This window comes from Silene latifolia, chromosome 7, assembly GCF_048544455.1.
Source record: "Silene latifolia isolate original U9 population chromosome 7, ASM4854445v1, whole genome shotgun sequence".
NCBI classification, from domain to species: domain Eukaryota; kingdom Viridiplantae; phylum Streptophyta; class Magnoliopsida; order Caryophyllales; family Caryophyllaceae; genus Silene; species Silene latifolia.
Genome location: NC_133532.1, coordinates 5,016,727 through 5,160,905, shown reverse-complemented (window position 1 = coordinate 5,160,905; position 144,179 = coordinate 5,016,727). Strand labels below are relative to the sequence as shown.

At 38.3% G+C, this 144,179-nt stretch overlaps 2 protein-coding genes and 3 long non-coding RNA genes across 18 annotated transcripts; all 5 read right to left on the bottom strand.

Annotated features, from left to right (window-relative positions):
• Positions 1 to 21,008: 21,008 nt before the first annotated feature.
• Positions 21,009 to 27,113, bottom strand: LOC141591470 (putative F-box/FBD/LRR-repeat protein At2g05300). 3 transcript variants are annotated; one of them, XM_074411813.1, is made up of 9 exons: positions 26,444 to 27,112; positions 25,185 to 25,866; positions 24,929 to 25,087; positions 23,918 to 24,236; positions 23,340 to 23,605; positions 23,062 to 23,212; positions 22,444 to 22,577; positions 22,028 to 22,142; positions 21,009 to 21,450 (listed from the first exon to the last, which is right to left on the bottom strand). In XM_074411813.1, exons 2-9 carry the CDS (start codon positions 25,851 to 25,853, stop codon positions 21,068 to 21,070), a joined length of 2,196 nt encoding a protein of 731 aa, XP_074267914.1. In that variant the 5' UTR covers positions 25,854 to 25,866; positions 26,444 to 27,112; the 3' UTR covers positions 21,009 to 21,067. The 3 variants fall into 3 exon arrangements, with proteins under 3 accessions (XP_074267914.1, XP_074267915.1, XP_074267913.1); XM_074411814.1 differs by having other exon boundaries at positions 25,185 to 25,604; positions 26,444 to 27,108; XM_074411812.1 differs by having other exon boundaries at positions 25,185 to 27,113.
• Positions 27,114 to 81,516: 54,403 nt separating this feature from the next.
• LOC141591469 (uncharacterized) lies at positions 81,517 to 100,317 on the bottom strand. The gene is made up of 6 exons (XM_074411811.1): positions 100,290 to 100,317; positions 93,437 to 93,653; positions 93,213 to 93,342; positions 92,664 to 92,788; positions 89,897 to 89,984; positions 81,517 to 82,123 (listed from the first exon to the last, which is right to left on the bottom strand). The coding sequence occupies exons 2-6, from the start codon at positions 93,626 to 93,628 to the stop codon at positions 81,783 to 81,785; spliced, it is 876 nt and encodes a 291-aa protein (XP_074267912.1). The 5' UTR covers positions 93,629 to 93,653; positions 100,290 to 100,317; the 3' UTR covers positions 81,517 to 81,782.
• Positions 100,318 to 102,626: 2,309 nt separating this feature from the next.
• Positions 102,627 to 116,911, bottom strand: LOC141591467 (uncharacterized). 12 transcript variants are annotated; one of them, XR_012520903.1, is made up of 16 exons: positions 115,797 to 116,911; positions 113,690 to 114,075; positions 112,983 to 113,582; positions 112,361 to 112,616; positions 111,488 to 112,239; positions 111,006 to 111,119; positions 109,305 to 109,410; positions 108,650 to 108,716; positions 106,860 to 107,103; positions 106,552 to 106,610; positions 105,200 to 105,305; positions 104,452 to 104,534; positions 104,259 to 104,329; positions 103,678 to 103,740; positions 103,324 to 103,552; positions 102,627 to 103,227 (listed from the first exon to the last, which is right to left on the bottom strand). It is a non-coding gene; the product is annotated as an uncharacterized LOC141591467 (long non-coding RNA). The 12 variants fall into 12 exon arrangements; XR_012520893.1 differs by having other exon boundaries at positions 102,628 to 103,227; positions 103,678 to 103,746; positions 110,924 to 111,119; XR_012520897.1 differs by having other exon boundaries at positions 102,628 to 103,227; positions 103,324 to 103,548; positions 103,678 to 103,746; positions 110,924 to 111,119.
• Positions 116,912 to 116,928: 17 nt separating this feature from the next.
• On the bottom strand, positions 116,929 to 120,215 carry LOC141591466 (uncharacterized). The gene is made up of 4 exons (XR_012520891.1): positions 119,950 to 120,215; positions 118,398 to 119,312; positions 117,846 to 117,997; positions 116,929 to 117,706 (listed from the first exon to the last, which is right to left on the bottom strand). It is a non-coding gene; the product is annotated as an uncharacterized LOC141591466 (long non-coding RNA).
• A 1,234-nt stretch (positions 120,216 to 121,449) lies between these two features.
• LOC141590831 (uncharacterized) lies at positions 121,450 to 126,667 on the bottom strand. The gene is made up of 4 exons (XR_012520509.1): positions 126,596 to 126,667; positions 126,311 to 126,407; positions 124,965 to 125,081; positions 121,450 to 121,624 (listed from the first exon to the last, which is right to left on the bottom strand). It is a non-coding gene; the product is annotated as an uncharacterized LOC141590831 (long non-coding RNA).
• Between the last annotated feature and the right edge of the window lie 17,512 nt (positions 126,668 to 144,179).

Here is a 144,179-nt window from a genome sequence, read left to right as displayed (position 1 = left end):
CATTCGGGGGTGCCGGTGTCTCCACAAAAACCAAAGATTCGCCGAAACTCGGATTATCGTCAAAAATGTGTTAAAGCTCGTTATTTGAGGCTGAAATCGAACAGGTTAATTCCTGAAATGAGCTCGGACGCGTGATTGAAAAAAAAGGAGAAAAAGAAACAGGGTCCGGTACGACCTTCGGAACGGCTGAAATTGAAGTGTATAATACACGGTTTTTCGGGATTCTGGGGTCTCGGAACAAAATTCTCCGGAAATCACATAGAAATTTCTTCGGGTCAGATAAAGCGGCCACGCAAAGTTTGAGCACTAACGGAAGACATTTGGGGGTGCCGGTGTGCCACAAACCAGCATTCGCCGAACCTCGGATTATCGTCAAAAATGTGTTAAAGCTCGTTATTTGAGGCTGAAATCGAACAGGTTAATTCCTGAAATGAGCTCGGACGGGTGATTGAAAAAGAGGGAGAAAAACAAACGGGGTCCGGTACGACCTTCCGAACGGCTGAAATTGAAGTTTATAATACACGATTTTTCGGGATTCCGGGGTCCAGGAACAAAATTCTTCGGAAATCACATAGAAGGTTCCTCGGGTCAGATAAAGCGCCCACGCAAAGTTTGAGCACCAACGGAAGACATTTGGGGGTGCTGGTGTGCCACAAACCAGCATTCGCCGAAACTCGGATTATCGTCAAAAATGTGTTAAAGCTCGTTATTTCAGGCTGAAATCGAACAGGTTAATTCCTGAAATGAGCTCGGAGGCGTGATTGAAAAACAGGAGAAAAAGAAACAGGTCCGTGACGACCTTCCGAACGGCCGAAATTGAAGTGTATAATACACGTTTTTTCGGGATTCCGGGGTCCCGGAACAAAATTCTCCGGAAATCACATAGAAAGTTCATCGGGTCAGATAAAGCGCCCACGCAAAGTTTGAGCACCAACGGAAGACATTTGGGGGTGCCGGTGTGCCACAAACCAGCATTCGCCGAAACTCGGATTATCGTCAAAAATGTGTTAAAGCTCGTTATTTGAGGCTGAAATCGAACAGGTTAATTCCTGAAAAAGAGCTCGGAAGAGTGATTGAAAAACAGGGAGAAAAAGAAACAGGGTCCGGTACAACCTTCCTAACGGCTGAAATTGAAGTGTATATATAATACACGGTTTTTCGGGATTCAGGAGTCCCGGAACAAAATTCTCCGGAAATCACATAGAAAGTTCCTTTGGTCAGATAAAGCGGCCACGCAAAGGTTGAGCACCAACGAAAGACGTTTGGGGGTGCCGGTGTGCCACAAACCAGCATTCGCCGAAACTCGAATTATCGTCAAAAATGTATTAAAGCTCGTTATTTGAGGCTGAAATCGAACATGTTAATTCCTTAAATGAGCTCCGACGCGTGATTAAAAAACAGGGAGAAAAAGAAACAAGGTCCGGTACGACCTTCCGAACGGTTGAAATTGAAGTGTGTAATACACGGTTTTTCGGGATTCCTGGGTCCCGGAACAAAATTCTCCGGAAATCACATAGAAAGTTCCTCGGGTCAGATAAAGCGGCCATGCAAAGTTTGAGCACCAACGGAGGACATTTGGGGGTGCCGGTGTGCCACAAACAAGCATTCGCCGAAACTCGGATTATCGTCAAAAATGTGTTAAAGCTCGTTATTTGAGGCTGAAATCGAACAGAATAATTCCTGAAATGAGCTCGGAGGGGTGATTGAAAAAGAGGGAGAAAAACAAACGCGGTCCGGTACGACCTTCCGAACGGTTGAAATTGAAGTGTATAAATACACGGTTTTTCGGGATTCCGGGGTTCTGCAACAAAATTCTCCGGAAATCACATAGAAAGTTCCTCGGGTCAAATAAAGCGGTCACGCAAAGTTTGAGCACCAACGGAAAACATTTGGGGGTGCTTGGTGTGCCCAAACCAAACCAAAGATTCGCCGAAACTTGGATTATCGTGAAAAATGTGTTAAAGCTCGTTATTTGAGGCTGAAATCGAACAGGTTAATTCCTGAAATGAGCTCGGACGCGTGATTAAAAAAGAGGGAGAAAAAGAAACGGGGTCCGGTACGACCTACCGAACGGCCGAAATTGATGTTTATAATACACGGTTTTTCGGGATTCCGGGGTCCTGGAACAAAATTCTCCGGAAATCACATAGAAAGTTCTTCAGGTCAGATAAAGCGTCCACGCAAAGTTTGAGCACCAACGGAAGACATTTGGGGTGCTTGGAGTGCCAAAACCAAAGATTCGCGAACTCGGATTATCGTCAAAAATGTGTTAAAGCTCGTTATTTGAGGTCAAATTGAACAGGTTAATTCCTGAAATGAGCTCGGAAGCGTGATTGAAAAATAGGGAGAAAAAGAAACCGGGTCCGGTACAACCTTCCGAACGGCTGAAATTGAAGTTAATAATACACGTTTTTTCGGGATTCCGGGGTCCCGGAACAAAATTCTCCGTAAATCACAAAGAAAGTTCCTCGAGTCAGATAAAGCGCCCACGCAAAGTTTGAGCACCAACGGAAGACATTTGGGGGTGCCGGTGTGCCACAAAACCAAAGATTCGCCGAAACTCGGATTATCGTCAAAAATGTGTTAAAGCTCGTTATTTGAGGTCAAATCGAACACGTTAAATCCCGAAATGAGCTCGGAGGCGTGATTGAAAACCAGGAGAAAAAGAAACAGGTCCGATTTACGACCTTCCGAACGGCAATGAAATTGTGACGTGTATAATACACGGTTTGTTCGGAATTCCGGCGTCCCGGAACAAAATTCTCCGAAAATCACATAGAAAGTTCCGCGGGTCAGATAAAGCGCCCACGCAATGTTTGACCACCAACGGAAGACATTTGGGGGTGCCGGTGTGCCACAAACCAAAGATTCGCAAAACTTGGATAATCGTCAAAAATGTGTTAAAACTCGTTATATGAGGCTGAAATCGAACAGTTAGATTCCTGAAATGAGCTCGGACGCGTGATTGAAAAACAGGAGAAAAAGAAACAGGTCCGCACGACCTTCCGAACGTTTGAAATTGAAGTGTATAATACACGGTTTTTCGGGATTCCGGCGTCCTGGAAAAAATTCTCCGGAAATCACATAGAAAGTTCATCGAGTCGATAAAGCACCCACGCAAAGTTTGAGCACCAACGGAAGACATTTGGGGTGCCAGTGTGCCACAAACCAACATTCGCCAAACTCGGATTATCGTGAAAAATGTGTTAAAGCTCGTTATTTGAGGGTGAAATCGAACAGGTTAATTCCTGAAATGAGCTCGGACGCGTGATTGAAAAACAGGAGAAAAAGAAATAGGGTCCTGATCGACCTTCCGAACGGGCCGAAATTGAAGTTTATAATACACGGTTTTTCGAATCCGGGTCCGGAACAAAATTCTCCGAAAATCACATAGAAAGTTCCTCGGGTCGATAAAGCGGCCACGCAAAGTTTGAGCACCAACGGAAGACATTCGGGGTGCCGGTGTGCCACAAACCAAAGATTCGCCGAAACTCGGATTATCGTCAAAAATGTGTTAAAGCTCGTTATTTGAGGCTGAAATCGAACAGGTTAATTCTGAAATGAGCTCGGACGCGTGATTGAAAAAAAAAAGGAGAAAAAGAAACAGGGTCCGATGCGACCTTCGAACGGCCGAAATTGAAGTGTATAATACACGGTTTTTCGGGATTCAGGGTCCCTTTAACAAAATTCTCCGAAATCACATAGAAATTTCTTCGGTCGATAAAAGCGGCCACGCAAAGTTTGAGCACTAACGGAAGACATTTGGGGGTGCCGGTGTGCCACAAACCAAAGATTCGCCGAACCTCGGATTATCGTCAAAAATGTGTTAAAGCTCGTTATTTGAGGTCAAATCGAACAGTTAATTCTGAAATGAGCTCGGACGGGTGAATGAAAAAGAGGAGAAAAACAAACGGGGTCCTAGATCGACCTTCCGAACGGCTGAAATTGAAGTTTATAATACACGGTTTTTCGGGATTCCGGGGTCCAGGAACAAAATTCTTCGGAAATCACATAGAAGGTTCCTCGGGTCAGATAAAGCGCCCACGCAAAGTTTGAGCACCAACGGAAGACATTTGGAGGTGTCGGTGTGCTACAAACCAGCATTTGCCGAAACTCGGATTATCGTCAAAAATGTGTTAAAGCTCGTTATTTAAGGCTGAAATCGAACAGGTTAATTCCTGAAATGAGCTCTGACGCGTGATTGAAAAACAGGGAGAAAAAGAAACAAGGTCCGGTACGACCTATCGAACGGCTCAAATTGAAGTTAATAAATACACGTTTTTTCGGGATTCCGGGGTCCTGGAAAAAAATTCTTCGGAAATCACATAGAAAGTTCATCGGGTCAGATAAAGCGCCCACGCAAAGTTTGAGCACCAACGGAAGACATTTGGGGGTGCCGGTGTGCCACAAACCAGCATTCGCCGAAACTCGGATTATCGTCAAAAATGTGTTAAAGCTCGTTATTTCAGGCTGAAATCGAACAGGTTAATTCCTGAAATGAGCTCGGAGGCATGATTGAAAAACAGGGAGAAAAAGAAACAGGGTCCGGTACGACCTTCCGAACGGCTGAAATTGAAGTGTATATACACTGTTTTTCGGGATTCCGGGGTCCCGGAACAAAATTCTCCGGAAATCACATAGAAAGTTCATCGGGTCAGATAAAGCGCCCACGCAAAGTTTGAGCACCAACGGAAGACGTTTGGGGGTGCCGGTGTGCCACAAACCAGCATTCGCCGAAACTCGGATTATCGTCAAAAATGTATTAAAGCTCGTTATTTGAGGCTGAAATCGAACATGTTAATTCCTTAAATGAGCTCCGACGCGTGATTAAAAAACAGGGAGAAAAAGAAACAAGGTCCGGTACGACCTTCCGAACGGTTGAAATTGAAGTGTGTAATACACGGTTTTTCGGGATTCCTGGGTCCCGGAACAAAATTCTCCGGAAATCACATAGAAAGTTCCTCGGGTCAGATAAAGCGGCCATGCAAAGTTTGAGCACCAACGGAAGACATTTGGGGGTGCCGGTGTGCCACAAACAAGCATTCGCCGAAACTCGGATTATCGTCAAAAATGTGTTAAAGCTCGTTATTTGAGGCTGAAATCGAACAGAATAATTCCTGAAATGAGCTCGGAGGGGTGATTGAAAAAGAGGGAGAAAAACAAACGCGGTCCGGTACGACCTTCCGAACGGTTGAAATTGAAGTGTATAAATACACGGTTTTTCGGGATTCCGGGTTCGGAACAAAATTCTCCGGAAATCACATAGAAAGTTCCGCGGGTCAAATAAAGCGGCCACGCAAAGTTTGAGCACCAACGGAAGACATTTGGGGGTGTTGGTGTGCCACAAACCAGCATTCGCCGAAACTCGGATTATCGTGAAAAATGTGTTAAAGCTCGTTATTTGAGGCTGAAATCGAACAGGTTAATTCCTGAAATGAGCTCGGACGCGTGATTGAAAAAGAGGGAGAAAAAGAAACGGGGTCCGGTACGACCTACCGAACGGCCGAAATTGATGTTTATAATACACGGTTTTTCGGGATTCCGGGGTCCTGGAACAAAATTCTCCGGAAATCACATAGAAAGTTCTTCAGGTCAGATAAAGCGTCCACGCAAAGTTTGAGCACCAACGGAAGACATTTGGGGGTGCTTGGAGTGCCACAAACCAAAGATTCGCGAACTCGGATTATCGTGCAAAATGTGTTAAAGCTCGTTATTTGAGGCTGAAATCGAACAGGTTAATTCCTGAAATGAGCTCGGAAGCGTGATTGAAAAATAGGGAGAAAAAGAAACCGGGTCCGGTACAACCTTCCGAACGGCTGAAATTGAAGTTAATAATACACGTTTTTCGGGATTAGGTCCCGAACAAAATTCTCCGTAAATCACAAAGAAAGTTCCTCGAGTCAGATAAAGCGCCCACGCAAAGTTTGAGCACCAACGGAAGACATTTGGGGGTGCCGGTGTACCACAAACCAGAATTCGCCGAAACTCGGATTATCGTCAAAAATGTGTTAAAGCTCGTTATTTGAGGCTGAAATCGAACACGTTAAATCCTGAAATGAGCTCGGACGCGTGACTAAAAAACAGGGAGAAAAAGAAACAGGGTCCGGTACGACCCTCCGAACGGCTGAAATTGAAGTGTATACACGGTTTTTCGGGATTCCGGGGTCCTGGAAAAAAATTCTCCGGAAATCACATAAAAAGTTCCTCGGGTCAGATAAAGCACCCACGCAAAGTTTGAGAACCAACGGAAGACATTTGGGGGTGCCGGTGTGCCACAAACCAGCATTCGCCGAAACTCGGATTATCGTCAAAAATGTGTTAAAGCTCGTTATTTGAGGCTGAAATCGAACAGGTTAGTTCCTGAAATGAGCTCGGACGCGTGATTGAAAAAGAGGGAGAAAAAGAAACTGGGTCCGGTACTCCGGTACGACCTTCCGAACGGCTGAAATTGAAGTGTATATAATACACGGTTTTTCAGGATTCCGGGGTCCTGGAAAAAAATTCTCCGGAAATCACATAGAAAGTTCCTCGAGTCAGATAAAGCACCCACACAAAGTTTTAGCACCAACGGAAGACATTTGGGGGTGCCGGTGTGCCACAAACCAGCATTCGCCGAAACTCGGATTATCGTCAAAAATGTGTTAAAGCTCGTTATTTGAGGCTGAAATCGAACAGATTAGTTCCTGAAATGAGCTCGGACGCGTGATTGAAAAACAGGGAGAAAAAGAAACAGGGTCCGGTACGATCTTCCGAACGGCCGAAATTGTGACGTGTATAATACACGGTTTGTTCGGAATTCCGGCGTCCCGGAACAAAATTATCCGAAAATCACATAGAAAGTTCCTCGGGTCAGATAAAGCGCCCACGCAAAGTTTTAGCACCAACGGAAGACATTTGGGGAGTGCTTGGTGTGCCTAAACCAAAGATTCGCAAACTCTGGATTATCGTCAAAAATGTGTTAAAGCTCGTTATTTGAGGTCAAATCGAATGTTTAGTTCCTGAAATGAGCTCGGACGCGTGATTGAAAAACAGGGAGAAAAAGAAACAGGGTCCGGTAAGACCTTCTGAACGGCCGAAATTGACGTGTATAATACACGGTTTGTTCGGGATTCCGGCGTCCCGGAACAAAATTCTCTTGAAATCACATAGAAAGTTCCTCGGGTCAGATAAAGCGCCCATGCAATGTTTGAGCACCAACGGAAGTTATTTGGGGGTGCCGGTGTTCCACGAACCAGCATTCGCCGAAACTTGGATAATCGTCAAAAATGTGTTAAAACTCTTTATATGAGGCTGAAATCGAACAGGTTAGTTCCTGAAATGAGCTCGGACGCGTGATTGAAAAAGAGGGAGAAAAAGAAACTGGGTCCGGTACGACCTTCCGAACGGCTGAAATTGAAGTGTATAATACACGGTTTTTCGGGATTCCGGAACAAAATTCTCCGGAAATCACATAGAAATTTCTTCGGGTCAGATAAAGCGGCCACGAATAGTTTGAGCACCAACGGAAGACATTTGGGGGTGCCGGTGTGCCACAAACCAGCATTCACCGAAACTCGGATTATCGTCAAAAATGTGTTAAAGCTCATTATTTGAGTCTGAAATCGAACAGGTTAATTCCTGAAATAAGCTCGGACGCGTGATTGAAAAACAGGGAGAAAAAGAAACAGGGTCCGGTACGACCTTCCGAACGGCTGAAATTGAAGTTAATAATACACGTTTTTTCGGGATTCCGGGGTCCCGGAACAAAATTCTCCGGAAATCACATAGAAAGTTCCTCGAGTCAGATAAAGCACCCACACAAAGTTTTAGCACCACCGGAAGACATTTGGGGGTGCCGGTGTGCCACAAACCAGCATTCGCCGAAACACGGATTATCGTCAAAAATGTGTTAAAGCTCGTTATTTGAGGCTGAAATCGAACAGGTTAGTTCCTGAAATGAGCTCGGACGCGTGATTGAAAAACAGGGAGAAAAAGAAACAGGGTCCGGTACGACCTTCCGAACGGCCGAAATTGACGTGTATAATACACGGTTTGTTCGGGATTCCGGCGTCCCGGAACAAAATTCTCCGGAAATCACATAGAAAGTTCCTCGGGTCAGATAAAGCGCCCACGCAATGTTTGACCACCAACGGAAGACATTTGGGGGTGCCGGTGTGCCACAAACCAGCATTCGCCGAAACTTGGATAATCGTCAAAAAATGTGTTAAAACTCGTTATATGAGGCTGAAATCAAACAGGTTAGTTCCTGAAATGAGCTCGGACGCGTGATTGAAAAACAGGGAGAAAAAGAAACAGGGTCCGGTACGACCTTCTAAACGGCTGAAATTGAAGTGTATAATACACGGTTTTTCGGGATTCCGGCGTCCTGGAAAAAAATTCTCCGGAAATCACATAGAAAGTTCCTCGAGTCAGATAAAGCACCCACGCAAAGTTTTAGCACCAACGGAAGACATTTGGGGTGCTTGGTGTGCCACAAACCAAGATTCGCCGAAACTCGGATTATCGTGAAAAATGTGTTAAAGCTCGTTATTTGAGGCTGAAATCGAACAGGTTAGTTTCTGAAATGAGCTCGGACGCGTGATTGAAAAACAGGGAGAAAAAGAAACAGGGTCCGGTACGACCTTCCGAACGGCCGAAATTGACGTGTATAATACACGGTTTGTTCGGGATTCCGACGTCCCGGACAAAATTCTCTGGAAATCACATAGAAAGTTCCTCGGGTCAGATAAAGCGCCCACGCAATGTTTGAGCACCAACGGAAGACATTTGGGGGTGCCGGTGTGCCACAAACCAGCATTCACTAAAAACTCGGATTATCGTCAAAAATGTGTTAAAGCTCATTATTTGAGTCTGAAATCGAACAGGTTAATTCCTGAAAAGAGCTCGGACGCGTGATTGAAAAACATGGAGAAAAAGAAACAGGATCCGGTACGACCTTCCGAACGGCTGAAATTGAAGTGTATAAATACACGGTTTTTCGGGATTCCGGGGTCCCGGCACAAAATTCTCCGGAAATCACATAGAATTTTCTTCGGGTCAGTTAAAGCGGCCACGCAAAGTTTGAGCACCAACGGAAGACATTTGGGGGTGCCGGTGTGCCACAAACCAGCATTCGCCGAAACTCGGATTATCGTCAAAAATGTGTTAAAGCTCGTTATTTAAGGCTGAAATCGAACAGGTTAATTCCTGAAATGAGCTCGGACGCGTGATTGAAAAAGAGGGAGAAAAAGAAACAGGGTCCGGTACGACCTTCCGAACGGCTGAAATTGAAGTTAATAATACACGTTTTTTCGGGATTCCGAGGTCCCGGAACAAAATTCTCCGGAAATCACATAGAAAGTTCCTCGGGTCAGATAAAGCGCCCATGCAAAGTTTGAGCACCAACGGAAGACATTTGGGGGTGCCGGTGTGCCACAAACCAGCATTCGCCGAAACTCGGATTATCGTGAAAAATGTGTTAAAGCTCGTTATTTGAGGCTGAAATCGAATAGCTTAATTCCTGAAATGAGCTCGGACGCGTGATTAAAAAACAGGGAGAAAAAGAAACAGGGTCCGGTACAACTTTCCGAACGGCTGAAATTGACGTGTATAATACACGATTTATTCGGGATTCCGGAGTCCCGGAACAAAATTCTCCGGAAATCACGTAGAAAGTTCCTCGGGTCAGATAAAGCGCCCACGCAAAGTTTGAGCACCAACGGAAGACATTTGGGGGTGCCGGTGTGCCACAAACCAGCATTCGCCAAAACTCGGATAATCGTCAAAAATGTGTTAAAGTTCGTTATATGAGGCTGAAATCGAGCAGGTTAGTTTCTGAAATGAGCTCGGACGTGTGATTGAAAAACAGGGAGAAAAAGAAACAGGGTCCGGTACGACCTTCCGAACGGCTGAAATTGAAGTGTATAATACACGGTTTTTCGGGATTCCGGGGTCCTAGAACAAAATTCTCCGGAAATCACAGAAAGTTCCTCGGGTCAGATAAAGCGGCCACGCAAAGTTTGAGTACCAAAGGAAGACATTTGGGGGTGCCAGTGTGCCACAAACCAGCATTCGCTGAAACTCAGATTATCGTGAAAAATGTGTTAAAGCTCATTATTTGAGGCTGAAATCGAACAGGTTAATTCCTGAAATGAGCTCGGACGCGTGATTGAAAAAGAGGGAGAAAAAGAAACTGGGTCCGGTACGACCTTCCGAACGGCTGAAATTAAAGTGTATAATACACGGTTTTTTCTGGATTCCGGAACAAAATTCTCCGGAAATTACATAGAAATTTCTTCGGGTCAGATAAAGCGGCCACGCAAAGTTTGAGCACCAACGGAAGACATTTGGGGGTGCTGGTGTGCCACAAACCAGCATTCGCCGAAACTCGGATTATCGTCAAAAATGTGTTAAAGCTCATTATTTGAGGCTGAAATCGAACACGTTAGTTCCTGAAATAAGCTCGGACGCGTGATTAAAAAACAGGGAGAAAAAGAAACAGGGTCCGGTACGACCTTCCGAACGGCTGAAATTGAAGTGTATAATACACGGTTTGTTCGGGATTCCGGTGTCCCGGAACAAAATTCTCCGTAAATCACATAGAAAGTTCCTCGGGTCAGATAAAGCGCCCACGCAATGTTTGAGCACCAACGGAAGACATTTGGGGTGCCGGTGGGACACAAACCAGCATTCGCCGAAACTAGGATAATCATCAAAAATGTGTTAAAGCTCGTTATATGAGGCTGAAATCGAACAGGTTAGTTCCTGAAATGAGCTCGGACGCGTGATTAAAAATAGGGAGAAAAAAAAACAGGGTATAATACACGGTTTTTCGGGATTCTGGGGTCCCGGAACAAAAATTCTCCGGAAATCACATAGAAAGTTCCTCGGGTCAGATAAAGCGGCCACGCAAAAGTTTTAGCACCAACGGAAGACATTTGGGGGTGCCGGTGTGCCAAGAACCAGCATTCGCCGAAACTCGGATTATCGTGAAAAATGTGTTAAAGCTCGTAATTTGAGGCTGAAATCGAACAGGTTAATTCCTGAAATGAGCTCGGACGCGTGATTGAATAAGAGGGAGAAAAAGAAACAGGGTCCGGTACGACCTTCCGAACGGTTGAAATTGAAGTGTATAATACACGGTTTTTCGGGATTCCAGGGTTCCGGAAAAAAATTCTCCGGAAATCACATAGAAATTTCTTCGGGTCAGATAAAGCGGCCACGCAAAGTTTGAGCACCAACGGAAGACATTTGGGGGTGTCGGTGTGCCACAAACCAGCATTCGCCGAAACTCGGATTATCGTCAAAAATGTTTTAAAGCTCGTTATTTGAGTCTGAAATCGAACACGTTAATTCCTGAAATGAGCTCGGACGCGTAATTGAAAAACAGGGAGAAAAAGAAACAGGGTCCGGTACGACCTTCCGAACGGCTGAAATTGAAGTGTATAATACACGGTTTTTCGGGATTCCGGGGTCCTGAAACAAAATTCTCCGGAAATCACATAGAAAGTTCCTCGGGTCAGATAAAGCGGCCACGCAAAGTTTGCGCACCAACGGAAGACATTTGGGGTGCCCGTGTGCCAAGAACCGACTTTCGCCAAAACTCGGATTATCGTGAAAAATGTGTTAAAGCTCGTTATTTGAGGTCAAATCGAACAGTTAATTCACGAAATGAGCTCGGACGCGTGATTAAAAAAGAGGAGAAAAAGAAAACAGGGTCCTAGTTTACCTTCCGAACGGCTGAAATTGAAGTGTATAAATACACGGTTTTTCGGGATTCCGGAGTTCCGGAAAAAAAATTCTCCAGAAATCACATAGAAATTTCTTCGGGTCAGATAAAGCGGCCACGCAAAGTTTGAGCACCAACGGAAGACATTTGGGGGTGTCGGTGTGCCACAAACCAGCATTCGCCGAAACTCGGATTATGGTCAAAAATGTGTTAAACCTCGTTATTTGAGGCTGAAATCGAACACGTTAGTTCCTGAAATGAGCTGGGAAGCGTGATTAAAAAACAGGGAGAAAAAGAAACAGGGTCCGGTACGACCTTCCGAACGGCTGAAATTGAAGTTTATATAATAATACACGGTTTTTCGGGATTCCTGTCTGGAAAAAATTCTCCTGGAAATCACATAGAAATTTCCTCGAGTCCGATAAAGCACCCACGCAAAGTTTGAGCACCAACGGAAGACATTTGGGGGTGACGGTGTGCCTGAAAACCAAAGATTCGCCGAAACTCGGATTATTGTCAAAAATGTGTTAAAGCTCGTTATTTGAGGCTGAAATCGAACAGGTTAGTTCCTGGAATGATCTCGGACGCGTGATTGAAAAACAGGGATAAAAAGAAACAGGGTCCGGTACAACCTTCCGAACGGCTGAAATTGAAGTGTTTAATACACGGTTGTTCGGGATTCCGGAGTCCCTGAACAAAATTCTCCGGAAATCACAAAGAAATTTCTTCGGGTCAGATAAAGCGGCCACGCAAAGTTTGAGCACCAACGGAAGACATTTGGGGGTGCCGGTGTGCCACAAACCAGCATTCGCCGAAACTCGGATTATCGTAAAAAATGTGTTAAAACTCGTTATTTAAGGCTCAAATCGAACAGGTTAATTCCTGAAATGAGCTTGGACGCGTAATTTAAAAAGAGGGAGAAAAAGAAACAGGGTCCGTTACGACCTTCCGAACGGCTGAAATTGAAGTTAATAATACACGTTTTTTCGGGATTCCGGGGTCCCGGAACAAAATTCCCCGGAAATCACATAGAAATTCCCGGGTCGATAAAGCGCCCACGCAAAGTTTGAGCACCAACGGAAGACATTTGGGGGTGCTGCGGTGTGCCTGAAACCAAAGATTCGCCGAAACTCGGAGTATCGTTAAAAATGTGTTAAAACTCGTTATTTGAGGCTCAAATCGAACAGGTTAATTCTGAAATGAGCTCGGACGCGTGATTAAAAAACAGGAGAAAAAGAAACAGGTCGGTCCTAGACCTTCCGAATGGTCGAAATTGACGTGTATAATACACGGTTTGTTCGAGATTCCGGGGTCCCGGAACAAAATTCTCCGGAAATCACATAGAAAGTTCCTCGGGTCGGATAAAGCGCCCACGCAATGTTTGAGCACCAACAGAAGACATTTGGGGGTGCCGGTGTGCCACAAACCAGCATTCGCCGAAACTCGGATTATCGTTAAAAATGTTTTAAAGCTCGTTATTTGAGTCTGAAATCGAACACGTTAATTCCTGAAATGAGCTCGGACGCGTAATTGAAAAACAGGGAGAAAAAGAAACAGGGTCCGGTACGACCTTCCGAACGGCTGAAATTGAAGTGTATAATACACGGTTTTTCGGGATTCCGGGGTCCTGAAACAAAATTCTCCGGAAATCACATAGAAAGTTCCTCGGGTCAGATAAAGCGGCCACGCAAAGTTTGCGCACCAACGGAAGACATTTGGGGGTGCCCGTGTGCCAAGAACCAGCTTTCGCCAAAACTCGGATTATCGTGAAAAATGTGTTAAAGCTCGTTATTTGAGGTCAAAATCGAACAGTTAATTCATGAAATGAGCTCGGACGCGTGATTAAAAAAGAGGGAGAAAAAGAAACAGGGTCCGGTACGACCTTCCGAACGGCTGAAATTGAAGTGTATAAATACACGGTTTTTCGGGATTCCGGAGTTCCGGAAAAAAAATTCTCCAGAAATCACATAGAAATTTCTTCGGGTCAGATAAAGCGGCCACGCAAAGTTTGAGCACCAACGGAAGACATTTGGGGGTGTCGGTGTGCCACAAACCAGCATTCGCCGAAACTCGGATTATGGTCAAAAATGTGTTAAACCTCGTTATTTGAGGCTGAAATCGAACACGTTAGTTCCTGAAATGAGCTGGGAAGCGTGATTAAAAAACAGGGAGAAAAAGAAACAGGGTCCGGTACGACCTTCCGAACGGCTGAAATTGAAGTTTATATAATAATACACGGTTTTTCGGGATTCCGGTGTCCTGGAAAAAAATTCTCCGGAAATCACATAGAAATTTCCTCGAGTCCGATAAAGCACCCACGCAAAGTTTGAGCACCAACGGAAGACATTTGGGGGTGACGGTGTGCCACAAACCAGCATTCGCCGAAACTCGGATTATTGTCAAAAATGTGTTAAAGCTCGTTATTTGAGGCTGAAATCGAACAGGTTAGTTCCTGGAATGATCTCGGACGCGTGATTGAAAAACAGGGATAAAAAGAAACAGGGTCCGGTACAACCTTCCGAACGGCTGAAATTGAAGTGTTTAATACACGGTTGTTCGGGATTCCGGAGTCCCGGAACAAAATTCTCCGGAAATCACAAAGAAATTTCTTCGGGTCAGATAAAGCGGCCACGCAAAGTTTGAGCACCAACGGAAGACATTTGGGGGTGCCGGTGTGCCACAAACCAGCATTCGCCGAAACTCGGATTATCGTAAAAAATGTGTTAAAACTCGTTATTTAAGGCTCAAATCGAACAGGTTAATTCCTGAAATGAGCTTGGACGCGTAATTTAAAAAGAGGGAGAAAAAGAAACAGGGTCCGGTACGACCTTCCGAACGGCTGAAATTGAAGTTAATAATACACGTTTTTTCGGGATTCCGGGGTCCCGGAACAAAATTCCCCGGAAATCACATAGAAATTCCCCGGGTCAGATAAAGCGCCCACGCAAAGTTTGAGCACCAACGGAAGACATTTGGGGGTGCCGGTGTGCCACAAACCAGCATTCGCCGAAACTCGGAGTATCGTTAAAAATGTGTTAAAACTCGTTATTTGAGGCTGAAATCGAACAGGTTAATTCCTGAAATGAGCTCGGACGCGTGATTAAAAAACAGGGAGAAAAAGAAACAGGGTCCGGTACGACCTTCCGAATGGCTGAAATTGACGTGTATAATACACGGTTTGTTCGAGATTCCGGGGTCCCGGAACAAAATTCTCCGGAAATCACATAGAAAGTTCCTCGGGTCGGATAAAGCGCCCACGCAATGTTTGAGCACCAACAGAAGACATTTGGGGGTGCCGGTGTGCCACAAACCAGCATTCGCCGAAACTCGGATAATCGTCAAAAATGTGTTAAAGCTCGTTATATGAGGCTGAAATCGAACAGATTAATTCCTGAAATGAGCTCGGGCGCGTGATTTAAAAACAGGGAGAAAAGAAACAGGGTCCGGTACGACCTTCCGAACGGCTGAAATTGAAGTGTATAATACACGGTTTTTCGGGATTCCGGGGTCCCGGAACAAAATTCTCCGGAAATTACATAGAAAGTTCCTCGGGTCAGATAAAGCGGTCATGCAAAGTTTGAGCACCAACGGAAGACATTTGGGGGTGCCGGTGTGCCACAAACCAGCATTCGCCGAAACTCGGATTATTGTAAAAAATGTGTTAATGCTCGTTATTTGAGACTGAAATCGAATAGGTTAATTCCTGAAATGAGGTCGGACGCGTGATTGAAAAATAGGGAGAAAAAGAAACAGGGTCCGGTACGACTTTCCGAACGGCTGAAATTGAAGTGTATAATACACGGTTTTTCGGGATTCCGGGGTCCTGGAACAAAATTCTTCGGAAATCACATAGAAAGTTCCTCGGGTCAGATAAAGCGCCCACGCAAAGTTTGAGCACCAACGGAAGACATTTGGGGGTGCCGGTGTGCCACAAACCAAAGATTCGCGAAACTCGTATTATCGTCAAAAATGTGTTAAAGCTCGTTATTTGAGGCTGAAATCGAACAAGTTAATTCCTTAAATGAGCTCGGACGCGTGATTGAAAAACAGGGGAAAAAGCGAAACAGGTCCTAGTCGACCTTCCGAACGGCTGAAATTGAAGTGTATAATACACGGTTTTTCGGGATTCCGGGGTCCCGGAACAAAATTCTCCGGAAATCACATAGAAAGTTCCTCGGGTCAGACAAAGCGGCCACGCAAAGTTTGAGCACCAACGGAAGACATATGGGAGTGCCGGTGTGCCACAAACAAGCATTCGCCGAAACTCGGATTATCGTCAAAAATGTATTAAAGCTCGTTATTTGAGGCTGAAATCGAACAGGTTAATTCCAGAAATGAGCTCGGACGCGTGATTGAAAAAGAGGAAGAAAAAGAAACAGGGTCCGAACGACCTTCCGAACGGCTGAAATTGAAGTGTATAATACACGGTTTTTCGGGATTCCTGGGTCCCGGAACAAAATTCTCCAGAAATCACAAAGAAAGTTCCTCGTGTCAGATAAAGCGCCCACGCAAAGTTTGAGCACCAACGGAAGACATTTGGGGGTGCCGGTGTGCCACAAACCAGCATTCGCAGAAACTCGTATTAACGTCAAAAATGTGTTAAAGCTCGTTATTTGAGGCTGAAATCGAACAGATTAATTCTTGAAATGAGCTCGGGCGCGTGATTTAAAAACAGGGAGAAAAGAAACAGGTCCCAGATTTACCTTCCGAACGGCTGAAATTGAAGTGTATAATACACGGTTTTTCGGGATTCCGGGGTCCCGGAACAAAATTCTCCAGAAATCACATAGAAAGTTCCTCGTGTCAGATAAAGCGCCCACGCAAAGTTTGAGCACCAACGGAAGACATTTGGGGGTGCCGGTGTGCCACAAACCAGTATTCGCAGAAACTCGTATTAACGTCAAAAATGTGTTAAAGCTCGTTATTTGAGGCTGAAATCGAACAGATTAATTCCTGAAATGAGCTCGGGCGCGTGATTTAAAAACAGGAAGAAAAGAAACAGGGTCCGGTACGACCTTCCGAACGGCTGAAATTGAAGTGTATAATACACGGTTTTTCGGGATTCCGGGGTCCCGGAACAAAATTCTCCGGAAATTACATAGAAAGTTCCTCGGGTCAGTTAAAGCGGCCACGCAAAGTTTGAGCACCAACGGAAGACATTAGGGGGTGCCGGTATGCCACAAACCAGCATTCGCCGAAACTCGGATTATCGTAAAAAAATGTGTTAATACTCGTTATTTGAGGCTGAAATCGAATAGGGTAATTCCTGAAATGAGGTCGGACGCGTGATTTAAAAATAGGGAGAAAAACAAAAAGGGTCTGGTACGACCTTCGGAACGGCTGAAATTGAAGTGTATATAATACACGGTTTTTCGGGATTCCGGGGTCCCGGAACAAAATTCTCCGGAAATCACATAGAAAGTTCCTCGGGTCAGATAAAGCGCCCACGCAAAGTTTGAGCACCAACAGAAAACATTTGGGGGTGCCGGTGTGCCACAAACCAGCATTCGCGGAAACTCGTATTATCGGAAAAAATGTGTTAAAGCTCGTTATTTAAGGCTGAAATCGAACAGGTTAATTCCTTAAATGAGCTCGGACGCGTGATTGAAAAACAGGGAAAAAATAAACAAGGTCTGGTACGACCTTCCGAACGGCTGAAATTGAAGTGTATAATAAACGATTTTTCAGGATTCCGGGGTTCTGAAACAAAATTCTCCGGAAATCACATAGAAAGTTCCTCGGGTCAGACAAACCGCCCACGCAAAGTTTGGGCACCAACGGAAGACATATGGGAATGCCAGTGTACCACAAACAAGCATTCGCCGAAACTCGGATTATCGTCAAAAATGTATTAAAGCTCGTTATTTGAAGCTGAAATCGAACAGGTTAATTCCAGAAATGAGCTCGGACACGTGATTGAAAAAGAGGAAGAAAAAGAAACAGGGTCCGGTACGACCTTCCGAAGGGCGAAATTGAAGTGTATAATACACGGTTTTTCGGGATTCCGGGGTCCCGGAACAAAGTTCTCCGGAAATCACATAGAAAGTTCCTCGTGTCAGATAAAGCGCCCATGCAATGTTTGAGCACCAACGCCCAACGGAAGACATTTGGGGGTGCCGGTGTGCCACAAACCAGCATTCGCGGAAACTCGTATTATCGTCAAAAATGTGTTAAAGCTCGTTATTTGAGGCTGAAATCGAACAAGTTAATTCCTTAAATGAGCTCGGACGCGTGATTGAAAAACAGGGAGAAAAAGAAACAAGGTCCGTTACGACCTTCCGAACGGCTGAAATTGAAGTGTGTAATACACGGTTTTTCGGGATTCCGGGGTCCCGGAACAAAATTCTCCGGAAATAACATAGAAAGTGCCTTGGGTCAGACAAAGCGCCCATGCAAAGTTTGAGCACCAACGGAAGACATTTGGGAGTGCCGGTGTGCCACAAACAAGCATTCGCCGAAACTCGGATTATCGTCAAAAATGTATTAAAACTCGTTATTTGAGGCTGAAATCGAACATGTTAATTCCTGAAATGAGCTCGGATGGTGATTGAAAAACAGGGAGAAAAAGAAACAGGGTCCGGTACGACCTTCCGAACGGCTGAAATTGAAGTGTATATATAATACACGTTTTTTCGGGATTCTGGGGTCCCGGAACAAAATTCTCCGGAAATCACATAGAAAGTTCCTCGGTCAGATAAAGCGGTCATGCAATGTTTGAGCACCAACGGAGGACATTTGGGGGTGTCGGTGTACCACAAACAAGCATTAGCCGAAACTCGGATTATCGTCAAAAATGTGTTAAAGCTCGTTATTTGAGGCTGAAATCGAACAGGTTAATTCCTGAAATGAGCTCGGACGCGTGATTGAAAAAAAGGGAGAAAAAGAAACAGGGTCCGGTACGACCTTCCGAACGGCCGAAATTGAAGTACAATACACAATTTTTCGAGATTCTGGAGTCCCGGAACAAAATTCTCCGGAAATCACATAGAAAGTTCCTCGGGTCAGATAAAGCGGCCACGCAAAGTTTGAGCACCAACGGAAGACATTTGGGGGTGCCGGTGTGCCACAAACCAGCATTCTCCAAAACTCGGATTATCGTAAAAAATGTGTTAATGCTCGTTATTTGAGGCTGAAATCGAATAGGTTAATTCCTGAAATGAGGTCGGGCGCGTGATTGAAAAATAGGGAGAAAAAGAAACAGGGTCCGGTACGACCTTCCGAACGGCTGAAATTGAAGTGTATATAGTAATACACGGTTTTTCGGGATTCCGGGGCCCCGGAACAACATTCTTCGGAAATCACATAGAAAGTTCCTCAGGTCAGATAAAGCGCCCACGCAAAGTTTGAGCACCAACGGAAGACATTTGGGGGTGCCGGTGTGCCACAAACTAGCATTCGCGGAAACTCGTATTATCGTCAAAAATGTGTTAAAGCTCGTTATTTGAGGCTGAAATAGAACAGGTTAATTCCTTAAATGAGCTCGGACGCGTGATTGAAAAACAGGGAAAAAAGAAACAGGGTCCGGTACGACCTTCCGAACGACTGAAATTGAAGTGTATAATACACAGTTTTTCGGGATTCCGGGGTCCCGGAACAAAATTCTCCGGAAATCACATAGAAAGTTCCCGGTCGGACAAAAGCGCCCACGCAAAGTTTGAGCACCAACGGAAGACATATGGGAGTGCCGGTGTGCCACTAACAAGCATTCGCAAAACTCGGATTATCGTCAAAAATGTATTAAAGCTCGTTATTTGAGGTCAAATCGAACAGTTAATTCGAAAATGAGCCCGGACGCGTGATTGAAAAAGAGGAAGAAAAAGAAACAGTGGTCTGAACGACCTTCCGAACGGGTCAAATTGAAGTGTATAATACACGGTTTTTCGGGATTCCGGGGTCCCGGAACAAAATTCTCCGGAAATCACATAGAAAGTTCCTCGTGTCAGATAAAGCGCCCACGCAAAGTTTGAGCACCAACGGAAGACATTTGGGGGTGCCGGTTTGCCACAAAACAGCATTCGCCGAAACTCGGATTATCGTCAAAAATGTGTTAAAGCTCGTTATTTGAGGCTGAAATCGAACAGGTGAATTCCTGAAATGCGCTCAGACGCGTGATTGGAAAACAGGGACAAAAAGAAACAGGGCCCGGTACGACCTTCCGAACGGCTGAAATTGAAGTGTATAAATACACGGTTTTTCGGGATTCCGGGGTCCCGGAACAAAATTCTCCGGAAATCACATAGAAAGTTCCCCGGGTCAGACAAAGCGCCCACGCAAAGTTTGAGCACCAACGGAAGACATATGGGAGTGCCGGTGTGCCACTAACAAGCATTCGCCGAAACTCGGATTATCGTCAAAAATGTATTAAAGCTCGTTATTTGAGGCTGAAATCGAACAGGTTAATTCCAGAAATGAGCCCGGACGCGTGATTGAAAAAGAGGAAGAAAAAGAAACAGGGTCCGGTACGACCTTCCGAACGGCTGAAATTGAAGTGTATAATACACGGTTTTTCGGGATTCCGGGGTCCCGGAACAAAATTCTCCGGAAATCACATAGAAAGTTCCTCGTGTCAGATAAAGCGCCCACGCAAAGTTTGAGCACCAACGGAAGACATTTGGGGTGCCGGTTTGCCACAAAACAAAGATTCGCCGAAACTCGGATTATCGTCAAAAATGTGTTAAAGCTCGTTATTTGAGGCCAAATCGAACAGTGAATTCCTGAAATGCGCTCAGACGCGTGATTGGAAAACAGGGACAAAAAGAAACAGGGCCCGGTACGACCTTCCGAACGGCTGAAATTGAAGTGTATAAATACACGGTTTTTCGGGATTCCGGGGTCCCGGAACAAAATTCTCCGGAAATCACATAGAAAGTTCCCCGGGTCAGATAAAGCGGCCACGCAAAGTTTGAGCACCAACGGAAGATATTTGGGGGTGCCGGTGTGCCATAAACCAGCATTCGCCGATACTCGATTATCGTGAAAAATGTGTTGAAAGCTCGTTATTTGAGGCTGAAATCGGACAGGTTAATTCCTGAAATGAGCTCGGACGCGTGATTGAAAAACAGGGAGAAAAAGAAACAGGGTCCGGTACAACCTTTCGAACGGCTGAAATTGAAGTGTTTAATACACGGTTTTTCGGGATTCCGGGGTCCCGGAACAAAATTCTCCGGAAATCACATAGAACGTGAACATTTAGGACAATAGGTTGGTGACATTCTTTTAACTATTTCACAAAAGGACTTGGGGAGGAATAAAGAAAAAACATAGTCAAATGGAATAACGGTTTACATTCACAGAGACATACTTGACTTGGGACAAAATCGTTTCATTTAGATAGCAACGAAGATTATTACAAGACATAAATTAAGAGCCCAAAACATTAAGATGCTCACCTATTATATTATCACAATCTAATATGTCCCAATTTTCCCTTACAACACGTAACTTGCACAAATACTTGACGATTGAATGCATACTTGGTAGCCCCACCGCAGAACGAAGACACCGCATTGCAATGCGTGTTATCTTCAAACCATCAACCATGTCGTATGACGAATCATCCATCAAAGTTTTATGCACTAATGGTGTTTCAGATTTACATAGAGAGGAAGAGATGTATCGATCGTTTTGCTGCATTTGTGCCCATCGTCCCATCATACGACATTTAGAAATGTGTTTTCCACCACTTGGGCATTGGTGAACCCTTTTGGAAATCAAACACAAAAGAGTTTCTCCATATCTTTGAACTGCAAGTGTCGGGAAATTTATCAAGTCATTTCTTGGATAACATCAAAAAAAAAACATCATCATCAACACCACAAATTGCGAGGTGGTGGCCTGGTGGGGTGGGGGTTGTCGAATGTCAAAATTGCATTGAGTCGAAAAGTGCATGTCAAAATCAGATCGGTTAATCTCTCCTACGAGTTAAGAGTTTAAGACGAAGATCTTCATTTTATAATTAAAATGAATCAAGTACTCCCTCCATCCCAACTTTATTGTTCCTAAAGTTCACAGTTACGAAAATAGTAGTGAAATACCATTAACACCCTTTGACTAATAAATTTAAACATGAATAGTATAATGGTAATATGAAGCTTATTTAACTAGATGCAAAATCGGGAGTTCACTATTTTTATTTACTATATTTCGAAAGAGGACAATTAATTTCGGATGTACAAATAAGGAAAAGAGAACAATTAATAAATAGGACAAACATTTGTTATTTCCTAGGTTATCTCTCTTTGTCTCATCTATCTAAACGGGTATTATTTGATTGTAATAGCTATATAAAACAAGAATTTGTGAAATTAAATGTTGGCGTACCATCATCGTCACTCCTTGAAAAATCATACATTGATTTAAAACCATCTTCATACTGGTCTTCGTCTCTGAAAAAGTCGTATCTTCGATTGAAGTTGAATAATCTCGGCATATAATCCTGCAATTTTTTTTTTAGTTAAAGAAAGAAAAAGAAATATTGGTCTCCTTCTCTAAAGTAACTTCCATTTATGTGCATTTCGCTTATTTTCACTTCATTGTTTTTCATTGATTCCGATGCAGCCACAAACTAACCAGCTGTTCTAGCTGGTTCTCAAATAAGTTGAAATAAAACCAAATGACAAACTAAGCTACTTGCACTTTTAAAATTTTGAGTATCTGTAATTTTATGCACTTTTTGATGCAGCTTCAATCAAGAGTGAAACCGATGTTTGAAACAACACTAAAGAGAACAAGTATACCTCGTCCAAAATTACAGAAGAAAGGCAAGACCTAGCAGTTACGGAAGGGAGATCGCCATGTTTTTTATGCATGTATTCCAAAATGCACGCCAGAACAAGCGCCACCTTCATTCTTTGCAACCACGTGAAGCTATCTAAATTAGTCATAGTACCAATTGTCAGCCAAAGAACTAAGAACTAAAGTTCTTTAAATCCAGTTATTGCATTCAATAGTTCCAATCGTTGTTACTTCGACTCTTCTCTGTTGGGACAGTCCCCGTCTCCACATGACACAACATGGATATGGGTACGGAGTCCTCACCTGATGCTTATTATTATTTGTCAAACTTCTTTCCATTTTTCTTAAAAAGAATTGAAATGTTTCAAGCTTAGATGTGTATTTTTGCTTTGAACACGTCCCGCAACCTTATCCATATTTTAGGGCAGGTTCTCGAGTTATTCAAGTCGAGTCGGACACTTGGATATGCACTTGTGCCGACAGCCCGGCACTCGTACCCAAGCCAGAGTACCATAGATTCAAATAAACCATCTACATGACTATTTAATTCCAAACAAAAAGGGCGTATCTATTTTATATTTTTATCATAAAATTTGAGGCTAAATGACATCGAAAATTACCTTTAGGAATGAGGTTGTTTAAGCAATCTAGTGGTTTGAAATCATACACTATACCGAGTCGTTCATTGTTATCTTCAGCACAATAACCGAGCATGTTAACAAAGTAAGGGTGATATTTGAAGTTTGGATGCTCTAGTAACTTCAGTTCTTCCTGAAAACATGAAGAACAAAATAGAATATTAATAAGAAGTTAAATTGATAAAAAGAATGGGGAAAGTATATAGAGAAAAGATAAAAAAATTATTGTATATGATGTACAAATGTACAATTGTACATACACGAAATGTACACAACGAGTTCTCCTTGTGTTCATGGTAGGAACTCCCTGCTTGTATAATCAATTTCTTCACGACAACATCCCGAACTGGTGAATCAAATGAACTGGATTGACGAAGTTTTCCACGATAAATTTTAAACTTCTTCGTGCTTATTAATAAACGATCATCACTGAAGTAATTAGTACACACTCTTAAATCTTCAAAACACATCTCTTGCAGCATCCTTTGTTGTTCTAGCTTTGCTGGATGAAGGACTTTTCCTTCAACTGAAAAGAAACCCAGGAAAATTAATTCACGGTGTTAAAAAGCGTCATCAAGCTATTCAATGACAACATAGTGAACTAATACTTCACCCTGTCCAAAGTTCAGATCCCATCAAAGACCAAAACACATAGTAAAAGCGTGGTTCAGAGTTTGCACATCTTATTATTGTCAGTTTCGGCAAAAATAAGCTCAGAGCTGACGAAGAAAAAACAAGTTAAAACGGAAAAAAGTCAGTTATGTTTTTTTTGTAAGCGACTCCAATTCATGCTTTCATGCTTTCGACAAAAATTGAGAAAAGGTATTCCGAATATAACCTTGAAAGGCTCCCTGTTGAGAAGAATGAGAGTATACAGAAATTTTTAGCTCACAAGTCTTTGAAACCCTTGGAATCGACATCAATTTTTCTTTGAACCTTAGATCATCCCTAGAATCAGCTGGGAGTAGCTCAACCAGGAAAGTACTCAAAGCATCTCCATGCTCAAGTAAATAATTTATGAGATTGAATTCTGCTTGGTGAGACTCGCAATCCCTCACTTCAACATGGCGAAGATTTGACACCAAACAAACGGGGACGCTGCTTGGTTGAATCCAAGCTGAATCCGTTCTGAACTGAGCATCCTTACCCTTGAAATCCTAAATTGACATTACCACAATTACAACAACTCAACAAGCACCACGGTCGTCAAATGAATTTGAGAGGTTCGGTACTAAATTATTCTTGTGTGAGTATATAGGTACTAAATTTAATTACCATTTACCACGTGTAGTGCGCTGAACATATTGCATACGCAACAGCTTGGTGAGTAAGAAGGCTAATTAGCCATAATATTAGCCAATGCAATGGGACGATGGTGATTTTCCAAACACGACAAAAGTTAAAAGAATCTGTCTTTCTGAAAGAGTCAAACGACAAACAAGAGTTTCGTGCAGCCTTGGAGAACACCCCATAAAATTCATGAACCTCATACATTATATACAGACTACAGTAACAATTATTGTTTCGGTTAAAACATACATAAAAAAGATTTTATAAAAATGTGGAAAAACAGACAGCGTATAATAAGCAACGATTTTCCACACATTTTAATCATCAAAAATGAAGGAGGGATTTTCCTGTACAATTCAAAACAATATCCCTATCTCTTGTGTGACTCACATAGTCAAACTAAGTAGCTGATTGTAGTCGAACGACTCAAACTTGAAATTTAGCTACAACATAAAAAACGAACTATAAGAGTAAGGAGTTTAGCCCACGGTTCCAAGAGCCTTTTGAACTTGGTATTAGACGGCTCTAATTAGATGAAGTAATGAAGTAAAAAACAAACCTTGCTTATGACTAGAACTTCGAGACTTGGTGCAGATTCCAGCAGTTTTTGGATAACATCCCATGAAGAGTAGTTGAGAAAGCATAGCTTCAACTGAAATAAAGCAGGGAACTGAGGAAGGTTGTTGCTGCCACTGCCGTTGCAGTATATGCTAAGAGTCTACAACCAATGAGAAGAAAAATCGTCAAATTAAGTATTAGGAAAATTCTTGATTTAATTAAAAAAAAAAAGAGGGGTGTGTGCTTCAATCTCTTACATCCATTGTATGAGCCTTCAAATTCAGGAACTTGACATGGGAGATACTATGCAAAAGCTTGGAAACCTGACAAATATGAGTATGTAGCTCTGGAAATTTTCTAACAAAGGGAACTCCAATGTCAAGTTTTGCATTGACAAGGCAATTGCTCGTAGTTTTTATGTCATAGTCTCGGAATGATTCATCCACAACCAGGAGCTCCTCCAAGATTGGTGCATTGATTAAGAATTTATTTGACGATTCTGCCGATCGAAATTTCATTCGCAATCGTTTCAAGGAAGGGGCAACAAGGTTACAAAAAAACTTAGTTTTCCATATAAAACCGCCAAAATAGGCTTCCTCGAGCTGTGGGGAAGCTCGAAATACAGCGTTGATAAACGGCGATTTATGTAAAATCTCATCCATCCAAATATGAAAAATCTTCAAATTGGGTAGGTACAAAGGAGATCCGGATAAAAAAGACGTTAGCGGATGACTATGGCGAAAATATAATTTAAGAACTTGCAATGATGCACTGTTGAAAGTTTCAAAAGGAAACTTTACACCAGAGAAAGATAAACAAATGGGTTGATGAAAGTGGAGTTGTATCTCTTTCGCTTGCTTTGTGCTAACAATGTCATCAAGCCAACCAAGAACGGGATTAAATCCCCTTTCATGAGTGGGATACATCTTCAGGAAAAAACTGTCAATTTGGGGTACCTTAATAAGTTTGAGAACCCTATCGACAAAGTTTGCAAAAGCCAAAACGCGATCAGGAACATAGAGACCATTATAACCAACATCAGCGTTACTCAAGGAAACACTATCATCTAACACTACAGACTTCTGAGCATAACACCATAAGAATTTCCATCTCTTAGATAATACGCTAGTTAAGAAAGCATATTTTGTAGGAAGAAAAGAAATAATATGAATAAGTAAATCATCTGTCAATATTTCAAACAAATCCTCCATAGCTGTTTTTTTGATGAATTTTGATATCAAGCATAAGTTTGTCTGCTATTGTATTCGAGATATATATATATAACAACACAAAGACAGCACAAACACGATGAAACCGCTTCCAAATGGAAATAGGAGGAATACAATTTGAGATTAGGAAAGAATTTCCTTTAACCATATGTTAGGATTGCTATTATTATTTGGAATGGAAATAAATAAAATAAGGAAGATGGAAATAAATAAACAGTGAGGATGAATTATTTGATGATGATTTAATTAATATTCTAACTGAAAATGATATACCTCAACGGTTTTACCTCAAGGTTTAACCATGGCGGCTTTTTGCACAATCTGATACTATATCTCTTCCCAAATCGATTTTGAGCAGTAGGATCATATGTCCCCAAAATCCCAATTAATGTGTAATCTATAAAGTGGAGCAATTACACAAGATCATTGCAAAAGAAGGAATTTTTGCGATTGATTTCTTACTATCCACCGCCAGTCCTCCTCCTTACCTCCATGGGCCGACCCTTCCCCTGTCGCTCCCTCCTCATGCTGCCGTCTCCCTCCTCCCTTCTCCTCTGCCGCGCGGCTGCCGCCACCACGCACTTCCTCTTCTCCTTTTCTTCTACTCCCTCCAATTCTATGTATTCTTCCCTTTGTTTGTGGGCACGGAAATTAAGAAGACGAATAAAATAAGAGTAAAAAGTTGGGTGAGGTTTGGTAATTGGAGAGAGGGATGAATAATTATGAGTTAAATAAGAAATGGTGGGGCCAAAACATTAAAGAAAGTAATAAAATATGAGGAAAAGAGTTGGGTGGGTTTGGTGATAGGAGAGAGAAATGAATAAAATAAGAGTAAAAGTTTCCAAAATAAGAAAGGGGAAGAAAACCTGAATAATCCGTTTTAGGAAATAGGGAAGAATATATAGAATAGGAGGGAGTATTTTTTTTCCAGATCTGTGGGGTGGGTTTTTGTTTTGTGTCTAGAAGATAGAGTTCATGAATTATACGAGTCACCGAAAACAAACTCGAAAATACTTCCTATGCAATATATATAGGGGTCGTTTGGTTGCATATAGGAATTTGTATTGCCTAGGAAGTCATAAAACACGTGAATTTGGAATTCATGTAAATTGCAAAAAAATGTTTGGTTGCCATGGAGGAAGTGTAATTCGTGTGGCGTTAACTTACCAGGGGCTAAGAACTTCCTCCATTTTGGAGGAATTGGAATTCATGGGAACTTCTAATTCATGCGAATTGGGGTAACCAAACAACATACCCATTTTGCAATTCACATGAATTTAAGTTCCTGCATTGTTTAGTGGGTAACCAAACGACCCCATACTCCGTATCTAAATACCCCTCCTCACCCACTACTACGTTACTAACCAAATGTGTTTGGTGTGGTGGTTACTCACCTCATCCCTTAACCATGAGGTCAGGGGTTCGATCCCTGCCCATGAGAATGGAGCAAACACTATTGTTGACGGTGGACACCACGGTTTACACCAAAAAAAACAAACTCCGCTACTACACCAGATTTGTTTACACATCCAAAAGGATTAAAAACTTCAATAAACATTCATCAAAAAGCTAAACTTTATATTCTGAAAAAATCAACAATGACTTCAATTTACAAAGGTAAATCGATAAATATTTGACATTGATGATCCACTATTCCAGTGTCTTTCTATATGAATTTTCTGTGTGCATTTATGTAGTGACTTTAATATTCACATTGTCTCTTTTAATACAATTGATAACTTTTGTGCGTAAATTTTATGTTTGTATGTGTCCGCCTTATCTCTTCTAATACGGTTGATAGTTTAAGTGCGTAATTTTTATGTTTGTAGAAATTTGCACTTTTATTGTGTTTTCAGATCTAGTAGAATTTTTATCAAAAAAAAAATTCAGATCTATTTTTTTTCAGATTTTTTTTTTTAAATTTGGGAATTATTGTGGTGGTTGGTGTCCTAGATCTATTGTTTATTTTTATCTTCTATTTAAGTTAAGATTACACATTTACACTTATCCCTAGTAAAATTATTGTGTTGGTGTTGTGATGGTGGAGTATTGATTTTTTTTTAAAAAAAAAAACAAATGAAAAAGTTAGATCTAGTTTTAAAAATTTAAACCTACATCTATTTTTTTTTTTCATATTTTCTCTTTATTTGTTGATTTTATCTTCTAGTAAAGTTAAGATTACACTTATATTCATCTTTATTAAAGTTACACTTTTATCCATTAAAATTACACTTTTTTTTTATTAAAGTTACACTTTTTTCTATTAAAGTTACATTTTTTCTGTTAAAGTTATATTTTTCTCTAGTATTAAAATTACACTTTTATCTATTAAAATTACACTTTTTTTTATTAAAGTTACACTTTTCTGTTAAAGTTACATTTTTCTCTATTATTAAAGTTACACTTTTTTCCATTAAAATTACACTTTTATCTATTAAAATTACACTTTTTTATTAAAGTTACACTTTTTCTGTTAAAGTTACATTTTTCTCTATTAAAGTTACACTTTTTTTCATTAAAATTACACTTTTCTCTATTAAAATTACACTTTTATCTATTAAAATAACACTTATCTCCATTAAAGTTACACTTATATCTATTAAGGTTACCCTCTCAACGACTAAAGTTATACTCTCAATGTACCAAAATTACACTCTCAAAAGACTAAAATTTACACTCTCAATGCATTAAAGTTACACTTTTAATATGGACTAGAGATACACTCTCAATGGACTAAAATTACAATTTAATGGACTAAAATTACACTTTAATGGACTAAAGTTACATTTATGAACTAAAATTACAATTTAATGGACTAAAATTACACTTTAATGGACTAAAGTTACACTTCTAAAAGACTAAAGTTACTCTTATAAATCACTCAGTTTACAATTAGTTGTGTTAAAATTTGAAAAATTCAAAATAATATTTCTCAAAATTTGTCGTAAAATTTGAAAATTCCGTCAAAACCGCTTTCTTTTTGTTAAAGTTACACTTTTTTTTTTTGTTAAAATTACACTTTTAAAACAGTAAAAGTGTCATAAAATTTGTATAAACTTTCTCTCGAAAAAAAAATTGTATAAACTTACAAATTTCAAAATAATATACGTCAAAACCGCTTCGTAGTTTAAAATTACACTTTTTTCTATTAAAGTTATACTATAAAAATACTAAAATGTCGTAAACTCATCTCAAAATTAAAAATAACAAAATAAATTACGTCAAAATCGTTATTTTTTTTGTTAAAGTTACACTTTTTTCTGTTAGAATTACACTCATAAAATTTGTATAAACTTTGAAGCATAAGAAGTCTTTTCTTTGTTAAGTGTATGATAATGAATTAGTGAATGTATAATTAAAGCTAGAGAGAGAAAATGGGATTAATTAGTGTATAGGAAACTCATTAGTGTTAAGTATGTTTTTTTGCTTTCAATCTCAACCATTCTTAGTGGGATATCTAAGGGATGTAGTGAGGACTTATAAGAACTTCACTATATATATATATATAGAGAGAGAGAGAGAGATAGAGGTTCTTCTAAGGTCCTTACATCCATTGAGTCCCTAAGTCCTTATAAGGGCCTTTGGATGGAAGGGATGGAGGGATGAGATTTCATCTCAATGGATGGCCATAAATCTCCCTCCCTAATCTCCCTTCCTAATCCATGTACAACTCCATCCTAATTTGTATAATTTCATCCTCCTTCTAATCCTCCCTTCTCACTTCCTCATAATTCACCCTCTCAATTCTCTCTCATTCACTCATTCTCTCTCATTTCCCTCTCATTCTCACAAAACAAAAAAAAACCAAATCAACAAAAAAAAACCCAAAAAATACCCACTCCCTCTTCCACACCTCCGACTGACCACCACCCAACTCGGCCACCACCTTCCTTCCTCTCCTCTTTATCACCCGCCACAACACCTCACGACCTCCCTCCCTCCACCGGACCCACAACAAACACCACCCTCGCATCTCACCACCTCAAACCGTCCTCCTCTACCTCACCGCCCATCACCATCATCGTCTCACCTCAGCAACCGTCACACAACCCACAACCACCCCCATGCTGACCCGCCACCATCCACCACGCCAACAACAAACCGCGACAACCATCACCCCAGAACCGGCCTACCACCTTTCTTGCAGCTCCGTCCTCCATCCACCACCGCAACAACTCCACGACAACAACAACAACAACAACACACCACCACACGCATCTCCCTCCCTACCACACGCACGCATCACGAGTCCCGCCACCACCTCTTCAGATCTGCCACCATTGGCCCTTTACTCCGCCGTCCTTCCTCCTCCGTCGTCCCGCCGTCCTTCCTTCCTCCCCTTTTCCTCTTCCTTTCTCTTTTTTTTTTCAGTCATTGTTGGTTTGATTTTTGATTTTGTTTATATTTTGTTGGTTTTGTTTTTTTCGGTTTAACAGATCTCTTCCATTTTGTTTTTGTTTTTTTGGTTTTTTTTTTTTTTGGGTGTTTATTGTTAGTGATCTCGTATTTGTATGAGTTTTGTTTTATTTTCATTGTACATTTTTTAAATTTTTCAGATTTACTTTATTTGGTTCTTTGGTTTTTGTTATTTTGTTTTTTTTGTTGGTTATTAATTTTTTGTTGGTTATTTGGTTGTTATTGTTATTTGATTTTTTGGACTAAAGTTATACATCTTGTCTATTAAAGTTATACACTGCGTGCATTAGAGTTATACACACGATATTTAAATTTGGTTTTTTTTTTATTGTTATTTGGTTTATTTCAGATTTCGGGTTGGGTTGGGTTGTTGGTTTTTTGGTTTTATTATTGTTATTTGGTTTTTTGTTTTTGTTATTATGAGTTTTTTTTTGTTTTTGTTATTATTTAATTTTTTTTCAGATTTAATATTTGTTGATTAATTACGATTTTTCATATTTATTTGGTTTTTATAAAAGTTATACGACTAAAGTTATACACTTAAAACATTAAAGTTATACACTGGGTGCATTAAAGTTATACATCTTGTCTATTAAAGTTATACACTGCGTGCATTAAAGTTATACAATTTTGGACTAAAGTTATACAATTTTGGACTAAAGTTATACAATTTTGGACTGAAGTTGTACTCTTATGGAATAAAGTTATACAATTTTGGACTAAAATTACACAAATTTGGACTGAAGTTATACAAATAAGGACTAAAGTTATACAAATAAGGACTAAAATTATACAATTTTGGACTAAAGTTATACAAATTTGGACTACAATTATACAAAAAATGATTGAAGTTATACTAATAAGGACAAAAGTTATTCAAATAAGGACTAAAGTTATACAAAAATGGACTAAAGTTATACAAAAAGGATCAAGAAGTTATACAAAAATAGACCAAAGTTATACAAAAAAGGTCTAAAGTTATACAAAAATTGGACTAAAGTCATACAACAATGGACTAAAGTTATACAAAAATGAACCAAAGTTATACAAAAATGAACCAAAGTTATACAAAAATGGACTAAAGTTATACAAAAAATTGGACTAAAGTTATACAAAAATGAACCAAAGTTATACAAAAATAAACCAGAGTTATACAAAAATGCACCAAAGTTATACAAAAAATGGACTAAAGTTATACAAAAAATTGGACTAAAGTTATACAAAAATGAACCAAAGTTATACAAAAATGAACCAAAGTTATACAAAAATGGACTAAAGTTATACAAAAATTGACTAAAGTTAGTCCATATTTGTATAACTTTGGTTCATTTTTGTATAACTTTGGTTCATTTTTGTATAACTTTAGTCCAATTTTTTGTATAACTTTAGTCCAATTTTTGTATAACTTTCGTCTTTTTTTGTATAACTTTGGTCTATTTTTGTATAACTTTGGTTCATGTTTGTATACCTTTAGTTCATTTTTGTATAACTTTGGTTCATTTTTGTATAACTTTGGTCCATTTTTGTATAACTTTAGTCCTTATTTGTATAACTTTAGCCCATATTTGTATAACTTTAATCCATATTTGTATAACTTTAGTCCATTTCTGTATAACTTTGGTTCATTTTTGTATAACTTTGGTTCATTTTTGTATAACTTTAGTCCAATTTTTGTATAACTTTAGTCCAATTTTTGTATAACTTTAGTCTATTTTTGTATAACTTTGGTTCATTTTTGTATAACTTTAGACCATTTTTGTCTTAGATGAAAAAAAAGTATCTCACAAAAAAAAAACGAGATTTAAAACACGAAATCGATTTAAGAAAATGAATAAAAAATGAGAACTAACAAAATAAAAGACAACTAAAATAAAATAAAAGACAAAAAAAAATAATGAATGGAAAAAACAACTCAAAACATACAAATTAACACAAAACGAAAAAAAAAAAAAAAAAAAAAAAATGCAGCGGCGGTGAGGCGGCGGCGGGGCGGCGGCGGGGGTGGTGGGTGGTTAGTTGGTGTCGGGTGGGGTGGTGGTGGTGAATGAAGATGAGAGGAGTGGGTGATTTATTTGGGTTTTTTGATTTATTTGGATTTTTTGGGTTTTTTTATTTATTTGGATTTTTTGGGTTTTTTTTATTTATTTGGTTTTTTTTTTTAGAGTTTGAGAGAAGAGAGAAATGAAATGTGTAAGATGAAAGATAAATGGATGAGTGAAAAACAAATATATAGTAAATTAGTGATTAATTAGAGTGGATTAGTGAAGGAGGAGAGAGATGGTGAGATTAGCTTATAAACACACTTTTTGGGGTTGATCTCATCCCTCCATTTCCCTCCATCCAATGGCTCATAATAGAACTTATGGACTCAATATAAATGTGGACCTTAGTTGATCTCTTTCTCTCTCTCTCTCTCTCTCTCTCTCTCTCTCTCTCTCTCTCTCTCTCTCTCTCTCTCTCTCTATATATATATATATATATATATATATATATATATATATATAGGGGTTCTTATAAGACCTTTATACCTTATAAGGCCCTAAGTCTTTATAAGAGCCCTTGGATGAAGGGATTGAAGGGATTGGATGAGGAGAGAAGGCGTGTTTTTTAGAGCAAAAAAAAAAAAGAAAATGCTGATTGTGTGAGAGGGGGGCCACTTTCACTGTTTATGTACTGCCTCCATATCAAAATCCCGCGGACAATAGCAATAAACAAAGCCTCCTATATCATTTTGCATGCTTCCCTCCTCTTTTCACCATTCAAAACCTCTCAACAAGCAAAACCCATAAAAATCATCCAAAAAACTTGAATAATTCTGCAAATCCATTATAAATCATCAAAAAGAGAAAAGAAATTTCATTCCAACTGTTTAACTACATCATCTTTCCGTATAAAATTCATTCGCTTTGTTGAAAATAAATAATTTGTCATTGTTCATCACAAAAACACAATCAAAATGACAGTCAGTGTTCGTGAAAACGATTATATGCAGATTGAAGTTGCCGTCGATGGTGAGTTCCGAATGTTCATTATTGTAGGTTGTAGTTATATAATTTGTGTTCATTATTTTTAATACTGTTGTACTTTCATGGTGTTCATCAGATTTGTGCTTTCATTTTGGTAGCTTGTTGTTGATCGCAAAAAATGATGGAAATTTAAAAGCTTGATCAAGTAGGAATTATAACTTCAGTGGGTTTTAGTATAACTCTGACCCAAATATGTATAACTTCAATAATACAGGGTACACATGCAGTTCTTATATTCATCGTGTTATACCTCCAGAGGTTTTTTGTAAAACTCTTTGACATTTTCCCGCAACTTCGGGTAACACAAGAATTCAAACCCTAAATTGTGCGTACAAATCTTACTAAAGAACCAATTTTGATATAGTTATACAGGCTGTGTCTAGAGTTATACATTGTATCATTAAAGTTATTCATACTGTGTATAGAGTTATACATTGTATGATTACAGTTATACACGTTTTGTACAGGAGTTATACAACACATCACTGCAGTTATCCATATATAGGTAAGAGTTATACAAGTTATACATTGTATGACTAGAGTTATACAAAGATCTACCTAGAGTTATACAGAGTGTAACTATAGTTATACATGATATGGTAAGAGTTATACATTATATACTCAAAGTTATACAGTCTGTGCCCAGAGTTATACAGTCTGTGCATAGAGTTATACAGTATATAATGTATAACTCGTAAAATATAATGTATAACTATTAGCATATACAGACTGTGTTTGGAGTTATACATTATATGCTAAGAGTTATACATTGTGTAGCTAGAGTTATACATCGCATGACTAGAGTTATACAGACTGTTCATAGAGTTATACATTAAATGTATAGAGTTATACGAGCTGTGTCTAGAGTTATACATTGTATGATTAGAGTTATACACATTTTGTCTGGAGTTATACATTGTATGATTAGAGTTATACATTAAATGCCTGCAGTTATACATTATGTGACCAGAGTTATACATGTTATTTGCATGTGTTTTTCTGTGTTTGTTAGTAAAACAAATTAAATAAAATAAAACAAAGAAGATGATGGAGAGGATAGTAAAACAAACCCACATTTAACATACATGAACTTAATTAATAGATATAGATACATAAACTTAATGCATTGCTAAAAATACAGTTCTTAGATGTTCATATAGGGATGAATTCTCTTTTATGATATTCATCCTCTCCTCCTTTGCTATTTGGAGGTTTCGTTCCGCAGATGCAATATCTTTTAATAGCTGCATTATCTGCTGCTCTGACAAGCCATTTTCTTTGGCGTCCTTGAGTGTGATCTGAGCGTCCTCAAGGTAGGTCCTGTACCTTCTCTCGATGTCCAGCAACCGGCGTATGAAACTCTTGTTGTACTCGGTCATAATGCATGTATTACGAATGGCATCATTCATTGTTGTTGAAGGAAGTTTGGAATTTATTTTAGGTTTTAACGATTTAGGGTTTGGAGTTTAGGGTGGAGATAGGGATATAATGAACTGGTTTTTTAGATAGTGGAATGAATTTATAATTAGTAATGTGTCCTTTGAGTTGTTTTTTAATTAATATGTTTGGGGTTTGATACTTAAATTAATACGAATTTTGTTTAGGAAGTTGTGCCATATCCCTGCTTGAAATCTTATAACCCTTCGCATTCCATATAATGTGACGTTTCATTAAATGTATAACTCTTAGAATACAAAATATGCCTAGAGTTATGCATTATATACCTAGAGTTATACATTATTTGCTAAGAGTTATACATTGTGTAGAATGAGTTATACATCTTACAGTCTCTGCCTAGAGTTATACCTAGAGTTATACCTAGAGTTATACATTATTTGCTAAGAGTTATACATTGTGTAGAATGAGTTTTACATCTTACAGTCTCTGCTAGAGTTATACATCGTATGACTAGAGTTATACATTGTGACTAGAGTTATACATTGAATGACTAGAATTATAAATACTGCGACTAGAGTTATACATTATTTGACTACAGTTATACAATATGTGCCCAGAGTTATACAGTGTGACTAGGGTTATACATTAAATCACTAGAGTTATACATTGTATGACTAGAGTTATACAAACTGTGACTAGAGTTATACATTGTATGACTAGAGTTATACAAACTGTGACTAGAGTTATACAGTGTGACTAGGGTTATACATTAAATCACTAGAGTTATACATTGTATGACTAGAGTTATACAAACTGTGACTAGAGTTATATAGTGTGACTAGGGTTATACATTAAATCACTAGAGTTATACATTGTATGACTAGAGTTATACAAACTGTGACTAGAGTTATACATTGTATGACTAGAGTTATACAAACTGTGACTAGAGTTATACATTGTATGACTAGAGTTATACGTTATCTGACTACAGTTATACATTATGTGCCCAGAGTTATAAATTGTATGACTAAAGTTATACATTATACACCCAAAGTTATACAGTCTGTGCCCAGAGTTATACCGTATGTGCATAGAGTTATACAGTATATGCGTAGAGTTATGTATTTCTTAATCATTTCATGGATGATTGATTCTCGCTCGATGGTCGCAAGGTAGCGAAACGAGTATTGTAAGCATTTGCGTGAGTTTACACTTTGTGTAGGGCAACAATTTTTTGAAATCGACGAGGCAGTGACATTCTATAAAGTTTATGCATTGGCGACCGGGTTTGATGTTCGGAAGTACTCGACGAAAAAATGGCGCGACGGTGAAATCAGGTCAAAGTTGCTGGTTTGCAACAGAGAGGGATTCACATATGTCCCAAAAGGAGAGGCAGTAATTAAAAAAAATGAGATCGGGATTAGGGAAGAAGGAATGCAATGGGGAAAAAGAACTCATGAACCGAGGAAATATACAGTCAAGAGGGTAGGGTGTAAAGCACATGTCAGGCTATTTATGAAGAATGGAGTACTAGTAATTGACCGATTCCACATGGGGCATAATCACGAGCTTGTATCGAGTGAGGATCGTCAGTTTCAAAAGATGTCGCGGAACATAGAAGATTTTCACAAGTACTTGATAATGTACAACTCAAGGGTTAGTTTACTATTAAACAAACATCCACTAATTAAATGGCAAACTTCTAAAGTTATTTACCGAGATGATAGAGTTATGTAAACCTAAAAGTTATAAATAATAAGAAGTTATAAGAATAGCTGAAAGATTTATAGTTGAGGAATTCTTGGTTATTAATCAAGACGATAGGATTTGTTGTCCACTGCAGTTGAGGATAGGAGCAACTAGGACGTACAACATGTGTAAGGAGTTCGTAAACGGGTTCGAGAACATTGGTGCATCCTTAACTGATTTTAAGAACTTCCACCGAGATGTGAAGTGCTTCATCCATAAACGGGACGGTCAATTGTTCATTGACCGATTCAAGAATATGGCACAAAATAGGCGGGGTTTTATTTTGATTATGAAGTTGACAAGGATAACGACCTTGAAGCGCAATATGGGTGACGAGAACCGCTAGAAGGAACTACGTTTTTGGAGATGCGGTGTCGTGCGACCCAACATACTCAACAAACAAGTACGATATGATTTTCACGCCATTCACGGCATAGATCACCATAAGCGATCGGTGACATTCTCAGGCATTGATTGCCCATGAAGACCATGAATCCTTCCAGTGGGTTTTCGTAGGTTTTGAATGCTATGGGAGGAAAGGAACCCAAGTACATTATCACGGATCGGTGTCGGGCATTATTAAGGCCGTACCCCTTGCCTTCAAGACTGCACACCACCGATTTTGCATGTGGCATATAATGAACAAGGTGCCATCAAAGGTCGGGGTGACAAGGGAGGATTATAAGGAGTTCGTTCAGAAATTGAACAACATTATATGGGACGACAACATAGAAGCGCATTTACTTTGACGCTAGGTGGGCGAAAATAATGGTAGCGCATGGTCTTGTGAACGAAGAGTGGTTTACGAAGCGTAAAAAAAGGAGCCAATGGGTGATGGCACATTGCGGGGACTTGAACTGGGTGGTGTAATGAGGACAACCCGAGATCGGAGAGCATTAATAGTTTTTAAGAAGTTCGAGCGAGAAGTCGGTACGTTAGTGGAGTTTTGGATGCGTTTTGAAAGCGCTATGGACCATCAACGGCATACGCAGAAGAGACTTGACCATGAAAACCGACACTCAACACCGGCAATGGGGACGCATTTACCCATAGAGGAATATGCGTCGGATGTTTATACCCGTGAGGTTTTCAAGGAATTCCAACTAGAGGTCATTTGCTCAATCGATACATGTAAGAGTGTCGGCTATGCTGAAGTCGATGGAGTTGAAGTGACTGTCGTAAAGGATTCAATCAGACAGAAAAGTTTCAACGTAGATTACAACCCAGGTAACAACAGTTTGAATAACTTAAGTTTTCTGAATGTATAACTTTTCTTATTATATGCATAACTCTACTTGCAGAATGTATAACTCTTGTTGTCATATGTATAACTCTACTTTCAGAATAACATTAGAAATTCAATTTTTCAATGAACTGTTGTCATTTGTAGTATAACTCTGATTACATTTTGAATAACTTTAGCTTTCAGAATGTATAACTCTTGTTGCCATATGTAGTATAACTCTGATTACATTTTGAATAACTTTAGCTTTCAGAATGTATAACTCTTGTTGCCATATGTAGTATAACTCTGATTACATTTTGAATAACTTTAGCTTTCATAATGTATAACTCTTATTGCCATATGTATAACTCTACTTTCAGAATAACATTAGGAATTCTATTTTTCACAGAACTGCAGCTATTTGTAGTATAACTCTGATTAGAGTTTGAATAACTGTAGCTTTCAGAATGTATAACTCTTGTTGCCATATGTATAACTCTGCGTGATAATGTTTAACTCTTATTATTATATGTATAAGACTACTAACGGCATAATTTAATTGGATTACAGGGACACAGGCTACACAGTGCAGCTGTATGATGTTTGAAAGGATGGGATTTACAATGTTTGACATATAGTCTGGATTTTGTCGGCTAACGGCATGAAGACAATTCCAGTTGATTACGTTTCTACAAGATGGAAAAAGGATGCATTGCAATTCAGATTATCAGAATGTGATGGTGAACAAATGGAAACAAATAGTAGCGCTGATGCAAAAGAAGTTGCGATGGTGAAGTTGTGGTCAGAAGTTCATTCTACCATTGGTTTACTTCGTGGCGCGAGTGAGACTGAAGTTGTGAACTTAAGCTCGTTAATTAGAGAGTTCAAGGAGAAACTTTTACCGTACAAGAAGGATTTAACAAAGCAACAGGAATTTGAGCAAATCCTTGGTTGCCCCGCCAGTGACGAGGTAACAATACTTCCACCAAAACAATCGAAAAACAAAGGCAGCGGTAAAAGAATGGTGTCAGCTAAGGCTAAAGCCATTGCCTTGGCTTCTAAGCCAAAGCGCATGTGTAATAACTGTAAACAAATGGCACACCACGATAAACGGAACTGCCCTAACCCATTCTCTGAGCATCCACCATCTTCACCAGCATCTGAAGGAGTAGAAGAAGAAGAAGAGGAAGAGGAAGAGGAAGAAGAAGAAGAATCAGAAGACGAAGACAACGAAGAAGAAGAATAGAGAAACTTAACATGTTGTAGTAGTAGGCAGTAGAAAAATACCCCCGTCTCAACAAATTATTTACAATCTTTTTTCTTTAAAAGGTAAAAAATCTGGTGAGACGGAACGGGTATTTAATAGCTAGCTTTTGTCTATTTTGAAGGGGGATTGCACCTTCCGTTGTATAACTTGATAATATGGTGTGTGAAATTTGAAGCTAATGTTGTACAACTCTTTTACATTATTTTGATGACTTCTGTTCATGGCAACATATCCAATATTTAAAAGTGGCTTTAAGAAGGAATTATAATTTCAGTGGCTTTAAGTACAACTCTTACCCATATATGGATAAATGTACTTCACAGAGTGTATAACTCTTGTTCAAAATTTGCATTTAAATAATCATGAGTCATATGTTGTATAACTCTTGTACACGCTTTGTATAACTCTTGATGTTTTTTGTATAACTCTTAGTCTGTCTAATAAATTTTGCCTTTTATCATAACTCAAATCATGTGTTGTATAACTCCTGCACATAATTTGTATAACTTTACTTCACAGAGTGTATAACTCTAACACTTATCTGTAAAACTTGGATTTTAATTATGACTGACCAAGATCATATAGTAACAATCTATTCCAACAAGTTGTCTAAGTTGTTAAGGAGTTCCTTGACAACATTCTAGAGTTGCAAAAAAAGAGAATACAGAATCAAAGGGATACATTCTATTTTTTCGCAGGTTTTTTATCTCCTCTTCGCGCTGCTTTCCGTCTGTTTTCTACTTGCTTCAGGATCTGTAATTTCTCGCCAATGAAAACATTGACCTTGGTCAGAACTCATTCCCTGATGATGTTCATGTCAGCTAGGAGAAGCGTCGCTGCCAACTGGATCACCAAATATCGACGGTTCACCTTCCTCTCGAGATCAACGTGACCAAACCTATCACCCTCGTACATTAACATGTGCATCATGCAGAACAAGCCAGACTCGGTGTCGTTTATCGTTTGCTGATGCCAGGTAAACTGGATCTGACGGAACTGGAACGACGGTATGTCTTTCGCTCTGTCCTTCTCGTCGTCCCTAGCCTCCACGTAGTCGCTCATGAGGCTCGTCTGGCAGAGACAAGAACGTCAAAAAGTGAGATTTGTAAAAGCGGTGAGAACACTTTTTAGTTGAACATAATTACAATTTAATTCCACTTACAATAACGTGACATGCTTTGCATATCTCCGATTGCCGCGGACTTGAATAGTACTTACTGTCCAGGAGATCAATCGTCCTAGAATTAAAGTTGATACACACACATGCATAATGCGCTTCAATCTTAATGGGTACGAAGATTAAATCAGCCTTCAAGCTGAAATCTTTGCCACAGTCGGTTCGGAAGACGTCCCACGTATTGTACAACCCGTCGGTGTCCTGTTTGTTGGACGGGTTTCGTACAAGGCTCAAGATTATTTCTGTTCAAGTAGCAAGATATGTGTGAGGATACCGGTGGAGTTATAGGGGTTATGCATTGGAGTTTCACAAAGAACTCTTACAAAGATAATGAAGAATGCCTAAGTATATACTGGTTGTTAATAACTTCTCAATACAAAATGTTTAACTCCAGGGAGGGTATGTATAACTTTAGACTTACTTTCCACTGTGAAAGTTTTAAAGAGGGTATGTGCAACTCTTATAACATATTAAAGGATTGATTAGGACCATACCATATGACGGATACCGAAGAAAGACGAACGAAAAATCGCGCAATCCTCTGCCTCCAATTAATTAAGCAACAAGGACCAACTGATGACCGGATTTTGCCGTCACTTCCGGTACCAAAAACTATTTATAAAGAACCAAATAAAAGTAGTATTTATTCGGGTGTCGAACACAAAGATGGCGGGGGTTAGATACTTGGTTTGTTTAAGTCTTTAGTTTAGTCAAACAAAAACAAAGTTGATTAATTATAAACTAAGATGCAACAAGGTATAAAATTTAAACTAAATGAAATTGCTTTTAATTAATAAGGGAAGGCTAAGGTTTTTGGGTTCACAAAGGGCAATTAGGGGGAGAAACAAGGTCTAACAAGAGAAGGGTAATAATAGTGGTCAAGGGTTTAAGACTAATTTCTTAGTCACCTTAAGCTCCTCAATAAGTTGTCACTTGATCGAGATGAACTAGCTACAAATAAAGCATAAAGACTACCCAATAGCATGAGCACCAAGACGGATCGAATGCATCAAAGAGATGTTCTAACTTTCATTAAAACTCATCTATAAGCACTTCTAAAACTATCTAATAGCACAATGCACCAAGGTAAGCCAAACATGTTAATGAAATGTCCAATTTTCATTGAGGCATTTCCACAAACACTTCAAATGCATTAAGAGTAGAAACCACATAATCACCCAATTCAAAAGGTTAACAACCCAAATTCATCCCCTTAATTACCCAAATTCCCCTAGACCCTAGATTAGACTACTCACTCATGTTCATGGGTGAGAAATTAACAACAAATTGCAACAATAAACAAGTAAACATTGCAAACATGATAAAGACTAATACTTTTGATGAATAACAATTAAACAACATAAGAAATGTAAACAAATGAAAATAATGTAAATAAAAGATGAGAATTGTACCAACAAAGAGGAAAGTAGCAAGCTTGGATAATAATGGAAGAATGAATTTCTTCAAATCTTCAAATACAACCCAAAATACTAAGACTAGGACTAAATCTAAACTAATTTGATGAGTAATTAAAGTCTAATTAAGGAAAGATTACAACTTTAATAAGAGGAAAATTGAGAGAGGAGAAATATTTTTCTAGGGTTCTACAAATATTTGAGAGAGAATAATCTAATCTAATTTCTATTCTAATTGGTAGTGTAGTGTTAAAATGTGTGTGGTAGAGGAGTCTTTATACTATTTTAATTAGTAATACAACTAATACAAACTAATGATAATAATAATAATATTAATATTAATAAACCTAATACTAAACTAATCGACACAGACCAAATGACACAACCATCCCCTAATTAAAACAAAACAAAAGCAATAAAAAGGGGAAAAAGGGCAAAACGAGACAACACGCAGGGTCGCAAAGAAATGGGTCTCGGTCGGCTCACCGGGCGCAGGCGTGCACCACATAACCCATCTGTAAACTTGAGGTGAAATTGATAGGATTTAGAGCCGGTTGAGAGATCGGCAGACGGTTGACCTACCGAGAACCATCTTGAGATTTGTTGCGGAATGAGAGCGGTGAGGCGGCTTTCCGGTGGGTCGGCTCAGAACCATCTTTCACCAATCAAATCGGTTTCTATGGTGGCTGGTACGGTTGTCTGAATTGTGAAATGGCGTGTGAATTGGTATCGGGTTTAATGGCGATGAATTGTTTGTGATAATGGTGAAATGAAATTGATGATGCGAGTTGATGGTGACTGGGGACAGAGGTGAGCTCGGTGTTTGGTGGATGTCGGAGTTTTGAACGGAGATGGTGGAATTGGTGGCGGTTGTCGAGAAGCTGGTCGAAAATGGGGACGGAAATGATTATGTTGATGCTGGTGATGTCGCTGCTGGTGAGGACGGAGTGAATTGAAGGTGGAGTTGAGTCTTGATAATGGTGCACGGACGAGGTTGAAGTATGGATTTGCAGGGGAGTTGCAACCGCTTGCCTTCTGTTCGGTAGATGCGGGGAGGTGAGCAAATGGTTTTCGAAGGTGAATGGTGATGAGGTTCGAGTCTTGGTGCGAGAGGCAGGTGGAGTGAAGGTAGAGGAGATGATGAAGTATAAATGGTGGTATGAATTTGTGTATATCAATGGTGAGTGATGAAGGTGGTGGTATTGACTATTGAGGATGGTTGTAGTATACTGGGTTTATTTGGGAGTGTTTGGATTTAAAGTCAATAGTTGACTTGGTTACATTTGATTAATGTATTATCCCGCTTTGATCCGCTTCACTTCATTCGGATTTCCTTTATTCACGATCCAACACCTACAAGACCAATATAACGAGACGCATTAACAAATTCTATAATAATAATAATTATTATTTGTAATAGATATAATAGAACTATAAACTCCTAATTAATTAGTATAAATGAGCTTATTAGATAATTAAGCACGCAAAATCGAGTTGTAATAAGATATAAATACGGGGTAAAAGCTACCAAAATACTACTCATCAAATCTCTCCACACTTAAACCTTACTCGTCCTCGAGTAAGCTCATTAAATTAAACTAAGACCCTTAATATAAAAGGACTAGATAAACTAATAAAATCCGATGAAAGACAATTAACGGGCCTTCTCCGTCCCTTCAACTCACACCGAAACACAATGAGGTATGCATTCCGATGCAAGGCAAGTGGGGGCTTGCAGAAAACTTTTGACACATCCAACATTTAAGCACGTAATCAATCATAAGATGCATCACAAAAAGTCAAACCACTTTCCTCATCTAAGCGGCCGTTTTGCTTTCAAAAATCGAATAAAGAGAGTCATTAGTGGAGGATGTCATCTCTGGGTCTTACCAAGGTCTCAACTCCCTAATTCTAGCTCAAGCAACCTAAATTGACAACACGGGTGCCTAAGAAACAAATTCTAGGCGGGAAAGGGGAAGTACTTCGCTATACTCCCAAGAATGACACGACACACGCAAGATTCGACTCCATATCAAACCTTTGACCAAAAGGAGACCAAAGCCCGACTCTCACGGGTTTCACTAGTCACTCAAATGTAAGAACGGGGTGATTTTTGTGACAAAAAGTAACCAAAATTACTCTCCTAACTCGACTTGCGAAGCATGCCCGCAATCTAATATGGTACTATATCCAATTTCCGCAAGAGAAATGTCAAATGATGCACATACAAGAGAGACAACCGGGTTGTAATGGGGCTTGGGTTAGGTGAAAAAGGATCGGTGCAAACACCGTTTTATGACATGTGAGGCTATCGGATTGAGTAGTCGACACATCTAACCGATTCACTAAACTTAACCAATGCAAATGAATTCCTTCACAAAATATGACAAGATTGTCATTTCCAAAAATTATTCAATCCTCTTCAAAACAAACTCAATTTGCAAATTACCAACCCTTTATTTGAGACAAAAATATACATTCTTTTCTTTTTGCTTTTTCATTTCATTTTTCTCTTTTTCTATTTGTTTTTCTTCTTCATTTTTTCCTTTTCTATTTGATTTTCTTTCTTTCATTTTTCACGACTTGTTCACCTCTTATTAGACAAAAGTAGTCAAAGTTGCATTTCACTCATGTGGCATTAAGATCATACACCTCAAGAGAGTCAAAATTTCAACCCAAATATACTCCACAAAAGAACCACAATGACGAACTACTCAACCAAGGTGAGTTGTTTATGGGATGTAGTTATTTTGTTGGCAATAGAAATGATAAGGTTTAGGCTCAAAATGGGTTAACAAAAGGAAACAATTGACTCAAGGGTATAACAAAAGCTTATTTGGCTATTGTGAGGTTACTTTATTTGAACAAAGTTGTCTCAATATGCACATCGACACTTCTACGGTAAGGAATGAGCACCATACTTGTGCGTTTTGACATGACATACCACGTAAGGAGGACTACTCACATGACCTAAACGGGACCGGTTTGATGGACCGGCCATATGGAGGCTCTATCCTCACATTTTAGTAGCTATGTCGGACCTAGGTCAAGTCTCGGGCCTAATACGGTCTCACAAGGTGGTCGCAACTTGGTTGTTAAGCTAGACTTCCGGGTTTTTGCAAGCAAAAACCCTAACATGTGTCATCAAGTGGCACGAGCTATCAAAAGGGAAATGACACGGGCAAAACAAATTATCATCATTGTCAACATATGCCCTCCACTTTTAGACTCACTATGCAAATTTTTACAAACGAAATGCAACGTGTATGGATGCAAACTACACGTATGAACAAGCTATATGAATGTAAGAGTGAACACATATATACATGTCTAATCTAAATGCATACAAGTTCTAATCCTAACAACACACCAACAACACAAGCATATCCAAAACGGTTCCCATAAGGAACACCCACATCACATATCCCGTCCTCCTCCATACTTATATATACAAAAAGGAAAGGAAGGATAAAAGAGAAAGGATTGGAAGAAATTTACCAAGCGTCTTCTCCGATGATTCATGTGTTGCCTATCAAAATGGTTAGGACAAATGCAATATATATAATATAAACAACGCAATATTTTTGAAATTTTTCAATTTTTAGTCATTTTTGTAATTTTTCAAACTAACGAGTATATACAAATATGAACAAATATAATATAAACAAATATGCACAAAGTGGATATTTCCCTCCCCACACTTGAAATTTACATTGTCCTCAATGGAATAAAGTATAGGGAGAGAATAGGAAAAATAAATAACATATTTTTGTGTTTTTCAAATTTTTCAAAATTAAAGACATGTTTTTGATTTTTTGAATATTTGAAAATAAATAACATGTTTTTGATATTTTTAAATGATGGAATTTCCTCCCCACACTTATTTATTTACATATTTCAAAAGGAAATAAATGTGTGGAGGAAATTTCGAAATAAAATACATGTTTTTGGTGGTTTTAGTCATTTTTCAAATTTTTAGTGGTTTTTGGTTAATGAATGTAATGCATGAACTATTCTATATGCTAAATTTAAATGACAATGCAAACTACACTACATGTATGCAAAGAGAGCTAATTTAGATTAACTCCTACTCGGATCATGTCACTAAATGCAAAATGCGGTAAAGACTTAATTAAAGAGAAGGAGAATATATACAATGCGGTGGTTCTTAAGTAACTCCACCAAACCTCTTCATTAAGGAGACTTCAATCAACCGGGATCCCCCTCTTGGAATCCCGCTATCTCTTTAACAACTTCAAACTTTCTCATGGAGCAAGAGCTCCCAAGCTTTGACAACACTTCATGTGCACCGTTTATGGCATGGTGCACTTCCGACCATTTCCGGGAAATTTCTTCTTCAAACTTCTTCTTGTCATGGACAAGAACTTCTTCATTTTCTAGGCTTGGTTCACATTTCCCTTTTCTTTTCGCCTTCTTTCTCCATCTTTTTGGTTTCTTCTTCTCAACCCTTGGCTTCATTTTTGGAGGGGCATTAGTGCTAGAATCAAATTTGGGAGGGATGACATTGGGGTGATCCTCTCCAACATTAAGCTTCAACTCTTCTTTCCCTTTTTCATCTTCTATCATCAACACTTCACCTACCCCTTTCTCATTAATCTTCTTTGGGGTTTCTTTGCTTGAAGTGTCCGAGCTAAACTCTTCAAGGCAAGTAAATTGGTAGGAGGTGGGAGGTGGAGGAGTCAACTTCTCAACATTGAGGTTCATGATGTTGTCATTTTTATCCTCATTTTCTTGACCCTCCAAATGAACCGAACCATTTCCAAAGAGGAGAGTTTCAATATCTTCCAAGCTAGTGTCAAAACTACAAATATCATAGTTTTTCTCATGGCTCCTCAACTCCCCAAGTATGGCAAGTTCAAATTCATCAACCTCCATTTCCAAAGTCCTAACCTCTTCCCCACACTTGTCATTGCCACACACTTCATCTTCATGAATTTTAGAAGGAATTGGTGGTGGGAGGTCTTCCCCATCATCATAGATATTCTTTTGCTTTGAGATAACTTCCTCAAGAAAGTTGGTGTAATGAGGTGTCTCTTCCTTTGATGGAAGAGTGACTTCCAAAATTTTCATCAAGTTAAAGAACTTATCGACACATGAGTCTTCATTGGTCACTTCCACCCTTTGAGAAAAAGGTAAAAGTGGCACATGAGGAGGTTTTGGTGTAACCTTGGGTTCCTCCATAACCAACTCACCAACTTCTTGTTTTCCCGATGAGTTTTCCTCCCACATTACCATTTCTTCTTCTTCATCCTCGGTTTCAACTTCTTTCCTCTCAACTTCTATCCCCATAATTTCTTCAAGAACAAACTCATCCTCAATTTCACACCTTCTTTGATCAATAATTTCGGAGGTAGTTGATACAATCGAATCATCATTCTCTTCACCCACTTCAAATGATATTGGCATTGTCTCATTACCAAGATTAGGGGACATACATGCTTCTTCCATTGCCACTTCTCCTCCCACAATGATTGTGTTGACCTCATTTACCTCTATAGGATCCTTAGCATTTTGCCCTTGCCCTAAAAATTCATCCGGTGGTGTTTGAGGGTCAATAAGAGCTTTGGAACCCATTAGACGGATAATGGTACTTTGGGAGGCATGGAGTTCCTTTATGTTTTCAAAGACTTGGGTTTGAAGAAATTTTTGATGGGCGGAGAAGCTATTCATGCTTTGTAGGGTTGAACTTGCCAAGTCTTCTATCATCTTAAACAATTTGTCATATTGAGCATCTCCCAAGAAATTGCTTGATTGAGGTGGTGGCTCTTGATTGGAAGATTGGTTGGCAAGTGAGAAATGAGAGTCATGGTTGTACCGGTTTTGAAAATTTGAACCTTGGCCTTGGTGAAAGCCTTGGTTAAATCCTTTTGATTGAAAATTTTGGTCTTGATAACCTTGGTTATACCCTTGCTCTTGGTACCCTTGGTTGTACCCTTGGTCAAAACTTTGATAGTTTTCATTGCAATTGTGATCTTGGTACCCTTGATTGAAACCTTGATTGGCTTGGTTCCCTTGATTTCCATGGTAGAAGTCTTGGTAACCTTGGTTGAAGCTTTCTTGATTCATGTTTGGCTTTGTGGTGAGTATTTGTAGGTAGTTAAAAATTGTGGAAAGGATTTTGTAAGAAGGGATAAATTGTGTTGTTTGGTTGTTCTTTGGTAAGGGTTTCTTGGTGCGATTGGGTGGATGTGCTAGCTTGGTTTAAAGTTGCCAAGTCGGAATTCTCAATCCTTGCTAAGGTCCTTCTTTTTAAAGCTCTAAAGAGCCTTTCCGATTCCGAGTCACTAAGCAAAAGATTACCGTTTCCTCTAAGCATATACTTCAACAAACCGTTAGTCTCCTAGTGCTTTGAGGCACTAGGGATAAGCAATAACACAATCACTCTACAAGAAACAAGTAACTACTCAAACAAGCAAACAACAAGTAAAGACTAAAGCTAGAAACTCCAACTAACTAAGCATAACCTAACGCCATCCCGAATTAACGGCGCCATTTTGATGACCGGATTTTGCCGTCACTTCCGGTACCAAAAACTATTTATAAAGAACCAAATAAAAGTAGTATTTATTCGGGTGTCGAACACAAAGATGGCGGGGGTTAGATACTTGGTTTGTTTAAGTCTTTAGTTTAGTCAAACAAAAACAAAGTTGATTAATTATAAACTAAGATGCAACAAGGTATAAAATTTAAACTAAATGAAATTGCTTTTAATTAATAAGGGAAGGCTAAGGTTTTTGGGTTCACAAAGGGCAATTAGGGGGAGAAACAAGGTCTAACAAGAGAAGGGTAATAATAGTGGTCAAGGGTTTAAGACTAATTTCTTAGTCACCTTAAGCTCCTCAATAAGTTGTCACTTGATCGAGATGAACTAGCTACAAATAAAGCATAAAGACTACCCAATAGCATGAGCACCAAGACGGATCGAATGCATCAAAGAGATGTTCTAACTTTCATTAAAACTCATCTATAAGCACTTCTAAAACTATCTAATAGCACAATGCACCAAGGTAAGCCAAACATGTTAATGAAATGTCCAATTTTCATTGAGGCATTTCCACAAACACTTCAAATGCATTAAGAGTAGAAACCACATAATCACCCAATTCAAAAGGTTAACAACCCAAATTCATCCCCTTAATTACCCAAATTCCCCCTAGACCCTAGATTAGACTACTCACTCATGTTCATGGGTGAGAAATTAACAACAAATTGCAACAATAAACAAGTAAACATTGCAAACATGATAAAGACTAATACTTTTGATGAATAACAATTAAACAACATAAGAAATGTAAACAAATGAAAATAATGTAAATAAAAGATGAGAATTGTACCAACAAAGAGGAAAGTAGCAAGCTTGGATAATAATGGAAGAATGAATTTCTTCAAATCTTCAAATACAACCCAAAATACTAAGACTAGGACTAAATCTAAACTAATTTGATGAGTAATTAAAGTCTAATTAAGGAAAGATTACAACTTTAATAAGAGGAAAATTGAGAGAGGAGAAATATTTTTCTAGGGTTCTACAAATATTTGAGAGAGAATAATCTAATCTAATTTCTATTCTAATTGGTAGTGTAGTGTTAAAATGTGTGTGGTAGAGGAGTCTTTATACTATTTTAATTAGTAATACAACTAATACAAACTAATGATAATAATAATAATATTAATATTAATAAACCTAATACTAAACTAATCGACACAGACCAAATGACACAACCATCCCCTAATTAAAACAAAACAAAAGCAATAAAAAGGGGAAAAAGGGCAAAACGAGACAACACGCAGGTCGCAAAAATGGGTCTCGGGCCGGCTCACCGGCCGGGCGTGCACCGCACATAACCCACTGTAAACTTGAGGTGAAATTGATAGGATTTAGAGCCGGTTGAGAGATCGGCAGACGGTTGACCGGCTGAGAACCATCTTGAGATTTGTTGCGGAATGAGAGCCGGTGAGGCGGCTGCCGGTGGGTCGGCTCAGAACCATCTTTCACCAATCAAATCGGTTTCTATGGTGGCTGGTACGGTTGTCTGAATTGTGAAATGGCGTGTGAATTGGTATCGGGTTTAATGGCGATGAATTGTTTGTGATAATGGTGAAATGAAATTGATGATGCGAGTTGATGGTGACCGGGGACGAGGTGAGCTCGGTGTTTGGTGGATGTCGGAGTTTTGAACGGAGATGGTGGAATTGGTGGCGGTTGTCGAGAAGTCGGGTCGAAAATGGGGACGGAAATGATTATGTTGATGCTTTGGTGATGTCGCTTTCTTTGGTGAGGACGGAGTGAATTGAAGGTGGAGTTGAGTCTTGATGATGGTGCACGGACGAGGTTGAAGTATGGATTTGCGGGGAGTTGCAAATCGCCGTTCTTTGTTCGTTCAAAGCGAGATGCGGGGAGGTGAGCGGTGGTTTTCGAAGGTGAATGGTGATGAGGTTCGAGTCTTGGTGCGAGAGGCAGGTGGAGTGAAGGTAGAGGAGATGATGAAGTATAAATGGTGGTATGAATTTGTTTATATCAATGGTGAGTGATGAAGGTGGTGGTATTGACTATTGAGGATGGTTGTAGTATACTGGGTTTATTTGGGAGTGTTTGGATTTAAAGTCAATAGTTGACTTGGTTACATTTGATTAATGTATTATCCCGCTTTGATCCGCTTCACTTCATTCGGATTTCCTTTATTCACGATCCAACACCTACAAGACCAATATAACGAGACGCATTAACAAATTCTATAATAATAATAATTATTATTTGTAATAGATATAATAGAACTATAAACTCCTAATTAATTAGTATAAATGAGCTTATTAGATAATTAAGCACGCAAAATCGAGTTGTAATAAGATATAAATACGGGGTAAAAGCTACCAAAATACTACTCATCACCAACACTCAATCACTTTTTCATCCATTGGCGTCTCAGGGAGCATAGACAACATTTGCAACCTATTAATTGTTCCGTGTCGGCCGTAACTCACAAGTGGTTCACCGTAGTTCGACAGTGTTAATCGAGGCTATGACGTATACTAAATGGGAAGGTAATCGCTATTAAAATGACCGCATAACTTCACCGATGAAACGTATAATCAGCTTAGGAATGTGTAACTCCATTAACGATATATATAACTTCAATGATGAAACATATAACTCCATGTATTACTCTAGGTATAACTCCAGGTCCTCTAATGTATAACTCAAAGAATAAATTGTACAACTCGAGCATATACTTGTAATACTATACGCAAAGAACGGTAGAATTCCGATGGAAATGTGTCTATATTGATATAGCTTAATATGATAAAACATTAGGATTTTAGACAAATGCTTACTCATTTGGATATTTGTAGACTTGTAGTCATCAAGGAAAACGTAATCACCACTTGTTTGCGATACACCGGATATCCCTAGTTAATGCCTTGTTCATCTTCAAAGATCTTGGCGACCACGGTAAGGTTGGCGTCCTGGTTCCCCGCAATATTTGGTGCAACCAAGGCCATCGCCCTTACCCCGGAGTGGCTATTAACACCGAGAGGGCCCGACGGATGGCGTCCGCCCAGGGCTACTTTGGAAGGTGGAGTCTGGAAGGTTGAACTGACCTTAGAGCAAGGTCGTTTAGCAGAACTGTTCTCTCCTGCGATTCCAACACCTCTCTTCCTTCCACTTGTGTTGCGCTTTACCGTCCTCTCTGTTTATCACGCACCTCCTCCAATTCACGGTCTTTAAGCTCCTTAAAAGTCTGTTACCCCGATAACACATCTTCCCTGTCCAAGTTAATGTCACCGAGGACAAGGGTTGCAGCAATTTCCGCTCGCATGAGGTCATTGCTTTCCTCAGTCCCTAGGGTACAATCGAATGGCTCTCCACGGTACAACAACATATGAACCATGATGTACGTACCACGTCATTGGCGTATGTCCCGCTCCCCGCCAGTTGAATTTAATGTTGACAAAAGGAAACCCTTCAACTTTCTTGCCTTTTTCGAGCCCTTTGTAGGCCATATACTTTCCCATTGCATCACCGGCGGAAGTTAGGCAAGGCGTTTAAAAGGGGAAGACGTATTAACAAAACAAATGGAGTGATAATTAATCTAGTCACCGCTTTATAAGTCTTACGATGAATACGCGCAATCCCTCCGTATGGTAGTTTCGAAAGATCGTCCTCGTAAGAACGGTTATCAAGATACTCGATCCGCTCGAGAGGAAATTTATGCAAATGCAAGAGTAATGATCTTCATCGCCGATTATACCGGACGAAAACCTACAAACATGCACCAAAAATCTAAGAGTTTTAAAACATAATTAGCAGATTAGAGGCATACATTTTGTGCGTAGTTGGAGTTATACATTCTATGGTTAGAGTTATACATTATATGTGTAGAGTTGTACATTCAATTTCCGAGTTATACAAAGATATTCTTGCGCTTGTACATTATGTGCACTAAGCGGATGCCTGAGTTATACATTATACTCGTATATGCTTACGATTGTACTTTATGTGCAGTGAGTTATACATTCTATGGTTAAAGTTATACATTATATGCCTAGAGTTATGGAGTGAAGTTAGCCACTCATCAAAACTCTAAGCATATACTCTTTATATAACTCTAGACAAATAATGTATAACTTCAAATACCTAGAACGTATAACTCTAGTAATTCTGAAAGCTAAAGTTATATACTGTATAACTCTTGCCATATGATGTATAACTCTAGCCATAAAATCTATAACTGTAAGCATATACAGTGTAGTGTATAACTCCAGGTATTACTCTAGGTAAAACTCCATGCCTAACTCTAAAGCATATATTGTACAACTCTAAGCATATACTGTTAAACTCTACGAAAATAATGTATCATTCCAGTATATAAATGTCTCTATATTGATATCTGAGCTCACCATATCGGAGTCCAGTTGGAATGGACTAGAACACGACTCTTGCCACATGTCCCACGAGTAACAAAAGCCTTCAGAATGATCAACAACCAAGTTTTTCTTCCTGCCTTGCCAAATTTCAATTGCTAGGGCCTATAAAAATGATAGACGGGGGTTGGCAGCTTGTATCACAAGGTACGTACAGTTTGTCACAAAATAACTTGCGGAGTTCGAGCACACTTACAGCGTGACCTAGGCCAAAGAAACAGCGCGAACTTGAAACAGCTGCGGTGTTCGCGTGCGTAAGCTGATTGAGTAGCACAGACCAAAGTGATCGATGACATTTCCCGAACTTTCCGGCATCAACGACTGGAGATCAATACGAGTTATGCAGTTTGGACAGGGATATGTGACCAATTGTTCCCTACAAAGGATTAGCAAAATTGAGACACGCAACAAGGGAATGCATTCATGGCCTGTTTGTCTGTCGTATTGAAATATAGGTAAAACTTATCTTTTACTTACGATTTATTATGGTCATGGAATTCATCAAAGACATAATCCATTACATCCTTCCTCACCCTGAACACCGTCCCGAAACGTTCCTTGTTAAAACGCAACCACGTGAGCATACGTCTTTCGGTCGTTCGGGTGCCCATGATCCCGAGAACAACCTAGGTTCTCGTGTACAATGTCCATACACGGAAGGGGGGGCATTGAATGCAAAAAGAAAGGATGGTGGATCATGTCACATCGCGGCACATAAATAGAGGGTGGGAGTGGTGCAACCGGCTCAACCCTAGCACCAACGATTTCAACTACCAAACCTTCTTTGGCAAAGACCGATCGTTCGCTCCTTAACCCCTAAGAAATGCCTCATTCACCTCTGCCGTGCTCATGAAAGTCGAGGGATTTCATTTCCAAAGACATTCAGTTGAAGGATTCCCCCGGGTGATCTCCGCACCCTCGACAACATCTACGTTTACTCCCCCATTGTTAGATTGTTGTTCAACATTCTCAATTACATCCTTTTTAACAAAGGGCCTGAATGAAAAATAACAAAATTAAACGCCAAACGTATAACTCGGCCATAAAATGTATAATCGTAAGCATAGAATGTATAACTCGCCATATAATGTATAACTCGTAAGCATATACACTATAATGTATAACTCTACCGTATAACTCTAGATATACCTCCAAAATATCTAATGTATAACTCAAAGCATATATTGTATAACTCTAGTCATATACTTTTGTATAATCGTAGTCATATACTTGGTTAAGAGTTGTACCAACCGCCGTTGCGGTGGCACTACGATTCTACAAGGCCTCAACATAAGTTTCAACAAGGTTATACTATATCAACTTAGAGTTATACACTACCAATAAACAAAAAAAAACATTGTATAAAAAGTATTTATCGCAAATTAACAAACTTACCTCGCCACCAGGACCACTCCCGTACGCTGAAGTCCACATGCGCTTCCTTCATTTCAAAGAGAGAAAACAGACACTCCATCAATTCTTGTGTGTCCAAACCCACCCCGGGACCGTAGATTTTTCCATCGCCTTATCTCGACGGTTGATTGTCCGACAATCTTTCAACATTTTCTTGCAATCCCTCCCCATGAACTTGCTCATGCACCTCATCACCTACCACGGGCCGAGATTCAAAGATTCTCTCGACCGTCCGTCGCCTTTGGCCTACAATGTCTGCCGCTCTTTCATGGTCGTTGTCTCGACAATCTTCCAACATTTTCAGCATTTTCATTCAATCCGTCCCCATGAACGTGCTCATGCCCCTCATCACCTGTCTAGAGGCGAGCCTCATCGTCCTTTGACGGTCCGATAGTTTGGTTAATTTCCTCCTCGGTAACGCGCCTCCAACAACAGTTCTCTTCCGACTTGGGACGGGGTGCACACAACTTGATCCTCTAACCCCGGGCTAGCAGGTGACAACGGCTTAGAAACGATCGTATCACCTCCCACTTCCTCCATAATCTTTGACCATGAAATCGCAATCGATTTCGTTGGCGTGTCGGCTTTGACGGACTCTAGACGCGGCTCAAAACGGGGGTTACCACCCCTGCCACCCTCATCATTGGCGAGACTAGACAGAACTTCACTTATTTGACGCGTAGATGCATCGATTCCGTCAGATTTTTTGGGAGGCTCAGTAACTACCTCTCCAAATGCAGGAGCGTTACCCACAGAAACCTTCAGCCTTTCTGCAATCTGTTCTGCTTCAGCGACGTACTTTTGAATCTTTTCACCCTCAAAGAATTCTTGAGAGGCCTGAATAGGATTTAGGACCGTCGGATCACTAGTTACAGCTTTTATCCGTGCAGGGTTGCATCTGCGTACCATGAATAGAACACAATAGCGTTCCTTTGCATTTGTAGATAAAGCTCGTGAGTACCCTGCATCCAAGAAGTACGGTAAGTTAGTTATATTATAATATATGGGTACGTTAAGTCGAAACAGAATCCATCTCGTAAAATATATAATAGTTTGCACTTACATCGACAACCCCTAGCTTTTAATTCCCGGTCATCCTCGACACTGCCGGTAGTTCTACTCCGAATGAACTTCTTCTCGAAGTTGGGCGGAGAGAGGGGGGGGGGGGCCGATAAGAACATAGTTTGGGTTCACGCGGGCCGCTGAGGCTGCTACTGTCCACACTCCTTCCATAAGAGGGGTCTTGAAGGCACCTCGGATACCTGGTCTTAGACAAGGTTAAAGTACCCAATCCCCCTTGACCCACCTCAAATTTTACCCTCTCTACAAGCGCAGTTTCATCCCAATGTTTAATCAAAGGTAGATCATGATTACAAGGCTTACCCTTGTAATCATATCGCTGAAAGTAGCTTATCATGAGGAAGGGGATACACCCGTTCAACAATGTTACCCCTTTTTACAATCCTGACCCCGCTTTCACCGTCATGTCCAAAATATAAGAGCACCACAAAATGCGGGATGGCTTCGGATCTTCTACACCCTTAACAGACTTCCAATCTACCCCGTTGTTTGGGGTGGGTGCGAGGAATGAAGACATACGAACAAAACAAATAGCCGCAAAATTGATCGTCCGCCTCCTCATACTCCGTGTTGCTTGTGAACTTTCCTAAGGGTATTGCACTATTCCTTTTGGCCACCCCGCACGCTTGCGCCATTTGTCCTTCACTCCTTATTCTCGGATCGTTGGACTCCTTCACGCGAGCTCACGGCACCAAAGGGAGAGAATTGGGTCCGAAAGGTAACAAGAAACATCATGCACGTCATACTTACCGATCATAAACTCCTTCTTCCGCGAAGCCCCGAACACATATGACCCGTCGAGAAGGACTCCAAGAACAAAGAACGTGTGCAAGTGGGAAGTTGCTAATCTTGAGTTCCAAAAGGCCACCAAACCCAATTTTCTTAACAATGACACCGATCCTCATTAAGCTTTTCAATGAGAGAGACAAGTCTTTGAGGTCGACACGAAACCGTGATTTCATGCACCCTCTTTACCCTTGGCTTGGTGTAACACCCCCATACTCCGAGTGCCTTACCAGGACCACTCAGGTATGAAGACGCCACCATCTCGGTCGCCCGAGGTATGATAATCAAATAGACAAAACAGAAACAACGTTTATTATAAGTAGTTTAATGAATAAATACAATCCTCAAAACCAAACCAAAGTACGATACAAGATTCTCAAATGACTGTTCTAATCGAAATGTAGAATAAACTAAGGCTACAATAAGACTCCTATCATCACGTCGTGGCATCCCACTATCCCGCACTCATCTCAATACCGCTCAACAATCGCTCACCACCCCGAATGGATCACCACAGCTTTTAAAACATTCAAACGGGGTCGTATTAATCACACAATCAATATAGATAACAATAATAAGACAAACAGACAACGAACCGTCACACACACACACACACCACCAACTCCCATCATCTCAATACCGATCGTCCACCGGGACCACCACGCTGGGGACCGCACCGCTCCCACCTAAGCCCCGCTCATCGTACGAGCGATAACCCTGTCCATTAATGTGCACATCCCCTTTCGTGGCGGGTTCCACGAAGGGCGAAACTAGGGCGTGAGATCACTCCCGCAAGTGACCCCACTCAGCCGAGAACGCATCTCGAGAGCCATAGAAACCAATCACAATCACAATCACAATCACAATCACAATCACATATTAAACAACTAACTACAGCACATCACCAATATCCCATTATGGGACTAATACTGAGTAGGAAATCCTACCTGGAAAGCACAACACGCAGACGGTATCTACAGCTGTATCAAAACGGCTCCTCTACGAATTCTCCTCCTACCATACAACACATAGATGCTACCATTCAATTACTATTCATAAAAACCCCCAATTCCCAAATTAGGGTTTCATCAAACTTAACAAAACATTATAAAAACTATGTTAAAAGCTTACCCTCGACGCAAGGAATCCAACGACACGAAAAACAGCAAGAACCGACCGTCTGAACTCCGAGAATTGTCAAGAACGCGATTAGGAAGAAGACTAGTTGCTTTCTCTCTTAAACAGGTTTTAGGTTTTGTAAAAAGTGATTTAAAACAATTACGAATATGTTTAAATACCTTAATCGCGTAATTAACAAAACCCGAGAAAACTCCCCCGTAAAACCGGACACTCGATCGAGTACCCAAGGTACTCGATCGAGTACCCCCTTACTCGATCGAGTACCCCAGCTACTCGATCGAGTACCCAACAGGTCAGAAACTATTCTAAAACGCAACTTACCCTTACTCGACAGAGTAAGGCCTACTCGATAGAGTACCCCAAGACTTATAAATACGGAGTATTACAGTCTTCCCTCCTTAAAAAGAACTTCGTCCCCGAAGTTCAACCCATACATAAAAACAAACATGCTAACTCGATCAAGACACAACAACGTAACTAAGAACTCGAAACAAAACTCCAACCCAAACATGAACTCGTAACACCAACTCCACTAACTATTCCTACCTCCACAACATGGCTCACGATATCGTATCAACTCCACATATATATATATATCTCACGACACCAACTCCCTACATAACCAACTACCATCCTCTAACGCTGCTAGCTCCATAATATCATCCACTATCAAGTCCAAAATCAAGACACTCATAGACATCAAACGGGATGTTACATTCTACCACCCTTAAAAGGAACTTCGTCCTCGAAGTTTACTCACACTCATAATCTCATCATCCAATCACAACACTATCGAAGTATTCTCGCATTCCTAACATCAAACTACTACAAGCACGTCCGTGACCTTTTAACACTATCAACCACAACATATACAAATCCATATCTTATGCTACACCAACACTCTACTTCCAAATATACTACCATATGCACACCCATCAAAATCTCTTTTATCACATCCTACTCCTCTTAAGATAAATGTTACGTCCTCGTAACTCACTAATACTAAATCCTAGATACATCTCATTACTCTCTTTACCACCACATGTGTAAGATAACCGTTTATAAACCAAACACTTACCATGCATATATCCAAGACTCTCTTACTTAAACATTTCTCATAACTCAACTCATTTGGCATACCACCTAACCTATACCATAAAATCCTTAATTTAACCCAAAACTTCACTTGTTTCCTATTACCGCAACATGACACACCTCTCTATATAAACTACATAAAACTCTTACCACCAAAAGCATAACTCACGATCCACACTTGTTACGTATACTCACACTAGATCCTCAAGTTCTTTCCTTCATTACCGCAAAATTCATACACAACTTAACATGACACTATTTCCCCCAACACCCTACACCCACTGCCTCAACAAAGGATTATGAACCACCTGCATCTTTCAGGTCATTACCACACATATTTTATGAATCACTTGCCATTACCATGTCCACTAAAGCCTTATCTAGAACAAGATCAAAATTACTGTAAAACCTTCTCACAACCGCGTCTCGTCAACAGAATATCACTATACCGTGACAACAACGAAAACATATACAACTCTATTTCATACCATACTCTACCCTGATTCTCAAACTTAAACTGGTAAAGAAAACATCAAAAAAGCAAGACAACTGTCTACATGTTCAACCAAAACTCAGAAAGAACAACAGCGAACAAAACAACAATCTATGTATAACTGGTATGCTCTTTCGAAAACTCGTATCATAATCATCCCGCCTACTTCACCACAACCGGTGACGGCATCACAACACCGCCACCAAGAGTCACACCGTAGTGCGAAAATACCCGCATCACAACACTAAATATCGAGCCCGGATCACCACCCGAGGCACCACAACCACATCGATAGACATCACAACTACATACAATTCCATAAATACTCGACTTAAATAACCTTTCGGACAAGAAAACTTACTCAAATCCACTTTACTCAATCACAACGCAACATATTATATGAATAAACAGATAAGCATCTCATGAACATCATCTCTACCATTTCACGGAAAACACATGTGTTATTAATACACATAAAATTATAACTAGCCATGTCAAATTAATCAAATTATTACCTTTTTGGATATCATTCAATTAAACTACCGTGTCCAACATATATATTACAGAACATTCATAAAACAACTTTATAATTACCACACCATACCACTTCTTGTGAGGTCAGAACCTCACACAAACATTTACACATATAACATAGACCCATAATCACATCCAACCAATCAATCCTGATCACGTAAGTTACCACTCACAAAGGTTACCTGTCGCCCGAGCTTAACTCATATGCCCCTCATAACAACGTCCCCCATTCGCACAACCATCACTTCCTGCCAAGTATAACCATACCATTACTATTCAGCTATTAGCATCCGCCTCATCTAACCACATCTTATACCCTCTCATAATTATACACAACAATCCGATCCCTACCAAAACAACCTCTTTTGAATTGCTACCTTTCTAATATACCATCACTCTTATCCATTAATCACAAACCATAACACCACCACTGTCCGGACATCAAACCTCTTTCACTCATCCCTAAACATCACGATTTCTTTCCTATCTTCGGTTAACATTCCAAATAACTATCATCAAATTCACCAACAAAATTACATCAACATTTTTCCCAATACTATCCTTAATTGTATCATCATCTAACTCTCCACCAAAAATCTCGTATCGTGCAAATACTCCACCAACTTCATACTCCCTTAATTCCTCGAAACTCATGATTAATCATGTTGTCCTGAAACTCCTATATAACCATTAGCTAACATCCTCGTGATACTATCACACATTTCGATGATTCCTTACCTTTATATCACATAACTCCGGGGAACATTTTCCTCGCTTACTTTTATCCTTCCTTTCTCTTTACACTCAATAATACCAATTAATAGTTCAACTCCTTATTTCTTCTACCTAACTCTTTAGTAAACCAGTTACCTTCTCATCGCTCTAAAACCCAAATCCCATTATTTTCTACCGACATCATCTCACTCTTTCTTACCATGGATCTTCTCTTATTATGCTATCACTCACACTTGCCACTAATCTATCCATAAAATCCACGTTCATTCTCCCTTTTTACATCTCTAGAAATCAAAATTCTCTTTTTATACCGTTAATTGCCCAAGGAAATCACACATTAGTTTCATCTCTTAATAAACCAAATCTTCCAAACTCACTCACTGTCTACAAACCGAGCTCGCAACATGTCTCCATAAAGTTCACTATATACCGCTCTTCTCAACCTCTTTAAAACGAACTTTCAGTACATATAATCTTGACTCACACGATTCCTAACCATCTCCCTCCATAATTCTTTACACATCTCAAGCTGCCACTATCCACATCCTTACTTCCAATCTTTTTATTCTCACGTTCCTTAGACTCACATCATACTTTGCCCACATTCACTTACTTTTACGTTACTCAACATACAAACATATCACTCATCCCATTTCATCTCGTCTCAGAAAACATGCTCTATGTCTCAATTAAGCCATAACAACCTTCCTTTTCTTTTTCCACTATCTATTACAACCACGTATGACTCATGTCCTCTCACCGAACTCATACTCACCGCAGGTGCCACTCACTACACCACAAGATTGGGTAACTTACGCGTCAAGACCAACATACATGTAAAACAATGCATAAAGAGGCAAAATAATAACTTTGAATTAAACATAATATGCAACGAAGTCAAAAGATAAGCATATGACCCAAAACAGGGTCACTAGATCGAGTACTAGCCACTCGATCGAGTAAGGGACTTACTCGATCGAGTAGGTGAAGATCCGAAGCACGTAAAACAAATCACCAGGGCTACTCGATCGAGTAATCGCGAGGTACTCGATCGAGTGCCCCTTACTCGATCGAGTACCAAGGATACTCGATCGAGTACCTAATTCTCAAGACTTGTCCAGCTTTTCGTAAAACAGCCATAACTCATTCATTACTTGGTCAATTTGGGCGTGTGACCTATCGTTAGAATCGTAAAAGGACAAGCTATCATCTCCAATTGGAATCACATCAAAATCATTTATGCATCTCAAGTTATAACAGTTTAAAGACAACCCCTTTATAAACGAAAAACACAACTATTGATTTTTACTTCCCAAACGACTTAAACAACAACCAAGCAAACAAAACTAGTCCAAAACTCATAAAACCAGTATTCGTAATCATATGTTATTATTTTCAAAAATCAAGCAACAACATTCATCATGCACATAGGTTATTTAACTTGTCAATCACGATTTACCCACATAAACATGCTCCACCCATGAATTTCATATTCTTATGCAATTACTTACTTAATCTCTTCCAACTAATTCATCAATTACAGCTACACACTTCTTACAACATATACCCATGAACAATCGTGGACAAGTACATAAACTTATCATACAACTCTATGCAAACAAAATATACGTATACAACACAACATTTCTATTCACATGCTCAACTTCCTATTTCAACACCAAACAATCATCTCACTTCATCACTTTGTTGCACAAGTTAATCAATCACACAGATGACTCGACAAACACTTTCCCCATGTGACCGGTTCAAAGTTGTAGGGCGACCCCTTGCGACTTTAGGACGTCTCCCAAGCCTTTGCACTAGCTCCTACAGCTTTTACCCCGGGTTCATTTTAATTGACTCCCTATGTTCATTAAGTTCATTGGTTACAGGTTTCAGGATCGTCGCTCTGATACCATTTGTAACACCCCCATACTCCGAGTGCCTTACCAGGACCACTCAGGTATGAAGACGCCACCATCTCGGTCGCCCGAGGTATGATAATCAAATAGACAAAACAGAAACAACGTTTATTATAAGTAGTTTAATGAATAAATACAATCCTCAAAACCAAACCAAAGTACGATACAAGATTCTCAAATGACTGTTCTAACTGAAATGTAGAATAAACTAAGGCTACAAATGCGGAAGACTCCTATCATCACGTCGTGGCATCCCAAATATCCCGACTCATCTCAATACCGCTCAACAATCGCTCACCACCCCCGAATGGATCACCACGCTTTTAAAACATTCAAACGGGGTCGATGACTAATCACACAATCAATATAGATAACAATAATAAGACAAACAGACAACTGAACCACACACACACACACACACCACCAACTCCCATCATCTCAATCTCGATCGTCCACGGACCCCCCCAGCTGGGGGACCGCAGCCGTTCCCACCTAAGCCCCGCTCATCGTACGAGCGATAACCCCGTCCATTAATGTGCACATCCCCTTTCGTGGCGGGTTCCACGAAGGGCGAAACTAGGGCGTGAGATCACTCCCGCAAGTGACCCCACTCGGTAGAGAACGCATCTCGAGAGCCATAGAAACCAATCACAATCACAATCACAATCACAATCACAATCACAATCACAATCACATATTAAACAACTAACTACAACACATCACCAATATCCCATTATGGGACTAATACTGAGTAGGAAATCCTACCTGGAAAGCACAACACGCAGACGGTATCTACAGCTGTATCAAAACGGCTCCTCTACGAATTCTCCTCCTACCATACAACACATAGATGCTACCATTCAATTACTATTCATAAAAACCCCCAATTCCCAAATTAGGGTTTCATCAAACTTAACAAAACATTATAAAAACTATGTTAAAAGCTTACCCTCGACGCAAGGAATCCAACGACACGAAAAACAGCAAGAACCGACCGTCTGAACTCCGGGAATTGTCAAGAACGCGATTAGGAAGAAGACTAGTTGCTTTCTCTCTTAAACAGGTTTTAGGTTTTGTAAAAAGTGATTTAAAACAATTACGAATATGTTTAAATACCTTAATCGCGTAATTAACAAAACCCGAGAAAACTCCCCCGTAAAACCGGACACTCGATCGAGTACCCAAGGCACTCGATCGAGTACCCCCTTACTCGATCGAGTACCCCAGCTACTCGATCGAGTACCCAACGGGTCAGAAACTATTCTAAAACGCAACTTACCCTTACTCGACAGAGTAAGGCCTACTCGATAGAGTACCCCAAGACTTATAAATACGGAGTATTACACTTGGCCTCAACCATCTGGGGAAAAGCAAGGACAACACACAAAATTAGACATACTATAGTTGCAATTAGAGATATTTGGAACAAAGAAATAGACATACTGTGAATTAAAGTAATACAATAGATAGTCAGAGTTATACAAAATATAAGAAAAGTTATACATTCGATAATAGAGTTAATCGAAAAATATCAAGAGTTATACATTCTGACAAAGAAAAGTTATTCAAAATGTAATCGAGTTATGCAACAAATGACAACGATTATAAAAGGGTCAAACTTTGAACCTGGGAATCGACTCCTTCTCGATTGGTGCATCATCCATCTCAGAGTGACAAACAAAAAGGGATTCAGATTAACGAAGACAGATTATACATATAATAACAAAAGTGGACAATCAAACTAGAATTATCTAATGTGTAACTCTAGGCATATCTTGTATAACTCCGAATAAAATGTACAACTCTAAGCAAATATTGTATAACTCCGGTTATACATTATGACAAAGAAGTATTCAACATGTAATCGAGTTATACAACAAATGACTCGCAATAGAAAGTATAATCGTGGCCATGTAATATATAACTCTAGCCATAGAATGTCCGACTCACGGCCATACATTGTATAACTCCAGAGTTATACATGTTGACAAAGCAGGTTATTCAACATGTAATCAGAGTTATACAACAAATGATTGCGATAAAATGTATAACTCTAGCAATAGAAAGTATAACTCACGGTCATGTAATGTATAACTCTAATCATAGAATGTATAACTCGGCCATACAATGTATAACTCGTAAGCATATACAAAGATAATGAATAACTCCAGAATAACTCCGGGTATAAGTCCAGGCATCTAATGTATAACTCCAAAGTATAAATTGTATAACTCTAGCTATATATTGTATATATCCAGGTATAAATTGTATAATTGTAGGCATATATTGTATAACTCTATGAATGGAAACTAATTAAAAGTATAGTCATACATATAACAATTAGAGTTTGACATTATGAAGAAGGAGTTGGTCACGAGAATCGGAAGAGCTATACATCTAGAACCCAGAGTTATACATCTAGGAACCAGAGTTATACATATTGCGTACTAAAGTTATACATCTATTAACCAGAGTTTTACATTAATTAACCAGAGTTATACATATTGAGTACTAAAGTTATACATCTAGTAAGCAGAGTTAGACATCTAGTAACGTATAAATCAAAATCAAAACTTTTAACCTGGATATCAACTCCCGTGTCAATACTTTCTACAACATCCATCTGTAGATGACAAACAATTGGGATTAGAGTTATACAGATATTTAATTGAAGTTACAAATCATTCTATAAGAGTTATACCAACAAGACGAGATTTTTTACCTTCGATTCAGATTTCTTAGAAGATTTCTTGGCATTTTTCTTGGCAAAAACCATTGTTAATTATCAAATGACCTCAAATTTGATCTGCACAACCATAATTAACAATTGAACAAATAAACATCAGCAAACCCATAATTGAAGATTGAAAAATCAAATGAACTCTTTTTATGATAGTTTAACAAAGGTAATAATTAACAAAAAACAAACTACAAATCACTAAATAAGGAATGGAGAAAATACCTTATAAAAAAATGGAGACAAAGTAGTTTGCACGCGAGTTGGTATTAATTTGTAGTGATGAAAATGGCGTTTGTTAGGATGAAGTTAATTGGTAGTGATGAAAATGGAGTTATCAGAATTGTGAAGAAAGAAAAGGAAGACGAAATGACAGGAAATAGAGGGAAAAATACCCGCAAGTTGTTTTGAATTGTCTAGAAAATGAGGAGGGAAATGATCATGGACTGATGGACAAACAGTGTAGCATGCATGGGTTAATGGGTAAGATGAGAGAGGTAAATCAAAAATATTAGTTTAATGGGGTTTAGTGGGGTTTGATTGCGAAATCTTGGCCATTGGTTTGATTGATCCAACCGTCCACATTAGGACTTATGGACTTATTATATCTAAGGACCTTAGTTGATCTCTTCTCTCTCTCTCTCTCTATATATATATATATATCTATATATATATATATATATATATATATATATATATATATATATATATATATATAGAGAGAGAGGAAGGATCAACTAAGGTCCATTATATATTTGAGTCCATAAGTCCTTATAAGGGCCATTGGATCAAGGCAATGGAAGGCTAAGATTTGATGTCAATATGTGGCTACAAATTAATCCCTCCACCTTTTCTCTAATTAACTCATCAATTCAATAAAACAACCTCACTAATCATTCATCTTCTCATTATCACAATTCCTCCTCCTCTCTCTACATCTCACTTTTCTCTCTTCTCTAAAAAAAACCCCAAAAAACCAAAACCCAAATAAATCACCCACTCCTCTCATCTTCATTCACCACCACCCACCACCACCCCACCCGACACCAACTAACCACCCACCACCGCCGCCTCCACACCGCCGCCAACTTTTTTTTTTTTTTTTTTTTTTTCAACTCGTTTTTTTTTTTTTTTTTTTTTCGTTTTGTGTTAATTTGTATGTTTTGAGTTGTTTTTTCCATTCATTATTTTTTTTGTCTTTTATTTTATTTTAGTTGTCTTTTATTTTGTTAGTTCTCATTTATTATTCATTTTCTTAAATCTCTTTTTGGTATACGTTTTTTTTAAGATTTCGTGTTTTAAATCTCGTTTTTTTTTTTGAGGTACTTTTTTTCATCTAAGACAATAATGGACTAAAGTTATACAAAAATGAACCAAAGTTATACAAAAATAGACCAAAGTTATACAAAAAAAGACTAAAGTTGTACAAAAATTGGACTAAAGTTATACAAAAAATTGGACTAAAGTTATACAAAAAATGAACCAAAGTTATACAAAAATGAACCAAAGTTATACAAAAATGCACCAGAGTTATACAAAAATGCACCAAAGTTATACAAAAATGGACCAAAGTTATACAAAAATGAACCAAAATTATACAAAAAATGAACCAAAGTTATACAAAAATCGACCAGAGTTATACAAAAATGCACCAAAGTTATACAAAAAATGGACTAAAGTTATACAAAAATGAACCAGAGTTATACAAAAATGGACCAAAGTTATACAAAAATGGACCAAAGTTATACAAAAATGGACTAACTTTTGTATAACTCTGGTGCATTTTTGTATAACTCTGGTGCATTTTTGTATAACTCTGATCCATTTTTGTATAACTTTGGTTCATTTTTGTATAACTTTGGTTCATTTTTTGTATAACTTTAGTCCAATTTTTTGTATAACTCTGGTGCATTTTTGTATAACTCTGGTCCATTTTTGTATAACTTTGGTTCATTTTTGTATAAGTTTGGTTCATTTTTGTATAACTTTAGTCCAATTTTTTGTATAACTTTAGTCCATTGTTGTATGACTTTAGTCCAATTTTTGTATAACTTTGGTGCATTTTTGTATAACTCTGGTCGATTTTTGAATAACTTTGGTTCATTTTTGTATAACTTTAGTTCATTTTTTGTATAATTGTAGTCCAAATTTGTATAACTTTAGTACAAAATTGTATAACTTTAGTCATAAAATGTATAACTTTAGTCATAAAATAGTAAAAAAATCAAACAATAAAAAAAATCAAATCAAAACATAACACAAATCATAAAATCAAACAAATAAAAAAAAATGAATAACAATAATAAAAACCAAATAACAATAATAACAATAACAAAACAAAAAACCAAATAACAATCACAAAAAACCAAATCTAAAATCTAAAAAAAAAACAAACAAAACCAAGTTTAAATATCGTGTGTATAACTCTAATGCACGCAGTGTATAACTCTAGGCATTTGATGTATAACTCTAGTAAAAAAAAAATTAACAACAAAAAAACAAAAAAAATAATATGAAAACTCTAAAACAAATCTAAAAATCTAAAAACTAGATCTAAATAAATAACAACATAATAAGTAAATAACACAAAAAAAAAAAAAAAAAAACCAACAACCCAACCCAACCCGAAATCTGAAATAAACCAAATAACAATAAAAAAAACCAAATAACAAAACCAAATTTAAATATCGTGTGTATAACTCTAATGCCCACAGTGTATAACTTTAATAGACAAGATGTATAACTTTAGTCCAAAAAATCAAATAACAATAACAACCAAATAAAAAAATAAAAAATAAAAATAAAAACAAAAAACAAAACAAAAAACAAAGAACAAAAACAAAAATAAAACAAAAAACAAAAAACAAAGAACAAAAACAAAAAAAAAAACAAAAAACAAAGAACAAAAAAAAACAAAAAACGCAGTACAGGAACAAAAAAACAAAGAACAAAACCAAAAAAAAAATGGAAAAAGAAGGAAGGAAGGAAGGAAGGCGGAGGGAGTATTGGCGGCAGGAGGTGCGGGAGGAGGAAGGACGGCGGTGGAGGGAGGGAAGGAGGGAGGGAGGTGTGTGGTGCGGTTGATGTTGATGTCGGTGGAGGGAGGGAGAGAGGGAGGTGTGTGGTGCGGTGGAGGGAGGGAGGGAGGGAGGTGTGAGGAGTGTGGCGGTGTGGCAGGCGGCAGCGGGTATATGCGGCAGGCGGGAGGGAGAAAGGGAGTAGATCTGAGGGTGGTGGGGATATGCGGCAGGCGGCAGCGGGAGGGAGTCGTGGTGGTGCGTGGCAGTGGGTTGTAAGGAGGGTTGGTGTTGTGGTGGCCGACGGACTGGTGGTTGGTTGGCCGGTGGGGAGGATGAGGGAGATTTGGATATTTTTTTGGTTTGTCAGGTATTATGAGAGGAAAGGATGAGGGAGATTTGTTTTTTTTTTTTTTTGGTTTGTCAGGGAAATGTGAGGGAAATGAGATATAGAGAGAGGGAGGGGATTATGATTATGGGAGGAGGATGAGTGGATTAGTGAGAACTTTAATTGCAATGAGGAGCAAATTAGGGTAGATTGGTTAGTGGCCATTCATTTAGATGTAATCTCACCCCTTCATCCCTTCCATCCAAGGGTTCTTATAAGGACTTAGGGCCTTATATGGTATCAAGGCCTTATAAGAACCCTTCTCTCTCTCTCTCTCTCTCTCTCTCTCTCTCTCTCTCTATATATATATATATATATATATATATATATATATATATATATATATATATATATATATATATAAAAGAGAGTTTTTTCGAGCGATTTGAGAGCGTCCACATCATCAAAAATCAATTTAGGAAAGTATAATTTTTAATGTAAAAAATAAAGTGGAGAATCTTTTATTTATTATAATATGTATATTTCCTAAATTATATTCAAGTGATATTTCCAATTTTTATATCAACCTTTTACATTTCATTTGACAAAAAAATATCGTTACAAAAATTATGAAAATAATATAATTAGCTTTGTGGTAAAAAATGCTATCATTAGAGCATAGATTTCATATTCTTTGCACATATTAAAGATGGTGTACTTCGTAATACGTAAAATTGTGTACTTTTTAGTATGTTTTGTCCCACATTGGAAAATAACGTAGGTGCGGTGAATATGCTACATATAAAAAAAATAATGGTAGGACATGATATAAAAATTGTGTACTCTTAAGATTTTCAATCATTATCTACGATATGATATAAAAAAAATAAAGTGGAAATCGTTGGGAACTATCCGGGAAAGAGTTAAGAACATGAGCAAGAAAATCAAAAAATACAAAACTAAAAGTTTTACCAATGGTAGTCTCCTGACAGAGTACAAAACTAAAGAAATAATGTCGGTAAAAAAATTATGAAAATAATATTATTAGATTCATGGTAAGAAATGCTATCATTAGAGTATGTATAGATTTCATATAATTTGCACATATTAAAGATGGTGTATTTCATAGTATGTTATATGTCCCACATTGAAAAATAATATAGGTGTGACAAATATACTACGTATAAAAAATAGAATTTTCCCACATCGAAATATAACATAAGGTGGGTGATTCCATGATTATAAATAAGAGGCATCCTTGGAACTTAGCCATCAACCCAAAATCATTTGAGTATCTTAAGTACTGTCTTGGAGTGCTCTTAAAAGTTTATATCATTATATTTTCTACCTATTGATTTTATATGTCCCACATTTAAAAAATAATGTAGGTGTGGTAAATATACTACGTTTAAATAATATAATTAGAATTGTGTTAAAAAAATTTCTATCATTAGAGTATAGGTTCATATCATTTGCATATATTTTTATTATGATAAAAAAAATAGAAAACAAATGTTGAATGTATGAATATTAATAGATAATATAGTATTTAGTTATTATTAAATTGGGTTGGATGTCGAATTAGGTTCAAAAAATATGGTGTACTTTTAAATATGTTATTCGTCTCACATTGAAAAAGAATGTAGGTGTGATAAATAAATACTACGTATAAATAGTTGAATTGTCCCACATCAGAAAATTATCATAAGCTGAGGTGATCCTATGATTATAAATAGGATTTATCCTTAGAACTTAGGTATCACCCCAAATATATTAATCTCTCAAAGTATACTTATTATATAAGAGACTTTAAACATAATCTTGAATTAAATGTTAAATTTTTAAAGTTGTAACATTTTTTTTAGGTGGGAGAAAGAGCGATAAAATGGTCGATATTATAATGGAAATTTTTCATGATACCCTCGAAGTTTGGTAGATTACACATAATACCTCTAATTTTAAGTTTCTACATATAATACCCTTGTGTTTATTTTTTTTTCATAATGCTATTACTCCTATGAGTAGCTAGATGAGTAATTGAGCATGCCATGTTATTTGTATTTTGTTATTTAGGTATTAAATGTTAGTTTATTAAATAAAATATGGATTTAGGAATTAGATAATGAAGTGTTTGTGTTATACTCCGTAGATAACAAAAGAAAAAAGGCGTCCCCAAGTCATAAGAGTAATGGGCTTATGACGGAAGTTGTCAAATGGTATTCTGAGAAAGAAAAAGGTGAACACGGGTACCATTTGTAGAAACTTAAAATTAGGGGTACCATGTGTAATCTATCAAAGTTCAAAGTTACCATGAGAAATTTCTAATACTATAATGATATAGTTAATTATATTTTCAATTAAAAGAGAGAGATATTCGTACCAATAAAACAATAAAGGGGAAATTATTTTTAATTGTTATTTTATTAACACGCCATCAAACTTAACGTCCATTTAATAACCTTTACATTAGGGGTACCATGGGCAAAAAAATGGAACCTCAAGGGTACCGTAGGTAGATTCTTAAAAGTAGGGGTAACATGGAAAATCTGACAAAATTAAGGAGTACCACGAAAAATTTCCGTATCTCAATTATGATTTTTTTTTTGAAGAAAAACAACGTACAAATATTAATGGAGAGTACTTGATCATATTATTAAATTTAAATATAACTATTAGATATAATGAGTAGCAATTGTCCGTATTCGATATTCGGGATCTGGTTGGATGTCGAACTAAGTGGAAAAAAGATAGTGTAATTAAAGTATGTTATTTGTCCCACATTGAAAAATAATGCAGGTTTGATGAATATATATTACGTATAAATAGTAGAATTGTCCCACATCAGAAAAATAATCCAAGTTTGGTGAATATATTACATATAAATAATAGAATTGTCCATATCGAAAGATTAGTATAAGGTAGGGTGATGATATGATTATAAATAAGAGTTAACCCACGTATATATTAATCTTTTATTTTTTTTGAAAGAGATATTTTAATAATATGTAAACCAATCATTAGTCATAGAATGTAAACATTAAACCCTTATAACGTTGTTTTTTTTTGCATTATAAATAAATTTATTACCCCGTTACAACGCACGGGCATTCAAACTAGTATGGAATATATACAAATCCTATTATTATTGGCGAGTTGACTTCCTGTTTCCCGAAAACAAAAATAGGAAAAAAGATATTATCATTCACCAACCAAAGACAACCCTAAGACACCATCCACCGCCAACACCAACCAACACAAACAAAAGATAGTAATCTTGGCATTTAACTATATCAAAACCAATCTGAAACTAATACTACAAACAACAAAGATAAGGGCATCGACACAACAAATCTGAAAATTGAAAAAACAGCACATCAAACAGGTTGTTGTCGGTGGCGATGTGGGAGGAAGGAGGGCGGCATGAGGGAGGGTATTTCGGGTTGGCAGATCCGAAATAGATTGATTATAAGGGGTCGTTTGGTTGCATGTAGGAAGTTGTATTGCCTAGGAAGTGATAAATCACGTGATTTTAGAATATATATTCAATACTTTTTCAAAAATAAAATCACACATATATAACTATAGAATATATATTTTATTAAATTTAAATGCCGTGTCCCGTGTCCTAAATTTCATGGGATGCCGTGTCACATGTCCGTGTCGTGTCCGTGTCCGTTTTGGTGCAACCTAGACTACCGATGCGGTACACTTTTTTTATTTTTATCAATGTAGTACATTGAGAGATAAGAGAGGTGTAAAAGTGAGGAGGGTAAAATTGTCAATCAATATATATAACTAAAGGTGGCTTTTTTTCTTCTACTTATACTATTGGCATTAGAATTAGGAGATAATTAATTATTTACAATTTTTCTATTATAATTAGGAATATAATTTTCCTATTAGAAATGAGAATTAATTAATTATTTTACCATTTTCCTATTAGAAATAGGAAATAAATTAACAAATTACTAAGGCTTTTTTCCCCCTTTATACTATTAGAATTAGGAGATAATAATTATTTAATTTTTTTCTATTATAACTAGGAATATGATTTTCCTATAAGAAATGAGAATTAATTAATTATTTTACAATTTTATTATTAGAAACAGGAAATAAATTAATTATCTACAATTTATTAATTTTAAAAAATTATTCATTAGTATTTGTTCACTTTTTATTAAATTAGAAGGAAAAAAACCTTTGATATATTTATAATATCCAATTTTATAACAACTTCCGATTAAAAAAAAAGAGGTATTATGAGGCTAAAAGGCCATATGGTGAACCGGCTTGTGACAAATGTGCATGCATAATACGTACTACATGGAATTTACGCATGTAAAGAGTAAAATGAACGCTGAAATATGTCCATACGTCTTTTGTTATTGTCAATGTCATATTTAATTATACATAATACGAAGTTTATTTTTCAAATATCATATGTATTCTCTTACTAATTTTAAAGTTATTTCCCTCACAAAACACTTCAATTTCTATTGATTTATTATTATATTATTTAAATTCATTTGTCATTATATAAAAGTATATTAATCAAAATTTAAATAAGATATTCACAAATTATTGATAAGTACAAAGTTTGGTATCTATTTTTCAAGGAGTATTAAAAGATAAAGAAAGTTGCTGCTAATTTGCGAATCGAAATATCATATTATGACAAATGAGTAAATGTTTTGAAAAACTTTATTGTGCAATTGTTTTACAATTTAAAGTAAAAATGGTACCACAAGTAATAAAATAGATTTGAATGAGGCTTGAAGGTAAATTAGATACACTTATTATAGAAATATGTACAAGGTTAAGATTCAATTCCAGCAACGACCAACATTAAAAAAGTCATGAAAAACACATAAAAGAGTAAGAGTAGTCTTTTCCTAACATAGTGAAGACCGTCTCTCTCAAGCTTTTCTTCTGGCAATTTTACATGCATAAAAAACGGTACTATTCAATTATATGGAGCAAACTAATTAATGTTGATGCTATATATTTTTTTTTTGTAAAATGAGCACATCATCACTATAATTTAGGGAGAGATACGAATTGGAGAAGGGTGAGACATATCCGTCATACATAATACGATGCTTTAACCACCTTTAGGCAAAAATAAAAAAATAAATGAAAAAATTTAACCCTAAAAGGGGGTCACGTACTTGCCAACTCTTATATAGTTCTCTACCGCATTAATATTCTCATGAAGTTTATGACATTTATTTCATATTAATAAAAAAAATGATTATCTTGCTTCGTACAATTTGTGATTTATAACTTTTAGCTAACTTATTTGAACTTGCATAAATTTATATATTTTAAGTGAAAAATATTAATTATAAATATGATAAAAATAAAGTTTGATCTTTAATTTCCTCAGAGATAAAAAAAATCAAATTTTATTTCCTTATAATATACTAATTAAAGGTCATAATGTAAAACAGAAAATTACACCACAATCTACTATTTCAATATGTCGATGATCAACACTCAAAGTAGCACATTTGTTATTTAAATAGTGTAAAAACTCTCAAAATGGTAAAAAAAAATGTTCAATCTGTCGTTATCAAACAAAACCTAAGTTTCTGCATTTTTTTGTCATGTTCAACTTAATCTTAACGGGATGTATAAATGATGAAGTTTAGAAAGTAGCGGTTAGTTTTCTGTTAGTTAGATGGACTTTTCAAGAGAGAGATGAAAGCTTTACATTTTAGACCGTTTTATGTGTGAACCGAAGGGATTAAGTAGTGGGCTAAAAGTTGTTTCGAGTGGGAATGCGGTTGATTACGACGAGTTAGTTGACTAAAGTTTTTTCTTACTAGATCTAGAAAGAGGATAATAATTATGAGATAATAAAATTTGAAGAAAAAATGACAATAAAAATGAGATGAAGGTAGTTAGATTTATTTATGCAAAATGAAATAAATAGCAAAGTTCGTGTATATATATATAATATTCAAACTTATTTAGTTTACAAACAAAGTACCCAAACACTTTGTTTGAGTATCTGGAACGGAGGTAGGGGAGGGGCGAGAAAAAGAATAGAAAGAAAAGGGAGAGAGATAAGAGGGAAGATCGCTTCTTAAAATTTTCTTTGTTGAAGGAGAAATAAATTGTCTTCGATAAGGTAGACGAGGATCCATATCAACTGGAGTAAAGAATGGTGTTTCATGGAGGTGAATGTGATTTATGACTTCTTAGATGTAAAACGTGACAGAAAAGTAGTGATAGTAATAGTGGATTGGACGAGGTTGTTTCAAGTAGTAAGAACTAATCACAGTGGCTGATGTTTTATTTTGCGGGGAAATTAGTGGGGTGGAGGGAGGGTTATTTGTGGAGGGTGTTGAGTTTAACGAGGATAGTGATAATAAATAAGGTTTTTTATCAGCAAAATATCGCTTGCATTAAAACATATAGGTAACATGAATAATAACAAGAAACCTCAAAAGATCATACTGATAAACTTAATCTTGACCCCATTAATCCAAATTAAAGTAAAATCTTAATTCTAACAACATTGTCGAGAGCAAGGGTTAGTTTTTATTGGATTGTGGATTTTTCTAGAACAAGGGTTTAGTTTTTCACTTGGTTGGATAAATTTGAGAGAAGTTTCGAAGACAAGGATCGATCTTTCAAGGGATGAGATTGTTTTAGATCATGTGTGTGAATAGGGAAGAAAAATAGGGATCTGCGTGAAGGATTTTGTTTCAAATGAGAAGATGGGGGCAAGACTATTGTTATAGGGGGTGTCATAAGCAGCCCCAACCATGTAGTATTGCGTTGGAATTTGGTTCACATTCAAAGACACGTTTATAGTTTGAACGGGAGATATAACATTTAACTACATGTAAATGTTTTTACGTAACTACCATTTGACCCAACAATGATTAAATTATGGTTGTTATTCTAAAGAAGGAGATTTGTTGCATCATTGAGTTGATTATGCAGAGTAGATATTATTATTTTCCTTGACCAATTGAAAAACGCACAGGTATTAATGAATATAATCTAAAAACCCTTAATCCCAAGTATCATATATATAAACTTCATATTGATTTTATTTTCCTAAAAAAAACAACATTGTCGAGAGCAGGGGTTAGTTTCCATCGGATGGTGGAATTTTCTAGAAGTAGGAGTTTAGTTTTTCACTTGGTTGGATAAATTTGAGATAAGTTTCGGAGACAAGCATCAATATTTCAAGGGATAAGATTGTTTTAGATCATGTGTGTGAATAAGGAAGAAAAATAGGGGTTTGCGTAAAGATTTTGTTTCAAATGAGAAGATGGGGGCCAAGACTATTCTTTATAGGGGGGGAGTCATAAGCGAAATGACTAGCCATATAGTATTGCGTCGGAATTTGGTGCACATTCAAACGTATTTCTATAGTTTGACCGGGAGATATAACATTCTAACTACCTCTAAATGTTTTTACATAATTACAATTTGATCTAGCAATGATTAAATTATGGTTGTTATTCGAAAGCAGGAAATTTGCTGCATCATTGAGTTGATTATGCATAGTAGATATTATTGTTTTCCTTGACCAATTGAAAAACAAACAGGTATTAATGAACAAATTCTAAAAACTATCACTCCAAGTATCATATATATAAACTTCATATTGGTTTTATTTTCCTTAAAAAAATATTTTATTAATCAAACACTCTTTTATTCTTATGTCAATATTATGTTAATGAGAATTATTTGTTGGTCATGTGGCATACATAAAATCAGAGACATGAACGATGTACTATATGTCCATATTTCATTTTATTGTGAAATTTATCATACCTTATTTTAATATCCGTGCAACGCACGGGCAAAAAAAACCTAGTAGTGTACTATAACGAGTAAAATGTGTATTGCGAAAATAAAAATCTTTATCTAATGGGAATATGGAATATATACAAATCCTATTATTGTTGGCGAGTTGATTTCCTGTTTCCCGAAAACAAAAGATAGGAAAAAAGATATTATCATTCACCAACCAAAGACAACCCTAAGACACCATCCACCGCCAACACCAACACCAACCAACACAAACAAAAGATAGTAATCTTGGCATTTAACTATATCAAAACCAATCTGAAACTAATCCTACAAACAACAAAGATAAGGGCATCGACACAACAAATCTGAAAATTGAAAAAACAGCACATCAAACAGGTTGTTGTCGGTGACGATGTGGGAGGAAGGAGGGCGGCATGAGGGAGGGTATTTCGGGTTGGCAGATCCGGCCTTTTTGGCAGATCCGGACGAGGACGAAGACCGGTTGGAGAGGAGGGAGGCTGTCGGGTTGTCGGATCACAAAAGTTGTTACCTTTATCAACAACAACGGTAATAATTCGATTGCTTCTGCAGGTTAGTGTCATCGGATCTATCTAACGTCTGTATTTGCCAAAATTAAATCCTTGTTTTTTTAATTATTATTTAGATTTCTGCATCATCGAATCTATCTATTTGCAGGTTTGAGTCATCGGATCTCTCGGTGGTTGTAGCAAAACTGCTTTATAGGTTCGTATTGATGCTTTCATTGTTTCGCCGACTCCAAAGATGTCAACTTTATCAATTGTATATCTAATCAGATGGTTTTCTATCACTAAAGTTGTTATCTTTATCGACAACGGAAACAATTCAAATGCTTTTATACAAATCTGGGTAGCTAATACTATCGATTTGTGTCAATTGAGATTTTATCACTCTCGAAAACTAGTCCCTTGCGTAAAAAAAGGATTTTTGCATCATTGGATTTTATAGAATTCAATTAAAATTTGCTTCTTTCAAACAATTTCCGTGTTAAATCAATTTTAGGATAAGAAAAAATCCAAGCTTTAATGCTCTTATACCCCATCTGATTTATCTTTTTTTTTTTTGTGCTGCCGATGAGGCTACTATTTGCCGGCTTGGATTCAATAGGTACCTTCTTTCCTTCACTTTCTAAGTTTTTTTTGTTAGAAGATTTTATTTTATTATGAATTTTATGCCGTGATTGAACCAATATGATAAAATTCCAATCCTTTTTATCTTGTTGCAAAATCTCAGGATGTGCGCGGATTTGCTCTGTTGCATCATGGGATCGTTCTATTTTGCAGGTATTCTCTCCACTTTCCACTTTGTCGAGTGAATTCAATTAAAGTTGTGATCTTTTTTACTTCTCTTATGTTTTTTTTTTTCTCCCCTAAGTCCATGTGCAATTTTTGTGTCCATGTGCAATTTTTGTTTTAAATCAATAGTGGTCTTCATTGTATGGTGCACAACCTATGATTCTTGCGTATTAAATCTGACATAATCGCTTCAACGTTACGTATTTCTAGAATTTTTGTATAGGGTTCTTTATTTTACTCTTCAATTTATTATCTCCATTAGTTATAGTTTTCATTCCCTCTTTGACTTTGGTGGTCGACGAACTCATTTTGACCATTAGTTTCTCCAAAGTTAAGTAAAGATATGGAGTACAACGCAAATGTTTTAGCAAAGATATTATCCTATTATCAATTTCAAAAGTTTTTACTATTGTACATTGCCATAAAATTACTGTCAAAGTCCGCATGACCAATGACTTTCCATGAGGATATTTTAAATCTAGGTTACCAGGTTCGGAGTTCGGACCCACAAACCATGAACTGGTTCGGTCGAACGAGAACTGGGTTCGTTCGCGGCCTGGTTCGTTGGGATGGGCGAACTCAGTGATATAGTGACATAGTGAAAAGGATTGATTACCTGTGCGCCATTGAAGAAGCTTGACGGAGCGAAGGGGATGAAGATGACTCTTTTATCTTTAATTTATGTTTACGAGGGAAGGGAGAATATTGATTTTTATATTGCTTTTACTAGAACTTTACTCGCATGGGGAACTGTTAATGTGACCGAGTGAATGACAGAGCAGCAACTTCTCTTTTAAAAATAGCCCGCATAATATAGGTGGTCGGCCCAATGTGTATGTCTTTTTAATTTCTTACTTCTTTTAATGGTTTGACAAGTGTGAACAACAAGCATACCTCTTTGACTTCTCTCTCACCAAGAACTTCAATAGGCTACTAGTATTAAATATGGAGCCTTTTTTTTTTTTTAGAAAATGTCATTTATCTTTTTGAATAACTTATTTTAAACATAAAACTTGTTAACTTCACAATACCCTTTGAACCAAGTTCGAGATAGGTAGCGATCTACGTACTCGAACCCGTTCTTCGAACCGAGCCGAATCCCGAACCATGTAACCTAGTTTTAAATGGACTTAGAGTAATTTCTACTTGTACCCCTTATAGATAATTTGTACCCTATCATTTTTTGAGTAATGGAATCCCATATTTGTAAGTTCTTGTTTAGCATTTGATAGAGGTGGCAGATAGTGTCCCTCCGACTTGCCCATAAATGGATGAAAAGGCTAATCTTTCTTTCATTTATTAAGTTTTTTTTGGTGGGATTCGACTTGGAAAAGATTTGACCTTGATTGATTATTTAGTATGAGTTACTATATGGTATTGATTTGAATCAATACAACAACAACATCAGAGCCTTAATCCCAAAATGATTTGGGGTATTGATTTGAATCAATATACAAGTAAATATTGATTACAAAGTGTAGAAGTCTATATTTATATACTAATTACATAAAGCAAATAACTAACCAATTTATGTGTTAATTCAATTTTAGGATAAGAAAAATCCCAAGCTTTAATGCTTTTACTGATCTTTTTTACTTTGGATCTTGATTTAATTGCTCGACGAGTGTCCGACATGTGATATGTTGTCGTGATATGTTGTAGATATATCTGGAAGAGTTGTGGTTAACCTTGGAAGACTTGTGCCTTCGGAATTCCCTAAACCTCAAAGATGTCAACTTTATCAAACTCTAGATCTATTCAAATGGCTTTCCATAACAAAAAGTTTTACTTTATCAATAACAACGGAAACAATTCAAATGCTTTTTTTTTTTACAAAAACTAGGTATAAGAAAAATTCGTTGAAATTCTGTTAGTTTCTTGCATAAAACAAGGATTTTTGCATCATCGGATCAATCTATTTTGCAGGTTTGTTTAGTGAATTCAATTAAAGTTTGCTTCTTTTAATCAATTTATGTGTTGAAATTCAATTTTAGGATCGGAAAAGTCCAAGCTTCAATGCTGTAACAAACAATTATTATATCAGGTCCGGTTATAGAAGCATGTAACAATTCTATATTGCTTCTTGGTCCTCGTTTTTGTGGCAAAACTGCCGTATGTTCGTATTGAAGTTTGAATTTTGTAAAGTTTACTTTTTTTTCCGAATAAAATTGAAGTTTGAATTTTGTTTGATGAGTTTAATTAAGTTTTGTAGATTGTTCTAAAGGATTTGCTCAGTGAATATCCTGATATGATATGTGTGGTATGCAGATGCTCCTTTTTTTTGTTGGGCATAATTTTGATGAAATTAAAGTATTAAACACAGTCTTATTACTGTTTTATAATTTTAATTGATATTTATGTAGTTAATTTACCCTTAAAAATTCGTAAGTAACTTCTGAATTTCGAAAATAATCCGCAATGTTCCGTTTTTATGAATCCAAGAGTCTTTTGTGTTGGTGCGCTAAACTTTAGGTAGTTTTGGTTGTTTCATATGCAAATTTGTGTAAGGTAGAAAAATCCAAGCTTTAATGCTTTTACTGATTTGTGTGTATTGTTATCTCACTTTCCTAATAGCGCTGTGTACACGTGATCTACAATGCCAATCTTTAAAGCTCATTGTTAGGACTCAACAATATCACCAATACACATGGTGATGACTCAGTACAACATATACTCAATAGTTTTATTTATTTATTGCACCAAACGTCATCACTTAAGTCTTTTGATTTTCAAAAGTGTGTACTATTTTGCCTATGGTCGTGACATGCAGTGCCCAACTTTCTTGTACTAAGCATTTTTCTCTTTTGTAAAACCTCAGGGGAGGATCTTTTAGTGGTGGAAAGAGTCAATTGTCGGCCTTTGCTACAAAGGTAAGCTTGCTTTCCATGTCTAAAAGGATTGCTTTCATTCGATAAAGTGAAATGACAAAGTTGTATATTCTAATTCAACTAATCGTGAAGTACATTGAGCCAAATAAATGCACTATTCTATTTTTTTTTGTTTACTCCTATTTCTATAAACAAGTCGGATTGTTACTTAGCTTTCCCTTAAGCACAAGGTACTCTTAACGCAGTAGTTTCGTTGCATACTAGTAACTGGGTGGACTCGATAACAACCTTTGTTTCCATAGGATGTTAAGTTGAGAGACACTTATTGTTTGAAATGCTCGATTCTTGTGAATCAAGGTAGTGACTACCTTTAAGCTGTGAAGTTACAAATCCATCAAATATTCATTGACCCGAAGATATTTTAAAATGTTTTAGCAAAGATATTTTCATATTATCAATTTCAAAAGTTATTACTATTGTACGTTGCCATAAAATTACGGTCAAAGTTGACTTTCCATCTTAGATTGAGAAGGCGCACGGCGCGGCAATGGGTCCTGCCTTTTGCACGCGAGGCGCAATGATTTTTCAAAATAACATCCTTATTTTACAATCAAATTTTGTAAGAGAATAGTCCCTTTTTGTTTTAAAGAGAGCTAACATGTTTTTAAACGTAAAAATTAAGAATAAGGGGGAGAAAAGAAATGTAAAATAAAAGAATTTTTTAAAAAATATGACATTGCACACTAATGCGCCTTCGTGCACTTCACTAGTTGCATTTTCTGCGCTTTAGGTGGGCCTTTTGCACTCCATGGGCCTCAAAGTTCCATGAGGATATTTTAAATGGACTTTACTTCTACTTGTGTCACTAATTCTTGATTTGTACCCCATCATTTATTTGAGTAATTAATCCATGTGTAAGTTTTTGTTTATCATTTGATAGAGGTGGCGGATGGTGTTCCTCCGACTTACCCATGGATTTGCCCTTTCTTTTGCCCCGTGTGTAGGTTAAAAAAAACGCCATCTTTCTTTCATTTATTAAGTTATTTTGGTTGGGTTTTGACTGGAAAAGATTTGATCTTGATTTTTTATTTAGTATGAATTTTATGGCATGATTTGAATCAATATACACGTAACTAGCCTTGTAAAATCTTTTTTTTACTCAAAACTCAGGATTTGTTGAATTAGATCATGGGATTGCTCTATTTTTCATATTTTTCAGGTATTCTGTTCACCTTGTTGAGTTAATTCAACTGAAGTTATGTTTGTGCTATTTCTCTTGCGTATTTTTTTGTTCTCATATCCATGTGCAAATTTTGTTATTTTTGGTATTAATATTGGTCTACACTCGATAATGCACCAACCTATCTATCTATTACCGTAGCTCAATTTATTTAATAGTTCTTCATCCATATCCAATATCTAATCCATCTTTATCTATCCCATTATTTCATATTTAATCCATTTGTATGGTTTCTTCTCTTTTCTATTAGTATTCGACTAACTTCTTCTAGTGGAGTAATAATGATTCAACTTATCAAAAAACTTAATATTATATAGTTCAATTATAACAGTGTGTATAACAAAGCAATAAAATGGATAATAATGCATAATAAGTAGTAGCTCGGCAGGCTTAACCGCGTGGGAAAAAGCCGTGACCCAAGGAATGGTGGTTCAACGTATCCAAAATAGGAACGTTAAACACTTTTGGCGGGTCTCCAAAGACCCACACCATTCCCTGAGGAGCACCTACTATAATCCTAAAAAAAATATCGAGAACATATAGGATTGTAATTAATCGTCTAAAAGCAACTCTCTCAGCTTGTCGAGAATTTCTTTGACCTTCGGTCTTGAACGAAGGTCTTTGTTAATGCAGCGTTTAGTGAGTTGGACCAGGTTCATCACTTTCTTCTCTACTTTCGTCTTCTTATCTTCCGTCTTGTTACCTTCTGTGAGTAGTAATCCCGGTCTAGCGAGTTTATTATCATCCACACTCAAGGCATGTTCTTGATAGCTTACACTTTTACCTTTTTGCGTTATTACATCTGCATCTCCTCTAAGTAGTTGTAATAGTATAGTGCCATAGGAGTAGATGTCCCTTTCAGCACAAGCCTTTTCTTTCGTTTCTTTTTTTCCTGTAATTAAAAAGAAATTAGAATGTCAAGTAAAATTGTTAAATGGGCCAAACTAGTCAAAATTTTATTTGGTCAATTTCGGATCAGATTTTATGGATGGGCCACGAATCAGGTCATGGGTCAAACCTTGTTTATTTACCACTATTTTGTCGAAAAAAAACTTCTTAAATATTACATCATATTAATATCAATGCTATTAGTATACTATTATACTTGTCAATCAACGTATTTCTACACCTTAAAATAAGAGTTATTTTTATGTATATTATTTTCCAGTCTCGTTTGGTCCAAACCCGTAAAAACCGGACATAGAGGTTTAAGTGCGATTCCACTCCCCTACTATTCGGTTCGTTTGTTAGTTTGGGTTGGTCTGGTTTAAACCCATAAAAATCGAACTTAAATGATTTTGGTTCATTTCCATATTTCTAATGGAGCCAAATACTCATTACTCTTTGGTTACGGATATAATGGAATAAATCAAAACGGCTAAATAAAGTGGCTGCCCTTCTTTCTTTTGTGAAGTAGTGGCATTTCGATGTAGTATTCGACGCAATTTTCATCTTGGGTCATTCGGAAACCTCCTTGTGTCCCTAACACAAGGGTAAGGTTGCCTACATCCGACTTACCCCACCCGCATTTTACATCCGACTTACCCCACCCGCATTTTGCGGGAGCCTGTGGTAATGTTGTTTAAATAGTTTCGGTTAGACTCCTATAAAGCATAAAACCTATAAGCTTGCCTACATCCGACTTACCCCACCCGCATTTTGCGGGAGCCTGTGGTAATGTTGTTTAAATAGTTTCGGTTAGACTCCTATAAAGCATAAAACCTATAAATAAAGAACAGTTTAACTTTCTTCGTCTATTTAAGCACGTGTTCGTCCATGGTATTTGGATACGTAACCGTTGTAGACACACCTTTAAACGAAATCAAGCTAAGTTGAATTTAAGGTAATTGGTGTGGGTTGTTTTATGCTGGAATTTGGTGGGGAGATATGTTAAATTTGGGGCAAATGATGTTCTTTGAACAAGTCATGAGATGTCGAAACTCGAAAGATATTGATTGTAAGTTGGGATTTGGTTTTGAAATGAGAATGAGAATTAAGTTTTACCCTGTTGAAGTATGAGACTTTTAGTGTATTCTAGAAGTTTCCGGAATATTCTAGATTTATCCGGAATGTGCTAGAATAATGTAGAAATATCTAGAATAGTCTAGAAGAGTCTAGAAGAATCTAAAAGAGTCATGTATGTTCTAGATTTATGTAGAATAACCTAGAACCTTCTAGACATGTATATAAGTGGTAAGGAACTCTAGAGAGTTCCGTGTGTAGGCCACTCTAGAATGTCCTATTCTAGAGTGTTCTTAGGATGTAGGAGAAGGAGGGGGAGCTCTATAAATAGAGGACCTCCTCTCCCATTTCAAGAACCCAAGTGAACCCAAGTGTACCCAAGTGTATCCCAACAAATTCACAACAAATCAGTACACAAACTAAATCCTTTAAACTAAACTCCAACTAATCAACCTTCAACTAATCAACTAAACAAACAACTAATCTCCACTCTACTTCTTATACTCCCCCATACACCAACAAGTGGTATCGAGCCCATGGTTGTCAAATGCGGGCGATGATATTACGATCCTACCTCATCCGTCCCATAAAAAAAATCACAAAAAAAAAAAAAAAATCATTTGCTTCCTATGATAGAAAAAAATACTCTTCCCACACACAAAAAAAAAAAAAAAATGGGCAAAACGCCCGAATGAAATTGTTGATGGTCATGAGCCAAACATTTTATTCACGAAATAGGTAGCAAAAACAAAAATGCTAACCCGAAATCCGGGCAGTAAAAAAAAAATGACCCGACAAAGGTAACCAAAAAAAAAATTCGGATAGCAAAAGAGCTAATTCGAGGAGGGTAGCACACGAGTCTAACCCGAAATTAAACCAGGGAGGGTAGCACATGAGGCTAACCCAAAATCATACAAGGGTGACAAAAAAAATGTCAACCCAAAAGAATTATGGGGCGATACAATGAGACCCCAAAAACAAAGGGCATAGACCCGACAAACACAAACAAGAAAACATGGACATCGACCCTAAAAAATCGGGACAAAGGATCCCGCATCCAAGCAAATTTAAACATGAACAAAAAGCAACATCAAGGGAGGAGTACATTAAACAAAATTCAAATGACGGAGAATCAAAGAAGCAAATTATAAACATAATTCAACAAAAGCAAGGGAAGCAAAACCAGAGGAGGAGCCGCATCAAATAAGGTGCAAAGTACAAATATCAGAATTCCGAATTGAAGAAAACATGATACAACAACAAGATGTACAAGATTTTCAAGATCATGGGGAGCCGCTACAAACATGTTTCCGAAGACTAAGAATCAAGATTTTTCAAGATTAAGGGGGAGTGTTGGAATATTAATCTAGAAAAATCTAGAATATGCATTAGAAATATGCTTTGTCTTGGTTAAAATGTCAGCTAGTTGGAACTCGGATGGGCAATGGATAAGTTCCACTTCCTTTTCTTGCTCGGCATCTCGAAGTGCATAGAACCTCACTTTCATGTGCTTTGTCTTGCTGAAGCACACTGGATTCTTCGCGATGGCGATTGCTGACTTGTTATCCACCATAACCGTGGTTGCTTCTTCTTGCTTGTAGCCTAAGTCCTGAAGTATTTTCCTTAGCCATATTACTTGATTGACTGTGGCTGAAGCTGCCACGTACTCGGCTGGGCTGGGCTGTTGACTGAGCTACGATATCTTGCTTCTTTGAATTCCATGAGAATGTTCCTAAGCCGAAAGTAAAGGCATAGCCTGAAGTACTTTTCATGTCATCTACCGATCCTGCCGCCCCACCGTTGTCGAGTACGCTATTAATCTTGGATTGTCGCAAGGTAAAAATACTCCAAACTCTAGAGTACCCTTTAGATATCGAAGTATTCTCTTCGCTATACCCATGTGAACCTCACTTGGTTTGCTCATAAATCTTGATAATAAGCTTGTGGCGAACATAAGATCAGGTCTTGTAGCTGTGAGGTAAAGTAAGCTTCCAACCAAGCTTCGGTATTGCTTGAGATCAACTACTTTTGACCCATCATTTTTGGATAGCTTCCCATTCAAGACCAAAGGAGTAGAAACCGGCTTACAGTTCTCCATCTTGAACCTTTTGAGGATTTCCCGAGCATACTTAGTTTGAGAAATGAAGATTCCATCTTCTGCTTTGGACTTCCATGCCAAGGAAGAAATTCATTAAGCCCAAATCCGTCATTTCAAACCTTTTCTTCATCTCCTCCTTAAATGTAAGGATCATTTGGGCATTGTTTCTTGTGACAAGGAGATCATCAACATAGAGAGAAAAGATGAGAAGATCACCTTGTTTTTTCTTTACGTATAGTGTATGCTCATTTTTACTCCTCGTGAATCCTTGCTCAAGGAAGTAAGAATCAATCTTGCTGTACCACGCCCTTGGAGCTTGTTTGAGGCCATATAGAGCCTTTTTCAGCTTGCACACCTTTTCTTCATTTCCTTGTGTGACAAAGCCGGGAGGTTGCTCGATGTATATCTCCTCCTCGAGTTCTCCATTAAGGAAGGCAGATTTGACATCAAGTTGATAAATTTTCCATCTTTCTTGAGCAGCTAGAGCAATAAGAGTCCTTACCGTATCATGACGAGCAACTGGAGCAAATGTGTCTCCATAGTTTGCTCCAGCTTGTTGGGAGTACCCTTTCACGACCAATCTTGCTTTGTACTTATTGATTGAGCCATCTGGATTCATCTTTGTTTTGTAGACCCATTTCACTCCAATCACCTTTCGATTCTTGGGTTTGTCCATTAATTCCCAGGTGTTATTCTTCTTTATCATGTTTATTTCTGTCTCCATTGCGTCTTGCCACTCTTTGTACTTGGAAGCCTCATCATAGTCTCTTGGCTCCTCAAAAGAGAAGTAGCATCTCTCACATTCCTCTTCATTCAGTTAATAACGGGATTCTCGCATAAATTTCGGAGAGATCTTTCTTACCTCGAGGTCCCGTAGCATTCTCCGAATTGTCGTTAGAGGATGGAGAGTGTGTATGCATTGGAGTTGATGGAGGTGTAGGAGGATCATTATTGTTGATCGTATCATCATCACCTTCTGGATGTCGGTGATCAGGAAGTAGGATCACATTTCTTTCCACCTTCTTTTCTTCCCAATTCCATATTGCATCTTCATCAAACTCCACGTCTCGGCTTATCATGATCTTCTCCGTATTGAGATTGAAAATCCGGTAAGCCTTTGATTTTGAGTCGTAGCCAAGAAATATACCTTTCTCTGCCTTATCATCAAGCTTGCTCCTTTTTTGCGCTGGGACGTGAGCATAGCAAATTGAGCCAAACACCTTTAAATGCTTAGCTGTAGGCTTTTTACCGCTCCAAACTTCTATTGGAGTTTTTCCTTAACGCCTTTGTTGGAAGTCTTGAGCGAGATATACGAATGTGTAGACAAATCGGCCAAAATTTCTTCGGCATTTTCTTTTCGAACCAACATGCATCCGCCATCTCCATCACGGTCCTATTCTTTCTGGATACCCCGTTTTGTTGTGGAGTATATCCTGCGGTGAGCTGATGTTCTACACCTTCATCTTCACAAAACTGGTCAAATTGTGAAGAAGTATATTCTTTCCAGCGATCGGATCTAATCATCTTCAGCACCCGCTTTGATTTTCAGCGAGAGCTTTGAATTTTTGAAAGACTTTTTGTTTCATAAAATATACCCAAGTCATTCGAGTAAAATCATCAATAAACAGGATAAAGTACCTGTTTCCAAGATGAGATAAAGTTCTTTGAGGACCGCATACGTCTGTGTGAACAAGCTCTAGCTTTTTACCCCCCCTCCATGCTTGGCCTTTTGGAAATGGCAGGCGGTGTTGCTTTCCAAGTTGACAAGGCTCGCATAGTTCTTTAGTTGCTTGAATCATTGGAAAATCCCGCAGAACATTCTGCTTGTGTAAGTCGGCTAGTGCACGTAAGTTGAAATGTCCGTACCTTCTATGCCATAGCCAGGTCTCCGCGGCGTGAGCGCGATATGATGACTCTAGGCCATACTTCCATTTCAAGGAGAAACTTTTATTTTCCATGGCAACTTTAGCAATCTCCTTATTTCCGGGGTCATATATGGTGCAATTATTATTTGCAAAGACTAGTGAATAACCATTCTTGATCATTTGTGCCACACTTAGCAAATTTTCAGCAAGATCCGGGACAAGCAGCACATCTTTAATGTATTTTGTACCCCGCTTAGTTGGAACAATGATCGTACCTTTGCCCTTCGATGTCAGAACTTCGCCATTCCCCATTCGTGCCGGAGTTTGGATAGAAGTATCCAACTCGCTGAAGATGCTTGAATCATTCGTCATGTGACTTGTACAACCACTCTTTGCTTGGCCGGCATAGAAGAGGTGCTCATTATTAACGCTACTTGAATAATGAGCTTGGTCCTTGGACTCCATTTGTTTTTGTCTACAATCTTTTTTAAAGTGCCCATACTTCTTACAATGGTGACATTGGGGCTTGCCTTTGAAATAGCAATTCTTTTCTGCATGATTATTCTTTCCACAAATGCGACAAGGAGGAAACTTTCCCTTTGATTGTGACATTTGTTTATTGCCACCATCGTCACTTTTCTTCTTCCACCCTCCTGACCGCTTTTCTTTATGTGATGACTTGAACGCATCCTCGGAAGAAGATTCTTCAGTCTTGAATTTTTGATCATAGGCGAGTAAGGATCCAAGTAGCTCGGTTACTTTGAGCTTTGAAAGATCCCTTGATTCTTCAATAACAGTGACAATCATGTCGAACTTTTTGGTTAGGGCAACAAAATAAAACTATGGCTTCCGCATCAAACACTCTATTACCCGCTCCTCTAGATTTTCTAGATTTATTTAGAGGAGAAAATTACGACCATTGGTGCATTAAAATGAAGCTCTTCTTAAGAGCAAATGCACTATGGGAGATAGTAGAAAATGGTCCCCAAAAACAACAAGAAGGTGTTCCAACAACCGAAGCCACCTTAAAGAAAATAAAAGAGGATGAAATAAATGACGCCAAAGCCTTGTGTTTCATCTTTAATACCGTTTCGGAGATCATTTTTCCAAAAATAATGTGGGCTTCTACCGCAAAAGAAGCATGGGATATACTCCAAAAAGAATTCTATGGTGATGAAAGGATAAGGGCATTACGCCTTAATGCCTTAAGAAAACATTTCGAAAATTTGAAAATGGGGGAGAATGAAGACATAATAACCTACACTTGGAGAGTAATGAAGACAATTAACCAAATGAAAATATATGGTGAAGAAGTCGCTGAAACGAGGATTGTGCAGAAAATTCTCACAACTTTGACAAAAAAATTCGACATGATTGTCACTATTATTAAAGAATCAAGGGATCTATCGAAGCTCGCCGTGACAGAGCTAACTGAATCTTTACACGCCCATGATCAGAAGTTCAAGACTCAAGAATCTTCTTTCGAAGATACATCTTCCCATGAAGCAGCCAGGCATTGGGAGGAAAAGAAGGTAGAAACAAATGTGACCTTACTCCCTGACACAACCAACAACAATGATTCTCCTATTCCTCCATCAACTCCTAAAGCACATTCTCCATCCCCGAATGACAATGTGGAGAATGTTACAGGAGCACAAGGTAAGAGAAATCTCTCTGAAATTTATGTAGAATGTCTCTCCATTCAAGATACAGAAGAGTGCAAAAGATGCTACTTCACTTTTGAGGAGCCAAAAGAATTTGATGAGGCTTCCAAACAGAAGGAGTGGCAAGAACCTATGGAGAAGGAGATAAATATGATAGAGGAGTTGGTTGACAAGCCAAGAGATCGAAAGGTAATTGGTGTAAAATGGGTTTATAAAACTAAGTTGAATCCTAATGGCTCTATCAATAAGCACAAAGCAAGAATGATCGGCAAAGGATATTCACAACAAGATGGAATTCACTCCGAAGATACATTTGCTCCAGTTGTTCGTCATGCTACCAGCTCGAGGAGGAGACGTACATTGAGCAACCTCCGAGTTTGGCGATACAAAAGAAAAAAGAAAAAGAAGAGGAATGTTCAAGCTAAGTGTTACACCAAAAGTCTCAAGGAGGAGTGTTGAAGTATGAGATTTTTAGTGTATTCTAGAAGTTTCCGGAATATTCTAGATTTATCCGGAATGTGCTAGAATAATGTAGAAATATCTAGAATAGTCTAGAAGAATCTAAAAGAGTCATGAATGTTCTAGATTTATGTAGAATAACCTAGAACCTTCTAGACATGTATATAAGTGGTAAGGAACTCTAGAGAGTTCCGTGTGTAGGCCACTCTAGAATGTCCTATTCTAGAGTGTTCTTAGGATGTAGGAGAAGGAGGGGGAGCTCTATAAATAGAGGACCTCCTCTCCCATTTCAAGAACCCAAGTGTATCCCAACAAATTCACAACAAATCAATACACAAACTAAATCCTTTAAACTAAACTCCAACTAATCAACCTTCAACTAATCAACTAAACAAACAACTAATCTCCACTCTACTTTTTATACTCCCCCATACACCAACATACCCTCACTTAAATTTAATATCTAATATTTATCACACATATACAAGTATAAAATATAGATTTTATTAAATTTAAATAACATGGATTCTAAAAATGAATGTTTTGTGGGAGTGGGTAGTATAAGAAGATAAATTCATATTGGAATTTTAGACTAAAATAGCAAACAAATAATTTACCTTCGAGGAAGTATCCAGGCGTTCCTATGTCTCCCTCCTTGTTGAACTTAGTGGCTGCTCCAAAGTCAATGAGTTTTACCTCATCATCCTATTGGGGAAAAATAGAGAAAAAGAAGATTTTGTTAGTATAACTCCACTTTTGCATAACAATAATAACAAAAAATATGTTACTTTTATTCATTAATGATTTAGGTGGTTCAAACTTTAAGGGTCTTCTGGATGTCTAGCTAGAGAATCCACATGGTACCTTACATTAGGATTTTGAACATTACAATAAACTATTGAAATGATGTCTAGGTTAAGAATCCAGATGATGTTGCACTTTAGGATTAGCGTTATACAGACAAAAGGTCACTACAAGTTATGTCCACAATCAAATCATGTTAATTGCTAATAATCTAATATATGGCGTAGACCAATAAATAAGTGAAACTTATTTCATTGTTTGGATTTAGATGAATTAAACTCCAAGCCATGAAAGTATTGTGAATCCTTTTCTTCAATATATAACACTAAGTGTTCTGGGTGCGGTAGGGGACTTAAGTAGTCGCTATGAGGGTTAGTAGTGGTTATGGGGGCTGGGTATGGATTGTGTTGGTTAGGAGAGGCAGAAAAAGTGGCAGCAAATAGGAATGAAGGCACGGTGGTAACTGGTAAGGGGTAGAGCGAAGTTGCCGGTGGCGGACGATCATTATGTTGCCTACGTGGGTGTTTTGTGGTGGGGATTGAGTTTGATGGCTTCCTTTTTATTCCATTGCATTTTCTAAACAATCAAAGAACTAACTCAAAGGTCTTGTTCCTTTCTTTTTTCTCCTTCGTTGATTCCATTCTTTTACCAACCACCTCTTGCTTTCGAGGGATTTGTTCTTTTGGATTAGGGGTATTAATTGTGGGGGTATAGCTTAGAAAAATGGGAAACATAGACATTGGTTTTTAGGGAAGAAAATGGAATCTAGCTTTAAACATTGGTATATGAGTTAGCACAATTAATAAAACTAACAAATAACATAATGTTTTACATTACTTAGTGATACGAGTACGGAAGCGTAAATAAAATAAAAAGTGTTGTGGAAGGGAGTCGAGCTCGTGCCTCTCGGTTTGGAGGGACGAGGTCAGTTACTTACCACGATATTTGACTAAAAACCGCCGAGTTTCAAGTCAATAAATGCTTAAAACAGCGACGCCAATCGTTGTTTTAAACGAGATTTGAAAGACCGTTCAAATCTGATTTTGTGATCAAATCTTGATTGTTTTCTAAGATTTCTATATTAAACTTGTGGAAAATAACAGCTACAATCTCTGCTATTTATAGCAGTTTAAAACTACTCCTAATTGAGATAAGAAAACAAGTTTCTTTCTGTCTCAAGACTCCAGCTCTTTTTCTTCTATGGATCGAAATCGATCTTTTATTCCTACGGCAATCTTATTTTTTATTCCCACCGGCAATATTCATTGCTTAATTAATTAACTACTCCTAACTCAATCCTAGAAGTTATTAATTAAACAACTTAACAAGAAAATCCTAATGTAATTAGAACTCCCTTCCCAAGTTGTTGCGTGCTGCTACTGGGAGTCGGTCGGTCGACTCCTGTTCCCTTAAAGTGTTCCCTTGTGTAGTTGTCAAGTCCAAGCTAATTTCCGCATCCACATTATCCAAGACCGTATCACTTAGTTTCGTGGTTGAATTCGATAACAAAGCTTAAGGGCCCTAAAATTTGAAACCTCAATGGGTACCACGTAAAAATTCGATAACAAACTTCATTTCTAATTCACCCATATTGTAGAATTCATCAAATACAAGTGTTTATACAAGAGAGGGAGTTTCACATCGGAAATAGCTGTAAATTCGAAAGGTTTGGAGAACGCATTGCTTTATGAAAGGGAGGAGGGAGCCCTGATGTCGTGATGGTTGTTTTACTGAATCCCAGCTCCAATTGTTTTGACTATACAACATTGTGGAAAACCTAGGTAGAGCGGTAGAGGTAGTTAACTCTTAATTTTGTGTTCAGTAGTGTTTGTTAGTTTGTTAGTTTGTCTATGTGTTAGGTCTATAAGGTCTTGTGTTTCTTTCTCCTTTCGTGTAGAGCTTCCTATCATTGGTAATGTTTCCAAAATTTTGTAATGACTGCTAAAACCTCCTACAATTTCAACAGCCACCATCTCTTGATCCTCCACAACCCACCCACCATTTCCCTCCCTACAAACATAACATACCCAACTTGATAGCTGCCATTTGGCCACCATCGTGACTTCCTCCACCATCGCCATAAAATACACCTGGCTCAGATTTGTATGTGGACGACTGTCCAGAAAGAAGGTTAGTGGCAATTTACAGTGCGTGTGTGTGCGCGCGCCTGTCTGCCTGGCTGTGCCTTGGTTAATGTTGTATTTCTGAGGAGGTAATCTAATCTAATCTTTATAGGAGATGGTTTGATTTAGTTTTTTTTGTTGGAAATGGAAGTAATATTAGAATAGGCCTAAAGGGCAAGCACCATTACAACCAAACCCTTTGTCATACCATCGACGCAGCACACAATTAACAAACAACTACACATTAACAATTCATTACATCAATTCATAGCCGGGCTCGTTGTTTGCACCAACCCTATAAGCCTCGGTCTACATTCCTCTTTCACATTTCGAAAACTCTGATTGGAATTTAGTTTTTTGTTTTAAATTGCTATAAATGCAATATTGTTGTTCGTCATCAGTAACTTTCATGGTGTTTGTAAAAACTAAAATAAAAATAAACATATGCTGCACGAACCTGTGTAAGCATGATGTTATCCGGTTTTAGATCGCAGTGAGCTATGCGTAAGTTATGCATATGCTCCATTCCTTGAGCCACTCCGATTGCAATTTTAATAATTTCTTCCAAAGTTAACTCTCCACCTGATCCAAAATCGTCACAAAAAAAAATCATTGTTAATTTGTAAATATTTATTAACCATACAACAATAATAAAAACAATGTGTTAGTACCAACATAGGTTGGGGTCGGCTAACATAAATCATCATCTTTGAATCAGCCAATACGTTCAAAGGTAAATAAACAAAGGAAAAGAAAACAGAGAAATGGTAAACAAAACAAGTGAGTTTGTAACTAATATGAAAATTAGAGAAGTGTGAAAACCAAGTTTAAAGGTTAAATCGTCAAAACAGATTTGTAAAATATATATTGACAATTTGAAATTTGAAATTTCGGATCGGGTATCCTATTCATAAGTTGAGTTGGGATCGGATATCCGATCCGTACTCAACCCTACCCGCAATGACTATCAATGACGATGAGAGTATGAGGTAAGTTTTCTAACTACCTTTAATTGCGGCAGTCAAGTTTCTATGGCAGAGTTCCAAGAAGAGGTAATTATAAGCTTTATAATGACAGCTCCCTCTAAATTTGATTATATTTGGGTGCTTGAGTTGGTTGATAGTATGTAGCTCCACCTGAAAGAAAATTAGTAATCAGGTTAAAGTGTATTATACCATAATAAGAGGTTGAAAAAATTGTATTGTTGTATGGCTTAAAAACATGCATCACCGTATACTGTTCAAGATCTTTGTCATTATCTTTGGATCTTTTCACGGCCAAGGATTTCTCGATTTTGAAGATTTCGCCAACAGCTCCTGAAACTGCTGGTGTTGCGTTTTTTTTGATTTTTGAGATGATGGCGACCATTTGCTCTTGTGATAATATTTCATCTTCTAATTCTTTTTTCGGAGGCATCTGCATGAAAATTAGGTACTCATCATTAGGGCTGAGCAAAAAAAGCCGATCCGAATTTTAAAACCGAATCCGAACCGAAAACCGTTTTAAGGTGACCGAAAATTCGGTTTTTTTCCGGTTCCGGGGTCCGAACCGTATTTTTTATTGTTGAATCGGAGCGGATACGGATCTCACTAAATCGAAACCGGTGCCCGGTTTTCAAACCGGTTTAATAAAAATTAAAATTTTCAAAAAAAAAAAGAAAAACACGTGGACTCCAAACCAAATATGCGTAAACCCAGTTACCCAACTCCAAACCCAACTCTTTTTCATTTTTCATTTGAGACCACCCTAATTCCTAAACCAAACGCAGCCTTCCTCTTCTCCTCTTCTTCTCTTCAAAATAACTCCAGATCTACCATTAATTCACTGGAATTTTCGAGCTCTTAACTACTAAGGTTTGTATATTCATCCTTTTATACATCATATTGATCTTTTTTTCGTCTTTAATCATATATTTTTACTGTTTTGATTGTGTATTGATTGTATAATTGATTCGGATTTTACTTTGTTTTTCATTGTTTCGGTCTCGATGATTTGTTTGTTTCGATTTTTATGTTTTAGTTTGATTGTATAATTGATTCGGATTTTACTTTGTTTTTCATTGTTAGGGTTTATAGATTTGCTGTTACTGTTTCCGATTTTTCAAATTCATGCATCCCCACTCCAATATTCCTTTTTATTTGCTTGATAGAGATTTGTAAATTGGAAGTGTTGACATGTCGATTTGCGCGACTTGAGGTTGAGGGCTAAAGCCACATCACGATTTTTATCTTAATGGTGTCTAACTCTTAACATAACCGCAACAACATTCATGTTTGTCACTTTGCTGTGGTCTTGGCGTTCTTGATGGTGGTCTTCTGTTTTTAGAAATAGTCTCTAACTTATGGATTGGTTGATCAATTTATTGTAGATGTCATCGAGTTTAGCTACTGCTTTATTATCATCTAAAGCTTCAAATTTTTTTGTAGATGTCATCGAGTTTTGATGAGAATGACGATAATGAAAGGTTGATCAATTTGGATGACAAAAGTGAAGAGGATGAGGTTCAAACTTCTCATCGTCGAGCTTCACAGTCTCGAAAGAATAACAAACCACCCAGACCTCCTAAAGTTCCAAGTACAAGTCAGGGTGAGTCTTCTTCTCATAAAAGAAAAAATGCCTCAGAAGTTTGGTGTCATTATAGTAAAACTGACGACCCTAATTTTGCTAAGTGCAATTACTGTAATCGTAACTTTGCGTCCTCTTCCAAAAATGGGACAAGTAATTTAAGTGGTCATACTGTTAGATGTCCAAAAGCGCCAGCTAATGTGGATAAGAGACAAAAGTTGATCAATATTGAGACGACCACTATTATTAATGATGATGGTTCCGCTGAAACTATCAGTGTTCCAAAAGTATGGACTTTTAATCACGAAATTGCTAGGAGATCACTTGCTAGGATGGTAATTGTTGATGAATTGCCTTTTATGTGTGTTGAAAAAGACGGATTTAAAGGTTTTTGTAAAGACATGAACCCTCAATTTATTATTCCTTCACGATTCACATTGGCTAGAGATTGTTATGCTCTATTTATTGAAGGAAGAAAAAAATTGTATGATTTCTTTGGTCGACTCTCTTCTCGGGTATGTCTCACCACAGATGCTTGGACATCGGGTCAAAATTTAGCCTATATGTGTCTCACTGCTCATTTTATTGATGATAATTGGGTTTTGCATAAAAGAATCATCAACTTTTGTCAACTTTCTGGTCATTCGGGTAAGATAATTGGTAAAACTGTTGAGAAATGCTTGAGTGAATGGAACTCAAAGAACATTTTGACAGTCACGGTCGATAATGCTAGCTCCAACGATGTTGCATTTGATTATTTGAGGAGAAAATTTAATAACTCAGAATGTGATGTTATGGGTGGGAAATATTTACACATGAGGTGTGCGGCTCATATTCTAAATCTGGTTGTTAAAGATGGCTTGCATGATCTTGAGAATGCAATTATTAAAATCCGTACTCTCTGTAAATATGTGAAAGCTTCACCCGCTAGAAAGGAAAAATTTCAAGCTTGTATTGTGGAAGAGAAAATAGAGTGTAAGAGTCTTGTATGTTTGGATGTTGAAACTAGATGGAACTCCACTTACTTAATGCTTGATATTGCGATAAAATTTAAGAAGGCTTTTGGGTGTTTGCTTGTAAAAGATTCTAATCTTCAAAAGGAAATGAAGAAGGTTGGTGACTACCTTACAATTGATGAGTGGAAACAAGTGTCTTACTTTTTGCCTTTCTTGAAAATTTTCTATGATGCAACATTAAAGCTGTCCGGTAGTCGTTATGTTACTAGTAATTATTATGTGGAGATTATATTTGGGGTTGGTGAAGTGATTTCTCAACATCTTAGTCACAAGGATGAAGGAGTTCAGAATATGGCTTCTAAAATGAAGTTGAAGTATGACAAGTATTGGGGTAAGATTGAGAATCTCAATTTGCTTTTGTTTGTCTCTCTTATTCTCGATCCAAGATATAAAATGACTTATGTGGAATGGATGGTTAAAACCATATATGGTAATGATAAAGGCCGTCTTCTCGCCATGAATATTACATACTTCTTTGAGACTTTCTTTGATTTTTATGCTTCCTCTATTCCTAAAACTTCAAACAAACAGGCATCTAGTTCTTCCACCACTACTAATATATTCCCCCAAACTAATAATCAAGATGATACATTTAACTTTGGTGCTCTCTTGGGGAACAAATTTGAAATGGAAATGGGTGGGGCAGAGAATGAGAGTAAAAGTGAATGGGAGAAGTATTTGACTGATGATAGGGAAAGTAGGCACTCTACTCTTAATATTTTGCAATGGTGGAAGGATAACCAAAAACGATACCCTATACTTGCTAAAATGGCTCGGGCCATTCCCGTTTCTACGGTGGCATCAGAGCCCGCTTTTAGCACGGGAGGTCGGGTTCTTGATTCGTTTCGTACTTGTTTGAACCCTAGAATGGTGGAAGCTCTTATATGTGCCCAAGATTGGCTTCGTACCTCCCATACTCCAATGATTATTGAAGAGATCTTATTTGCGATGGAGAATATTGAAGAAGACAAAGGCAAGTTCGTTTTTTATATTTCAATTGCTAACTCATTGTTTTGTAGTTGTTTTTTTACATTTCAATTGTTAACTCATTATTGTGATGTGTTAATATGAATATCTAATTTTTGCTTTCGTTTTCCTTAAAAATTGTAGATATGGCGGATTTGGTGTTACAACAACCTCTTATGGTTATTGATGAGACGGATGGTTGATGTCTTCTTCGAAGATGCAAGTTTTTTATTCTGTTTTGGAGTTCTAGATTATGGACAATTTGTTATGTAATTTGTTACCTTTCAAGTTAATTTGTATGTGTTTTACTTTATTTGTATTTTAGGACTTCTTTATGTATAAAGACTTCTTTAGGTATAAAGACTTATTTTAAAATTGTATGCATGAACTTAGGTTTTTAAAAACAAGTCAGGGGTTTCCGGATTCGGTTTCAATTCTCAAAAAAAACCGGTTTATTCGGTTCGGATTCGGTGCAAGAAAATGACAACTTTTAAAACCGGTTAACCGCTCCGAATTGCAAAACCGGTGCGGTTAACCGCTTTTGCTCAGCCCTACTCATCATGTTTATCTTATATCATTAATTGTATTTCTTTCTTCTTCTTGTTAAGCCTTTGGAATTGCCAAGAAGTACTTGAACATATATATTCTCCAAACTCTTGCATTCTTATTCTATGTTTTTCAATGTAACTAATTGTTGATAGAATAAACGATTAAACACAAATAAGGAAAATATTAACTCGACACTTTCTAAGGTTTATTCTTTCAATTCTTTTTGACAATTATTTTGTTTAATTTAGTTACTATATATATGCAAAAATATTTAGTTAAAATGTAGGATGAGACACGTACCTTTTCGGGCTCGGAAAAATGTGAGGCTCCTAATATTTGTTACCTGTAAAAAAAGGAAAAACAAACTAGCAACAAACAGTTATAACGGAGAATAAAACAAGATAAACAAAAAGATTATGTTATCAAGGGAGAATAAAACGAGTTAAACAGAAAGATTATAAAGAGTGAGGGTGTAGTTGTAGTATGTAGTATGTTGTTCCTGTATCCTGCAAAAAAAGTTTGAATATAATTGGTGAGATTTACTACAAAACTATTTAAAATGCATATGTAAAATCATCAAATTACTACACAATTTTTTTGTTGTGTATTCGTCTCGACCTAATTTTACCAATGAGACTCTCAGAACTCGTTAATTTCAGGTCATGTCAGTAACATATTTTCAAGTCTTTCAACGTTTGGAAAGTGTAGATATATTAACGAGTGATGAGAATAATTCGGGTTAATTTAAGAATTAGGTTATTCAGTTTTGTGATAATAAGCTCAACTCAAACTGACTCACTCGTGTGTGTCAACCCTTTAAAATAAATGGGTTGTTAAAGCATTCGCAAAGGCAATCGATTGCCTCACTATATACCTTCTCTTTTCTCATATCGGGCTCCCCTTTGTTACATCAACCTTCTCATCATTTGGGAATCTTACTTTTAGGGGAGGTCTCCCAAAAAATATAGGTCACTTTTTGTGTTTATTTGGAGAGTTTCCCAAGAAGTTGTGAGCTAGGTTGCACGAAAACGGACACGGGGATACGGCACTTGGAAATTTTTTGGACACGGACACGGCAAAAAAAAATCAATATACATATTAAAATAAAGGGAATTTGATGAACATTATGACCAACATCTAAACTTTGGTCAATTGAAGGCTACAAACTCGTAAAATAACAACACAAATATTATTGTTTTATACATCAAAATCAAACATGTCTTACAAATTACAAAGATCCAAATTACAAACCCAAATTTAAATAAACATTCAAGTCTTACAAAAATAAATAAATATTCCAAATTACAAACCAAAGTTCAAATCTTACAACACCATCAAACATCATTACCCAAAGCATTATCATCAAACTCACCAATTTCATCATCACCAAAGAGCATTATTTCCATGTCGGGTTCATCAAGAGAAAGGTTAAGCCAAGATTGAGGCAAATGTGTAAGACTGTAAGTATCCTTATGCTGAGGGTGGGACGCGTGGACTGTTTTAGTGTCTTGTTTATTTATTTGCATTAGGATCCAGACAATGAAGTATAAAGCCATCAATAAACAAAGGGCATTGATTTTCGCAGTACACATTTTACTCATTAGAGTACACATTTGACGGTTTTACCCCTTTCATTTCTACGGTACTACCAAACTTTGTACTGCAATAGAAAACTTGAAAAAAAATCGCCAAAATCATCAACCACCCATGCCGCCTTCACCAAGCCTTCCCTTCTCCAGTGAACAGCACCAGCACCTCGTACCTCCCCTGACGGGTGTCATCGTACTACCTCGACCACCACTAGCCGACCTGTACAAACTAACACCCTCCATCCCTCAAATCCGTATTACACTTTTTCGCACCACCGCAACTCCCTCCTATCCCACCGCCCTGACGTCCCCATTCATTCACCCCGACTGCCGCGACCAAGCAGCGGTGGAAACCCTTCAACAACCGTCACCTCAACCCTAATTAACACCATAACCATAAAACAATAATTTACTAAAATTATTATGGAAAAAGCATCAGTTTGTTTGTTCAAAAGTTTACAATCAAGAAACTAGATATGTATGAGTCTATTCTATATTTAATTTCCATCTATAATTGAAGAAATTGATTGATTTGAGATGGCAAAATTGCTTGGAATTGAGAGGAATTGGTTTACTGTTCTTTCTAGTCTAATGGGAGTGAGGGGGTATCAAATGGAAACTATTGCGGAAATAGTATACTACGATGAAAAAAAAAAGATCTTTAAAAATAAATTACGTTAAAATGATACTTACAATTAACAATTTCACAAATGAATTACACATCAATTGACAGCAGTCCAAAACGTAATCGAGCAGTACAAACAAAACAACAAAAGAAGCAATCAAGGATTCAAGGTCAATACAAAAAAAATAAGCAATCAAGATTCACAGATACGTCTAATAATTTCACTAACTTGAAATCCCAAAATTAAATCCTAATTTCTCATTCATAAACCCTAATTTCCACTAACAATTAAAATGATACTTACAATTAACAATTTCACAAATGAATTACACATCAATTGACAGCGGTCCAAAACGTAATGGAGCAGTACAAACAATACAACAAAAGAAGCAACCAAGGATTCAAGGTCAATACAAAAAAAATAAGCAATCAAGATTCACAGATACGTCTAATAATTTCACTAACTTGAAATCCCCCAAATTAAATCCTAATTTCCCATTCATAAACCCTAATTTCCGCTTACAATTAAAATGATACTTACAATTAACAATTCGGGCGACGTGGACGACGAATGACGATCTGCGCGGTGGTTAACGGTGAACGGCGCGGTGGTTGACGGTGGTGATTTGTGCGTTGTGACTGGTGAGTAGTCTATGGTGTGTTGTAGTGGACTGGTGTGTTACAATGTAGGGTAGTGATATATCCGCGGCGGGCGGCGGGCGGCGGGCGGCGGGCGGCGGAGTCGACGGTGAGGTGTGGAGTGTGATATTTACCTTTCCCTTTGTGTGTGTGTGTGTAAACTGGAGTATTGAGATGGCGGTTCTAGAGTTATTATATATAGGGTAGTGATATATCCGCGGGGAAAATGTACACTTCCACGGGGTTTGTTGCGTGTAAGCCACCACTGCCCTTATTCTTCTTTTGACTTTTAATTACCTAGTTTCTTACTTTTACTATGGGGTCCACTATTGTAGTATTTAAAGGACAAATATTTTTACTTGTGTTGTTTTCCTGGTATAATCTTATCTATATTAATACAAAAGACAATACTCAATTCTCAGCGCGCCACGTCATTAATGCAGTTTTTTTTTTTAACTCTGTTTTAACCTGACATCATTTTCTGTATATGAGATATGTCCACTTACAAAATCTTAAAAGTAGAAATGGCTGCTAACTAGTGTAACTTAGACTGAAGGCTGGAGACATTTTCCGGTTGAAAATTGTACGAAAATAAGGACAAACCTTTATACGAAACAAAAGTGATCGAATTGTTGTGTTCACTAACTACCCACTGCCGTACATCGTACCTACGACTACTAAAATTCCGAAATATGTCCATGTCCCAAATTCTAAGTCCTATGTTAATGGTTGACTTCATAAAATTGTAATAGTATGTGTGTTGTATATGTGCATCTTGATTAAATGATTAGTCTTTACTAATCTAATATTACCCATATTATACATCCAATTAAAGGGTGCTTTCCCTTTTAAAGCAACTCAAATGTAAAACCAATACTCCATTGCCATTCATTTCACTAGTTGTATCATGAAAAACACACCCTGAATAACAATGATAATATAATGTGTAAGCAAAGCATTAAACAAACAGTTTCTAACCGATTGCAACCCCATCGTTTTAAGACACTTATAAATTCTCAAGTTCTCGTCTATTTTCATTAAAAAATCAGCATCGTTATTTATACTCTAATACAATATCTTGCCTTCTCGGAGGAGGACACTACTAATCCAAATAATACATACGATAGTGGTGCTGAATATTCGGATCTTAATACAAAATATTTGCTCGCACTGGCAGATTAGCGGGCTGCAAATAGGAGTTGAATTGTTACATACTTGCCGAAAAAGGAACAAGTAGGGGTAAAAAAAAAAAAAAAACAATCACAAGATACAACCACCTTAAGATCCTACCTTTGATTAGGGGTTACAACTTACACTACCAATTTTACAATAAAAAGTTCATTAAGTGAAAGTGACTGATAAGTTTGCCGTGTTTTAGGAAAGCTACCGCATTCTCATTCAAATCCCTTGCCATTTTGTCATACATTATGGTCCTCTGCTCCATGTTCGAGATGGGAGCACACCCGTAACCAAGATTCCGTAAGGTTTTTATCACTTCTCAATCATCTCACAAACCTCGGATATTTATTTCTTTCTAGTTAACGCACGAGATCTTGCTTTGCAAAAGACGATTTTTCCACACAACGAATCAAAAAAATTCAACTTACTTATTAAGCCAGGCTAAACACAAGAAAAGAAAATACAAATATAACAGAAGAAAGCCGATTATAATGTAATCGTCGACCCAATCTAGAACATAATTTATAGTTTGCGATTCGGACATATCAGACCACAAATTTTAAGTAACGGCATGACATCATAGGAACAGAGAGTATACCTTACCCCTACATTGCACCACTCCATGAGTATAGTGTCTGTTTCCCATTACTAAAGGGTTGTGCATGCAGAAACTATGTACATAGATATGGTCCCAACGGTTGGCAAATGGGGCATTGTATATAAGCATTCTTCATGTAGAAAGTTCATGAGATGTACAACTGATTGTGATAGATTCCTAGTGTCCATGAATTTACCTGTTGTTTCTCATTTCATCTAATGTTAAAAGGTTTCTTGGATATAACTTTAGGAACGAAGAGAGAGGAAGGGGTGAAGGGAAAGGAAAGGGAGGTCAGGACAGGACAGAAAATAGATCCCTTCATTCCCCTCCGGTCCTCCCTTCCCCCTTCGCTCCTCCTTGTAACTCTCTTTGCTAACCAAAAAAAGAAATTTTAACTTCTAGCTCCCGTCCCTTTCCCTCCAAACCGCTCCTCCACCAAACCAGCTCTAGAGTGTCCTTGGAGTTTGGATACAAAAATAGGACAAGCCTTGTCCAGTTGTACCACTGTTATTATGGCAACTCCCACAGTCAAACATACTCACATATACACAATCATCTGAGCCCACCATTTGTAAGGGTTTCTGGATTTTTACCCTCGGAAATTGACTGATAAACAGCCCGTGGTAAAGCGCCAACCAGTGTAGCTGAAACATAATAGTCCTGACTATTAATCGTGAAACCGACTGGTCAACAGCTTGTGAATCAGTGGATACTTGTTCAACTACATCGGGGTCAGGAACAACCGAAATCAAAATTTATTGTGTATTTGAAACCAATTTTGCTAAAAAAAATTAAAACCTTAATTATAATGAATGCATAACATTAACTTTGAAATTTTCACGAAACACCCTAAACAAAATCTTGTGACTCCGCCATTAACCATGTGGGACATGTGGCTACATCGTGAGAAAAGCTCATCGTAGGAAGGCAAGTCATGACGGTTTTACGGTTTGGTTTGATACTCGAGAAACAGATTAGCACCAGTTGTTTGCCACTCACACAAGTTTCTGTCTTACCACGTAACCCTAGATCAAGTAAACTACATTTTCTCAGGAGTAATAGCCTTGAGAAAACAACCAAATGCAAGTTACCTGCGATGAGTTATGAAGACCTAAATCTTGAAATCTCTCTGCTTCGATTTTTTTGTCCATTTCTTTCAGTCACATTCTCTTTTTCTTGTTCTGCTATCCTTCGCAACATAAAGTTGAAACTTTAAAGTACAAACCTCTGCAGCAGTATCACTGATACACTCGCGCTGGATGTGCAATCTTTCCTCTTCCCCGGCCTCTTCATTTCTGTAAGAAGAAATTGTAAATATAATTGGTAATAATGTGCAAAACTAAACTCCATAAAATAAACTGTCAAAAAAAACTTAAAACAGATTAACCAACCCGTTTTTATGGTAAAAGATTCATTCTGCAGCTTAAGCCCCTCCCTTCTATGCTTTTCTGGGCGAGATGTAAACCCCTTATTACCTGCTCGCTGCAGAATGCGTCTCAGGAGCGGCTGTGCTAGGAGCCCTTCTTCTGGAAAGCCCGATCGAATCGAACTTCGGGGCACACCATAACTTGGCACTATACACGAGCATTCGTTGCCTTCATAGGAACCTAAAGGCTCTGCCTTGTGCCGTTAGAATGGAAAAAAAAAAAAAAAGGAATGTCAACTAATCGGAGAAAAAGCAATGTGGCTTTTCGGAATTAACGGTGCAGCGGCTTTGAGGAAGAATGTGCGAGTTCAGGACTTACTTTGCAGATAATAGTAATACATTGTTGAAGAAGATCTGCTTTCTGGCCTTGAAGAACATCAACCTGTAACTATCGAAACACCAATAAGAGATCAACCTTATCCTCGAATACAAGACAAGTGGATAACAATATCAGACCAAGTAACCAATTTCTCAACATTTCCTCAAAAAAGAAAGTATATTTGGTACAATGATTTCTTAGGCTCTTTCCCCTGTTGATTTCAAGAACCTCAGAATATGGTTCCTCGTATTGATGTGTGTGTATAAGAAGACATTAACTGCGTATTATTACTAAACCATGGAGATGGAGCATTTTCTTAGATGCTGAGAGCATATGTAAGGGAAAAAAAACATGCCAGTCATGTCCAATATGGTTTCTTTATCACTACACACATTAGTAAATATTCATGGACCATCAATTGGGTTTACTTCTCATTTTAGCAGTTAAAAGCTGTCTCGACAAAGAGCAACAGCAATTCAGAAGAAATTAAAACAGAGCCTAAAACAATAATATATATATACAACTACACAAGTCGTACATTTGTTACGTAGATATAAAAGAGACATAGCTCAAAACCTTACCCATTGTAATACATAGCTTCATATGTAGCCAATTTTGGGTTTGTTTGATATTTGAAGGCATAGTGCAAAACCTGCAAAGGAGCAAAAAAGAACGATACCATATGCTTATCAATTATCATAGCAATATTCATCTGCTGATTCACACAATTATGGACTCGTCAAACAAGGTTAGTTATCACAAAAGAAAACAAACCTGATAATAAATATCCATCTAGCCTCTTGGCTGCATGCGCTCCCATTGTTTACGTTTAACTCCATACTATCCTCAATATTTTCCTGAAAATAGACGAGATCAAATGATGTCATCTTCCTGCGTCAATCTCGTAAGCATAAATTGATTAGAAGTCTAAGTTAAGCACATTCTAGTGATGGTTAGAATGAAACTACTGAACTATTAGTAGTAAAAACATGCAGGCAGGAGTGCAGGACAAACAAAAGAAAGAACATAACCGTTTTCTTTTTCCCTATCAGGTGTACCCTAGACTCTAGAATCCCTGCTATGTATAATGATACAAAGAAGCAAAAATACTTGTGTTGTTCTAAGCTTCTTAAACTCCAATTAATTGAGCCTCATAGTCCTGTACTGCTGTTCGGACACTCCCCAAGTTTTGAGTTAAGCGACATAGTTTCCTAGCTAATAAAGTTGGCAACGGAGAGGTTTCGGCCACCTAGTCTCTCAAGCAAAATAGAAATTAATTAAGAATAACCTGATCTAAAGGCAGATTAAAATAAGACTAAAACAGGAGAACCCAACATACTAACATAGATGTGGGACTAAAACACATCTGATCGACGTAATCTTTTTAATCAATCATGAAAGATTTAAACTTTTTGCCAACACAACAACTACGATTATCAGAAACAAAACAACTTGAGATTAAAAATACCAACGATGAAGCAAAATGTAAAGAATCCGCAACAAAAGATAGAAACATATTCACCTACAAACAGAGGAGATGGTTTTCCAGGTCTTGTCCCAAAATCTCAATGGAATTGAGTTCCAATGAAGAACGAATGCCAGGCGACTTAATGATGATTAATGATGATCTGCAACACAACAAAAGACAACAAAAGATTCAGACTACTTAATTAGAATGCTTGAATTACTCAGCCATTATTGCTGTAGAACTGCTGAGTGTGAGTGAGTTGAGAGTCGAGCGAAGAACCCTAAAAAAATTGGGCTAATAGAGAGAGGAAAGGGAACACAGAGAAAAAGGTAGGGCATAATGGAAAGAGAAGGTGAGGATTCGAGTGGGGAATAGCGAAGAGAGAAACCAAATATGAGAAAACAGGTAAAAAAAAAAGGTGAAACTGCAAAACGACGTCGTTCGAGTACAGTAACTTTCCCTGGGGACTTTTTTGTTAAGGTGAGTAGATTATTGTGAGAAAACGTTTAATGGGGGCGATACGTAACTCCAATCATCCAAGTGACTTCAATCATTTAAGACTATGTTTAACCCTAGACTTAATACAAGTCTTAACAACAGTGAAATTTTTTGTTTTTAAGACTTAATTCATCCTCCCTTATTTCTTCAAGTTTATCCCTCAGATTCCTCAAAAAAACTCTAAATTAAGTAGTGGGATCCGTTTGAGTACGTTTTTTTACTCACAAACTACTATTCACTTGTCTCAAAGTGAGTCTTCGAAATCCAAGACCCAAGTTGAGACAAATGAATAGTGCCTTCCACATTATTGCATAAACTTGGTGAATCTGAACAAAGTCTGAGCTTCAGACTCCCACTTGGGATAAACTCAGCCTAAATGCCTAATATAATGGTTTATTATAATGGTTTGCTAAAATCTCTTTGTTGTTTGAGTAATTAAATCATGTAACAAACAGCTAAGCTTAACTTTACATTATAGTTGTCTGTAAGTACCCTTTGGGTCAGCTACTTATGACATTTGAAGTGTTGGGACTGCCGCTTCCACTACACCGTCACATTAGTATAATATTGTCCGCTTTGGGCCAAGCCCGCACAGATTTGTTTTTGGGCTCCTTCCCAAAAGGCCTCATACCAATGGAGTGGCGGGTCTCTTATAAAGAAGGCAATACTCCTTTTCTTCTCCAATGTGGGACTTGGATTGGCCACCCCAACATGAAGGGCATCAGAGGTGAACAAATCCGAATTCGCAGGACTAACTGGCAACATAATTCAATTTTTAATATGGTCCCTGATCGTCTTCCTAATTCTATCTTATATGTTAGTAGGGTTGATTTCCTACAGGAACTTTGGTGATACAGCTAAATCAATAATAAGTGTAAGATTAAGAACATTATGGAAAAAAATCTTACATCAAATAGGCCTATCTGAAACCCCTTTTGTTTTTTCCTGCTTCTCTTTCAGACTCAGCCTACAATCATGTGACAATGCCAAAACAATTGTGTGATTAAAAATATCCACAAGTCATCTATGAAAGATATACTCCACTACATATTGTTTGTTCATAACCAATATGGAAGTAAACCCACTTCAAGTTAAATCTGATACTGAAATTTAGGCCGTTTCAAATATGTAATATCATTTTGTAATTAAGACAGTGTTTTATTTGGTACTCTGTAATTAAGACAGTGCAAAGCCTGGGACAGGTGAGCGTTCTCACCATTTTCGCAACTTCTTATGGTGCTCAGGTGGCATTTTTACTTTCCAGCTTCTACAGAGAACGGAGGCCAAACAAGCGAACAGAATAAAAGAGGTCCAAAATCACACTCGAAAGTCCGAAACCCTCATATAGACACAATCATAGAGAAAATAACCAAATGTTAACCATCATCTTTGTCGTAATCATCACAACAGGTGCTATATCCAACATCCCTCTTCTTGATTCCACTGCCTCTTCTTGATTCCTGAAAAAAAAATTATGGACTTTGTTATTTATTCTATCCTTCAACCCTACAACTACAAAAACGATGATAAAAAATATCACAAGTATAAGAACAATAAATAAGGGATTTACAAATAAAAATATTGAAACTGTCCAAACTACAAAAGTCAGCCGCCTCCAACAACAATGATCCAAGCACAGAAAAATGAAAATGCTTTACAATATTTGATTCAATAATGGTGACTCTGAACCACAGAATAATGGTAACTCTGAACCACACAACATCATTAACAAAGAGACAAAGGTAGCTAACTAAATTCAAAGATCGGACACCTCCACGAACAATAATCCATACTCAAAATGAAAATCCTTTCCAACATTATGTCAAAAGACTTAAATTATTTTATTTTACTCCTCGATTCCGACACATGGAGAAGTGCGTACACACATACAGGAAGACACTACAAATCGTACATGACACTGCAGACATTTGCTTGGCTATTTAACCTGCATTGGTTTTCTGGAACATTTTATGAGTACATTGCCTGAATGACAGATTGACATTCTCATATATTAACCTCTGCATTTCTCATGCCTGGATGCATGGATGCATATGGAACCTGCCCTGCACCCATATTTCCTCATGCCATGAAATTGGGTGTTGTTGAAACGTTGGCTATGGAGTAAATGTTGTATGATGATCAGCAGAGAGAGTCTGCACTAAATTGTAAAACTACCTTAGCTATTGCGAGGGATACTGCAGCATTTTTTTTTTTGGAAATTTTGTAGAATTAACACACAGTGCTATTGTGAGTTACCATGTACTATTTTGTAGCATCTTTTTTGGAAATTTTTGCAGTTCTATAGAGTGAAGACTATCAGGTCAGATATATATGCAGCAAATGTAACTTAAACTAAATACCTTGAGTTTGCCATTTATTTAGAACACATGCACTTGCAGGGAAGAAGATGATCGATCAAAAGGCAAGCAAACACGATAGAGTAGGGAATTACCATTGCAATCAAGGAGTAGAGGGATTGTTTGCCGGAATTCTAAACAGATAGACTGAGAAATAGATTAGACCATCTGTGCACAAGCATAGTGTGTGTTGAATGTTACGTGGTCATATCTAATTAGGCAATCCCGGTTTAAGATGTCAGAAGATGGGTACTAATATAATACCAGACTTGAGCACCATTTTATTATACCGCTCACTGTTCTACCTTCCACTCATTACTCTCTTCACTACTCCATCTATATTAAACACTCCTATCAACCATCCTAAACATCAAGGGCATTTAAGAGAAACACTCAGCTACGTAAGCGTTAATGTTCCGCTAAAAAGCCCTCGCCCCAAGACTAAAAGACTAATCAGTGTGTGTTCCTGTTTGCGGTTCTCCTTCTCCTACAACCCGACTCCTCATCCACATGGCAAAGAGTAACAGGCAAATAGTTTGACAATAACCTTATGAAGTTCATCAAAGACAATGAATCAACTTATAGTCAAATCAATTGCAGGAGAAATAAAGTTGTATAACAAACAATTAAGAAACTTATATCAGCTTACCTTCTTGTATGCCTTCTTCTTAGCTCCAATCACGTTAAAGCGGTGATTCTGCTTAAAGTCGTCTCACCTTCATAATTGACATTTAACAAATCAATGCCATTATTGAGAAAGTATGGAATATACAATCACAAATCTAATAAAGATAGCAAACCACAGTTTCTAAAATAAGGACATTACAAAGGCAATATAATACTCAATCATCATCTTTATCAACCTGTCATTTAAATGTAAAGAAGGATAGTTTCTGATTACAAAATAATAAGAACATGGAAGAGTTACTACACAGGTATAACACAAGCAAACATCATCCATTATACACCTATAACTTATTCACAACTCTCAAACACCATAGCAACAACTGCAGACTTCCAGATTTACTTGTAGAGAAAACATCTAGAAGATATGAATTCAATATCCTAATAGCCTAAAAACAACAGTACTCTGTAAATATTTGTAGAGAAAACATCTAGAAGATATGAATTCAACTCTCGTAAGTCACAAGTTCTTATTTTTTTTCTTTTATATTCAAGAGTCTTACTAGATTGAAAACCCATCATAAATTCATAATCAAAGCTACAAAAAGTTCAACTACAAGTATCAAATATATCACATATAAACTAAATTACGGAGATAAGGAAATAAAGGGGGTAATCACCTAGAGGGAAGGAAACAAGGCAGATAGTTGATGGCTCTTCTGAATTCGCATTTGCTGTCAATTACCTATTCTCGTAATTCACCATTCCATTCATAGATGCTGCCACCTGTTGTTTTAACACATTTGAGAAAGAAATAAAAAATAAGTTTCAAATTCTACATTTACAAGTTAGGTTAATAATGGTTTAAATAACAAATTGCCATTCATCTAAATTAATTTTCACTTAAAACTACAATTAATACATCTATCCATTATTTAATTATAAAATTATCATACAAAACTAAAAATATAACAAAAAAAATATATCTTTGATAAACCAACCCGAAGATGACCTGACATAAACGACCCGACCCGAACCCATCACTGACCCAGCATAATTCGAATCCGATATGATCAAACACGATTGTCACCTTTGGGTGCGTAGATTAAGTTACCATAGTATACCCTTTTTCTTAACCTAACCAAAGTAAGTTTTATATGTAGGTTTTCACTCAAATCGAATCTAATTGCTCAAAAAAAATTGAACAATGGATTAAAATTGTCTAATTAACGAAATAATTTACTTTTTAGGGTTTATAAATTAGTAAAACTAATGTTTTTTCGATTCATCTTTATCTTATTCACTATACCGTCTTTTCGATTCATCTATTATCTTTATTAATTCAGAAATTAAGAGACGAATTGAGTATAATAAATATGGAGTAACAAGTTAATCTGCTGATTTGTGTTGCAATAGATCCAAATTTTCCATACTACGTAGAACATTTTTGGAGCAAGTGATTAAATGGACTTTAGAAGATGAATTTGCCACTAACTGTCAGAGAGCATACCAATTCTATTTGCTTTCAATTTCACGTGCTTTACCTTTTTATAACCAAAAAAAAAAAAAAATCACGTGCTTTCCAAAATCAGTATGATTTTACCTTGAATTTTTTCAAAAGAAGTATCGGAAGAAGGGGAGTGCAGCCAATGTTGGCCGGAGCAAAATTTGTCGGTGGCTGATCGGAGGTGATGACCAGAGGTGGTGAACGGAGGTGGTGATGGGAGATGAGGGAAGAGAGGAAAAAAAGTAATTGAGTGAGGGAATGAAAAAATGACAAGGGTAACATTGTAAAAGTCATATGTGAAAGAGTAAAATGCGTATGTGAAAAAGTACGTCCCTTTCCAAAAAGTTGTCTAACTTTCTTAAAAGCGTAGAAAGGTTAATAATTTCCAAAAACTTGTGTAACTCTCCTAGAAGCGTAGAAAAAGAGAATTAACTTTCAAAAACTTATCTAACTTTCCTAAAACCATAAAAGAGGTTAACAATTTCCAGAAAACTTGTCTAATAACTTTCCTAAAACACAATCACTATTGTTTTGATCGTTTCCTATATAAAGCAAACATGTACCCAGGAAAAGGCATACATCCAAAATTGTGATTTTGTGATTTTTTTTTTAAGAAAAAAAAGAGAGAGAATAAGAGTTTAGAGAGAGAATGAAAGAAATATTAGCATCTCTATCTCTAATCGATGGTGATGGTGAGAAAAACCCTAATAAGGGGCAAGTATGTCTACATCCGGCTTTGATAGAAAAAAAGGTATGCGCCGTTTGTAAAAAGGAGCAAGCATGTGTACATACGGCTTTGATAGAAAAAAAGGTATGCGCCCTTTGTAAGAAGTCCGACAACTTTAAAATTCCGGCTACTCTTCCGTTTGGGTACCTCTTTTGCGGTTTATCCCTCACCGCCGAAGCTATTCGACATCTCCGTGACCTTGATCTCGATAAACTCTTGCTCCGTAAGAAGCTCCATCTCGTTCTTGATCTTGATAATACTCTAATTCACGCAGTTGAAAAGAGTAATAATAACGGCAATGTCAATGTCAAGAAGAAGAACAATAATAAGAAGAAAAACAACAACAAGAAGAAGAAGTCATCTTCATCGTCTAATAATGATGATGTTTACAATATCTTGCAAGGGAAGACTTCCGTCAAGTTAAGGCCCGGTGTTCGTGATTTCCTTGAAAAGGCTTCCAAATTGTTCGATTTAAGCATGTACACAATGGCTAAGAAAGATTACGCTAAGGAGATTGTGAAAGTACTCGAATCCGACTCAGTTCGCTTTTCAAGCGTCATCTCTAATGAGTATTCTGCCAAAGACAACACAAAATCTCTCAACATTGTCTTATCCCATCAACATGTTACCTTAATTGTTGACGATGTAGCAGACATGTGGGCGCCTCAAGATCAACGTAACGTCATCAAAATTCAATCCTATATCTTCTTCCAAAATGGGGCCGCCCCTCCTGATTATGATGACGATGATCAAGAGTTAGCAAGGGTTTGGAGTATCTTGGAGAATGTTCATACAAATTTTTTTGATAACAACCAAAACAACTATGCTTCTAAAGATGTGAGACAGCTACTTAGGAAAAATTAGGAAAAATTAAGATGATTGATTCAAAAGTACACTAGTTACAAATTACAAAGCAGCTGCTGTTTATTTAATTTCAAGTGATGTTTGTTTCATATACTTCATATAATAAAGATCAATATTATGTATTCCATACAAACACAAATTTTTGTTTCTGTTTGTGACTTCAATTTAGTAGCCAAAATAGCAATTACCCTCTAACTTAATTATTGGCGAAAAAATAGCAAGGCATTGCTGTTTTCGTTTGTGACTTCAATTTTAAATTCACGAAAATAGCAATAGAGAACATTCCTGACTCCCAAGAGCTTTCGCTTGTAAAGGCTGCCAAGATACGAACATTCAATCCTCTAAGGAAAAGAACAATCCATCCAAACGCTACCATTTTATCGCTAATCCAAGATCCATCAACCTTCATACTAACCATACAACCACTATACGTCACGTTCATGAGGAAAGTAAGGTGATAATCAACTGCTCATCATCTGCCCTCACATATATTCCTGCAATTCCAGCAGTCCCAGAACTATCTCCGAAGCAAAAAATACCCATGTTATCATCCTTCAGTTCACTAAGGTAGTGTATGTGCCATTAATGATGAGTGAACTCGCAAACAAAGAAAAAGCAATCAGGAACAAGAACATTACCTCTCTCAAAATGAGAATTTTCGTTCCAAACTGGGGACCGGAAACTTCAACAGTTCTTTCCCAATATACGAAAGACATTCCTGAGGAAAATCACTTGTTCTTGGCCCTTTTTCAATTTTCTGTAAGATATGACAGGAGAGTTGAGAGCTTCCAAATAGCCGCTTTTTTCATTATTATCTCCCAGACGACGCTTTATCCAGAACACATGCACGGCGCATAGCAGCAGTGATGGAAAGAGAAGAGACCTTCTGTCAGTCTGTGTATCACATAATTCCCATGAGAAGAACAGCATCAAAAGTTCAAAACAGTCAGTTCCCAGTTTTCAGGATTCAAACACCACCATTTTACCCATTTACTCCTATTCTAGATACCTAAAGACGAGGTTTTTCCAATTTTCCAATCCAGACCTTTCAAAAGTAGATCAAATCCCCGCCGGAATTTCTGTTAAATGATACACTTTACATCTATATGACTATATTTACATAAATTATTTGAATGAAAGTCGCATCTCTAATTTAACCTCTTTCTCCCATTCAGAGGTCTATAGTTAGGGGACAATACATACCAAAAGGTTCGAAGAAAGGAAGAGAAGAAAAAACTTTAAATAAAAAGGTCTCCTTACCCGTAGGTAACACAAGGGCTTCACGCCTATGTAGTACTTTTGTTTGCATAACACCCTTACACACCATTCTTTAGAAATTAGAATGAACTCCCCGGATCATACATGGTAGCAGGAAGAATAGAGAATGGATTCCTTCTCCGCCACTTATCTAAATCCAACCGATTTCCGCTGGACAGGGGAAAATGGAATGAACCCTTTGTTTCGCTCCTTTCCATGTCCTTGTGAACGAGGGTAACTGTCTTACACCGTTCCCACCAAATTTGTCAATATAGACGTAATCTTTGACATGGAATACGAGTTAAAGAGATGTTTTTGTTACCCTTGTTCATTTTTACACAACAATCCCTTGAAATACTTGGAAGCATCAACAGCTCCTTACGGATCCTCAATTCCTTCTTCAGATTGATACCGTAAACAGTAGAGACGACCAAACTCTTCAGGACACTTGCATTTCAAAGAAGATGCTCCATAAGTAACAATGCACCCTTCTCACCACAAAACTCATAAACTTCAATCACATCAACACGACATGTAAAAGGGCAGTAAGCCACCGTAGCAGTGATCCGAACACTGGTAAGAATTAATGCAGCAAGGAAAGCCCTGAATAACAAATTCGAAGTGAAAAAAATTGAATATACAGATTCATACAAACTCTTGTATAACGTGGCAATTAACAAAGCTAATACTATTAGTAAGTGGCTACTAACCGAATAAAAGACGACAGTTTTAAGTTGAGGAGGGATTTATCTATCAAGCATATCACGTGTTTCCAAGCATTACAAGAACACACCAAAAAAAGGCAGCGGATGATGAGGATACAAGAATAGGGAAGGAGGAAACTTAGTACACCCAAAAAAAAAAAAAAAAAAAAAAAAAAAAAAAAACAGAAAAATGACAAGGAAAAACACGGCCATTTATTGTAGGCGGGATAGAACATAGCAGTCTGATCTGATGTTTACAAATCTATTTGGCATGACATGTGTCGTTAGCGCACGTTCGACTTTACATACTGTGGTGGCAAAGTTTTAGCTGGAGTAGTGTCAAACATTGTAGCTGTAACTCTCGCGTGTTGCTGAGTTGAACCTATCACGATCTGCAGGAGGGAACGTTTAGTGAGAAATACACGTGAACTAAAAATCGAAAATGCATACTGAATGATAAGAGTAAGATCTATCCAATTTGACTGCCATTTCAGCTAAAGTAAACTGAAAGCTGAAGTCTTGTTATTTACTCCAAAATCTGTAGAATAATACTAGTATGTTATATCGTATTTACAAAGACCAAGCTACTCTCTTAGCGGCTGTCCTTCACCCAAAACTATGAAAGGGTTGTAAATTTTTTGCTCCAAAACATGAATTTCGGGCCTAACATATAGACAAGTTCAATATGCATACACATCTAAGGCCTAAGCATTGCTCAGTCTGGATGAATTTATTTAAAGTACATTATTGAAAAATGCAATGTGGAATAGCATTCCTGAATTCACTCAAACACTATAAACTATAAAGGCAGTTTAAGTATTGACTTAAGTAAGCTTTTAAATGTGTTATTGTATGTATGAGCCGGTAAAAAAGAAGATAAACAAATTACTGAATTCTATCTCTAATGGTATCTTACCGGATCATATACTAATATATGTTAGATTTATCTAATACGCCTTAATTCAAAAAAAAAAAAAAAAAAAAAACAGAAAAAGGCAACCGAATATTTTGCATGCATTGCGGCAACCAAAAGAAAGCAAAGAGGACAGTTTTATTTTTTAGTAGAGAAAGTGAGAAACTTTAAATGCAAAAGCTTTCCGTATTTCAGTATAAGAAAGTGTTTCTCTGATCCAAAAAAGGGTTTACCAAATACAGAGTAGTATTTGATACACCTGTGAATCTGTGATAAGAGGCTGAGTCGTCTTACGAGAGTCCAAACTCCAAACAATGACTCGATTAAAGATAGGCCAGAGTTGACTCTGATACCCTACAGTTTTGCTAATAACCTCGACTGGTGTCCTAACCTTTGAAGATCAAGCGAGCAAGATAAACTTCGACAAGAGTCATTAACGCGTTAATAGCAAACTACTAACCAGCAGGGGAAAGAATACCCTCCCAATGAAATCTAAGAAGGCTTAAATTATGCATAGAATAGGGAACATTTAAATTATGAAGTTGCTTACGGAGGCCTGAACACTAGAACTTCAGGAGCAACAATTCGCCGAACATCCGATGGAACATATTCAGAAAATAAAGTCATGGTAAGAAAATGAAGCACCAAGTTTCCAAAAAATGTAAAAAAAAAATCACTGTACAGCAGTTACGATACGCACAATAGTAGGCAACTTCTATATGATCTGAATAAAGCTATTATCTGAATCATTTGAAAAGTATTCCGCCTTAGACAAAACTAACCTATATTGCAACATAACCCAAGGAAAGAGCATTTCTTTTTTAGGTGTGACAATGCATTGAACACCTAAGGAGCATTTTCGGAAAATAAATTCCTGGTAGGAAAATGTCTGTATCAAATTTACAAAAAAAAACATAAAAAAATCATATCATTCACAATTTACGGCAACTCAGCAAATAAAGAGGCAACTTCTAATAAAGCCTAGCCGTGCACTTGAATAAAGTAACAATCTGATTAATTCATATAGTAATCGGATTAAAATAAACTTAAAACTATAGTCGAACAAGAAATTAACAAATTAGGGTTTAGAAAACTGCATAAAAGGAGATAAATTGGCAATATGAAATCGGAAAAATGAAATGAAATAAGAGAAGTCATAGTTTTATGCAAAATGAAATAGAGGAGTAACTGAAAAAATACCGTTGAAAATCAATGCGAGATCGTGAAGGAAGCCATTGATAATGATGACGATCAAAACAAGACAAGTACAACTTCGCACAAATGTCTTTATTTGTGCAAGCATTGAGTCTAGTAGTTATTCCCAGTTGTGGAGCTCATTGTGGTGTTGATTATGCTCCAGGGGAAGATGTAATGCTTGTATCCTATTCCCTCATACAGAATAGCAGCAACGGCTATCGCGAACGCTTCATGACTCAAGGAAGGATCACCATTGATCTTAAACTAATTGACAGAATACTCCGTATTAAACTAGTGTCATCCAACACAATGCAGGGCAACTCATAACTACCTCAGACAGAAACTTTCGACACGCCCATAATATACTATATCCGCCACAATCATTTGTTTACCTTTGAATCTTTGAGTATTAGTTATGCTCTTACATAGAAACTAGCATTAGTTCTTTCCGCAATTCCACCATGAATACTATCTCCTCTAAACAATGTTCCATTTCGAAGCAACCAAATCCAAGATAACATGTGTAAGAACCGAAAAAATAGCCATGTTATCATCCTTCGGTTCACTAAGGCAGCGTCTCCGATTAATGATCTATGTTTTAATACTACAATTAATTCCAGTCTTGCTATTAACGCCAAGAACACAAGTACACAACCAGCCCAAAGACTACGGGTGAACTCGCAAACACAGAAAAAGCAATCGAGCACAAGATCAATACCTTTCCCCAGATGAGAATTTATCAAACAAGGGGACCCGAAAACTTCCACAATTTTTTCCCAATGAAAGAGAGACTTTCCTGAGAATTCTCCTCTTGTTATTGTCCCTTCAATTTTCTATAAAAAGCAGCGTAAGAGCTTCCATTAAGCTGCTTTTTGCATTATACCTCCCAGATGATGCTTTTGTCCGGAGCACATACTCAGGTGCACAAGCAGCAGTAATGAAAAGAGACGACACCGACTGTGTACCCCATGAGAAGAACAGCATCAGAAGAACAGTCAATCCAAATTTTCACGACTGGAACACCACCATTTACCTATTTATTATTCCAGATAACTAAAGACGGAGGGTTTTCCAATTTTCCAATCTAGACCTTTCAGAAGTAGATCAAATCCCCACCCGGAACTTGTCAAAATGATCCACTTTACATAAATTACCGTAACACCCTCACAGCTCACACATCATTCATTAGAAATAACTCCCGGGATCATACTTGGTAGAAGGAAGAATAGATAATGGATTCTTCTCCACCACTTTTTATACACGGTGAACTCTAATCACCAAAGAAGAAAAAGAAGAAAAGAGGTTAAAGTAAGCAAAAGATTCAACGTTAATAGATACGAGAGGATAGATAAACTGGTCATTGTGTGGATTTATGGCTGTCCAAATATTTCAAGATAAGAGGAAATAGGAATACAGTTCTGTTTCTACATCCTTCCTATTTTGATCAAGCGAGATATATAAATCCTTCCATTTCGCTCCCTTCTACATCCTCCGACCAAGGGAAATTATACCCTCCCTTTCCCTCCAAATTTGTCGGTATGAAAGGTCAAATTCTATCCTCGATCTGGAACAATAATTAAGCTGGTGTTCCCGGTACGAAATTTAGATTCTACATGCCAGTCTTTTGAAGCCCGTGGAAGCATCAACAAGTACTTATTGAGCTCCAGATCCCTCTCCAAATCATGACCATAACCGCCATCCATATGGACGAAGAACCTCTTTAAGAGACTCGCATTTGTAAAATGATGCTCCATAAGTGACATTGACACCGGATCACGCCCACAAAAATTGTACACTTCAATCACTTGGACATGACATGAAAAAGGGACCAGAGGTATATTTGGTGACTGAGAGTAACAGTGGCAGTCATCCGGATAGTAGTATTATGCACAACAATCCCAGCCAAGAAAGCACTGGAAAACAAATTCCTGAAGTGAGAAAACTGAAAAAAACAGTAGTATACACGCTCTTGTGTAATGTGATCTCTCACAAGAACTTGAGTTGGTTATGAAAAGACAAAGCTAATATTAGGTGATGCTAAAGATTGCTAACCGATTCAAAGACGATAGTTTCAAGTTGAGGAGATTTGTCCATCAAGCTTGTCACATATTCCCACGCATTATAAGGACACTTATCAACTTGTACACTTAACAAGCTAGGGAAATCATGCTTATGCTCGTCTTCATTAAGTTGAGAAAAAAAAGCTGTACAATGAACAATATTAAAATATTATAAACGATGAAACCATATCCGCTAAAATTAAAGACTCACTATTCTTTGGCTTCAGATTATATCATTATACAATAAAGGCAACAACGATACCTCAATAGCTCAGGGGCTTCGACAAATAGGGGTGAATTATGATAGAATGAAATAAAATGGGTCATTTAACTTAAGTAGTTGAACTTCTTTTAATCATGAAGCAACGGTCACTGCACGTAATTCTGGATGCAATTTCTGGATCATCCGTAGATATTCTTTCTATGTGTTGTTGACACAAGGGTAACGTTCTAACAACCCTTCTACCACCCCTTACGAGATCCCTGGAGACACTGGATAATGTCCCAATAAATACGAAATATAAGGGGATACAAACATACATACCTATATTGTGTGCATTTTAAAGCGTAATTCAGCGGCTTTATAGGCAGCGGCATTTAGAAGCTCGCAGTCGTACTTGGGTGGATCTTCATTGATATCCAATATCATCATGTGCATTGCACGAGTTTTTTCACGACGGAACTATTTTCACGAATTAGGGGCGTCAATCTCAATTGTACACTCCAAAATATTGCAATGTCTTATTGTTAACACTTTGAGTATTCCAGTACGATGAGTAGGATGACCGTCAGTGTCAAACCAGCAATATTCAAGAGTCAACTTCTGAAGCAATTCGCAACTATAAAACAATTTTTCCATAGAATTAAAATCAACGAACATGATGCGATTCAGATGAAGAATCTTCAGTTTAGGCAGATAGGCTGATTCAATTTTATTGTACCCACAACTTCCCATTTTCAAAATCACTCGTGTTTCACACCTGAAGAAGATATCATGCACACAATCGATCCAAATATCAAGCTCGTAATGAAGCCCTTGAACACCCTTTTTTAACGCATGACTAACCCATCGATTCAAATCTGAATTATCATAGGTGCTTTGACAGAGTAAACTAAATTTATTGATAGGTGAGACCTGGTGCAATTCCAGAACTTTATCAACAAGCTCCTTAGACCTTGGAGGCTTGGAGCTACTTCTGTAAGTTATGTTCTGTCATGTTGTTCTATATCAATATCTGCATCTTTAAAAGAAAGACAAGTCGCCAAAGTAAAAAGGTACAGCCATCTTGTTGATAGAATGCTTGTGCTAACAGCAAACCTTGTTGGTAGAAACGAAAGCATGTGACCAAGCAGTTCATCAGGTAAACTACTGATCCTATCCAAACAATACTCACTTACCGGGCCTTGTACGTGTTTACTACGTTTCATAGGTCGTGTCGTGGTCTTTACAAAACTCTACCTGAAATGCAATGAAGGCTGAATTAACACATAACCAAGCTAGTAATGTACTCCGTACAAATGTACATTGATTTATACAGATTTACGAGGCAAGGGTTTGATACCCATTACCAAGTCCCAACAAGAAGCAGTTATTATACGAATGAATCTTGTCTACTAGAACACGAAAATTAGACAAAGGATCTCGAATCCTTCCCTAACTTACTTGCCAAAAAGCCTGATGATGAACGGATTCCAGCATTTACTATAGGAATTAGGAGTAACAAAATACCTAATCACTGAATTAATTTCAGGCTTCAAGTAGCATGTCACATACTCCCTCCGACCCAACCATTTGTTTTCTTTTTATATCTTAATCAATCAAAGATTAACAAATGACCGGGACTGAGGGAATAATTCATAAACTCAAACCAAAAGAATAATATCACATATTATTACCAATATACAATCAGATGCTGAACTACCCAAAGCATCATTTAAGCGAATGAAGTCTCAAACAATTGAAATCATTAATACAAAATCAAATGCTGAACTACCCAAATCATGATTTTCACAATCACATACTATACCCAGTTGTAGAATAACACAAAACTAAATTTCCAAAAAGAAAAAAAAAAATGAGATATAATTGAAATTACCTTGGTTGTGATCTTGTGGTGAGAAGATGGAACTTGTAATTCCAGGTTTTGATATAGGAGTGATAGAATTAACAATTGGTCTCCCTTGTGACGGGTTACCATTTGTGGCGGATATTTTGTGAGTTAAAATGGTAACAAAATGGGTTAGTGGAGAAAGGGGACCACATGAATAGTGTTGCAGAGAGAGAAAAAGTGGGTACTTTGTGAGGTAAAATGGTATCCGTCACTCAAGAGTGACGGATATGTGCCGTCACAAACAAGAATTTGTGTAGAATTAAATAGGGTCGATCTAATTAGGTACTTTTAATTGAACTAGTTGTCTCTCCGCGCGCAACACTCTCCGCGCGCGTTGCGCGCGGAGATCCAAGACACGTTTCTATTTGTTATTGCAGCGAATCTGTTTATGTCTCAGTTTTGGCGAGAATCACCGAATGTATGTAGATGTAGTTGCGTTTTGTTCTAGTGTAGAAACCTTTTTTTTTACGTGTAATGTTCAACGTAGTTGCCTTAATTTGACGTTTTAGTTTCTTAATCTAATGCACTGTCTTCAAATATTTAATGATAGAATTGTCATTTGTGCTCTCTATCAAATTATTCGGTGCACCAAGAAACAATTGATGATAATCGCTACATCTTTATTTAGTAAAAACATTACTTTGGATTAGATAATGACTATAGTCGGTCATATTCTCTTAAATAGTAGTACACATTCAACCTTGCCCAGAGTTGTGGTAGTTCCATTGCTGAATAATACAAAATATGAACATGCATCAATTTCACGAATGGTGAACATCCAACTCTTTTGATGTCCGACAATCCAAACCTGGGAACACTCTTAAAAAATTTATTAATAACCACTTTGACTCAAATAGCCTCTACCTCGTAAAGCTACTTCTAAGGGGGCTTCTTTGAGTGCAAAATATAATAACTCGCATATTCAACCTAAATTGAACTTGTTTTTCACAAGAAGTCAAAACTATGACTAATGCAATGTCTAGCAGACACTCCAAAACAAACACACAAGTCAACCCGAAAAGTTGTAGCATTTGATGATACGTTAAAATCTGAATATCTTATAGTATAATCGAAGAACTTCCGAATGTGGGATTCCAGGCTTCCAGCAAGGTCATCAAAATCTGAATGCCTTATATTAATAGCTTGTTAGTTTTACAATATCAAAGTAGATTAACTAATATACGAACACATACTTTGAAATGCTCGATCTTTGAATGCACTCCCTCATCAAATTGCCGTAATGTAAGGCCAATCTATGAGTATCATACTTCGAAATCTGGAATGGATTCAACAGGCTTCAGATATTTTAATTACACGAAAATTATTGAAAACGTCACGCCAACACACATAACAACATTAGATGAGAATGAAAATAGTTGTATACTTTGTATGCCAAGGAGCTACTCTTCAAATTAGTTGTCATCTTGAATGACGGGTATATCGCACATGTGAGCGAAACTAATCTGGAACGAAAACAAATGCTCTCGATACCTTCCTCACATCTCCCACCCCCTCCCTTTCCCTGATATGGGCTCATCACTAAACCTAATGCAAACCACACTTGACAAAATCAACGAAGATTAGCATTATCTTTAAAGTTGATGCACCTTGATAAATAACTGAGAGAGGTGTCGAAGATCAGCAAACACGGCTTCTATCCCTGCATTGAAAAGTATGAATGAATTTTAGAAATAAGAGATAATTAAAGGGAACAAATATATCAATTTTAACAAAATGGAAGGAATGTACCCAAACAAACAGTTTATTACTTGTATGATATGATTTAAGAAAGACACAGATTCCAATATTGTCCAACGGGATGAAATATATCCACAAACAGCTAATTACTTGAATGAATACGATCTTTCAGTTAGGGTCACTGTTTTCTCTAACATAGTTCTTTACAAAAAAAAAACATCTCATTCTACTACTAATTTTGCCTTAACCCATAAACCGTCAGTCCGACTGTCACTCCCCTACTCTAACAACCTTTCAAATACGGATTACAAAAATGTCATTTTATCGTTCTGATTTTTTTTTCCAAACAGAATATAGCACTCGTTATGGTAGGTGTTAGGTCTTTATTTCACCTATCAAGATCATTTAAACTCAGTTATCCTACCCATCACTCAACTTTAGAACATTGTTAAACCAAAAACATTACTCCTAATCTATCCCTCAATTACCCATATATATTGAACATATTAGAGTTGCTCTTAAGTCTTAATTACCAATTAGCAATCAATTCACACAAACTCAAGAACAAGACCGTCTGAACTCTGAACAACCAATAAAAATGTACGAATGCTATGCCCAAAATTGTTTGATTCTTGAATCCTAAAGACTTATCCAGCATATAAAAAGAGAATTTCAGGTTAGATAAATTATGTTGTACTTTCTTTTATGACAAAAATAAGACTACATGACATATGTGGAAAAAAAAGGGAATTACCAACTCTTTTTTACATTTACTTCTATCAATATTTTTTATTTTGGATTTCATGATCAGTCACCTCTCTACTATTCAGTCTGCTTCCTATTACCTCTCCCTTCTTGTCTTCCCTCCCTCAATCCCTTTGTGTCTCCCCCGCCCCCGCTCCTGACCATCTATCCCTCCTTCCTCTCAATACGGGAAAAAAAAAGTATAAACGCCCTCCCTCCGTTCTTGTCACCCTCCGCCCCTCTGCCTCCACACCAAAGTTATTGACTGTTAATACGCTGTCTTCATTAAGATAATTAATGCCTTTTAATTACTCTATACCCTCCCTCCCCTCCCCGAGTGCAATTTTCCACGACATGCCTTCTATTCTACATTGAAATTTAATGTTTATCGCTTAGTTCGCTTCTTCATTGTTTTATTTCATTTTCAAGAACGAATACTAAGAAAAGTACAAAATATAATATCAAATTGATGTTATTTCTCCTAAAGACAAGAAACTATTGATAATATACCCTCCCCGCCTTTCCTTCTAATTACACCTCAACACTAAAAACAACCTCCTCTTCTACCTTCCAATCCCTCCTCCTACATCTCTCACAATCAATAATAATAAATCTGACAACCCATCCCTCTCTCCGTCTATCCCCTTCCCCGTCCTGCTCTAAATCAACAAAACCAAACTAACATTGCCGCTCCCCCCGCCTTCTTATCCCTCAATCTCAACAAAACAGAATATAGAACATCTCTCCGTCACTGCATTCCTTATCCCTTCCTCTTTCCGCCAACCTCCCCCCTACTTTCTCTCTCCTCTAACTCCGCCCAATTATCTATCACTTTCCTTTCTCTCACTCTTAACAAAACCAAGCACATACACTCACACTCTCACTGTTTGCCCATCTCCTCTAACTACTATATGCTACATTGCTACCTACTTCATCTTCTTCTCAAATCAATGACCACAAATTTGTGAAGTTCTTGTTCATACAATCAGATTTATAAAAATAGTACTTGTTCATACAATCATACCTATATTGTTTTTGATAAAAGGCCTACAATGAGATTCAAAAGTCCATTCCGTGATCACCTTTGGCCTGAGTTGAGTGGAGTTATAATCTTCTGTGGAACATGAACACAACCAAATAGAACTAATCGATCCCTAATCAAGGAATAGTACTTATAAAAGTCGCAACAATATAACATAGGGAGTATAGAGAATATTCCAGTCTTCTTAATTAAGTTCACATATCTTTGTAAAATATGTCGTAGATATTGTTTTCCTTCCTTGTATTATTTCCGCATCGTAGCATATTCTCTGTATATAGTAGTCTTGGTAAATAAGTCATTAGCTAACCCTAGCTCCCGTCTCTTGTACAACTCATCCTTCATGAATTAATTATGCAATTCTTAACTTAATAAAACGTCTTCCGTAATTTTCTAAACCTTATCAGGGAGTACATAAGAGCGTATTGCAATTGCACAATTTAGGAGTATCTGATGAGGAGTTCATCCTAAGACAACAAGCACATACCTCATCCTAAGACAACAAGCACATAACAGTTGATCATTAGACATTAATGCTCGAAACATGTAACAGTCATGTTTTAACAACAATGTTCAATTCTCACCCCCTGTATTATGAAATGCTTTGTCCCGAGTCACAGAAACATGACGACAGGAGCTTATTATTATTCTTGATGAAGAACATTAGAAGAGTTGAGGCCTGAGGGGGAGTATTCTTTTCTTCTTGATTTTTCTGCCGTAGTGTTTGAAGTTATTCTAATAGTATTGTTGGCTTAAAAGAAAAGATTCCTAACTTTGTCAAGATTGCCGTTGATTAAACTATACTCTCTCTGTCTAACTGAATAGTTTGTGTTTGCCTTCTACTCTTATTTATTAGAGCTTATGCAAGTAAGAGTAGAGTTCAACAAGCATTCTCGACCGTACAAAACCTGCCTATAAAGTAAACGTAAACGTAAACTATTGGATGAATCATTAGAAAACGAAATACACAAATTAACTGATGCAATAGAGGAAGTACCATTTTTCTCCTCGGTGGGTCAGCCTACAAGTATCCTGTTTAGTTGGCTAGATGACTAAAGTTGCCTTAAGACCTGCACGAAGAGGGAAGCGCACGTTATGATCACATATTCACAAATCACATCTAGTTCTTCCCTTTCCTTGTAGCAGTACTAAGGTTTATTCAATGGAGTAAAAATCTTACCATAGGAAAAATCAGGTTCAAAAAATTGGCAGTCAATAAAAAGCATGCCTGTAGCAAAATGAGATTACACCAGCTAGTAGTTCCATGTATTGTACTCACTCCTCAGCACAGAGGCCTGCACGGGATTCAATTGCTCATTCCGTGATTGCCTCTAGTCAATTGCAGTTACTACTGTGGAGCACAAACACAACCAGCAAAAACTAATTAGCATCTCGTAACCGGAGAAATAGCATTCGTAACAATATTAAATACTCCGTACATAACTAAAAGAGCCTATTACATTTAGTAATATAGACTGGTGAATCAGTGCAAATTCATGGATTACCACAATTAACTTACCCGGCCTACAAATGATCCATTTATAAGCCTCGTCCGACGCCATAATTAATTCCATAATTAACTGAGTTCACGTATAAACAATTTCAAGAAGCGTCTCTCATCACGCCATCTGTGTACCTACAAATTAAACCAACAAATTTAATCATATTGTAAACGAACTTGTCCAAACTAAAAAATAATCAAAAATATCGTACACGTCGCAAGTTGTCAAGACTCAGTAGGTAACCAACATCTTACCTCAACTACTCAACATATTTCCAGCTCATAAATTGAGACTCACCGAGTACTCAGTTGGCATAACTCGGGCTACAAAACATAAACTAAGAAAGGAAAATACATGTTTGACGAAGCGAATCGAGTACTCAAAACCAATATTTTGTGCCAGATGATATCAATGTTCATATCTTCATAGTCAATCCTAGCCGAGACAGAAAGATTGATCAAAACACCATAATTACAAGCTTCTATTGCCGAGTACTCAGTTGGCATAACTCAAAGTTATAGTCTCACGAGGTTGTTCTACTTCTAAGTGAACACAAAGAGAAGCAATACCAAAATCTTCATAGCAATAAGGTGGATGGGATATCTAACCTAACTTCAACTTCCACTTCAAAAACCATCCATATTCAACTGATCTAAAACATACCTAATTACAAGCTTCTATTGTCGAGTACTCAGTTACTCCAGCAAATAATCAATTACTCCAAACACAGGTACCGTTTTCAAAAAAAAAAACAGAGACATTTTTTATCTACAAAATTCATTTGCGTTACAGAAATAACAAAATACCCAATGACAATGAATATAAAAATATAAAATGAGAGAGAGGAACCAGATTATAAGAGTCATGGAGACATTGTGATGTTGCAAATGAAGACGTCGTACGAATTGAGAGCGGTTTGGCTGTGAGGAAGGTATTAGGAAATGAAAATGGAGAGGATGAGGATGAAAGAATAATCATGTTAACTATTAATATTCTCAGCCAGATGATATCAATGTTCATATCTTCATTACTCAACCCTAGTCGAAACAGAAAGACTGTTCAAAACACCATAATTACAGTCTTCAATTGCCTAAAAGTCCTCTAACTAATCGTCACATAGAATCATTCCCCCCATAAATTATAAACAAAGTAAATGACCAACGATAAAATGACGCCAACTCAAAAAAAGGTGAGTAAACTAAGTAAATCGACCATGAGAGCCATTGCGGATATTGATAGACGGTAGTGAAAACTTTTTAATTAACTTTTTAGAAAGTGTGTATGAATTCAAGACAGGTAAAGATTGAGGTCATTCTACCCACCTCACTACGACAAAACTGGCTAGAAATTAGCAGATTCATACCTCCTTCATGTACAGTGGTCCACAAAACGCTTGAAATTTAGCGTCCATAGTCGCTTGCTCCTTCGAAAATTGGGACTTAGAGCTCACCATCTTCTCCCTAAATGAGAGTAAACAAAAAGCAAACGAATGAGAAGCTATAAAACAAGGGCAGTCATAAATCCACTGGGCATATGAACTATTTCACAGAAATCAGCTATGGCTTAAAACTGTCCATACTGTGAATGTTACAATTATAAGCGACATAAAAAAAAGCAAGTTCTTTAAAGTAGAAGAAACAATACTAACCTTGTAAATAGCACCCAGGAGGAGGATCGATAGGCCTTAAAATGCAGTTGTACCCACGTGGGTATGACATGTTGTGGACAGCGGGCCACCCACGGGGGCGCTTGGGTATGGAAAAGAGAAACAAGCGTTTGCATTTTTGTATGGAGTCGCCACCAATTTTTATGGGAAATTGGAACCGTTCGAATACCTCGTGTCATGTCAAGACACAAAGTAAAGACATGAACACTAAGCAATCGTTACCCTTAGCATTCTATGTCTAGAATGACTCTCGTGGATGCCAATGAACACGGGTGCTCACGGAGATCTGGAGTAAGGGGTGAGGGTACGTATTAGGAAGCTCTTTTGATCGAACACCTAATCCCGCCCGCCTCGATAGCGGCCTCTACGAATGATTAGGGAGTTTATTTGTACTTGATATATTGTCGGCTATATGCATGCAATGCAACATCCATTGTTTTAATCCTAACATGTGAGAATTAGACTAAGTCGGTGAGCAATTAGTTAGGCATACAATTGGGTCAAAGTTGGATTTAATGTTCAATTACATGTGAAAACATACAAATGATAAAAGAAATACAATAATTATAAATTACAATAATGAAAATTACAATAATTACAACGGATTAGGCGATTTATGTCGAAAATACCTCTAAAACGGATAATTTGATAAAAAAGGGAATAAAAGAATAAAAATAAATCAACGAACGGGAATTAGCGATAATACGGATAATAGTTAATTAATATGTAGACTAATTAAACTAAGTCAAGGCAGAAACGGAGTTCAGGGACAGAACTCAGCCAGGAATAGGCGCAGCAGAGCTGCGTCCTTTGGAATAGGCGCAGCAGACGCTGCGTCTGTTCCTTGGCTCAGTTCTGGCTGTGAAGCCGTAATTGCAAGCCGTTAATATTAATTGGTGATTTAATGATTGATTGATGATATTTACTCGGATGAAAGTGATTAGCATGTTATTTAACATATGAAGGGGTCATAAAAACAGTACAATATGAATGAGACGGATGCAAACGAATTAATACGAGGATGGAATAATTACAGAAGTGAAAAATATTAATGAGTCCAACAAATTAAATCAATTGATTAGGTTAGATATGATGGATTAATGACGAATATATGAACAAGCAGATGAAAACTATATCAAAGACGAATTCCAGAAACTCAATATGAACAAATTGAACCTCCACAACCCGGAATTGAATTTATTGACGAAAACCCGCAAATATTGGATTATTAGGGATTTAAGTCGGATTTATGATAAATTATACATGTGAATGAATGATAATTATAATATACATGCGAATTATATGCTATTATGGTGAAGAAATTAAAGAACAAACGAAAGAAAAGAAACAAGAACGAATAAACAGAGGACGAAGGAAGAAGAAAGGAAGCAGAAACTGCGGCAGCCTCACGAAGAGGCGCAGCAGACACTGCGCTCCTTCGAAGAGGCGCAGCAGTTGCTGCGTCCTTTCTCGACGTCTGTCTACTGGAAATCCGTAAAAAAGGTTTTAAAGCACAGTTTTAGAAATCGGTTTTAATTGGGTATTTTCGACATAAACCTTACAATAATGATACAATAATTAAAATACAACAAATAAAAGAGAGATTTACACCCTCAGACTTACATGTTGACGAAACGAGAAGGACTAAGATATCGATTAGTGATGCTCGACGCGAATGCAAAGAAAGTGCCCTCGTAAGAGGAAAACGATTAATTAATTAAGTTGATTATTGTGTAGTTGGTCAAATTGGTCGGTCATGCAAACGGAGAGGCTGGTACTCAGAAAGATCCGAGCTTACGTGGTCGAAAGTTCAAGCACGTAGATGCCAAAAAGTAAGAACAAAGTCTAGAATGCAAAGGGAGAAGAGAAGGGCGGACACTCGCGTGAGAAATATGAGGAGCGAAGGCTCCTATTTATACTAATCACGTGAAGGAATTAGGGTTTCAGAGACTCTTTGGAAGTGAATCTCGGAAAGATATGAAAAAGATACGAGAAACATGCAAGAAAAGGGCCTGGGAAGAGGCGCAACAGCCACTGCGTCCCTTGGAAGAGGCGCAGCACCTGCTGCGTCTGTTCCCAAGTAGTTTCCTCCTGCAGAAGAAAGATCTCCGTGTTTGAGTTATGGTAGGACGGAAATAATTCGATTTTCCTTAATATCTTATGTGAATATTACGGGAAATTGCTTACTAAAAGATAAAATTTATGAGATATGGAATAGAAATATCCGGAACATTCCAGAACATTCTGACTCGGGATTTAACGGTTATCAGAAAATGGAGACGGTTTTAGGCCCAGACTCCGAATGTACTCTAATTACTGTCAAAACGACCGTATCGGGACGTAGATGACAACTAAGAGGTAGACATTAATATTTGAGCAATCACTTGACGATAATCTTACAAACTGTCACAAATCGTTCCGCGTATCAAACATGCGGCCCAATCATCACCGGGTGGTTTGCGGGAGGTGCAGAAATGAGGTATCTACAGAGCCCCCACTTTGACTGAGGCTTGGACAAGGCAAAAGTCAAAGTATAGCCATCAGGTCAATCGAAGATTACAACCTGACGACTATGGCGACGCGAGGCGGTTCAAGGGGTCTGAACCAAGGACCTGTCGTCGGGAACATTTTAGAGTCTATCGACTATCGGGGAGGGTCGTTTAAAGTCCATTAGACTACGTAAGGAAGCTCGCCAGCCATAAGAAGAGACCATACCTGAGATACCCCTGGGTGAAACGGGATCAAGACGCTTGCAAAACTCTTTGTCCAAGATAACTTGGTGTCTGAAGGCATTAGGGGGTCACAAGGATTCTGAAGAAACTTCTTAATACTTCTGAAGGCTAACTCTGAAGGCTACCTCTCACTAAAGGGAAGGCTGAAGGATACTTCTCTCTAAAGGACTGAAAGGGGTTTTCTGAAGGTTATCTAAAAGATTAAAGTAAGTTTCTGAAAGATCTGAAGGGTTTATCCTAAAAAAGGGTTACCTAAAAGCTATGAAGGTTTTGGTTTGGGAACTTCTGGAGAACGATACCTTTGTCGCACTCCGCGGGGAAACAAGAAACATTGCGAGTAGCAGGACACAGGCGGGAACTGCTGAGGAGAAAACTGCTTTGGTAGTCTTCGGGAAATAATTGCGGGTAGCAGGACACAGGCGGGAACTGCTGAGGGGAAATCTGCTTAGGTAGATGTCAATCCTCGCGTCTTGAGAGGGACAGTACGCCCGCTTACTCTCGCCAGAGACACGATTGGGAGTTATTCTTCTTGTCATGAGAGGGAAAGTATATCCGCTTACTCTCGCTGGAGACATAATAAAGGTGTGTCGAATTCTGTGAAGGAATCAATGCTCGTTGCGACAAGCAAAAGGTCTTGGAAGGAATAAATAATATGCGACAGTCCGCTGCTGGCTTGGAAATGCGGGCCGGAACGAAAGAAAATCGTCAAACGGACCAAAAGAATGAAAATAGCATCGGGGAAGAGGCGCACCAAAGATGGGCCCACAAATAACAAACTTGTAACGAATTTTTGAAAAATCCATATGGAGGGAACAAAAGGAAGAGGCGCAGCAAGAGCTGCGTCTCTTGGAAGAGGCGCAGCAAGAGCTGCGTCTATTCCCCAATTTGGTTTTCCTGCGTAAAAACGCGAAATCAGGAGGCTTTGTATTCATTTGCTCGAAACACAAATCACATATTTCTCTCTCAAATATTCACCATTTCCGCAAGGTTTGATCCAAAAGCTTACATTAATCATGACTAATCGAGGTATGTGTCTCAATCTTGCATTAATCGTCTACATTTGTCCAATTTTGAGCCGAAAAATCTAGGGTTTATGACCCTTTTGATCGAAAATTTGGGGCTTTTCCCCCAAACGCATTTGCCTTGTCAAATTGACATTAGAAATGGATAGTAGGTAATATTAGGAATATAACCATGTATTTTTTTTTGAATTTTCATCAAGTTTTGAGCCTTTGAGTGAATTTTGAGACGGTTTTACAGCTAAACCGTAAATTGCTTCGAAAATAGCCTTAGGATTGCCCATTTGCGATGAAACTTGATATTTGGGATCCTTGAATGATAGGTAAACTTTCTACCATCTCGGAATTTTGGTTTGTGACGGCTTTTTCAGGGCACTTATCTGGGGCATAATCACCATTATAGCGAAATGCTGCCGAAATTTTGACTCGAACCCGGAATTTAGGCTTCAAACTTGACTTGACTTGACCCTGATTACCACATGAGTGATCGGGTAGGTGGAAATATGGCCAAGGATGGCGAGAAAAGGAGCGGTTTCAGGGCTTTGAAGGCTCGAAAATCTCTTAACCAAGGCTCGTCGTCATGTGACGCGGCCTAAATTTGCTTTAATGTTGCAGGTGATGAGGCTTCTACTTCTGGGAGGACTCCCATGGAGATAAACGCTACTGAGGTCGAGAGGGCTTTGGAGCAGGCCTTCACCGCTGCGGTGATGGCTGCTGGAGACGAGGCTCACGAGGAGGAGGTCGTCGAGGAGGAGGAGGCCCCGAGACGGCCAACGCTCGACGAGGAGGTCGTCACCGAGGGGGCTCCGCGTGGGCTGAGACTTGGGAGAGCAGGCACCTGGTGTGGGCTGCAGAGGGTCACCTGTCCTACAGGACGGTGAAGAGTTTGGTAAATAGGAATTCACTACTCATTACCCATCCTCTTTCATTCTTTCATCCAAATTTCTTTCAAATTTTATGCAAAACTAAAGATAGCTTTGTTTCAAATCATAATAGGAGGCTGGGAACATCAGGTCGTTCTCGGGCTACACGACAGCTATGGAGCACTACGAGCAGCTGTCGGCGGAGGAGAGGGCCATGATCGAGCGTGGAGCGTTCGGTCCTTTAGTTCAGGTTTGGAGAGATATCGCGAAGAGGAAGTTGCGGGCTAACCTTAGCCTGGTCCGCGCTTTCTTGGACCGATTCTGGGATACGACTTCCACATTTCACATGCCTTTTGGTGAGGTGGGAGTCACTTTGGAGGATTACGGCATGATTTCTGGTCTGCCGTGTGAGACCGAGGAGGTGGTGTGGCCGGAGACTGCCATGAGGGCTCGGCCGAGGCGAGGAGATTGATCGGCTGGAACTTATCGCCGAAGGTCTGTTTTGATCTTGGGTTTGATACCCGCCTTACGTTCGAGACTACTTCGGGGAAGACCCCGCGCCGGTGACGATTGATGGGAGGGAGACGGCTCCTCCTCCCCTGTCTGGTGACCGAGCGAGGGCCTCGTGCGTGGCTTTGGTGGTTTCGTCTTCGATTTACCTCGGAGACAAGGGTGAGAGGGTCGTCGACGAAGATTCTTCCCTTCCTTTCGACTCCGAGTTCCCTAGGACGTTGGGACTGGGTCACTGCTGGTTTTGCGGTCCTCATCCGCTTCATGAGGGCCATGGTTCGTCCGGAGTTGATGGAGAAGGGGACTTCTCCTGGTGCTGTCAGACCTGGACTACTGCTGGAGGTATGAACCTACCTTTAAATTAACGTAAATTCCTTTCTTTATCAAATTACGAAAGATCGTTATTGATTATTTTGTCTTACAGGCGTGGGTGTACTCCTACTTCCCGGGCCTCGCGCCCAAGAGGACGGAGTCGCTGGAGAGGGCCTTTCCCGTCGTGAGGGATTGGGTGATGTGTCGAACGAAGAGCAAGCGTTCTTCTCACAACGTCTACCGGCGGGACGTGAACGCTCTTCAGCTGAGCAGCGTGAGTATCTCATTCATGTTTACTTGCTTCTTGCTTTTAGTTGATCGTAGGAATGATCCTTGTTTTATTTTGTTGCAGTGGGTGCCCAGACCTTGGGCGGAGTACGCTAGAGCGCCTCCTTTTGTGGCTGAGGTCCTTCGACCTAGGAGCTCGAGCCGACTGCTGTTGAGGACGTCGATGGGTCCTGTGTGGTACTTGGGCGAGCGTTTGGCTCGTCAGTGTTCACGGGACGTGTTGACGGTTCCCGTCGATCCTCTCAGGACGATGTTCAGGGAGCCTTCTGAGGCTGAGAGGGAGGCGGACTTGGCTGGTGCCAGTGGTGACGACCTTCTTCTCCTTGGCGAGGACTACTCGGCGTTCCTTTACGGGAGGTTGGCGTATTGGCCAGTAGTGGTGAGTATCTTTATTTTGATTTGATTTTTGAGAATCATGATGAAAGATCATCGATTGATGAGAATCATTTATCCTTGTAGGAGGTTGAGGCGGCGGGCATCGAGCCCCCAGAGTACCCCGAGACCCTTGAGTACACTGACGCGACCGGGAGGACGACGATCTCCGAGCTGCGGGACTTTGACGTAGCTGTGACGGATCTTGGCTGGACGATCGCGATCCGATTCGGAGGGTGAGCCTCTAACTTGTATAACCTTTGTGTAAGAACACATTTGATTGAGTTTGTTCAATTTGTTGAGAATTTCTTTTTGAAAATGCAGGTTGCGCCGTCTCGGTTTGTGGCGTTGTGGAGGGTGGCCAACCGGCTGCGAGCTACTGCCGTCGAGGCACTTGTCGGCGGTCGAGGTCGTCAGGTATGAACCTTACGCCTATTTCATTTTTGATTTTTGACTTTTCTTAGATTTGCTTGGAACGATTGACATGAGCCAATTTATTGTTTACAGGGTGACCGCGAGTCGGAGCGAGAGTTGGCCCAGTCTCGGGAGGAGACGGCTCGCTTGTTGAGGGAGCTCGAGGTTCGGGACGCCGAGATCGCCGTTCTTGTGGCGAGAGTTGCAGAGTTGGAGGGCGCCCAACAGTAGTTTGGTGTACCTTTTTGTTTGTATTTTGCACATTTGGACATTGATTTTGAACATTTTTTTTTTGAACTTTGCTTGGGGCTCGAGCCCCTAGTTTGTACATTTTCTTCATTTGGTATATATATGATGGCGTGAGCGCCTTTACTGCTGGATCGTGTTGCTTGTACCTGCAGGTTAGTTTTGAACAGGTTTGGTAGATGACGGTTTACGCCGCCGAAATTTACATGGAAAACACGCAAGGCATACATTTGTATACGTATGGCCTTAATTAGCGCAAAATGAGAGACTCAAGAGGAAAAATGCAAAAATTTTGCCGAAAATGACCGGACGGTAGGGAGGGTTACCCTCTAAAAAAAGAAAAAAAAAGGAAATTTATAAGTTAGAAATGTAGAAATGAAATTAAGAAATGAATATATACATGTAAAGATTCGTTAAAATAAACGAATTTAAAATGAAAATTATTTCCTAGAAACGAAAATGAAATGTATATATAAAAAAATGAAAATGAAATGTATTTCCTAAAAAAAACAATGTGCACATGTGGTAAAATGGCGAAATGCCGACGTCGTCTCGAAATGCGTGCCAGTGGAATTAGGAACCCTGAAACATGGTAATCTTCCCGTATTTACCAAAATAATAACCCGTAGGAATAGGAAATTATTCGTCATGGAATTAGGAAAGATCCAACGCGGAAAATCACAGAAGTGAAACTGAGGAAGAGGCGCAGCATGAGCTGCGTCTGTTCCCAAGCTGTCCTATTCTGACGGATTTTTGGAAACATCAATTAGTATAAATAGAAACATCGATAGAGCTTTTATTCACACAAATCTTCCGTCTCTTCTTCGTCTATTTACATAAAATTCTCAAAACAAAACTTTCATCATGAATACTTTGGAGATTCGCTTGAAGGAATGGACCAACGAGTTTTCAAATATGGAGAAGCATGATATGGGCTCTTATAATTTTGGATCGTTGTTGAGTTTGAAACTCATCAAGGTTGTGAAACCGTTCTTGGATGCTTGCCTTGACTACTGGGACCCGAACTATCACGTTTTTGTGTTCCCTGGGGGTGATATTTGCCCCTTTCCTGAAGAAATTGCTGCTATTGGTGGATGGGACTCCGAACATTTGCCTGCTATTCCTTCTACTTCTCAAGGGTACAAAAGCAAATTTAGAGATTTGCTCGGATTGACCAGGCTTGAGGTGGACCGTCTAGTTACCTCAAAAGGTGTGAGAATGTTGGACTTCATAGATCGATTCATCAACAGGGCCGACCCCACCGTTTCTCATGTTGCTAGGCGGAGGGCATTTGGCTTTTGCTTGTTGCATGTATATGTCTTCCAAGGGCATGTTGACGAAGACTTGAGAGGTGATCCCCGTCTTCTGGGCCTTGTTGAGCAGATGGAATTACGTAGGAGCCCGGCTTGCTTATGCTTAGGAGAGATTATTTTAGGCTTGGATAATAGGAAATCCAACCGTGATCTACCATTCTTGGGAAGTCCCGTCATTCTGCAGGTAAAAGACATCTTTTTTTTTTTATTTTTTTTCTCGTTTTTTTTTTCTTTTTTTTTCTCGTTTTTTTTTCTTTTTTTTTTCGTTTTTGATGTCTAATACCCGCTTCTGGTAGGTTTGGCTTATGGAATGGCTCCGATTGATCGAGCCCCAGTTCATGCGCTTTCCTATCATGCTCGTTCGATTGCGATGAGGACGCGGTTGTACATGGTGGACTTCACCCGGGTCTGTGATTATTGGAAGAACAAGCTGAAGAGTGATGATGGCCCGTTGATCGTGTGGGTCGTGCCATGGTGGCACCTTAAGTCTGTCACTGGAGTGTCTTCTTTGGATCCCACTAGGTCCGTGCGCATTCCCGGATTGGAGTTTATGGTGTGCATCTTCCCGGAGAGGTTGATGAGACAAGTTGGGCTGAAACAGACGATCCCTAGGCTTGATACCGTCCCGCAGACTGCTATGGCGCTTACTATAGAGAGCCGAAGAGAGTGGGCTATTAAATGGGCCCAAAGAAACATGTGGTTCTTGAACTTCTCCACCAATGCTTTATGGGTGTCGGATTCTTATCAGAGATGGAGAAAGGCTATCACTCCGGAAGAGCGCGAGAAATTAAGGAAGCGCGAGCCCATCGACTACAAGGTGCGCGAGGGAGAGAAAGAGAAGGAGAAGCATCTGACAGAGGGAGAAGAAGAAGCCGGGTTTCAAGTCATTCATCCGTCGAAGAAACCGAAGACTACTCCTGTCGCGGAAATGGTGATTGGCAAAAATGGAAAAGCTAGGCCTCGAGAAAGACCATTAGTTATTAGGTCTGAAGTGGCGCAAGAGCGTCCGGCTCGAGGTCGTGACAAGAAATATGACAAGAATGACAAGGGCAAAGGGAAGATGGAGGAATAGCCCGAGTCTTTATTTATTATTTGACTATTATTATTTATATTGTTGTAATAAAAAGGGTGGGGTTTTTAGAATCCTAGCCTATTCTATTTTTATTATGTAGCTTATTATTATTATTAAATGAATGAAATAAAAAAGGTTAAATGGTTATGAAACCGTTGTGATTTTCTTTTTATTATTCTTGTCGAATTTCAAATGCAATGCAAATGTCCTTCTATTTACATTTTAGATATAATGGGTTGAATCCCGTGAAGGATTGCCTACGTATTCACTTAAAGAAGCGAAATCAAACCCTTGCGCGTAGTTCGAGTAAATGTAAAAGAATAATTGTTCTAAGCAAGAGCTTGTAATGAACTTAGAAAATAAGCATGAGCTTTTTGCTTGTTCTGAAGGTGCAGATCAGTTTATTTGATGATATGAGGACGACAAATTTGTCAAAATGCAAGAGCACAGTGACATTAGCTTATTTCAGCTTGGCCAGGGGCCGTTTATCTAGTGCCACAAGAGCGACACGTGGGGTTACGCGAGGCGCGTTTTTGGCTCTATTCTAGGCATAGTATCGTTTCAGTTGGTCAAGGTTTGTCGGGTTTGAAAACTCATTCCCATCTAGGTCTGCGATCCTAACCGCACCCCCTGGGAGTATGGATTTGACTAGAAATGGTCCGGCCCAATTAGGTTTAAATTTTCCCCGTGGGTCGACAGGTAAAAGAGCTCTAACCGATTTGAGCACTAAGTCTCCTTCTTTGATGTTCCTTGGCCTAACCCTTTTGTTGAAAGCTCGTTTGATACGTGCTTGATATGTTTGGACATTATGCAAGGCGCGTAGCCTACGTTCATCCAGGAGGATGAGTTCTTCATACCTATCCCTTTTCCAATCGGCTTCCGGGATTTGACTTTCTAGTAAAATACGCAAGGATGGTATTTCTAGCTCGACTGGTTGTACAGCTTCCATGCCGTAGGTCAAATAGAAAGGAGTAGCCTCAGTGGGCGTCCTGACAGATGTACGATACCCCCATAGAGCAAAGGGTATCTTGCTTGGCCAATCTCTGTAGTTGTCAATCATTTTCTTGAGAATTGTGACAACATTTTTGTTTGCCGCTTCTACCGCGCCATTAGTTTGTGGTCTATAGGGCGAAGAGTGGTGATGTTTAATCTTGTATCTGGCTAGCAATTGCTCGGTCTCGTCCTGGAAATGTGATCCGTTATCACTAATGATTTCATGCGGGCATCCATACCGACAGATGATGTTGTTTTGTATGAACTTTGCCACATTTTTAGCCGTAAGACCAGTGTAGGAAGCCGCTTCTACCCATTTGGTAAAATAGTCGATTGCTACTAGAATGAAGCAGTGACCTCCTGTTCCGGCTGGGGTTATCTTCCCGATTATGTCAATTCCCCATGCAGAAAATGGCCAAGGGGATGTCATTGTATAGAGCAATGAAGGAGGGACATGTTGCACATTCCCGAAGATTTGGCAATTGTGACAATGTCTTACGTATTTGATGCAATCGGATTCCATCGTGGTCCAATAATATCCTAAACGTGTGATTTTCTTTGCCATCATGGGCCCACTCATGTGAGGACCGCATTCTCCGTCGTGGACTTCTTCCATCACCTTTCGTGCCTGCGAATGATCAAGGCAACGTAGCACTACACCAAGAGGTGTTCTTTTGTATAACTCTCCTTGCATTAGAATGTATTGGGCAGCTAGTAGGCGTATAGCACGTTGTCCCCTTTTGTCCATATCTGGTGGATATGTACCATTAAGCTTAAAGTTCAGGATTGCTTGGAACCATGGTTCCTGTGCGATTTCCTCTTCATCGGTGATGTGGTGGACATAAGCCGGCTCTGACCGTCGTTCGATGCACAAAGGCATTTCCACCGTGTGATCTGGCATATTGATCAAAGATGCAAGTTTCGCAAGAGCGTCTGCAAATTGATTTTCTTCCCGAGGCAGGTGTAGGTAGGTTACGTGATCAAAGAATTGAGCGACTTGGTCTATTCTAGCCTGATAAGGTGCGAGGCTTTCGCTTCGGATTTTCCAAGATCCTGTAACTTGGTTGATGATCAGTGATGAATCCCCATGCACTCGGAGGTTTTTAATGCCTAAGCTCACCGCTTTGTAGCCCAATGAGACAAGCTTCGATTCTCGCGCATTGTTTGTCACCTCGAAGTCGAGTTTGACAGCAATTGGTGTATGCCCGCCTTCGGAGAAATGAGCAACACCCCTATTCTCAATCCTCTTAAGTTTGATGCTCCATCAAAGTACGAGATCCCAGAGTCTACATCGCTTTGGAGTATATCCTCGTCTGGAAATGACCAAGTATCTATTGTTTGTGCGTCATTGATAGGATTTTCCGCGAAGAATTCGGCGACGGCGCGACCTTTTATAACTTTCGGTGGCACGTATTTGAGGTCGAACTCGAGAGCATCAAGGTCCATCTTGCCGGGGCGTCCGTTGAGGACGGGTTTCTCGAAGAGGTATTTGACCGGATCCATTTTGGAGTATATTTTGACGGAGTAGCTAAGCATGTAATGGCGTAGCTTCTTCATTGCCCACACAAGAGCGAGACATGTCTTTTCGAGTTGTGAGTATTTGCACTCGTACTCCAAGAACTTCTTACTAAGGTAGTAGATAGCTCTTTCTTCACTTCCTACAGTTTGAGCCAGCATGACACCCATGGCTGTTTCGGTTACTGTGAGATATAAACCAAGAGGTTGATCTCGTTGTGGTGGCATGAGCACTGGTGGTTTAGCCAATATTTCTTTGATTCGGTCGAATGCCTTTTGACAATCGTCATCCCACATGGTGTGGTCTGTTTTCTTGAGTTTCTTGAAGATAGGCTCGCAAATCATCGTAAGCTTCGATATGAATCGGCTTATGTACTGTACTTTTCCCAGGAATCCTCTGACTTCTTTTTCTGTTTGAGGTTGTGGCATTTAGATCAGAGCTTTGATTTTGGAAGGATCTATTTCTATACCTCTTTGACTAACGACGTATCCCAGGAGTTTGCCAGATGTTACCCCGAATGTGCATTTCTGAGGATTGAGTCTCATGTTGTACTTTCGTAGTCTCGCGAAGAACTTGCGAAGGTTCGCAATATGTCCCTCTCTTTCCTTGGATTTGACAATCATGTCATCTACGTATACCTCAACTTCTTTATGCATCATGTCATGTAAGAGCGTAGTTGCGGTGCGTTGATATGTAGCTCCGGCGTTGATCAATCCAAACGGCATGACCGTATAACAATAGGTTCCCCATTGAGTGACAAAGGCGGTTTTGTGCATATCTTCCATGGCCATCTTGATTTGGTTATAACCCGCATACCCATCCATGAAGGATAGTAATGCGTGGTCTGCGGTGTTGTCCACCAATATGTCGATGTGAGGTAGAGGGAAGTCATCTTTTGGACTTGCTTTGTTTAAGTCTCTAAAGTCAACACAAACACGGATTCTCCCATCCTTTTTGGGTACGGGTACTATGTTAGCTACCCAGTCAGAATACTCGGAAACTTTGATGAACCCGGCTTTGAATTGCTTGTCAACTTCTTCCTTAATCTTTAGAGCCCATTCTGTTCTCATTCGTCAAGCTTCTGTTCACGATTTGAAACCCGGCTTAATCGGAATCCTATGTTCGGCGATATCCCCGTCGATCCCTGGCATGTCTTTGTAGGACCAAGCGAAAACGTCTTTGAATTCATTTAGGAGGTCTATGAAATCGGCCCTTTCGGTAGAGCTCAAGGTAGTCCCTATCCTAAGTTCTTGGGGTTCTAGTTCGGTTCCCTACGTTGATGGGTTCGGTGTCTTCTATTACTGGTCCCCCTTCCCCTTCCCCTTCCTGTAGTATTTCTTTGGCTACGTTGGGAGGTATTTCGGTCAAGTCCGGTCTTGGTCATCCTCGGTATCATCGTAAATGAATTGCACTCAAAAGAACACAGAGAGTAAGCGAGAACCCGATTTATTCATATTAAAATTTGAGTAGAGTTGAAACAAAGAAGCCAACTGATCCATGGTCAGTGGCGGCAAAGGGAAAGTGGTTGGGGCATTTCCCGAACTACTGTGACTACTCGAGGCTAAGCTAGGAGAAACGAAGGGAGTGGGGATGACGACAGGAGTAGACTCTCTAATGACTTCTCTAGACTCCGACTCGAACTCATCGTCTTCTGGTTCTCCTTTGAACATCTCTCCTTCTCCAGTGGTGAGCTTGAAGAGTCTTCCTTGATTGTTGGTCCACTTGATTGATTTTCTCCATCCTTTCTGTTGATTCACGCCAGTTTCTGTGATTAGCGCGGTAGGGTTGAAGTGATCGTCTTGAAGTATCATGGTAATGATCTCATTCTGCGCGGCCCTGACAAATCGATCTTCTCCAAACAATAGGCTAACAGCTTGTTCGTCTAAGCAAGGTGCTTGACGGGTTTTGACGGTAGGAACCGTTTCTGGAGGGATAAAATAGCAATCGTGAAAGATCTCGATTCCGGCTAACTTCCTCTCGAGATAATGCCAGGGTTCGGGAAATCCGTGAAAGAGTTCTAGACTTCCTTCTTGAACAAAGTACCCATTTAAAGTAGGGAGATAGGGCCTCATTTGGACTCCTACGTACTTGCGGTTTTGGACTTGGGCGAGCATTTCGAGAACCTCCTCTTTTGTGGGTTTGTACCCTAGTCCAAGTGGTATTTTTGTTGAGTTGCCTTCCTTGTATGGTGCGAAGGTATTCTTCCGAATAGGGTTCAAAGGCATTCCAGGGAAGTATATGTGGGGTAATATCCGTATAAAACCCTTTAATTATAGGATTATAACGCAAATTTTATATGTGATTATTGTCATAAAACGAAAAACAATGAACAAAACGATAAAGCAATAGAAATAACCTTCGGTCCTAGTGCAAATCGGCAATGAGAGATCAAAGTAGACCTCCTCCTAATTGTTGCACCCAAGACCGTCTGAGAAATGCCCTTGTGCTAGAATGAATCCTCTAATTGCCTTGCAATATTGAGAGGATTATTTTGTGAGTTTTGTTTAGATGTGAGATCTAAATTTTGAGAGATAATTTTTCTTCAAAACCCTAATTTGTTTTACAAATGAATTAGGTTACAAAAGGAGAGAAGGCTCTCCTTTTGTGTCTCGGCCAACCGTGAGCTTCCAAGGGGAAGTGGGCTTCCACTTCCTCTTAATTTTAACTCGTGGTCCGGTTCGTAAAATGCTAAATGTATATGACGCGGTTTTATTATAAATCGTCATCGGTTATCGGTATTAAAACATCAACTAATAACTCGGATTAGCTGAAATATTAATGCATGTCCGACAAAGACAATATTGTATAATTAATTCAATATACATTAATTAAATATAACCGTTTATATTTAATTTACGAATTAACTGCTTAATTCGCCTTAGCCCATTTTATTTAATCCGTATTAAATCAAATATCTCAACATCGCATTTTGACTAATTATTAGTCAAATAACTCGGACTAACTGGTTAGTCAAATTTGGCATCAACATGACTGTATTTTCATACCGTCACATCTCTCAAACGTATCCTATAGGTGTGACTTTTAGGGACCAGTTGATCACCGCCATCTGTATGACAATAACGTCAAACTTATCTAGCAAGCCAACCGTTATTGATAAACGTGGACCAACTGATAATAATACCAAAAGTATGCCCTTTGATCCTTTTAGAGATTTATAGGTCCTTGCACTAACTGTAAAGGACACCAGCCCCAACAAGCTCCCACTTGTCCGTACAAGTGTATGTGCAATGACGTTATCCGCACTAACCGGGAGGACACAGCTCAACAAACTCCCACTTGTCCGTACAAGTGTATGTGCGATAACCGATTCTCATATTCATTTAAAATTTCTCCCACTCAATGTAAAACAATTTGCAGATCTGGATCCGCAAAGGTCGTATTTTACAATCGATCTGTATCTAGAGTGGTTTCCCCGACTAGAGAGTAACTTAACTGATAAAACGAATTCGTATTCGAGCATGGCCATGCATTTCGATTCTGACTCCTCGAGTGGCCCTGAGAAATATCGAGTACCCGATAAAGGCTGAATATTTCCTTCAACTCGACTCCTTCCGATCTAAGCACAAAGATGAAATGACCCGAAAAAAAATCTACTTGGCCCCCTGTTACGGATGACCGTGAGAAAGAAACCAAAGTCACCCAAAATCCGCCTTAGTCTCAAGAGACAATCGATAGTCAAAAGAATCGACTCTTAGGATCACCATGGAAGTCCTATCCACGACCGGGCACCGAATGTTATAAAAAATTTAGGACTCCACGTCGATGTCACAATTGTGTCCTACGAGATATCCGTATAACTCGCCTCCGTGATTGGTCACCAACCGGTTGACTTATGGCTCGTTGAACCCACCATCAACCAACGTCACAAAATAATTGCCGAGTTAACACTCATGTGGGCAATTAAGGACTAAAATATAATGTTTGTTCAATTCACTTTGTGGTGTTCAAAATTGTCGTACAAATCCACATGAAAAACAAAATATATAAATATCAAAACGATGATGTCGTATAGAGTACAAAAGAGAATGAATCTAATCCATAAAAGAGTACTACAACTTAGGAACACGTTTAATTCCCATGGAATTAACGTGCCCTTCATGCTTATCTTGTCGTAATGGTTTAGTGAGAGGATCTGCTATGTTATCATCTGTAGCAATCTTTTCTATCACTATTTCCTTTTGCTCCACGTAATCTCGGATTAGATAAGCTTTCCGTTGTACATGTCTAGACTTGGTGCTAGACTTTGGCTCCTTAGCTTGGAAGATGGCACCACTATTGTCGCAATAGATGGTGATCGGGTCATTCGAACTAGGCACTACAGATAGCCCATGTAAGAATTGACGCATCCATATCGCTTCCTTTGTAGCTTCGGACGCGGCATAGTACTCGGACTCGGTCGTAGAATCTGCTTTGTAACAGTTTGTTTGGAACTCTTCCACCGATCTGCAGCGCCATTAAGAGTAAAAACGAATCCAGACTGAGATTTCGAGTCATCTCGATCCGTTTGGAAGCTAGCATCTGCGTAACCGGTTGCGCATAGCTTTTGTTTGCCTCCATAAGTCAATGCCCAATCTTTAGTCCTCCGTAGGTACTTAAGAATGTTCTTGACAGCCATCCAATGTGAATCACCTGGATGCTGTTGGAATCGACTTGTCATACTCAATGCATATGCCACGTCTGGACGGGTGCATATCATGGCATACATGATGGATCCTATAGCCGAGGCATAAGGGATCCGTGCCATGCGCTCTTTCTCTTCCGGTGTCTCTGGTGCCTGAGACTTGCTCAAATGCACCCCTGGAGCCATAGGAAGAAACCCCTTTTTGGAGTTAGTCATGCTGAATCTCTCTAGGACTTTGTCTATGTAAGTCTCGTGACTGAGAGATAACATCCGTCGTGATCTATCTCGATAGATACGGATGCCCAGAATTCGTTGTGCCTCACCCAGATCTTTCATCTGGAAATGGTTTTTCAACCATACTTTCACCGAAGTTAAGAGAGGTATGTCATTCCCAATCAGGAGTATGTCGTCAACATACAATATTAGGAAGACAATCTTGCTCCCACTCGACTTGATATATAGACATGGTTCCTCGACCGATCGAGTAAATCCATTTTCTTTTATCACTTGGTCGAAGCGATGATTCCAACTCCTTGATGCTTGCTTAAGTCCATAAATGGAACGCTTAAGCTTGCACACTTTCTTAGGATGTTCTGGATTGATGAAACCTTCGGGTTGTACCATGTACAACTCTTCCTCCAAAAAGCCGTTTAAGAAGGCGGTTTTCACGTCCATCTGCCAAATTTCATAGTCATGAAAAGCGGCAATCGCTAAGATAATCCGAATGGAACGCAGCATGACTACGGGTGCAAAAATTTCATTGTAGTGCAAACCTGGCACTTGGGTGAAACCTTTAGCAACTAGTCGTGCTTTGTAGATATCTTGTTGACCTTCCACAGAATGCTTTATCTTGTAAAGCCATTTGCATTGAAGGGGACGAACCTTAGCAAGTAAGTCAACAAGATCCCACACGTTGTTCTCATACATGGAGTCCATCTCGGATTGCATGGCCTCGAGCCATAGCTTTGAGTCAGAACTAGTCATGGCACCTTTATAGGTTGCGGGTTCACTACTCGTTAAGAGTAGAATGTCATCTATGTCATGTTCCTCGACCATACCAATGTATCTGTCCGGAGGAATAGAGACTCTACCCGACCTCCTAGGTTCCTCAGGAATGTTAACCGCAGCCGGGATTGAAGGAATTGGTTCCTCCAATGGTTGCTCGGTATTTGGTTCTGGAATCTCCGACAGGTCGAAGGTTCTATCACTCTTTGCATTCTCGAGAAATTCCTTCTCTAAGAATGTCGCATTAGCCGCAACAAAAATACGTTGTT

What these genes read in the sequence shown, in the direction of transcription:
- LOC141591469 (XM_074411811.1), bottom strand. Translation starts at nt 93,628, where the DNA reads ATGCAGATGCCTCCGAAAAAAGAATTAGAAGATGAAATATTATCACAA. An exon ending in CTTGACTGCCGCAATTAAAG is followed by an intron (nt 92,789 to 93,212) that starts GTAGTTAGAAAA and finishes ATTTTGGATCAG; the next exon opens with GTGGAGAGTTAACTTTGGAA. An exon ending in GCCTGGATACTTCCTCGAAG is followed by an intron (nt 82,124 to 89,896) that starts GTAAATTATTTG and finishes TTTTAATTACAG; the next exon opens with GAAAAAAAGAAACGAAAGAA.
- LOC141591470 (XM_074411812.1), bottom strand. Translation starts at nt 26,138, where the DNA reads ATGGAGGATTTGTTTGAAATATTGACAGATGATTTACTTATTCATATT. An exon ending in AAACAACCTCATTCCTAAAG is followed by an intron (nt 22,578 to 23,061) that starts GTAATTTTCGAT and finishes TGACTAATTTAG; the next exon opens with ATAGCTTCACGTGGTTGCAA. An exon ending in TTCAAGGAGTGACGATGATG is followed by an intron (nt 21,451 to 22,027) that starts GTACGCCAACAT and finishes CGACACTTGCAG; the next exon opens with TTCAAAGATATGGAGAAACT.